Below are 144,179 nucleotides of genomic sequence, written 5' to 3' on the forward strand. Positions count from 1 at the left end.
TTTTGCTCACTGTCAGTTTAAAGTGTCACACAACTATGCAGACACTTGGTTCTTCAAGAAGTGAAAAGAAAAATAGAAATGTAATTTTACATATGTTGAATATATAGAAAATGTTAGCTTAACTCCTCGATATGCCTTTTGATACATGTTAATGTTACATGTTTAGCTATGGTCATAAAATGTTTTTGTCAGCAAAGCAATAGTACACTTATTTTTTTTAACGGCATTTACTCAGCTGATTACTCCACAAAGAAGGGATTGTACATCTTCCAGCTAGTGGCTTCATTCTAAGAACATATTATTAATTCTAGAATCTGAGAGAAACAGTGCTGACGTCATTATAATTGTTCTATAAGTCGACTGATGAGGAAATAATATGCAGTTCTGGTAAACATTTACTTCAGGAAAATAATTCAAACCATTTAGAAGATTTGATTTCAAGGTCCTCAAATTGGATATTCCTGCAAATGTATTCATTGCTCTGTAATAGGTGGGCAGTGCCCCATGATGTAAATATGCTATGTTTTATGTATTTACTGTCATATATTATAAATGCATGTGTGGATATTTACCGGTAAGTGTTTTAGGCCTGTTTCACACGTCAGTGATTCTGGTACGTTTGTGGTTTTTTTTAAACGTATCAGAATCACTGACATACGCAGACCCATTATAATGAATGGGTCTGCGCACACACCAGTGATTTTTCACTGCACGTGTCTCCATGCGGCATACCCGCGTGTCCGTGATTGCCGCACGGAGACATGTCCATTTTTTTCTGGCATCACTGATGTCCCACGGACCACGCAGTGGTGTGGTCCGTGAAACACGTGCCAGAAAAAAACATTCTTTTAAAATAAAAATCATTTTTACTCACCCGGCTCCAGCGATGTCCTCTGCAGCCCGTGCAGCTTGCTGCTTCTGAGCCGGCTCATTACTGTCGCGCATATTCATGATGCACGACACAGCCGACCCGGAAGCAGCTTCTGCGGGGGTCAGCGCCGGCCGGATACTGCACCGCGGGAGCGTTCAGCACCATGGAGAGCGGGAGCGCGCACTGGTGAGTTAATCTCTAAGTGCAATCACGGGCCACGGAGAACGGAGCCCGGATTGCACTTAGACAACCCACGTGTGCCGTGATTCACGGCACACGGAGGGACATGTGCGTGTTTTACACGCCAGTGAAAAACGTCAGTGTTTTTCACTGACGTGTGAAACGGGCCTTTGGAAGGAATACCCTAAAGGTACCGTCACACTAAGCGACGCTCCAGCGATCCCACCAACAACCTGACCTGGCAGGGATCGCTGGAGCGTCACTACACGGGTTGCTGGTGAGCTGTCAAACAGGCAGATCTCACCAGCAACCAGTGACCAGCCCCCAGCCAGCAGCGACACGTGGAAGCGATGCTGCGCTTGGTAACCAAGGTAAATATCGGGTAACCAACCCGATATTTACCTTGGTTACCAGCGCACACCGCTTAGCGCTGGCTCCCTGCACTCCTAGCCAGAGTACACATCGGGTTAATTACCCGATGTGTAGTCTGGCTATGTGTGCAGGGAGCCAGCACTGACAGTGTGAGAGCAGTGGACGCTGGTAACGATGGTAAATATCGGGTAACCAAGGAAAGGGCTTCTTGGTTACCCGATATTTACATTGGTTACCAGCGTCCGCAGAAGTCGACTCCCTGCTCACTGCACATTCAGCTGTTGCTCTCTCGCTGTCACCCACAGCGATGTGTGCTTCACAGCAGGAGAGCAACAACTAAAAACTGGTCCAGGACATTCAGCAACAACCAGCGACCTCACAGCAGGGGCCAGGTTGTTGCTGGATGTCACACACGACAACATCGCTAGCAACATCGCTGTTGCGTCACAAAAGTCGTGCCTCAGCAGCGATGTTGCTAGCGATGTTGTTTAGTGAGACGTGGCCTTTAGGATCTAGCCCAGCTAGGATTGTTCAACAGGTTACAAAAGGTTGTTCCAGCAGTCGGGTTTGCGAGTTTAGAAGAGGTTTTAGATAAGATAGAGTTAAAGTAGTTAAGGGAGGAGTGAGAAAAATGGCAAGGTGAATGGTTGTGATGGCGAGCTCCAGAGGGAATCAGTCAAGACGTGGGTTCAAAGTGAGAAGACGTAGCCTCAGTGCTAGTCAGGGAACCCTGAGGTAACTAGAGTGCAATCTAGGTGTTTTGTATTAGGGGGAAGGAGGCACAGAGCCTGGAGTATTGAGGACACGGTCCAAGATAGCGGGGGGCCAGCATGAAGAGTTGAACCCCACAGAAATAGGAAGTAAAGACAGGTCTGTCATAATGGTGTGAAGAATAAAAGTAAACAAAACTGGTTGGCTAAGTGAACTCAGGTGTTACCGGGGGTGGGCTGTCCCGGGAGGCGGGGAGGCACTTGCACCCTGGGCCCGTCCCCTAGCAGCTACTCAGAGCTGCCGGAGGAACACATTGAAGCTTTAAATACCGGGCCAGCCATATCGCTGTGCTGAAGATACGCTCACTGCATGCTGTGTGGGCGGTGTCTGCAGAAGTGATGTCACACTGTGCGCCTTTTTCTTCCTCATCCTGCCAGAGAGGAGCTTGTGGGAGGATCGGTCCAGAGGCCTCAGTGAATGGCGGTGAGTAGGGGTTCATTCATCATGTTCCGGGGTAGGAGGCTGCAGTGAGGAGGTAGCAAGAGGAGCAGCACCTCCTGATGACTTCAGACAAGATTTTATCTTATCAGGTCAGTGGCCACTCTGCTGGGGCTCAGTGTGAGTTACTGCAGAAGTCCAGAGCTTTCCTGCAGATCAGGTCGGGCTGTCAGTGCTGGGTCATCGGCTCCAGCCCCATGCGATCTGGAGGAAAGCTCCCTCCCCTGCAATAACTCACACTGAGCCTCAGCAGAGAGGACAGAATACACATCACATCACTACACAGAATCCTACATTGACTGATCACATCTGAACCAACAGGACATCACAGATTATGCTATATGCCCCATATACAATATGAGAGGTAGGTCCTGTAGGTCCAGGCATGATCCATACAGGGCACTGTATATCTGTGTATGTGACATACCACATCTAGTGTACAGATTAGTGTATGATATACTGTGTACAGACATCAGACAGTATATAATAATGTGTATATTATATATATGATGTCTGTATCACAGCATATCATATACCACTCATGTATTCTCCTGTACCGGAGCTTACCTATGTGGGCCAGTCGGCACATTTGCCTCAGGCACAGCCGTCAGGGCGCACCATCGGACCACCTGATGCAGCGGTGCAAAGAGTCTTTCAGCCAGCTGCAGTTGGTCTCCCCTGGAATGGGATTCAGCCATTCACTGAGCTGGTTGTGAAACAAACAGCTCAGAGAAGGTGTAGTGCACTGGCTCCTTGAACTGAATTGTGCTCACACCTTTCAAGCACAAGTACAGTTGGAACCCTGACCACCAGCACTACCAGATCAGGGTGACATCAGCAGCGTAATTAGGTCATCTGATACACTGCTAATGTTACTCACCTGTGCCACAGAGGTGCGGTGAACATCAGTACAGTAAGTTCTCCAATGGAGCTTAAGAAACCGAAGATTGTAGAGATTGTTTGGGAAGGGTGAAATGAGTGGGCAGACAGTATAAATATAGGGAAATGTGTCAGAAAATAGTAGACAGTAAGACAGACTCTGGGACTGGGGAGAGGGAGGATGTGTTAGGAGAAAGTATGGGGAGAAATGTATGGTGGAAGAAAAGTATGAGGAGGCAGTATTGAGGGAGAAAAGTGTGAGGAGGTAGTATTTGTGGAAAAAAGTGTGAGGAGGTAGTATTGAGAAAGAAAAGTGTGAGGCGGCAGTATTGAGGGAGAAAAGTGTGAGGCAGCAGTATTGAGGGAGAAAAGTGTGTGTGAGGAGGCAGTATTGATGGAGAAAAGTGTGAGGAGACAGTATTAGGGTAGAAAAGTGTGAGGCAGCAGTATTGAAGGAGAAAAGTGTGAAGCGGCAGTATTGGGAGGAAAAAGTGTGAGGCAGCAGTATTTAGGGAGAAAAGTGTGAGGCGGCAGAATTCAGGGAGAAAAGTGTGAGGTGGCAGTACTGAGGGAGAAAAGTGTGAGGAGGCAGTATTGGGGACAAAATGTGAGGAGGTAGTATCGAGGGAGAAAAGTGTGAGGATGCAGTATATGGGGAGAAATGTGTATGGAGGCAGTACTGAGGGAGAAAAGTGAGATAAGGCAGTATTGAGGGAAATAAGTGTGAGGAGGCAGTATTGGGGGAGAAAAGTGTGAGGTAGCAGTACTGAGGGTATAAGGGGTGGACAGACCCCTCACCAAGAAGCCTAGTTAACCCGGAAACGTTATTAATAAAAATGTTTTATATTGTATGCATGTATGTTGTTGTCAGGGTACCCCCTAGTGGCCGGGTGGGACGGCTGTCACCACAGTAGGGAGGAGGAGCCGGCAGGTTAGGAGGGAAGAAAGTGTGAAAGACAGGGCAGTAGTCTCTGGGACAGGAAAGAAGAAGGAACAGCCAGGGGCAGAGTGTGGCAGCTGAAGTACAGGGAAGCCGGAGAAGACAGGAGCGGGCGGAACCTCGTAGGGTGAAGCAGTCCGGTGTGGGTCCGGGCTGTGGGTAGCCAGAAGTGGGAGCCAGGCGAAGTGAAGTAGTCAGGCAAGTCGCCCACTTGAGGGAACGCTAGAGTAGACTTCCCCTCAGCTGAAGGAAGCGCCATAGCATTGTGCTTTATTACTGCCAAGTGTGAAGAACTGCAGAGAGTAAAAGATGTTTGTTGTTTGCATTGACCCACGCCTGAAGAGTATTTGTGCGCCGGACAACACCTGCACCACCACACTCTGCCCCACAAAGGCACCTCCTGTTCCCCCAGTGACGGCGACGCCAGGGGTAAGCCTGTCAGCTAGGGCCACGACTACAAGGCCGGAGGCACCCCTGGCACCCCGTTACAATTGGCGTAGTCGGCAGGATCCGGATCATATGCGAGGGGACCCGCTCCAAGAAGATGGAGACCAAGTGGTGCCAAGGGCCCCTGATCCGGACTCTCAGCGAAGATTTACAGTCCCATGGTGGGAAGAAGAAACAGTGCCTGAGGTGAAGGACCGGGCACAAGATGGCGGCAAGGTGGCCGGCGTCTGTGAAGAAACCGAAAGCGCGCGAAGAATTGGCGCCAAAAGAAGAGCCTGGGGCTGGCCGGTACCGAAAAAGAAGTTCGGAGTGCTCCGCCCAAAGAGGGGAGGTGCCGGTCCCAGGGCACAAACAGAGACATGTACAGTGGGCGGCGTTGTAAGAAGAAAGAAGTGCCGTCGCGGAGGGGTCGAGCTGTGGTGCGAGGCTAAGGGTGGAGTATCCTCAAGAGCGGGAAAAGTGAGCCCGCCTCCACTTCCTCTAGTCTCGCCACTGACCCTGACGCCATTACTGAGAGCTAGTGTTGCCGAGAAAATGGAGAACTTGGACGAGAGCCGTCAGAAGCAGGTGGTGTCCGCGGAGGGATTCCCTACCTACTTGCCGGCTGTACCCGGAGGACCGGGGCAAGCCAGTAGGGTGACTTGGCTCACTATGTGGGACGCGGAGACCGGTGCGACCACAACGGAGGTCCGGGCGACCTACGCCGCCCAACTACCGTCGGGGAGCCGGATGCTGGGAGCTCCATATCCCTGCCCAGAGAGACCCCCGCCAGCCGCGGTAGGGTCTGAAACGCCTGGTCAAATCCAGACTCCGGCGGAGACATACGCCCGGAAATTGGAGAGAGACGACTGGGGTTTTTACTGGGATCCGGTGCTGCCGTCTCCCCTACCGACCCGAAGATCCCCGTCACCTGAGCCGGACCCAGTGCAAGAGCGGCTGCTCGTTGAAAGCGTCGCCCGGGAGATCATGGCGGGTCCCCGCGGCGAAGAGCTTGAGCGTCAGTATACCACTGGAGTGGTCGTCAAGTTCAACCAGAAAGAAGGGTATGGCTTCATCCGGGATGGCGAAACCGGCGACGACTACTTTTATAATTGCGTCAACTTGGATACAGAAGGCCTCCCGCAGCGGCTGCATACCCTATACCCAGGGGAAAAGGTACGATTCCTGAGGGAAGTGGGCTGCCGGGGCTTGTTTGCGGTGGGGGTGCATCGTACGCCTACCGAGCAGGAGGCTGCCCAATGGCAGCAGGAGGTAGAATGGGAAGAACACCAGGCCCGGCGACAAGTGCAACGAAGACCGGTGCTGGCTGAAGCCTCCCGACCCCGACATACCGTAGCTGTAGCTCCGGCAGTTATGCCCGTGCAAAGTACCGACCCGGAGAAGGGAACCTCGCCGGTACTGGCGATTAACCAGAACATTATTACTCACCCGACGATTGTTATGGGCAGCCCGCCACCGTCCCGCGCAGCGACCCCCTCACCTCCGTCAGAGGCTGAGGAGCCCAAGCCGGGGGCTGCAGCAGCGGAGCAGTTCATCAGTCAGGAGCCGTTCCGGCGGCTGCGCCGACTACCCGGGCAGTCCCTATCGGAATACATCCAGGCTCAGAGGGCTGAGTGGCAACGGGCCTTCCACCCGGAATGAGTATCGAGACCGGAGGATTGCGGGACTGTTTTGTTTGAAGCCGGCGTGTTTAAGCCGGAGAAAGTTTGATGTTTGAGTTGCATATTCCGGAGTGAGCCTGCTTGCTGGACTGAGCCAGGGGCTCCTTCGTGTTATTGAGAGAAAAGCTTCCGTGTTCCTGCGGTGATCGCCAAAGACCGGGAGCGCTGCCAAGCCTCCGGGCACACCAAAGACCGGGAGTGCTGCTAAGCCTCCGGGCACACCAAAGACCGGGAGCGCTGCCAAGCCTCCGGGCGCTGGACAGGTTCGCAGTTGATTAAACATGTTTTATGTGGTTTTAACAGTTGTAATTTTAGATTGGAGCCTGGCCGGGAGGCTCAGGTTAAAGAGGGGAGGAGTGTAAGGGGTGGACAGACCCCTCACCAAGAAGCCTAGTTAACCCGGAAACGTTATTAATAAAAATGTTTTATATTGTATGCATGTATGTTGTTGTCAGGGTACCCCCTAGTGGCCGGGTGGGACGGCTGTCACCACAGTAGGGAGGAGGAGCCGGCAGGTTAGGAGGGAAGAAAGTGTGAAAGACAGGGCAGTAGTCTCTGGGACAGGAAAGAAGAAGGAACAGCCAGGGGCAGAGTGTGGCAGCTGAAGTACAGGGAAGCCGGAGAAGACAGGAGCGGGCGGAACCTCGTAGGGTGAAGCAGTCCGGTGTGGGTCCGGGCTGTGGGTAGCCAGAAGTGGGAGCCGGGCAAAGTGAAGTAGTCAGGCAAGTCGCCCACTTGAGGGAACGCTAGAGTAGACTTCCCCTCAGCTGAAGGAAGCGCCATAGCATTGTGCTTTATTACTGCCAAGTGTGAAGAACTGCAGACAATAAAAGATGTTTGTTGTTTGCATTGACCCACGCCTGAAGAGTATTTGTGCGCCGGACAACACCTGCACCACCACACTCTGCCCCACAAAGGCACCTCCTGTTCCCCCAGTGACGGCGACGCCAGGGGTAAGCCTGTCAGCTAGGGCCAAGACTACAAGGCCGGAGGCACCCCTGGCACCCCGTTACAAGGGAGAAAAGGGTGATCTGGCAGTGTTGAGGGAGAAAAGGGTGAAGAGGCAGTATTGAGGGAGAAAATATAAGGGGCACAATATTGACACTTGGTAGTGTGTGGGGTAAGCAGTATAGAGAAGGAGCAGTATGATGGCCAGTCTCAGGGCACAGTATGCTGATGAGGGGGGAATATCAGACAAGGGCACAGTAAAGTGACTGAATAGTGAAGGAGGTAGGCAGTATAGAGAAGGGGCAGCATGAGGGACAGTATGCCAAGCAGGGGGAAAGTGAGACGGAGGTACAGGATAGTGTCTGTGGGTGAGGGCAGTAAAGAGCATGGGGGACATTGTGAGGGTACAGTATGGTCAGAAGGGGGAGTGTGAGGAGACAGTATAGACACTTGGAAGTATAGTGGGGACACAGTGTAGAGGACAGTGTGAAGAGAGGGCTCAGCACTGAAAGAAGAGGCCATGTTCATATGAGGGGCAGTGTAGGGTCACATTTTGTGCAGGGAACACAGTGAAGAGAAATTATTTATTCAGGTGCACAGCATATGTCGCGGGCGGAGGAGGGGACGCTGCGCTCTCCCTTCTGCTCGGGTCCGGCTGCCGCTGCTGCTGCGGCTTCTGCTGCTCGGTGGCTCGAGCGATGTGCCGGATCCCGGGGACTCGAGCGACGCTCCTCGCCCGTGAGTGAAAAGGGGTTTGGTTTAGGGAATTTATTGTCCGTGACGCCACCCACGGTTGTGGTGATTGTGTGGACACCACCGCTGCTCTGTATGGGGATCCCGGGAGTGATGGTATGGAGCAGCTAGATGTTGGCCCTCCCCCCCGTGGGTAGGGGGGTTGGTGGTCCCGGGGCCCGATGATGGGGAGTTAGGATGGTTGACAGGCGGGTTATGGGGCCTGTTGAGGTGCAGGGACGCAGGGGCAGCGCTGTGCCGCACGGCACGGAGGTACTCACTCAGCCCAAGGATGATGACACAGTTCACGGTAAACAAGCGGCTGGTTGGATGGCTCCCTCAGACGGCTGCGGTGTTGATGTTCCCTGCAAGTTAGCGGTAACTGTCTCTTTCCTGCACCTAAATACGGTTGTTGGTAGCGATGGATTCCCACCGGTAACCCACTCCCCAGCTTGGATATGAGCCGGAGGAGCCCCTCTTTTGCCCGCAGGCGCTGGCCCTGAGAAACTGGTGCCTTGGCGGTGGCGGTGTCTCTCCAATATGGTTAGACGGTTGCCTTCAATCGGGATTTTGGCTGCTGGGAGACCCGGAGGTCCCCTTTACTGACGGATTTGGCAAATTGTATGGCGACTCCAAGCCTTGCCGGGATCCGAAAGGCCCCTGCCAATGGTGCTGGCTTCTCTTTGTGTACCGGTCCGGTACCGCCGGGCCACCACCCGTCCACGGTCCTTACGGTAGGCTCCAATAGGCCACGCCTGCAGACGGTCACCGCCGTCTGCCAACCTCGCTGTCTCAGTCCAGGGCACACACCCGGACCAACTTCAGGCTCTGTTACTGTCCCCTTCTCCTTCACTTCAACTCCTCTCACTTGCTCCTTTACCACCTCCCTCTCACTTCAAACTCTAAACTTAATCTGCCTGGTTTTCCCGCCTCCAGGACTGTGAACTCCTCGGTGGGCGGAGCCAACTGCTTGGCCCACCCCCTGGTGTGGACATCAGCCCCTGGAGGAAGGCAACAAGGATTTTGTGTTCTGACCTTGGTGTTCCTGCAGGGAATGTGGGGTATGTGGTGGTGTCATGACCTGTGACCCCTGGCTTGCCCAGGGCGTCACATTCCCCCTTAGCAAAACGCAGACCGTCCTCGGGCTGCCCGTCCAACACCGGTTTTATTTTTCTGAAAAAAGATTAAAAAAAACAAGACATACAAGTATAGTAACATCATCCCACAGCGGGAGGCACTTTGCTTAAACGTTACGGTAACATTTCAAACGGTTGCTGCTGCCGCTCTCTCCCACCCAAGTAACCTGGCCCTGATGCTGCCTCTAAGAAACAGGCAGCACCCCTTGACCCCAGTCCTGCACCAAGTCACCCGAGCGGGATCTGTCCTTCCCCTCCAGAGGGTAGCCACCGGTTCCTGTGGTGGCTGGGCCCCAGCCTGCTCCACTGCGGGCCCTCCCTCCAATCTGCCTCTCCGGAGGCGGTAACGGTAAGCTGCAACAAACATATTTACATCCCACTAACGTTTGTGGTTGCCCTGCAAGTTCACGGGCTTGTTCATAGAGAGTTCCCTATGCATAAACTGTGGATGGTCCCCACGGGGACAACGGTGCCGGCAACGGCCGGTTCAATCACGGTGCTGACAATCAGGTTACTGTTCGGTAATCATTTACTTTCATTTTCAACTTGCAAACTTTGAACTTTCAATACACAGGTGGTCTCAACGGAGACTGTGACAACGGTGCTCCCCTGCCCTACTCAGAGTCCTCGGCATCACTTTGGGGAAGGGGTGCGGCGCTCACACGGGCCTCCTGGCTGCCCCTCAGCTTTGCATCCAGCGCAAACCACCCTCTCTCCCCTTGGGGCTGGTGAGTGTTGGCAGTGGGTAGTGAGACTGGAGAAGCTGCGTCATGGATGGTGTGGGGATCTAGGGTGAGCAACTTGGCAAGTGTAGCATACCGGGGAAGCCTGACTTCTTCCTCCCCACAGTTCTGCACCCTCACGGGCACTCTCCCTTTTTTTACATCTACCACCCCTCGGGCGGCCATTACTGTGGGCCAGTGTTCAGAGGGCATGGGCTCTATCATGGCAGGGTAGTCATGCCCCTGCGGCCCTACTGCTGCCCTACACCAAATCATCATCTCACTCCTAGGGGGCACAGTCAACGGGGCGGCATCCATCACCCTCACTCCACCAATCTCTCCTCCTGTTGAGTTTACATGCTGGCGGTACATCAAGGCTCGGATCTCACGCTGCACAGCTCTCTGTCGGCTCCCTGCCGCCGTGGCGGCCAGCTGCTGCAGTAGGGCCAATACATCACTCATACAGTGCTCCATCACATTGGTTCCCAGCACTATCTTCGGGTTATGATCACTGGGTTCATTCATGATCACAATCATACCCTGGTGTTGCAGTTCAGCTTGCCCCACTGTCATGGCCACTTATTTATACCCCACTTGGGTCAATGGGAGTCCATTAGCAGCAATTAGTGTTATACTGGTATCTGGGGGAGCCAGCTCGTCTGTCCCCCAATACCGTTGGTACAATGTGTATGGTATGGTGGTTACCTGTGATCCAGTGTCCAAGAGAGCCATCACCGGTACGCCGTCCACAGCCACGGGGATGATGGGCCAGGCCCCGATATACCGGTCCCGCCAGTCTGGGGGGCCACGGGGTTCTACTCCTGAGGATTGGCCCATGGCCCCAGGGGTTGCTCGTTTAACGGGCACTGTCGGAAGTAATGGCCAGGCTTGCTGCACCTGTAGCAGGTTGGAGATCTGTTCCGCGAGTTGTTAGCACCTCTCCGCTGCATCCAGGGAACATCCTCAGGGCTGTCGGCGAGCTGTATCTTGGCTGGAGGCTGGGATCTGGCCAGAGGTTGGAGTGCGGCGAGAATCTTGGCGAGGTCTCCATCCATGCGGCGGACCTGGGCAGCCAATTCTTCCATTGTGCTGCTTGGAGCTGTAGATACTGGAGAGGCTGGTAGGGCAGGGGCCACCATGACGGGGGCCGTCTCAACTGGCCACGGGTCTGGTTCCAAGACTTCTGAAGCTGGGGGTTGCAGAGCTTTAATGGCCCGTTCTTTTAACACAGCAAAGTCCACGTCAGGGTGTTCTAGGGCCTACAGCCGGAGTTGTTTGCGGTCCTCAGAGGATCTCATCCCCTGCACAAATTGCTCTACTAACATTTTGTTGCTGTCCGCCTTATTGATGGTGTCCACCCGCTTCAGGGTGCGGAGGGTGCTTTGCAGACGTAAAGCATAGTCCCGAATGCTGTCTACAGGCCGTTGCCGACATTGGTAAAACTGCATTCTCAGCTCAGCTTCGGTACGGGTCTCAAAGGCAGTCTGTAGTTTCTCAAAGATGGTGGCTACAGAGAACCGGTCCCCCTCGGCCCAGGTCTCCGCCTCCTGCTCAGCCGCGCCGGTTAGCTGGCCCAGCACTACCGCTGCACGTTGCTTATCAGTCAGGGGGTACAATTCCAGGAGCGGGTTAAGCTTTTTCCGTAAAACCTGTAACGCATCAGGCTTCCCGTCGTACTGCGGTAGCCAGGTAGCTCCGGGCACATAGGGCAAGGAGAACGGCATTACCTGAGCGAGAGCTGGGGCCGCGGCACCCCCCGCCAGCGCGGCCGGGACCTGGGCAGGCCCATTCCCATCCCCGGGTGCCGCTGCGGCTGCGACCACCGCTCCCCCAGCAGCTCCGTCGGGTGCAGACATCTTGTTTCCGTCCCCCTTAGCCTTTTTCCGGCTGCTCCTCTATTGGGGCGGGGTTTTGGCCTTCGCGCCTCCACTACTCGAGAAGACGCTCGAGCGGGAACTTTTCGCGCCAAAGATGGCGGCTTCTGAAATTTTTTTGGCCGGACACCTCCAGCGATAACAAGGCGCACATCTACCAAACGGCAGAGCGGTAGGATACTGTTCGTGACGCCAAGTTGTCGCGGGCGGAGGAGGGGACGCTGCGCTCTCCCTTCTGCTCGGGTCCGGCTGCCGCTGCTGCTGCGGCCTCTGCTGCTCGGTGGCTCGAGCGATGTGCCGGATCCCGGGGACTCGAGCGACGCTCCTCGCCCGTGAGTGAAAAGGGGTTTGGTTTAGGGGATTTATTGTCCGTGACGCCACCCACGGTTGTGGTGATTGTGTGGACACCACCGCTGCTCTGTATGGGGATCCCGGGAGTGATGGTATGGAGCAGCTAGATGTTGGCCCTCTCCCCCGTGGGTAGGGGGGTTGGTGGTCCCGGGGCCCGATGATGGGGAGTTAGGATGGTTGACAGGCGGGTTATGGGGCCTGTTGAGGTGCAGGGACGCAGGGGCAGCGCTGTGCCGCACGGCACGGAGGTACTCACTCAGTCCAAGGATGATGACACAGTTCACGGTAAACAAGCGGCTGGTTGGACGGCTCCCTCGGACGGCTGCGGTGTTGATGTTCCCTGCAAGTTAGCGGTGACTGTCTCTTTCCTGCACCTAAATACGGTTGTTGGTAGCGATGGATTCCCACCGGTAACCCACTCCCCAGCTTGGATATGAGCCGGAGGAGCCCCTCTTTTGCCCGCAGGCGCTGGCCCTGAGAAACTGGTGCCTTGGCGGTGGCGGTGTCTCTCCAATATGGTTGGACGGTTGCCTTCAATCTGGACTTTGGCTGTTGGGAGACCCGGAGGTCCCCTTCACTGACGGATTTGGCAAATTGTACGGCGACTCTAAGCTTTGCCGGGATCCGAAAGGCCCCTGCCAATGGTGCTGGCTTCTCTTTGTGTACCGGTCCGGTACCGCCGGGCCACCACCCGTCCACGGTCCTTAAGGTAGACTCCAATAGGCCACGCCTGCAGACGGTCACCGCCGTCTGCCAACCTCGCTGTCTCAGTCCGGGGCACACACCCGGACCAACTTCAGGCTCTGTTACTGTCCCCTTCTCCTTCACTTCAACTCCTCTCACTTGCTCCTTTACCACCTCCCTCTCACTTCAAACTCTAAACTTAATCTGCCTGGTTTTCCCGCCTCCAGGACTGTGAACTCCTCGGTGGGCGGAGCCAACCACCTGGCCCACCCCCTGGTGTGGACATCAGCCCCTGGAGGAAGGCAACAAGGATTTTGTGTTCTGACCTTGGTGTTCCTGCAGGGAATGTGGGGTGTGTGGTGGTGTCATGACCTGTGACCCCTGGCTTGCCCATGGTGTCACACATAGGTCAGATATTTTTATTTAGGAGCATTATAATCATAGTGTGTGGAGAAGATGGAGAAGGAAATGAGGAGAATGACTTTGATCAGACAAGATGTCACCTATAAGGTACCTGGGTGTAACTGTTTATTTGTGATACTGACTGCTTCTCGTCAGTACTGTGGTTCCTGTGTGATCCAAAGTCTGATAAATACTAATTACAACAACTCTCAGCATTTTCTTACAATTGTTAAGGACAAACTGGCAGTTGTTAATTCATGTGATACAAATGTATAGGGTGCTGCTGACCTGACATTAAAATTGATCAGTGTAGTAAACTTGTTACTGTAGTCATGTATTGATAGTGGTTTTGGTGATGTATTCCTTTTATGATGAGGTTTTAGTGATGTATTTCGGTACTGCTGGTGGCTCTGGTGATGTATTTATATACTTTTTATTGGTTCTGATCCTGTACCCATGTAGCAATCCATAACTTTTAAAATTACATGGCTACAAGGGTTACTACATTAGTATTTATGTTAGTAGCGTAAAAAGGGTTGGGCAGGTTTGTGATGAAAGTCTACAGTCACTCTGTGTGCAAATCACATACTTGCAGTCCCATGAGTGCTTCCTCACGGCATGGGAAAATCATGACAGCTATGAGAATTCAGAAATCTGCAGTCATATAGATTGACTATAAATTTTCATCATAAACCTGGACAACCCTTTTAATTATAAAATTAAGCCCCATAGCGTGCCCAATCCTAACAACATGTAATATACTCAATGTAAGTATTCAGAGCTCTGCATGCCAACTTTAGGAGTCATCACATGAGCACTTGCATGTCATTATCATAGCTACAGTCACGTGCCAATTAGCTTCTCTTCCTGCTTCTCTCTATGTGCTGTAGTATTTCACTAAACATTAAGAGAATTAGGAAGAGGAGCCCGTCAGCACGTGACTAAGTGTGAAAATGGCATATGATCGGTCACATGACGATTACTCAAACCACAAAAGCTGCATATAGGAGGGGGCACCAAACTGAATTCTTGCCTCGGGAGCAGGAAACCTAGATCAACCTCTGATACTGTATCTAGTATATTTTTGCACAGACATTAGGTGTTATGTTCAGGTTAAAGTATAATATATGATGTTCTGTAGTCATAGTATAATATATACCATCACATATCCTATATATCTGATGTCTGTGTCACAGCATATATACCATTACATATTCTCCTGTGACCTGTATGAACTATGCCGTTTGCACTGTATACAGACATCCGATGTTATATACAGATAATATGATGTCTGTAGTCACAGTGTGTGTGTATATATACAGTGCCTTGCGAAAGTATTCGTTATTTGGCTACCTTAAATTTTTCAACCTTTTCCCACATTTCAGGCTTCAAACATAAAGATACAAATTTTAATGTTATGGTGAAGAATCAACAACAAGTGGGACACAATTGTGAAATTGAACGAAATTTATTGCTTATTTAAAACTTTTTAAAAAATTGGGGTGTGCAATATTATTTGTCCCCTCTAAGTTAATACTTTGTAACGCCACCTTTTGCTGTGATTACAGCTTCAAGTCGCTTGGGGTATGTCTCTATCAGTTTTGCACATCGAGAGACTGAAATTCATGCCCATTCTTCTTTGCAAATAGCTCGAGCTGAGTGAGGTTGGATGGAGAGCGTTTGTTAACAGCAGTTTTCAGCTCTTTCCACAGATTCTCGATAGGATTCAGGTCTGGACTTTGACTTGGTCATTCTAACACCTGGATACGTTCATTTGTGAACCATTCCATTGTAGATTTTGCTTTATGTTTTGGATTATTGTCTTGTTGGAAGACAAATCTCCGTCCCAATCTCAGGTATTTTGCAGACTCCAACAGGCTTTCTTCAAGAATGGTCCTGTATTTAGCTCCATCCATCTTCCCATCAATTTTACCCATCTTCCCTGTCCCTGCTGAAGATAAGCAGGCCCAAACCATGATGCTGCCACCACCATGTTTGACAGTGGGGATGGTGTGTTCTGGGTGATGAGCTGTGTTGCTTTTACAGCAAACATATCGTTTGGCATTGTGCCTGTCACGGTTTCGCCTCCCCGTCCACATGGCTAGGGGGTGGAGACTTCTCTCGGGCCTCACTTCTGTAGCTTGGATGCTTTAAATATTGTCATCTCAAGTGAACCAGCGCCGGCTATAAGCTTAGCGCTGCTTTGCCTGTGATTGCTGGTCCCTGTAAGTGTGATCCTGATCCGTCCCCTCTATATGCCCTCGTTCTCTGTCTGTGTCTAGTCCCCTAGTCGTTCCTCCATTCCTCTATCCCACCTCATTTCTTCCCATTTTAGCCTGGTTGTTACCCCCTCTCCTACCTCCCCACTCGGTTGCTTCCTCTGGTACTGACCTCGGCCTGACCTCGACCCTGCCTCTGCTTGATGCTCCGGTCTTCCTGCTCCCCATACTGTCTGTGATCCAGCCTGCCCGACCTTCCCCCATATGCCCCGCGGCTGGCACTGCACCAGCACACACTTTGTGTTCACCATCTTGCTTATTCAGCTCCGTGTAGTGTCTTTCCCTGCAGGGCTCCAGCTCCCCATGGTGGCAGCCTGACAGTGCCCAAATAGTTAAATTTTGGTTTCATCTGACCAGAACACCTTCTTCCACATGTTTGGTGTGTCTCCCAATGGCTTGTGGCAAACTTTAAAGAACACTTTTTATGGATATCTTTGAGAAATGGCTTTCTCCTTGCCACTCTCCCATAAAGGCCAGATTTGTGCAGAGTACTACTGATTGTTGTCCTATGGACAGACTCTCCCACCTCAGCTGTAGATCTCTGCAGTGCATTGAGAGTGATCATGGGCCTCTTGGCTGCATCTCTGATGAGTTTTCACCTTGTTTGAGATGAAAGTTTGGATGGACAGCCTGGTCTTGGTAGATTTGCAGTGGTATGATACTCCTTCCATTTCAATACGATCGCTTGCACAATGCTCCTTGGGATCTTTAAAGTTTTGGAAATCTTTTTGTAACCAAGTCCAGCTTTAAACTTCTCCACAACAGTATCACAGACCTGCCTGTTGTGTTCCTTGGTCTTCATGATGTTATCTACGCTTTAAACAGAACACTGAGACTATCACAGAGCAGGTACATTTATACGGAGACTAGATTACACACAGGTGGATTATATTTATCATCATAAGTCATTTAGGACAACATTGGATCATTCAGAGATCCTCAATGAACTTCTGGAGTGAGTTTGCTGCACTGAAAGTAAAGGGGCCGAATAATATTGCAAGCCCCAATTTTCAGTTTGTTTCTTTTTAAAGTTTAAAATAAGCAATAAATTTCATTCAACTTCACAATTGTGTCCCACTTGTTGATTTTTCACCATAACATTAACATTTTTATCTTTATGTTTGAAGCCTGAAATGTGGGAAAAGGTTGAAAAATTCAAGGGGGCCGAATACTTTCGCAAGGCACTGTATATAGATATACATTATACTCACACCAGTCATGTATTCTCCCATATACTGGCTATACTATACTGTTTGCACACACATCCTATGTTATATACAGATAATATGTGACTAGTGTAATATCTGATGTCTGTAATCCTATTGTAATATATACCATCACATATTATCTTGTATATAATGTAGTCTGAATATATCATATACCAGTAGAGATGAGTGAATTGATTGACTGCACATTTATTCAGTATACTTTATGTGGTGTACTATGTATACTGTGTGTACAGACATCAGTTTGTATACTCAGGATAATAAGTGACTGGTACATCATAGACCGTAACCTTTTTTCATTCCTGTGTAGTTGGTTACATTGGTGACTTGGTTAAGCAATTACTGTATGTTTGATAAAACACACAAAAAATATTCATAGATATAACTATCTAGAAGGCTTATGCTTATATGTGACAACTTTACTCAGGGAATATGCTTTTTTGTAGTGTAGAGAAGCACAGTGCACCTTGCTTTACTACATCTCTAATGACATATATCCAGCTTAAAGATAGTAATAAGATTTCTTCTGTATATAGCATTGATGTACAGTCAGGGCCAGAAATATTTGGACAGTGACACAAGTTTTGTTATTTTAGCTGTTTACAAAAACATGTTCAGAAATACAATTATATATATAATATGGGCTGAAAGTGCACACTCCCAGCTGCAATATGAGAGTTTTCACATCCAAATCGGAGAAAGGGTTTAGGAATCATAGCTCTGTAATGCATAGCCTCCTCTTTTTCAAGGGACCAAAAGTAATTGGACAAGGGACTCTAAGGGCTGCAATTCACTCTGAAGGCGTCTCCCTCGTTAACCTGTAATCAATGAAGTAGTTAAAAGGTCTGGGATTGATTACAGGTGTGTGGTTTTGTATTTGGAAGCTGTTGCTGTGACCAGACAACATGCGGTCTAAGGAACTCTCAATTGAGGTGAAGCAGAACATCCTGAGGCTGAAAAAAAAGAAAAAATCCATCAGAGAGATAGCAGACATGCTTGGAGTAGCAAAATCAACAGTCGGGTACATTCTGAGAAAAAAAGAATTGACTGGTGAGCTTGGGAACTCAAAAAGGCCTGGGCGTCCACGGATGACAACAGTGGTGGATGATCGCCTCCATACTTTCTTTGGTGAAGAAGAACCCGTTCACAACATCAACTGAAGTCCAGAACACTCTCAGTGAAGTAGGTGTATCTGTCTCTAAGTCAACAGTAAAGAGAAGACTCCATGAAAGTAAATACAAAGGGTTCACATCTAGATGCAAACCATTCATCAATTCCAAAAATAGACAGGCCAGAGTTAAATTTGCTGAAAAACACCTCATGAAGCCAGCTCAGTTCTGGAAAAGTATTCTATGGACAGATGAGACAAAGATCAACCTGTACCAGAATGATGGGAAGAAAAAAGTTTGGAGAAGAAAGGGAACGGCACATGATCCAAGGCACACCACATCCTCTGTAAAACATGGTGGAGGCAACGTGATGGCATGGGCATGCATGGCTTTCAATGGCACTGGGTCACTTGTGTTTATTGATGACATAACAGCAGACAAGAGTAGCTGGATGAATTCTGAAGTGTACCGGGATATACTTTCAGCCCAGATTCAGCCAAATGCCACAAAGTTGATCGGACGGCGCTTCATAGTACAGATGGACAATGACCCCAAGCATACAGCCAAAGCTACATGACATTGTTTACTGTTTGGATTAATTTGTTAGATTCTAATAGATTGGACTTTTATAAACACAGCAATATCAAATATGTGTATTTTTTTAATTTTATTTCTTATTTTTTAATGTGGTAAAGGGTGATGTGAACTTTTATATTTTTAAAACGTTTTTCTACTTTGTACTGTACTTTGAACCTGCAAGAGTCTGACCACTTATTCTATATACAGTTAGGTCCAGAAATATTTGGACAGTGACACAATTTTCGCGAGTTGGGCTCTGCATGCCACCACATTGGATTTGAAATGAAACCTCTACAACAGAATTCAAGTGCAGATTGTAACGTTTAATTTGAAGGTTTGAACAAAAATATCTGATAGAAATTGTAGGAACTGTACACATTTCTTTACAAACACTCCACATTTTAGGAGGTCAAAAGTAATTGGACAAATAAACCAAACCCAAACAAAATATTTTTATTTTCAATATTTTGTTGCAAATCCTTTGGAGGCAATCACTGCCTTAAGTCTGGAACCCATGGACATCACCAAACGCTGGGTTTCCTCCTTCTTAATGCTTTGCCAGGCCTTTACAGCCGCAGCCTTCAGGTCTTGCTTGTTTGTGGGTCTTTCCGTCTTAAGTCTGGATTTGAGCAAGTGAAATGCATGCTCAATTGGGTTAAGATCTGGTGATTGACTTGGCCATTGCAGAATGTTCCACTTTTTTGCACTCATGAACTCCTGGGTAGCTTTGGCTGTATGCTTGGGGTCATTGTCCATCTGTACTATGAAGCGCCGTCCGATCAACTTTGCGGCATTTGGCTGAATCTGGGCTGAAAGTATATCCCGATACACTTCAGAATTCATCCGGCTACTCTTGTCTGCTGTTATGTCATCAATAAACACAAGTGACCCAGTGCCATTGAAAGCCATGCATGCCCATGCCATCACGTTGCCTCCACCATGTTTTACAGAGGATGTGGTGTGCCTTGGATCATGTGCCGTTCCCTTTCTTCTCCAAACTTTTTTCTTCCCATCATTCTGGTACAGGTTGATCTTTGTCTCATCTGTCCATAGAATACTTTTCCAGAACTGAACTGGCTTCATGAGGTGTTTTTCAGCAAATTTAACTCTGGCCTGTCTATTTTTGGAATTGATGAATGGTTTGCATCTAGATGTGAACCCTTTGTATTTACTTTCATGGAGTCTTCTCTTTACAGTTGACTTAGAGACAGATACACCTACTTCACTGAGAGTGTTCTGGACATCAGTTGATGTTGTGAACGGGTTCTTCTTCACCAAAGAAAGTATGCGGCGATCATCCACCACTGTTGTCATCCGTGGACGCCCAGGCCTTTTTGAGTTCCCAAGCTCACCAGTCAATTCCTTTTTTCTCAGAATGTACCCGACTGTTGATTTTGCTACCCCAAGGATATCTGCTATCTCTCTGATGGATTTTTTCTTTTTTTTCAGCCTCAGGATGTTCTGCTTCACCTCAATTGAGAGTTCCTTAGACCGCATGTTGTCTGGTCACAGCAACAGCTTCCAAATGCAAAACCACACACCTGTAATCAACCCCAGACCTTTTAACTACTTCATTGATTACAGGTTAACGAGGGAGACACCTTCAGAGTTAATTGCAGCCCTTAGAGTCCCTTGTCCAATTACTTTTGGTCCCTTGAAAAAGAGGAGGCTATGCATTACAGAGCTATGATTCCTAAACCCTTTCTCTGATTTGGATGTGAAAACTCTCATATTGCAGCTGGGAGTGTGCACTTTCAGCCCATATTATATATATAATTGTATTTCTGAACATGTTTTTGTAAACAGATAAAATAACAAACTTGTGTCACTGTCCTAATATTTCTGGACCTAACTGTATACACCAATAGCCTCTGACAGTAGGAGCAGCAGCAGCCGGTATTGTAGTTTAGGCAGAGATGGGTAGTTGCAGCAGCGACCGAGATGGGTAGTTGCAGCAGCAGTGCCCAGTAATGTAAAAGAGTGGCTGTGTGGACAGCAGCAGCAGCAGTAGGTATTGATAGTTGCAGTAGCAGCAGAGTCATCATGCACGGCAACACAGAAGAGCAACAGTAATACAGCACACAGTGCAATAATCATAGCGGCAGTACAAAGAGACGTGAGAACTAGCAACGTTAGGAACCCATTGCACAGGCACCCCCACTTCCCTAAAGGGGAGAGTGCCTTAAATACCTATGGCTGAGAGGTACTTCTGAGTTAGGGCATACTGACCCTTTAATTAAGCAGGCGTGTCAGCGCTTGTGCCCTAAGGAAACTCCCAGGAGACCCCTGTGGTTTGCACAGGCCCCGGGAGTCGAAAGCAGGAGCCGGGCAGTCACTGCTGGGGAAGGTGAGCATGCTGACATCCCTGCCTGAGAAGAGGGGCAGGACATTGTGGGGATACTGGTACGGGCCTTAAGGCCCTGTTACAGGCAATGACGTATCTAACGATATATCGCGGGGGTCATGGATTCCGTGACGCACATCCGGCATCGTTAGCGACGTTAGCGACGTCATTGCGTGTGACACCAATGAACGGCCATTAACGATCAAAAATACTCACCTTATCGTTGATCGTTGACACGTCGTTCATTTTCAAAAAATCGTTGATTGTTGCAGGACGGAGGTTGTTCGTCGTTCCCGAGTCAGCACACATCGCTATGTGTGACACCTCGAGAACGATGAACTATAGCTTACCTGCGGCTGCCGGCAATGAGGAAGGAAGGAGGTGGGCGGGATGTTCGTTTCGCTCATCTCCGCCCCTCCGCTACTATTGGGCTACCGCTTAGTGACGCCGCACGAACCACCCCCTTAGAAAGGAGGCAGTTCGCCGGCAGCAGCAACGTCGCAAGGCAGGTAAGTCCGTGTGAAGGCTCCTAACGATTTTGTGCACCACGGGCAGCGATTTGCCCGTGAGGCAGAAACAACGGGGTGGGTGCTTTAACCAGCGATATCGCTAGCGATATCGCTGCCTGTAAAGCCACCTTTATAGTATATACCCTAAAATAATATCAATAAAAATGTTAGCTCGGGGTGCAAAAATCAAGCCCTCACTCAGCTCCATATCCCAAATATTTAATACGTTACAGCTCTGGGAAAGTTGTGAGATTTTTTTTTTTTTAAAAAAAGTCAGATTTTCACCATTGAAATTAAAAAAAAACTATACATGTTTGGTATGTACGTAATCATATTGATCTGGAGAATAATAATGCTAGGTCAGTTTTATAGTAAAATGAATGCTGTGAATAAAAAACCCAAAAAACATTTGCAGAATTTCATTTTTTTGCTATTTCACCACACTTGGAATTTTTTTTTTACCGCTTACCTTTACTTCATATGATAAAGTGGATAGTGGAATTTAAAAGTACAACTCATCCCCCAAAAAACAAGCCCTCACTAGACTATATCGATAAAAAAAAAAAAAAAAAGTTGTGACTCTTGGAATAATGGAAAGAAGAAATGTAAAATGTAAGGTCAAAAACCAAAAATTGTCCTGTCCTTAAAGGGTTACAACAGCAAGTGTAACAAGGTATTAAAAAAAGCAGTCGCCGATGTTATATTCATATTGGAATGTGTGTACTAGATATATTATTGAGCTGTTAATAACAGTAAGGTGGTTTAGAAGGATCAATGACCCGGTGGAATAATAGATAAAAAATAATTTTATTAGTAATGTATCTCTATGTGCAAGTGTAATCTGCCTCTGGAGTCATAAATTTGGAGGGTTCTTTTAAATGGGTGTCATGAGTTATAACATGAGGCTGTGGGTTTTTTTTCAGTCTGTGATAGATTTTTCGCTTTACTAATTTATTTAAAGAATCACTCCAGCATTTTTCTTTTATTGCATTTTGGGAGTGTCACTTTAAATCCAGTTCCCTTGTCTCCTGTCTTATAATCACATTCCGGCAGCTTCACCTTCTATTGCCGTCGCTTCTGTCGGTCTCAGCGATTCATGACCTGCCAGCACGCTCCAGTGTTTCATAGAGCATGCCGGAGGTCACAACTCAATGCATCTCTATGAGAGCCTCGATCTAGCCTCTTTCTGGCTCTCATTGAGATAACTTGGGAGCTTCTGATGTCAAATCTGACTTCCGGACAGTTTTAAGCTATGGTCACAAGGTGGTGCCTCAGAACAGAAGGGGCATCGGTAAAAGGTGAAGTCGCCAGAAGGTGAGAATATGACAGAAGGCAGGGGCTTACATTTAAGGCGCCACTCCAGCATTGAACCCCCATAAATTTGATGCATAAAACTCCATTGGCAGGTATGATGATGTGCCACCCCCACGTCAGCAGCCGGGCTGCTTGGATCCGGATCCGCAGTGGCTCGAGGGGTCTCCGGACCCGGAGGTTGTACGGACACTCAAATAAAAAGGGAATATGTACAGGGGATTGTTGTAGATAGTTCGTGACGCCACCCACAGTGTGTGGTAAGGTGGAGTACCACCGCTGCTGTTGGGGAGCACCCGGGGGCGATGGAGTGGCAGCTGGATGTTAACCCCTCTGTGGGTAGGGGTGGATGCCCCAGGGCTCAGTGTCCAAAACACGGGAGGTGATGGCTGTTGGTGTTGATGCACCGGGCCGGAGGGTGTTGGTGTACTCACGATTGAATGAATGCATGCAAGTCTGCTGGTAAACCAAGGTGTCAGTGGCCAGCTGCCACTTCAGGGTGTATTCGGTTCCCACACCCGGCTGGTGTACCAATGTTCCTTCCTCCGGCACTTTGTACTTTTTTCCTATTTTGGATGACCTCATATGGAACGGGGAAGTCCACTCCCGGATTGGTTTTGATTGGGAGACGTGCCCGCAAAAACTGACCCTTGGGATCTCAGTGGGTTGTTGCGGATACCCTATTCCCCCGCGGTGGGCTGCCGTTTCACTCTATCTGGGCTAACACACTGGAACAATGTCTGGAACCTTGCTCCCGGCCTGGTTAATTAGAGAAGGGGCTTGCAACCGTCTTTTAACTAGGGTGCAGGTATCCCAGCTGTGCACAGTTTCCGGACCAGATCCCCGCTGTTGGTACCGGCGGGCTCCAACCCTGTCCCAGTCCACTTTGGATTTACCGCAACCGGACTCCCGCCACATTTGGACACGGTCCACTGCTTGCCACTTAGCCAGTAGACCAGGGCCACTACCCTGGCTACCCTTCACTAGGCTAGACATCACTTCACTTCTTGCACCTCCACTTCAACTTGAACTTCAACTTGAACTGAACTTTAACTGGTTCCCTCCCCTGGATCCTCAAGACCCCTAGGTGGGTGCTCCCAATTCACCTGGTCCCACCCGCTGGTGTGTCCTTCTTACCCTGAGGGGGGTGGCTAGGATTTTGTGGCAGATGGAACCTGATGTGGGATGGTGTTTTGTGGGGTGTGTGTTTTTCTGTGACCACCTGGTGGCGCCAGGGCGTCACAATGACATTTCATCAAACAAAAACAAATTTCAATAACCAAAAAGGGATATTAAAGCCTAGAAACAAATCAAATTCTCTTTAAAACAATAACTTTATTTATTTAATTAAAACCACACACAAGTGAATACAGCACAATATAAATTTGCTACAACATTAATCAGTAATCAATACAAACCTCAGAGGGGGAGGGGCCCAGGACGAATTCCCTAGACTTCCCCTTCCTGATCGTGCATGTTGGCACCCTATGAATACGTTATGGTGCCCCTGTTCAACGATGGCTCACCCTCAGCACAGCTCTACACTTAGTGGCTAGTATGTGCTGCTACACTAAAGGGCACTTTACACGCTACGATATTGGTACCGATATCGCTAGCGAGCGTACCCGCCCCCGTCGGTTGTGCGTCACGTGCAAATCGCTGGCCGTGGTGCACAACATCGCTAACACCCATCACACATACTTACCTTTCCTGCGATGTCGCTCTGGCCGGCGATCCGCCTCCTTTCTAAGGGGGCGATGTGTGCGGCGTCACAGCGACGTCACACGTCAGCCGTCCAATAGCAGAGGAGGGGCGGAGATGAGCGGCCGGAACATGCCACCCACTTCCTCATTTCCGGTGGTAAGGAGATGTTCGTCATTCCTGCGGTGTGACACATAGCGATGTGTGCTGCCACAGGAATGACGAACAACATCGTACCTGCAGCAGCAACGATATTAAGGAAAAGAACGATGTGTCAACGAGCAACGATTTTTCACGTTTTTGCGCTCGTTGATCGTCGCTCATTGGTGTCACACGCTGCGATGTCGCTAACGGCGCCGGATGTGCGTTACTAATGACGTGACCCCGACGATATATTGTTAGCGATGTCGCAGCGTGTAAAGCACCCTTAAGTGACGAGTATACAAAATACATGAGTGAATGGAAAAACATACGCAGTTTCAGTATTAATCCAAGGATTCTGCTATAATGCCTGGAATCTCACTCTCTTATATTAGCCCCCAATAAATATTGGCAAAGAGGTGAAAAAGCAAGGCTCTACATAGTCAGATTGTCAGTATAATTACCGTATATATTCTGGTTATCATAGAGTAGTGAGATAGACTCTAAGGTCTTATGAATGGTCACACATAAAAGTAACCAATTTTGCCACACTAACTCCAATATCAGTGAGACCGCGCTTTAAACAATAATGGATGTGATTATAAACCAAGCAAAATACTTCTACAGATAATATGGATGGTCATCAGCCTCACCCCAAAGGCTCACATACACATATAGAAAGAAAGACACCTTAAGTCAGATGTTCACTTACAATATAGCAGAATCTCAACAATTCAGGACATCACTATTAGTGATAGTAGTGTGACGCCCTGGCCTATTAGGTCGTTACAAGGGTGCCGTGCAATCTGCCCTTCTGCATGGTACCTGCTCCTCCTTGGTTACGGGTCCTGTCCCTTTGGTGTTGCTAAGAACAGGTATACACAAATCTTGAGGAACACTCTGCAACAAACCCACCAAACACCCATTGGGCAGCCTTAGGGGAATAGGGCCGCCCAGATGGAGAGATGGTAGAAGGAGGGCCAGAAGTGTCAGTAGTAGTCAGAGAGTGTCAGTGAGCAGTGACAGGAAGAGGTCACGCTGCGAAGCTGGGCTCCTGTACCCGTCTCAGGTGCCAGACGTTGGCCTGGCCTGGAAGGAGCTGGAACCCCGGTCGCAGGGGGTAGTGGCAAGGGGCATGGTACTGCCACGGAGGGCAGTTCGGCGGCCTTGTGCTACAACCGGGCAGGGGCCAGGGCACGACGGGGTACGCAGACCCTTGGCTGGGAAGTAGCTTTATGCAGCCCAGTAATTCACCCGACGAGGATGGAATCTTCATGAACCGCTCTCCACCCGCTCCAAAATCGGGGTACTAGCGCCACGAGGGGGATAGGACTTCCCAAAACCGTCCAGAAAATCCCAACCGTGAACCCTGAGAGCAAGCTCACCCTGCTAGCCACGCAGGTGAGCGGGACCCGAGTAGTTTTAGGCGAAAGGGATCCACCAAGTGTAAACACAGTGCCAAGGGACAAGGCTTCAGACCAACCAGCAACGCCAAAAGGGCATGGACCCAGAGTGTTCGAACTAAAACTACACGGCATTCAAGACTTTGGTTTACCCGGTGTCAGTGTCAGCATCTCTGAACTGTGTGAGTATGTTGTGCCCCTTTGCTTCCAACGGGTCCCCAGCCTACCATCACCGAGCCCCGGGACACTTTCCCCTGCCCACGGAGGGGTTAACATCACCAGCTGCCATCCCATCGCTCCCGGGCGCTCTCCCTCTCTCCTAAACACAGCAGTGGTGGTATCCCATTTTACCACGACCCGTGGGTGGCATCACGAACACTATCCAATCCACCCTTTCTTCCCCTTTTTCATTTCGAGCGGCCGCGTGACCCCGACTCGGGTCCGGAGACCCTTCGAGCCACTGCGGATACGGATCTGAGCAGCCCGTCGGCTGTCGCAGAGGCGGCAGAACCTCGAAAAACTTGGCGTCATGAACAGGATGCGACCTGGACCCACTAACCTGGGTGATGTGCGGCATGATAAGTGAAGTCCGGGAGTATAAATCCTTCCCGCGACGTCCGCCGTTTTTCCGCTGTTTTCGCGCCAAAAACGCCATCTTCCTCGGAAAGCGCGCAAAGCCGAAGCCCCGCCCTTCGTCCTCAGCTTGAAACAGGAACCAGAAGTTCCCAGAGGGCCACAGCGTGCGAAAGAGTGCTGGGAGAAAACCGAGGGGGCGTGCCTGAATGTAGCGAAAGCGGAAGAGAGCAGGGACGCCAGGACACTGCCATACTGTTCCTGGACAATGCAGAGGCAAGATGGAGGAGAAACGTGACTGTGCAATAGAGGATCCAGCGCCTAGAGTGGTTAAGCGGAGGGGAATGCAGCGAGCAGCCGCGGCAGTGTGAACCCGTGAGAATTGAGACCCACGTGTGGAGCAGGTAAGCGGTCACCCAGTCCCTGCTGATTTCACTGATCCGTCCAATACAGCTGAGGGATCCGGGCCGCCCCTGCTCATGGCTAACACTTGTCCGCCGCTGTCCCTGCCTTCTGCCCTGGCTGGCCCTGGGACGCTGCCTGTGCCACCGGCAGCGGATCCTGTGGCCCCCGAATGGGATGACCAGTCCGAGATTTCCGACCATATTGACCCGGTTACCATGGACTCGGAACCGGAGGAGATAATCGAAGGAGATTCAGGTTCCAGGAGCACAGAAGCAGCATGGGTGCCCCGTTACGGAGGAAACGGCCGCAGAATGAGGTTGTCGTCATGAGCCCATATGGCATTAGAGATCATGGAAATGGAGATGGAGTCCATTTCTGATGAGGAGATCTCCGCTGGCGACATGGAAGTCGAAGTAGTACCAATCTGCCGTCGCTGTGGTTTAATAGGACCGGAACCTGCATGTCTAAAGTTACAGGACTGCCACTTTTGTTGAACGTTCTCAGTGTTCAAATGAGGAGGCTGTCGGGGGACAACCACAGGGTCCCGGATGGAAGATGGCAGCCGAGTTTCCTGCAAGTAGATTGCGCCCTTTTTGTTGAACCTCTTCCCGCTCTTTGTTTCAGGGAAGAGGCCAACAGGGCCTTGAGAGGTGCATGGTAGCAGATGCCACCAGGAGGCCCCGGTGGGGGACGGCGCAAGGGGCAACAGCTGCCAGGTTGCTCAGGGTAAAAGTTAACGATGCCATAAAATTGTAAGGTATCAGTGTTTTCATTTGTTGTTTTTCACAGTTTGTTGTTTTTCATATAGAAACTGCTAGAAAATGAGTGCTTTAATTAAACGGTTTTAAATTAAATGGGAAAGTAACCTGATTTTCCTCTAGATATGCTACAAGTGTACACCGGTACATGGACTTTGCCAATTTTTCAAAGACTTCGTTGTTTAAAATAGCTAAGTAAGCATGGACCACGGTCACAGGACTGGCGTGACCAACACAAACTTGTGTCTTGTACGTAATTGCACCTCCTGTGCCACAAGAGTAGTCTGACACATCCTGGGACCTTAACCCGGCCAAGGGCCCACCTTAGGTTTCCAGGGGGAACAGGTTGTTTGAGTGGGGGGTTATTGGGATCCGGGACCGCAACGGGGTAGGTTGGGTCCCCGCTGCCATCAAAACCGGTGGCGTCCCACTGTTGACAGATGAACTCAAAAAAATGTTGCAACATTAAAGTAAAAGTGCCTCCCTCATTAGGGAAGAATCTGTTAATAAATGTTAATTATGTTAACCTTTTCTCTTTCTAGTTCAATAAATGCTTGGTGTCCTGTAGCTTGCGGACGAGCTACGTTTAACCGAGGAGGAATGTGATGCCCTGCTCTATCAGGTCATCACAAGGGTGCCGTGCAATCTGCACTTCCGCATGGTACCCGCTCCTCCTTGGTTACGGGTCCTGTCCCTTTGGTGTTGCTAAGAACACGTATACACAAATCCTGAGGAACACTCTGCACCACACCCATCAAACTCCAACTGGGCAGCCTGAGAGGAATAGGGCCGCCCAGATGGAGGGATGGTAGAAGGAGGGCCAGAAGTGTCAGTAGTAGTCAGAGAGTGTCAGTGAGCAGTGACAGGAAGAGGTCACGCTGCGGAGCTGGGCTCCTGTACCCGTCCCATGTGCCAGACGTTGGCCTGGCCTGGAAGGAGCTGGAACCCCGGTCGCAGGGGGTAGTGGCAAGGGGCACGGTACTGCCATGGAGGGCAGTTCGGCGGCCTTGTGCTACAACCGGGCAGGGGCCAGGGCACGACGGGGTACGCAGACGCTAGGCTGGGAAGTAGCTTTATGCAGCCCAGTAATTCACCCAACGAGGACAGAATCTTCATGAACCGCTCTCCACCCGCTCCAAAATCGGGGTACTAGCGCAATGAGGGGGATAGGACTTCCCAAAACCGTCCAGAAAATGCCAAGCGTGAACCCTGAGAGCAAGCTCACCCTGCTAGCCACACAGGTGATGGGGACCCAAGTAGTTTTTGGCGAAAGGGATCCACCAAGTGTAAACACAGTGCCAAGGGACAAGGCTTCAGACCAACCAGCAACATCAAAAGGGCATGGACCCAGCCTGTTTGAACTAAAGCTACAGGGCATTCAAGACTTTGGTTTACCCGTGTCAGTGTCAGCATCTCTGGACTGTGGGAGTACGTTGTGCCCCTTTGCTTCCAACGGGTCCCCAGCCTACCATCACCGAGCCCTGGGACACTTTCCCCTGCCCACGGAGGGGTTAACATCACCAACTGCCATCCCATCGCTCCCGGGCACTCTCCCTCTCTCCTAAACGCAGCAGAGGTGGTATCCTATTTTACCACGACATGTGGGTGGCATCATGAACACTATCCAATCCACTCTTTCTTCCCCTTTTTCATTTCGAGCGGCCGCGCGACCCTGCCTCAGGTCCGGAGACCCCTCGAGCCACTGCGGATCCGGATCCGAGCAGCCCATCAGCTGTCGCGGGGGCGGCACAGTAGCATATTAGTATCCCAACACTGAGCAATGTAAAAACAGAGTGTAGACATGGCTATACAAATACTGTGGCCTGTATTTGCAACGTCATATGCAATAAGATGAGATGTATCACTGGCATGCCCAGAAACAGATCATTATGCAAATAGTATCATACATGCCAAATGACAAATAGCACTCAATAGCAAAAGGCACAATATGCCCAATGGAAAATAATTCTGCACAATGTAACAGACGTGTCAAATGACATGATAACTTGAGTACCTCACGCCCGACGCGTTTCTCTCCCTTTCCAAATGCCAGGGGGTTCATCCCAAATGGGACTATAGCCAGATAGACCATGTTGTATTTAACCCATTACTTGTCAAATTAGCAATTTTCATTTTTTTTGTTATTAGATGACAGATTTTTAATAATTTGGGTCCTAATGAATCAGAAACTTAGAAGCAAAAGATTAGGCTTCCCAAAAAAAGGACATTGGTAGATAATAGGTTAAAGGCAGCTTTTTTTATTCCTGTATACATGCTTTGTCCCCAGGAAGTAAACTCCCTGTAAGTCACTGGAACACGTGTCACGTGTACTTCGAAGACCAGCAACAGAGGTGACAGATTCCAGTGTTAAGCAGAAAGTAAGCATCATGCACCTCGCCCGAAGTTAGTTCCGCACACAGAGTTTCCTTGCCAAAGTAGAGCGGTGCCTACACCGCCCAGGGCCACCACCCTCCTTCGGCTTACTAGGGAAAGACCAGATGACTTCATAAAGTGACATATAAAGAATATATCACTTGCATAGGTTTCTTTAATATTTAGGTATTTGTGCCCACTATTGGTTGTAAAAGAAATGTCATTCACTAGGAATACAAGATGTTACGTTTTCCTATAATCTAGTACAAAATTATTCTACACAAGTTGATGACAAAACGAGAAGCCTCTTCTCAGGAGCCAGCTCCTGCGAGAATCCATGCACACAGCAATGTATGGGCTCAATAGAAGGTCAAATCCTGGTTCCACTTCCCCAAAAATAGATCAATCATATACCCAAAAATGGAATAATAAAATTACAGTTCATTTACAAAACACAAGTCCTAATGCAGCTTGGTCAAAAGAAAAAGAGAAATATTATGGGTCTGTTAATGTGGCAACACAATTTTTATTATTTTAAAATGTTTTAATTCTGCAAAATCAGTAAAACATACTGTTGAAACGATGTAAATTTGGTATCACCTTAATCGCATTGATATGCAAGAATAAAGTTAACATGACACTTTTACATCAGTAAAAAAAAAAAAAAAAACTTAAAAATAATATCAGCATCTCTGGACTGTGTGAGTGTGTTGTGCCCCTTTGCTTCCAACGGGTCCCCAGCCTACCATCACCGAGCCCCGGGAACCCTTCCCCTGTCCACGGAGGGGTTAACATCACCAGCTGCCATCCCATCGCTCCCGGGCGCTCTCCCTCTCTCCTAAACGCAGGAGCGGTGGTATCCTATTTTACCACGACCCGTGGGTTGCGTCACGAACACTATCCAATCCACCCTTTCTTCCCCTTTTTCATTTCGAGCGGCCGCGCGACCACGCCTCCGGTCCGGAGGCCCCTCGAGCCACTGCGGATCCGGATCCGAGCAGCCCACCAGCTGTCGTGGGGGCGGCACAGTTGCATATTAGTTTCCCAACACTGAGCAATGTAAAAACAGAGTGTAGACATGGCTATACAAATAATGTGGCCTGTATTAGCAATGTCATATGTCAGGGGCGGAGGCCAGCTTTCCCCGTCGTGGGGGCTGCTCGGGGAGATCGCGCTCGGATCCGGTGCCTTCTCCTCGGTGGCTCGAGCGGGCCGGACCCGGGGCTTGAGCAGCGCTCCTCGCCCACGAGTGAAAAGGGGACTTGGATTGGTTTTGGGATGGATAGAGTTTGTGACGCCACCCACGGGTTGTGGTGATGGTGGGCACCACCGCTGCTGGTGACGGGGTTCCCGGGAGTGATGGCAGGGAGCAGCTAGGTGTTGACCCCTCCGTGGGTAAGGGCTGTTGATCCCGGGGCCCGGTGGGAGGTTTGATTCCCATAGGATGGGGCTCGCAGGGTGCAGGGTTGCGGTGCAGCGCAGCGCTGTGCCAGATGGCACTGGTGTACTCACTCAGACACAGATGGAAAGAGTCTCTGGTAAAGCAAATGGCTGGATGGATGGGGCCCGCAGCCGGCTGCGGTGTTCTCCCTGGATGGGTTGATGGTGGCTGTCGTTTCCCTGCACATGTGTTTTGACTCCGATGCCTGGGCACCGGGAGTCCGCTCCCCAACGTATACGTGCCGGAGGAGCCCTTTTTCCCACAGATGCTGGCCCTTTGGATCTTTGGCCCTTGGCGGTGGCACTTATCCGGAACGGTTGGGCTGTTGCCTTCAATCGGGCCTTGGGTGGGAATGAACCCCTGAGGTCCAGACCGCAATCAGATAATTTGACTAGAGGTTTGCTTTAAGCCTAGTCGGGGTCTGAGTACCCTGCCTGGTGCTTGGCTCCAATCAGCTCCCCGGTTCGGTACCAGCGGGCCACCACCCGACCCCGGTCCTACGGTTCCGCTGACCTTCACCAGCTCCTGCAAACGGCCACCACCGTCTGCCGACCTTGTTGGAAGTGCCTTGGCTCTGACCCAGACACCGACAGTTTTCACTCCTCACTCACTCCTGCCCACAACGGGACTCTCTGACTGACTACTACTGTGTTTTTCCCGCCTCCTGGCTGTGAACTCGTCGGTGGGCGGGGCCAACCACCTGGCTCCGCCCACCTGGTGTGGACATCAACCCTGGAGGGTGGCAACATGGGTTTAATGTTTGACTGGTGTGACCTGTCCAGGGAAGGGGGTGTATAATGTTATGTAGTGACCTGGGACCCCTGGGGTCCAGGGCGTCACATTCCCCCTTGGTTTAATGCAGACCATCCGCAGGCTGCCCATCCACCACCGGTTTTATTTTTCTGAAAAGATATAAAAACACGGGAACAAAATATAAAAACAGTAAACATTTCTTTTCATTTCTTCCCTTACAGGAGGCACATTCTTAAACCGTTACATACGAAACATTTTTATTAATAACAGGGAACGGGTCCATGTCCTTCCACTTTCCCACCCAAGCAACCTATACCTTGATGCTGCCCCTAAGAAATGGGCAGCACCCCTTTTCCCCAGTCCGGAAACAGGAACGTGGCCCAGGCTACCCAAGCGGGAATGGGTACGGTGTCTCGCACCCGGCAGTCACTCAGGGGCCCCATGTCCAAGGGGACCCCTGACCCGGAGGATGGTCACTGGTCCTGGTGGTGACCGGACCCCAGCCTGCTCTGCTGTGGGTCCTCCCTCCAACCAGCCCCTCCGGAGATTGGCAGTTGTGGGAAGGGCAAGTGGGGCAGAATATTTACAAACCCAATAGTTTTTGGGTGGCCTGCAAGTTCTCGGCCGTGTTCTTTGGGAGTAGGGACAACAGGGACAACATCAGTCCCAACAGGGACGGGGGCGCTTCAACAGCTCAGCGCTGCCATAAAATAACTGTAGAAACTCCGCTGCCGATGCAGCCTCTTCCAGTCACTTTCCCCTGTCCACCACAGGGCAGCACGGGTCTCCACTGCCATGCTCACTCACTGCGGCACTGCCAATAAAGGCCCCATCTTCCACTGCCTTCAGTGCGGGTACGGTGGACTGGGCTCCATTTGTAAAACTGTCCTCGCTCCTCTAACTCCCTGCCGTCCTCCATCAGGGGCCGCATTAGCCGCTCTGCAGAAGGGATTGCCATGCGGCAAAATGTATCCATGCATTGTATGAATGGGTCCACCTTCTCAACCAAAACATCGAACATTTGGCCAGACATCCGTACGTAACTGTGGAATTTTTCAGGGTGGCTTCTCAGTTATAAATACAGGGTATTAAAAACCCCAAGGGACATCCTCACTGAGTTGATCGGGTGGATCCAAAACCGCAAACGCCTACGCCGTTGATGATGCTCCTCTGCAACTGTATATGCCAACATGTTGGCTTGATAAGAGTATTCCATAAAAGCCATCATAATTTTAGAAGTAACTGCATCCATCTTGATTCTTCTTCTCCATCCTCTAAAGATGAGCTGTGCAAACACATTTATATACATATCCAAAAGTTCAGCCACTCCCATTGTCCAAAAAAGAAGAAAAAGAAAAAAAAAGTGACGGATGACGATGGATCCGTTGAAAAACGGACGCATAACGGACACATAATGGATGTAACGGACGCGACGCTTGCGTTATTTCACAGGAATCCGCTAACTGATTCCTGTAAAAAAACCACAACAATTGCGTCCGTTGCAGAAAAAAAATGACGGATCCGTCGTTTTGATGCAGCAGAAAGGACGGAAGTGTGAACCTAGCCTAAGGTGTACTCACTTCCAAGATAATGCTTCTGCCACTTTTCTGAATTCCTGTTTTCTTTTAGAACCTGCTTTTTCTTCATAATATTCACTGTAGGCACCCTACTATAGACATTCTGATGTACTAGGCCTCAATAGCCCCTTATATTGCTGAAGCCACTCCCACACCTTCTAACTAATTGCTAACAATTTGTTACCGAAAACTCCTACAGCTAGCAATAGTTTTCACAGTACGCTTATAAATCAATTCAGAAACTGAAAAATGCATCAACACAACACAATACATTTATTATATGAACTTCAGAGGGGGGCTGATCATTCTTCCACTCTTTTACATGATGATAAAAACAGACAGATGTAAAAAACTGTATGGTATAGTGCTGTATAGGCCGCTCCCAAGTACTGTAGATCAGTTCATATTCAGATGTATAAAATGGATTGTAGTCATTTCTACCAGGTCTAAATGACACGCCCGCACCGGGGCCTGGGGTTTACTCGTTACCGGGCCGGCTCTGTTCTGGGATGTCACGGTAGAAGGGCCCGATTCTGTGACCCTGGCGGTGTCGTTATTTAAATGATGGTGGGTACTATTTACAGTGGATATGTCATGACACCACCCATGGTATGTGGCAAGAATTGTGGCATTGCTGCTATTCAGTTCCCTTAGGGTCAGTGATGATGCAGCTGAGTTGGTATAGCTCTCCACAGGTGGAGCTGGGCCCCAGGGCTGTTGGGAGTAGTAGTCTGGAAAGGCGGGGTGCAGGGCCGGAGGCGCAGACAAATAAGTAAGCAATGCAGGAATGCAATCTCAAGATTTTACTCACTGTTGAAAGTTCCTGGTTTACATGACCGGTCAAATGTCACCCCCGAAGTGCTGAGTTCTGTTTTGATGGACTCCAGCCGATCCCCGGATAGTTCAAAGGCACAATCCGGTGCACCCTTTTATGTTCCTTCCCTGGTTGTCTTCCTGCGCTGACCTCGCCCGCCTTTCCCGCGGCTACGCACACAGTGCCCTGAGCCGCTGTCCGCGGACCCTGTAGGGTGGCTTGAAGCTCTGTCCCTTGGCCCTATAGGGTCACCTTCCAGCGAATTCGCGTGCGGATGTGGCTTCGGCACTTGCAGTAACCTTAGCTTCCGGTTTGCTAGCTGAGTCTTGTAGTTCTCCACTAGTTGAGGGGCCAGTCCCCTACTGCGGCCAAGTCCTTCCACTCCGGTATGCCATTTGTGGAACTAGACCACGGATGTATGGCGCAGTTTCCGTGTGCTCTAGGACCCTTTCTGTCTAATGCCTGGGCTGAGCTGCTCCAGCTGCAGACCACAGGTCTTCACTTCTCTGCGTCCGCTTCCTGATTGACTCACGTTCTATAGTGTGCTCCCACTAACTAGACACCACCTCCCAGCAGGCCGACATTACCTTGGTCTGATGGAGTGTTGCTAAATGAGAGTGTAGCTGTGTGTGTGTGTACACCGATTTGTGACCTCCTTCTTACCTGGGAATGGATACTACACCTCTGGCTGAGGTGCAGTACCTCTGTGGCAACTGAAGCCTCAGGGGCGCCACATAAACATACCCTAAGGAGTAACACATACAGACCTGGTGTTTCCATACATCAATGTTTTGCAAAGATTATATATTATCTCTGTGAGACAGAATCTGATCACTTGAATGGGGAGTCAAATGTTAACGCATGACTATAGCATAACATTACTTAGTTCGGAAGAATAAGGCAAGTTGGGTTGCATCTGTATCATGGCAGCTGTTCTTCAGATGTGTACTATTAGGTGATGTCATGTATAAAATATGCATAGATAATCGTCCATAGTATTACTGTGATGAGAAATGACATATGATGCCTGAGGTATTGTCTAAATATAAAGTCTATTATAACTTGATGTTTATGTCACATGAAAACCCTGAAGAGAACAAAACGTCCTCTGAAAAGTTAGGCTGATTATTATTATGTGAGTATTTTGCTACTTGACAATGCAAAATTTCACAATGAAAAATAAACAGATAAATGTATATTGAATCCAGTTAGACAAAAACAATGAGTAAGATAAAGAAATATCTGAGCAAAATTAAAGAAAAAGGAGGAAAACCAGAGTAAAGTGCAAAGTAAATAAATTTAATGGCAAAAACTAGCACGAAAAGGGAAATTGGCAAGACAATCTATGGACACATATGAAAATCAAATGTACAACTTATGGCACAGCCATATGAAAAAGTACAGAACATGGGTACAATCATAGACCGACACACATAAAAAAAACACTTATATATGCCCCAATATAGATGAATGTATCACATAACATATATTGAACAGATATCACAATAAACAAGTCAATATTATATGGGGCAACAGATTGTTAAATATATCTAAAGTGCAGCAGGTAAACGTAATGGGTAAAACCCACAGACGTGTGTTACAAGAGATATTGCACACAGCCCTAGCAGCACAGTGTATCAAGATGTGTCGGCATCACACAGATCACCATACCCAATAATGTACCAACACAAGGTCCAATAGATAGCAGCAGAGATGTCCCCCGATAGCTGGACCCCAACGTACGTTTCACGATCTTTAAAGTATGATCATTTCATCAAGGGGGGATAGAAGACAAATTAGTTTGCTGAGTTTTTGATAAAAAGTTAACATCGAGGACTTCATTTTTATGGAGTTTCAGGTAAGTTGGTGGGACTTTATACTCTTGCTCCAGTGTGGTTTTTTTGTAAGATCCCATTAAAGAGGATTTAATTTTTTTTTAAAACTGTAAGTTTTATTGAAAATGTTATGTTTAACAGTCTAAATGTAATGGTAATAAAAAAGAATTAATGATACATCACCTAAGGAAATAATAAGATTACATACAATATGATTTTTTAGGATTACCCTGTCCAACCACATATTTCCCAAAAACGTAAGATGACAAGGATCACACAATTGTAGGACAGTCCAAAATATTATTCCCATCAAGAGAACCTTAAATAATGTCATGATAAGTCTAAGGCGGGCTTTACACGCTGCGACATCGCAATTGCTAGCGATGTCGAGCGCGATAGCACCCGCCCCCGTCGCACGGCCGATATGTGATCACTGCCGTAGTGAACATTATCGCTACGACAGCGTCACACGCACATACCTGCTCTGCGACGTCGCTGTGTCTGGCGAACCGCCTCCTTTCTAAGGGGGCGGTTCGTTCAGCATCACAGCGACGTCACAGCAGCGTCACTGAACCGCCGTCCAATAGAAAAGGAGGGGAGGAAATGAGCGGCCGGAACATGCTGCCCACCTCCTTCCTTCCTCCTTTTCCGGTGGACGGAGGTAAGGAGATGTTTGCCGTTCCAGCAGCGTCACACATAGCGATGTGTGCTGCCGCAGGAACGACAAACAACATCGTACCTGCAACAGCACCGATATTATGGAAATGAACGACGTGTCAACTAGCAACGATTTTGCATGTTTTTGCGCTCGTTGATCGTCGCTCATTTGTGTAACGCGCTGCTATGTCACTACCGGCGCCGGATGTGCCTCACTAACGACGTGACCCCGACGATATATCGGCAGCGATGTCGCAGCGTGTAAAGTACCCCTTAGTGTTTGATCTGCATGAATTTAAAAAATTCATGTTGGAATAAGGAATAGTTACATTTTAAGAAGTCAAACTAATGGATTTCCACTGAATTCCTGTCAACCAAGTCAGCAAACCTAAACAGCCGAGCTGAAATCCATGGATAGACCATCAAGGATTCAAAACTATTTAGTAACAAGGGTTGATGTATAAAACACATCATTAGTGAGCTTGAAGATGAAAAATTAAACCTCTTTATACAAGTGAGCCATATTTCCCTGGTAAACTGAATAGGACCCAGGAGAGGAGCTGTACACTTGATGGTACAGTTAGAACACAAGAGAGGATTCAGGTGTACTGAGACCAACCAGAGCTACTTCACTTCTGTCCATGTGTTATACTCTCGTAACGAAGCTCATGAAGGGATCCTTCTGAGGTGAGTTGCCAAATAATACTTAGTAGTATCTGGAACTGAGAGGAATGCCTGTAACTTATGAGTTGTAAGGACTGTTTAGAGATTCTATGACGTTCATCATTCCAAATGTATCTAATTATATCAGCCTACAGGGACTTGAGTTCACTGAAGGGGACTTTCACAGGAAGGGTTTCAAAGTAATACATAAGTTTACGAAGTATGGACATTGTCACTGCTACTATACGTCCCATTAGAGAGACTGACATTTAGCCAGTAAGTTGTTTAGTTCCTTAAAAAAGAAGGGGAAGTTGCCAGAGTACAAAGTTTTGTAGGAAGAGGTACATTTTACCCCTAAATACTTGATTGCTTAATGAACCAGGCTCATAGGGTTTTAATTTCATGCATGACAACACCTTTTTTCTTTTTTTTTAGAAGATGTCTTTGCGATGACATGGACTCTGTTAGTGCCTAGCATGGGTTAAGTTCTTAAAATTCAGCCAGACATGATGATAGTTTGTTTATAAACGGGGGATAAGCCCCTCATTGTTTCTACCAGACTCTTAAGGTGGTGTCACACACAGCGACAACGACGTCGCTGCTACATCACCATTTTCTGTGACGTTGCAGCGACGTCCCGTCGCTGTCGCTGTGTGTGACATCCAGCAACGAGCTGGCCCCTGCTGTGAGGTCGTCGCTCATTGCTGAATGTCCAGCTTCATTTTTTGGTCGTCGCTCTCCCGCTGTGACGCACAGATCGCTGTGTGTGACAGCGAGAGAGCGACGAAATGAAGCGAGCAGGGAGCAGGAGCCGGCATCTGGCAGCTGCGGTAAGCTGTAACCAAGGTAAACATCGGGTAACCAAGGTGGTTACCCGATATTTACCTTCGTTACCAGCCTCCGCCGCTCTCACGCTGCCAGCGCCGGCTCCTGCTCTCTGCACATGTAGCTGCAGTACACATCGTGTAATTAACCCGATGTGTACTGTAGCTAGGAGAGCAAGGAGCTAGCGCTAAGCAGTGTGCGCGGCTCCCTGCTCTCTGCACTGTGACATGTAGCTGCAGTACACATCGGGTTAATTATCCCGATGTGTACTGTAGCTAGGAGAGCAAGGAGCAAGCGCTAAGCAGTGTGCGCGGCTCCCTGCTCTCTGCACTGTGACATGTAGCTGCAGTACACATCGGGTTAATTAACCCGATGTGTACTGTAGCTAGGAGAGCAAGGAGCCAGCGCTCAGTGTGCGCGTCTCCCTGCTCTCTGCACATGTTGCAGCACAGCGATGCGTGTCGTTATGATCGCTGCTTCGGCTGCTGTGTTTGACAGCTAAGCAGCGATCATAACAGCGACTTACAAGGTCGCTGCTACGTCACAGAAAATGGTGACGTAACAGCGACGTCGTTGTCGCTGTCGTTTAGTGTGACCCCAGCTTTAGGAGTTCTTAAATGTCTTGTTGACTCATGTAATTGCCTTGGCCAGTGAAGGTCAGATACCCAGACAAATCAATTATGCAAACCTCCCATTGTATTATTATGTGTATTGCTAGATGCGATGTAACTTAGTTGTCTCTCTCTCATCTCTGCCAGAGACCATTACTACTAGGGAATTTTTGTATACGGATTGAAATCTAGCCAATAAGAGCCCAGTCTTATCCACCAATCGTGAAGACCCCAATGGTCTGAATGGAGAGCTCAGGAGTATAAGAAGGATAACTGTCCATTGCCTGGTTAGACTCTTGCTACATGATACCAATCTAGGATCTGCGGATCCGATTGGCAAACCAAAACCGAACCTGCATTATAATACTATATGGACTTCAGCATCGAATGCAAGGATTCGGCTGAGATATCAAGGACTACCTAAGGAAGGAATCCAGCTTGGGACAATCTAGTCACCTGATTACAGGATTTGCGGTCCTCAGCCAGCTTGCTAAATCTGGCGTTATTCCATTCTTGGTGGGTGCCCGCCGAAAGCGGGGTGCTGCTGGTTTGGAGTAAGTAGCCCTAGAAGCTCTGAGAGATGGACATTCTAATCCCTGGTGAGCCAGCCGAAAGGTGAGAAACTGTTGCCGGTTACATTCTGTGGTTTTGCTGGTTATGTGCCTTATGCCGTTAATTGTTTGGGGATCCAATAAAGTCTTAATATTGTGATTTCCTCATCCTGTGTTGTCTGAGTAGTGTTCTGCCCACGGTTAAGGAGGTCGGGTGTTCAGTTGGGATGAGCCCTGGGCCATGCTGTCTTTCTATAGGCAGCCGGATCAGCGGACAAGAGCACCCACTGACCCCCGTGTCTCCACATTTGGTGGCAGCAGTGGGATACTACTCAATCTGGTTTATCCAGGGGAGCTGCAGAGGACTGGTGTTCGCAGACACCGTCCAGGGCTCAACAACCAGGGAGGCACATAAGCATACCCAGCAGGCCATAGGGGAGGCATTCAGGTTTCGGACGCTGTCATGTCCAACCCCACCAGCTCAGCCATGGGACAAGGACCGGGGAGGAGTTACGACCGCAGTAGTAAATGGATGCTACAGGATCTGTGCCAGATGCGAAAGATTGAATACAGGAACACTGACACTTGGTCGGATTTGATCTGGAAATTTTGTCCATTGGGAGACCCAGAATAATGTAGAGGATGATGAGGACACCTCCGATGTGGTATCAGAGGATGTAAACTGTGTGTCTCATCCTAGATCCAGTGACAGTCTGGAAACAAACCAAACTCAAGCAGACTGAGTCAAGGAATTGTTGACTGCATTGGGGCCTAAAGCTTCAAGGGAAGAGAGGGCTGGTGTTTTGCAATTTAGTGTTCGGAGTTCCAATTTCCTTACCAGCAGCACCTACCTCCAGGATAGACCACCATCAAGGAAGTCATCTTTGTTACAGGAACGTGCCAGTCTTTAATGATTCCAGCACTGACATAGATGAACACTTGCAAAACTTTGAGGTGCTAATGCGTATCCACCGGGTGCCCGAAGATGAGTGGTCCAAATACCTGTGGACAAGCTTGCCTGTCCGGGCCCAGGAGGCTGTCTGATCACTTGAGCCTCAGGACTGCGGAATTATTAAGGACACTTAGTTGGTCCTTTTTACCATAACCCCCGAGAGACATCACACTAAGTTCCGGACTATGTCTCGTCAGGGTGTCTCGTACGTCGAATTTGGCAGTCAACTCCGATGACACTGGAACCGCTGGCTCGATGGTCGGGCTGCCCACTCAGCTGCTGACCTCTGAGACGTGATGGTGCTCGAACAGCTGATGGAGAATATGGACCCGGAAATCCGAGAATGGGTAGCTGACAGGAAGTCCGATACCCCAGAGCAAGCAGCACAATTGGCTGATGAATTTACAGCCAACCAACCCACCTGGAGGCCCAATAGGCCCACCGATCCCAGGAGGTCCCTCAACCATGGATCCAAGTGACCCCCAGACTCCTGTGTTTGACTAACTCATTACACCACAGAAGCCACAACAAGACAAAGGTTTACCAACAGGGCCAGTGACTTGTCTAACCACGGCGCTGTTATGTGGGCGCCTTAGACACTTGGCCAAAGAGTGTCTTCAAAGTCGGGGCCCCATGCCCGGAGCCCGTCTGCCTGTCCAACCAGTCAACCTATGCCAAGATGAACCAACGAGACCTGAAGAATGCTACTCCCAAGAAACACCCATAGCTGAGGAAGTGGTTTACCCAGTCCACACCCTACGGCAGGCCGGACACCAGCCAACCTTCATCGCCACATCCAGACGGTCAAGGTCAGTGATATACAGGCTCAGGTACTTCGAGACACTGGATCTTCCATCACCCTGGTCAGCCCAGATATTGTTCCCACAGAACATCATTTGCCTGGCCGCCAAGTGACCATCTCCCTTGCTGGGGGCCAGTGAGTGCAGTTGGACTGGGGAACTGACCAAGGAGAGGTTGAAGTGGGGCTCATGGATGGCCTTGCCACCCCTTTTATTTTGGGAAATGACCTAGGTCAAGGACTATCCAGCCAGTTTGTCACTGCCATCACCTGCAGCCAAGCCAATCACCATCCTGGTGCAGGTCTTTCTACCAACCCATCCGAGGAGAAACCTCCTCCTTAATCTTCAGCCTCCTCATCGGACCCAACGAATGTGAGTACATCAGACCCAACTGTGGCCATTGACTGGTGGGAGATCGATTGTAAGGAATTCACGGAAGCCCAACTGACAGACCCCACCCTAGAGCTTATCCATAGTGTGGCCGCCCAACCTGGGGGAGCAAATCAGAGGGAGGTATATAGATGGGAAAAAGGCCTCTTATATCGTGCAAAGCCCGCATCCTGCCCAGAAAAACCTTGGACCTGTGTACATCAGCTTGTAGTACCCCAGCAATACCGACCCCAACTATTGCGTTTAGCTCATGATGTTCCTGCGGTTGGGCACATGGGGGCCAATAAGACCCGACCCCATCTGTTGCGCTGTTTTTTCTGGCCAAAGGTCGCTCAAGGTTCACAAAGCCAATGATCTTGGAATAGTCTCAAAGCAAATTAACAATAGTACACAACATATCCCTATAAAACATTTCTTTATTAGTTCAGTTAAAAATCGCCTGGGTAAACAGATAAATACCAAAAATTAAGGGGGACACAATGTGATATGAGGTAGCCGTAAACCTTCTGAGGCTGGGGCAGTAGGGTAATTGCCAATTAATATTGGATTATCATTTCCCTATTGATTCCCTGTTGTAGCCCCTGCCTACCAACGGAGGGTATGACACCCTAACTTATCTGGGCACCTCCGTTCCACGTCGGCTCACCCTCACTCACCCCTGGATCACCCTACCAACATAGAAAAAAACACCAACCACATACAATAGTGACAAATATCAATTCTTCTTGAGTGGGGTTATTGTGTCTCTTAAAGGGAACCTGTCAGCAGAAATTTCCCCTAAAACCTAACAGATTCCCCCTCTGCAGCTCCTGGGCTGCATTCTAGAAAGGTCCCTGTTATTATTGTGCCCCCTTTCTGACCAAAAAAAAGAGTTTATAAAGAGGTACCTTTTTGGCTTCGGATTCTATAAATCTGACACGGGGGCGGGCAGCCTGATGGCCGTTATTCTGCCCCCTGGTCCTGTATGCCGCCCCCATCGCTGATTTCCATACTTTTGGACGCCGCCCACTGCTCCAGCCATCCCCGCGCATGCCCAGTGCCAGTCTCACGGGACTGAGCACTGTGACTGCTGGTGACGTGTGCGCAGGCAAGTGATTATGGGCGGGACTGTGACTGTTATCAGCAAGTACCCGCCCATAATCTCGTGAGCGCGCAAACCTCTCCAGCGTCACACTGTGCTCAGTGTAGATGCTAGACTGTATGGGCTACTTCCAGGGATGACGTCCCTTTGTCACGTGATAGGGGCGTGTTCAAAATACTATCACGTGACAAAGGGATGTCATCCCTGGAAGCAGCCCATACAGTCTAGCATCTACACTGAGCACAGTGTGACGCTGGAGAGGTTTGCGCGCTCACGAGATTATGGGCGGGTACTTGCTGATAACAGTCACAGTCCCGTCCATAATCACTTGCCTGCGCACACGTCACCAGCAGTCACAGTGCTCAGTCCCGTGAGACTGGCACTGGGCATGAGCGGGGATGGCTGGAGCAGTGGGCGTGTCCAAAAGTATGGAAATCAGCGATGGGGGCGGCATACAGGACCAGGGGGCAGAATAACGGCCATCAGGCTGCCCGCCCCCGTGTCAGATTTATAGAATCCGAAGACAAAAAGGTACCTCTTTATAAACTCTTTTTTTTGGTCAGAAAGGGGGCACAATAATAACAGGGACCTTTCTAGAATGCAGCCCAGGAGCTGCAGAGGGGGAATCTGTTAGGTTTTAGGGGAAATTTCTGCTGACAGGTTCCCTTTAAGGCCACATAACACTAAGCAACATCGCTAGCAACATCGCTGCTAAGGAACAACTTTTGTGACGTAGCAGCGATGTTGCTAGCGATGTTACTGTGTGTGACATCCAGCAACAACCTGGCCCCTGCTGTGAGGTCGCTGGTTGTTGCTGAATGTCCGTAGCACAAAGGGGGGATACTCGGACCCTGAAGCCAGGAACCAGAAACAAGTGGAACTGGTTAATTAACCAATTGAGGCCAGGACTAGAGGTCCTGTCCCACCCAAACTCCCTCATAGAAGACAACAGCCAACCGATTAGGGATAAGAGGTCACCGCCAGGGCCCATAGATCCCATGGGCCAGCGTCTGCGGGCATGGCTCCTTAGGCCACATCCAGCCGGGAGCGGACTCCTGAGTTTTATACTGGGAAAGTCCACCTTACACAACTGTGGAGGAAAAGGATAGGGACTACCAGCCGGGTGGGGGATCCCGAACGCAACTGGCCGCGACTCCGGCCACCACCACCTTGGTTTACCAGAGACTTGTGTGTTTTACTAACAGTGAGTACACTACTGCGGTTGTCATTTCCCCTGCATCAGAGCCATTGGGTCCCAGGGCCACCATCCCTGCCCATGGAGGGGTTAACATCTTGCTGCACAACATCGGGTGCCCCGTAACAGCAGCGGTGGTGTCCCACCTCACCACACACCGTGGGTGGCATCACGAACCTATTACGGCCTAGCCCGTACATCCCCCATTTTATTCGGCGTGTCCGCGAGATCCCCGGGTCCGGAGACCCTCGAGCCACCACCCCTGAAGGCCTGGATCCGAGCAGCGCCGGCTGCTGGCAGGGGGGCGGCACATACTCATGTCTGTGTGGACTATAGACGGCTCAATGAGGTCACGATTACAGATGCTTACCCCATGCCCTGGGTGGATGAACTACTGGATAGGTTAGGGAGATCTCGGTTTATATCTACCCCCGATTTGAGCAAGGGATACTGGCAGATCCCACTCACAAAAGAGGCTCAAGAGAAATCGGCCTTCATAACCCCTTTTGGCCTATTTGAGTTTACCAGCATGCCTTGTGGGATGAAAAATGCCCCCGGCTACCTTCCAGAGGATGGTAGACCATTTAGTGGAGGAATTTCAGGGGTATGTCCAGGCCTATTTGGATGACATCGCTATCTTCAGCGACACTTGGGAAGAGCATCTTCAGCATTTGTCCCAGGTGCTGTAAAGGGTATCCAAAGCCCAGCTTACCATACGACCTGACAAATACCAAATGGGGATGGCTAAAGTGCTATACCTGGGACATCGGGTGGGAAGTGGGTGCATTCATCTCAAACCTGCAAAAGTAGAAGCCATTACCCAGTGACCAAGCCCGGTCAACCAAAAACAGGTCCGCGCGTTGCTAGGAACCGTAAACTATTATCGAAAGTTTATCCCCAATTACAGTACCATAGCAAAACCGCTCACTGACCTCACAACCAAAAGATATGCCCGTTACTTTATATGGACCCCAGGATGTGAAACTGCGTTCCTCCACTTGAAAGACCAGTTGTCCCAGAGCCCAGTCCTGACTATTCCTGAGTTCCGTCGCAGGTTCATCATCCAAACAGACACATCATACACAGGATTAGGAGCTGTACTTAGCCAAGTGGGGGATAACGGTGAGGAACATCCGATAGCTTACCTCTCTCGTAAACTGTTCAACTGAGAGAGGGCTTACACCACCATAGAAAAAGAATGCCTGGCCATAGTCTGGGCCCTGAAAAAATTGCAGCCCTACCTCTATGGCAATGAGTTCACAGTCCTCACTGACCATAATCTATTGAGTTGGCTAAATCGCACTGCTGGGGACAATAGACGCTTGCTCAGGTGGAGTCTGGCATTACAATCTTACAATTTTTCCATCTCCCATAAACAGGGCAAGAACCATGTAAATGCGGATGGGCTTTCCCGACAAGTGGAAAAGGATGATCGGAAGCCTATCCTGTCTGGTTAATATTAAGAAGGGGGAGGAATGTGACGACATGGACTCTGTCAGAGCCTAGCATGGGTTAAGTTCTTAAAATTCAGTCAGACATGATGATAGTTTGTTTATAAACGGGTATAAGCCCCTCATTGTTTCTACAAGACTCTTAGGAGATTCCTGTGTTCCACACACAGTTAAGGAGGTCGGGCGTTCAGTTGGGATGAGCCCTGGGCCATGATGTCTTTCTAAAGGCGGTCAGATCAGCGGAAGAGAGCACCCACTGACCCCTGTGTCTCCACAGTCACTTCACTAGAACACAACTAGAGAACTCATCTCTACACATGCTATGTCTTTTAAAGAAGTGCAACCTTAGAATTTGCACATTGATTCTCTCTGAGCCCTAACATTCCTTTAGTATAAATCTAATGAATTTGATTCTAATTTGTTTGAAAAAATATGACAATGATAGAATCTCTCTCATTTTCTTATCATGGCTAATTGAAATGGATATGACACGGTAACCAGGAGTAGGGGCACCGAGGCTGGCCCTCAGACTAGGGGCCCTAAACTGTTCCTTTTTCCAGAGGTAGGTTTGATGGTAGTCAGGTTTGGACCGCCAGCATAGTCCTAACTCCTGAGCAGCCATGGTCTAACACGCCCTCTCCTACACCCCCGGGGAGGGCTGGGACAGGATTAAAGAATGCTACAAACACCGACAGACAGGGGAACACCAAGGCTCAAACTCACTTGAAGCACACACAAGGGAAACAACAATACGTGCTTAGGGAGAAATAAAGTACAGGGAGGATATAAACAAACAACAAGGATATTTCCACAGCACACACAATTGCATACAATAGTTCAACCAACAAATGGATCACCATACACAAAGACCGATAATGCTTTTTATATGGTGGAGGCGGCTGTGATAGGCTCATCAGAAACCTGTGATCCCAGCAGCAATTCCCCAGTCAGCAGGAATTAACTCCTTATAAACCAGAGACCAGAGAGCACTAAACAGTCGACACCCAACTCTGGCTGAGCAACAAGAAGCATGAGGTTGTTTGCCAGACTCTGCAATGTAAATAGAGTCTGGCGTCACCATGACACTAATCTTTCAAAAAGTCCTATTAAACTTAAGAATTGTCAGCGCTATTATGCAAGACTAATCTGTCTTACATGATCACGACTCCTTACCAGCAATTCCTGTTATTAACGTAGCAGGAGAAGAGACAAACTGTGTGCTATGCCATAAATCTCCCTTTACTCAGGTACTGTAGTGAGATTTCTACCATAGAGAACACCAGAACTCATCATGAATCAGATGAACTCTGGTGTCCAAAACCCATTCTGCCCCTCCCTGCATTGCTGATTTTGTCAGTGCTGGGGAAATACTGTCATGAAAACGCCAAGATTTGCAAAATGTGGACTTAATTTAGCGATTTTCCAGAGCTTTCACCCCATAATACTGACATGAAAGCTTTGATGAATTAGTCACTATAAACTGCTAAATCATGACAGTGTGCCATGACGCACAATTCCTCTATATTTCCTAAGAGAGTAGGCTATCACATGTATGTGACTTGCATAGTTGTAGTCATGTGTTGTCTAATTTCCTGCTCTTCTCTCAATTGTCTTCTATTAAGAGGAGCCAGGTGAGTCTAGTCGGCACAAGAATGCAAGTATGCAAATTCCCTGCTCAAATGAACACCGACCCTTGTGGGGAATACAGGGGAATCACAATATTGTACACATTGCACACTTACAATTCAGCAGTTTGCAGTCACATAGAGTGACTACAGACTTCTAATTTCAACCTGAACAACCATTTTAGGCTATGTGTCCACGATGCGTTGTTACATGCTTTTCTGCAGCGTTTTGAACTGCACCTTTTTAATGCCAAAATGCATTTGTTGTGATTTCCCAGCAAAGTCTATGAGAAATAGGGATTTCTTGTGCCCACCATGCAGTTCAAAACGCTGCGTTTAATATGCATAATTTTGGGCAAAAACTCAGTGTTTAAAGAAGCAGACTGTAATTGTTTTTGCAATTTGGGCTGCGTTTTGATAACATTGAAGTCAATGAGAAGTTGCAAAAAGCAAGCAACCTCAAAATTCCTGCTATTTACATGCTTTTTAGTTGCAGAAAACATGCATTTTGGACTAACAAAACGCATGCTTTTTAGACATCAAAATAAAGATTTGATATGTCCCTTTACACACACACACATAGTCTAACAATTAAATTAATGAAAAATATCAATTTATTGCTATTTTACCGCTAAATAGTATATAACCGCTAGAATCATATGAAATATAACTTTTTTTTAAATAAATTATATATGTTGTCCTTTTTTTTCTCTTTTTTCATTATGTTTGACTGTTTAATCTTTATTTAGCAGTGTCTTTATTATATTTGAGCGCGGTTCGCGGTTCGAGGTTCTCCAGTTCGCGGCTCGAGTGATTTTGGGGGCTGTTCTATATAGAACTAGAACTCGAGCTTTTTGCTAAAGCTCGATAGTTCTAGATACGTTCGAGAACGGTTCTAGCAGCAAAAAAACCAGCTAATTCCTAGCTGGCTTTCCGCTGTAATAGTGTAAGTCACTCTGTGACTCACACTATTATGAAATTTCAGTGTATAGTGGATAATGGCGATCGCCATTTTTTTTTTTCCTTGTCTTCCTTCCCTAAGCGCGCGCATGTAGTGGGGCGAGCCAGCATGTCAGCCAATCCCAGACACACACACAGCTAAGTGGACTTTTAGCCAGAGAAGCAACGGCATGTGTGATAGGATGTCCATGTCACATGTCCCTGCATTATAAAAACGAGTATCTGCCCGTCCGGACGCCATTATCTCTTCTGCGTCCTTGGTGTCAGTCACCGCTGGCGCAGCTCCTATCTCCGATACTGCTGTGTACGCTCTATACACAGCGCTGTACAGAATAGGGATAGCACTTTCTATCAGTCTTTTTAAGGGCTAATACCGGCAGGGTCAGAGCCATAGGTGACAGGTCCGTGAAAACAGAGTTTAACAGCTACACAAGATGACAGCGTCTGTGTAGCTAAGGTCAGGGATTTCCTCGCTGCATTTCCCCATTAGGAGGGATAGAAAGGCAGGCTTCCTTTCCTCTACCCAGAGACCCACAACCCTGCCACTGTACCCTCCTGCCCTTTGCACACTCAAACGCATTGTTACTAAGCCATTATACTAGCAAACACTGAGTGAACTTAGTGGCATCATAAAAGTGGCTGTTGGACTTCTGTATTGTCCCACTAGTGCAAAGATATTTGCAGCACGTCTGCCTGCATTGCACACTCAAACTCATTGTTACTAAGACATTATAATACCAAAAATTGAGTAAACTTAGTGGCATACAAGAAGTGGCTGTTGTACTCCATTAGTGCCCCACTGGTGCCAAGCTATTTCTAGCACCTGTGCAGGACACCCTCCTGCTCTGTTTTTAATAAGCTATAATGATAGCAAAAAATGCTGCCGTTTAGTGGCATACAAGAACTGGCTGTTGGACTTCTGTATTGTCCCACTAGTGCAAAGATATTTGCAGCACGTCTGCCTGCATTGCACACTCAAACTCATTGTTACTAAGCCATTATACTAGCAAACACTGAGTGAACTTAGTGGCATCATAAAAGTGGCTGTTGGACTTCTGTATTGTCCCACTAGTGCAAAGATATTTGCAGCACGTCTGCCTGCATTGCACACTCAAACTCATTGTTACTAAGACATTATTATACCAAAAATTGAGTAAACTTAGTGGCATACAAGAAGTGGCTGTTGTACTCCATTAGTGCCCCACTGGTGCAAATCTATGTGCAGCACCTCTGCATGACACCCTCCTTCTCTGTTTTTAATAAGCTATAATGATAGCAAAAAATTCTGCCATTTAGTGGCATACAAGAACTGGCTGTTGGACTTCTGTATTGTCCCACTAGTGCAAAGATATTTGCAGCACGTCTGCCTGCATTGCACACTCAAACTCATTGTTACTAAGCCATTATACTAGCAAACACTGAGTGAACTTAGTGGCATCATAAAAGTGGCTGTTGGACTTCTGTATTGTCCCACTAGTGCAAAGATATTTGCAGCACGTCTGCCTGCATTGCACACTCAAACTCATTTTTACTAAGACATTATAATACCAAAAATTGAGTAAACTTAGTGGCATACAAGAAGTGGCTGTTGTACTCCATTAGTGCCCCACTGGTGCCAAGCTATTTCTAGCACCTGTGCAGGACACCCTCCTGCTCTGTTTTTAATAAGCTATAATGATAGCAAAAAATGCTGCCATTTAGTGGCATACAAGAACTGGCTGTTGGACTTCTGTATTGTCCCACTAGTGCAAAGATATTTGCAGCACGTCTGCCTGCATTGCACACTCAAACTCATTGTTACTAAGCCATTATACTAGCAAACACTGAGTGAACTTAGTGGCATCCTAAACGTGGCTGTTGGACTTCTGTATTGTCCCACTAGTGCAAAGATATTTGCAGCACGTCTGCCTGCATTGCACACTCAAACTCATTGTTACTAAGCCATTATACTAGCAAACACTGAGTGAACTTAGTGGCATCATAAAAGTGGCTGTTGGACTTCTGTATTGTCCCACTAGTGCAAAGATATTTGCAGCACGTCTGCCTGCATTGCACACTCAAACTCATTGTTACTAAGACATTATAATACCAAAAATTGAGTAAACTTAGTGGCATACAAGAAGTGGCTGTTGTACTCCATTAGTGCCCCACTGGTGCCAAGCTATTTCTAGCACCTGTGCAGGACACCCTTCTGCTCTGTTTTTAATAAGCTATAATGATAGCAAAAAATGCTGCCATTTAGTGGCATACAAGAACTGGCTGTTGTATTTCATTATTGTCCCACTGGTGCCAAGCTATTTCTAGCACCTGTGCAGGACACCCTCCTGCTCTGTTTTTAATAAGCTATAATGATAGCAAAAAATGCTGCCATTTAGTGGCATACAAGAACTGGCTGTTGTATTTCATTATTGTCCCACTGGTGCCAAGCTATTTCTAGCACCTGTGCAGGACACCCTCCTGCTCTGTTTTTAATAAGCTATAATGATAGCAAAAAATGCTGCCATTTAGTGGCATACAAGAATTGGCTGTTGTATTTCATTATTGTCCCACTGGTGCCAAGCTATTTCTAGCACCTGTGCAGGACACCCTCCTGCTCTGTTTTTAATAAGCTATAATGATAGCAAAAAATGCTGCCATTTAGTGGCATACAAGAACTGGCTGTTGTATTTCATTATTGTCCCACTGGTGCCAAACTATTTCTAGCACCTGTGCAGGACACCCTCCTGCTCTGTTTTTAATAAGCTATAATGATAGCAAAAAATGCTGCCATTTAGTGGCATACAAGAACTGGCTGTTGTATTTCATTATTGTCCCACTGGTGCCAAGCTATTTCTAGCACCTGTGCAGGACACCCTCCTGCTCTGTTTTTAATAAGCTATAGTGATAGCAAAAAATGCTGCCATTTAGTGGCATACAAGAACTGGCTGTTGTATTTCATTATTGTCCCACTGGTGCCAAGCTATTTCTAGCACCTGTGCAGGACACCCTCCTGCTCTGTTTTTAATAAGCTATAATGATAGCAAAAAATGCTGCCATTTAGTGGCATACAAGAACTGGCTGTTGTATTTCATTATTGTCCCACTGGTGCCAAGCTATTTCTAGCACCTGTGCAGGACACACTCCTGCTCTGTTTTTAATAAGCTATAATGATAGCAAAAAAATGCTGCCATTTAGTGGCATACAAGAACTGGCTGTTGGACTTCCATTAGTGTCCCACTGGTGCAAATCTATTTGCAGCACCTCTGCATGACACCCTCATGCACATTTTGCTACGCTAATTTTATAGCAAACTCAGGGAATTCCTTGCTGCATTTGATCATTCGGAGGGATAGAAAGTGAGGCTTCCTTTATCTTTTCCTTCTGTTCATAGACAGTATCTCCAAGTCCACACCCGAAGAGCAATTTCTCCTCCACGTCTAAGTGTGGAGAGGCAGCTAGTGCGCATGCGTGTGCCGATTTACCCCAGCCGCAGCCTAACTACAGTGTTTTGCCTAGTGAGTATGCTCAGCCTGACTGTGCAATTCCTGAGGCTAAGTCTTCATTTCGGGATACAGCGCATGCTCCCACACTTAGTGCGAAAAGCCTCTTTGCACAGGTACTTGCACTCCGTGCCGGGTCTAAGTCCTGTGTTGTGCCTAGACACCATGCTAAATCTGATAGTCTTTTTTCGGAGACTGTATTTCATGCTACTGAGCATGCTCAGGCACTTACTGCATCAGAGACTAGGTCCGGTAATGAACTCTTTGGCACTGCCCCTGATGTGGGGGGCCCATATAGACCACAGGGCATCAGGTGTCCTGACGATGTGGCCAAGCCACTCCCAAATGGCTTGCAGAGGCCCGGCCCTATGACTTGTCACCTCATTATTGATGGTCAGACGATGACTGGTGAGGTGTTTGTGTCGTGGCAGCCATGAGGTCATTATTGAAGTTGCGGTTCCAAATAGGACGCTAGTTATGCCACTCATGATGTGTCACTCTGCTTTTGTCTTCAGGAGGTGCATTGTGGTCCACCCTGGTTTGGGGCGGACCCAGGTTATAAAACGGGCTGGAGCCAACAAGGAGGTGCGCAGTCTTCTATTATGCTCCGAAAGAGCACACCTCCATGTGTTGAACCCATTGCGGCTTTAGGCCAGAGGTAGGCAGGGATAGGGCGTCGATGCAGGCCGCCACCACAGTTGGTAACGCAGAACGGTTAAGACCAGCTCCTGTACTACAAGTCCTGCTTGTGCAGCCCAGTGGCATTAACAGGCCTGCTGCTGCTGATGCGCCTGCTGTCCACAGGTGTGGCCCCAATGCACACGGTCAGCGTACTCAATGGCCCCTGTGATGTTAACAGGGAGTTCCAGGGCTGGGTGGGCGTGTGGACCCTGTGACGCTAACAGGGCTCCCAGTCTCCAGATCCCAGTGGCGTCTAACTCGGTTCAGGCAACTATTAGTTTCATAGCCACACAGATCTGTATCCTCCACCTAACCTTCTAGTTGACAACCTCTCCTTTTCCATCTGGGAGCACGGTGGACATTGACTGCTGATGGAGATATATTAATTTTCGTTATATAGCGGTAACATAGTATATACCACCTTATCCAAACCTGCCAGTCCCACCGTAACAGATGGTGTTTCTTCATCAAATGTTACTTTTGCTTAACCACCAAACCCACGGACAAAAACTTTTTTCCCCTTTCCAACACATCTGTTCCCCTTTCCACCAGCATCTGTCCTTTTTCAACTCATTTGGTATATGACCAAAAGTACAACTCTGCAGGGACACCGTACTCAATGCCATCTCAGCACAGCAGCCAGCCCGCGGTCCCTCAGATGTGGACAAGTAAAAGACCATTTCCTCCTATCCATGACAAAGCGTTGAGATTCACTCTGTGCAGCACTGGTGTTTACTGGAAAAGCAGATCTAAGAATCCGTACCACCTTCTGCAGATACTCCTGTATATGTGCGTCCCTTTCTATGGCAGGAATTATTTCGCCAAATTTTGTCTTGTACCAGGGATCTAACAGTGTGGCAACCCAGTAGTTAGCATTACTTCGAATTCGTACAATCCGAGGGTCATGTTGTAGGTAGTGCAGCAAGAAGGCGCTCATGTGTCTTGTGCATCCAGGAGGACCAAGTCCTTGGTGTGTTGGTGGCAGAGAGGTGAGAATCGTGCCTCCTTCCTCTGCCCTCTCCCCCCAACCTCGCACAACCGAAATGTGAGCAAGCTCTCACTCATCTGCTGAGTCTTCCATGCCCATCGCCAGTTCGCCCTCCATTTCTTCATGGGCTCCTGCACCATCCTCAACAATTTTTGCTGATACTATGCGCCCTTGTTAATCCCTCTCCCCCACCATGACTGCCGCCTAGGTGCCGCTCACCGTCTGGACCTTGTAGATCTTATTATCCCTTCTGCATATGACTCCTCCTGTACTTCCTCCCCTTCCTCTTGGACCAACACCTGACTCCGAATAATGCTTACAGTGTGCTCCATCTTGTAGATGACCAGAATTGTCATGCTGAGAATGGCATCGCCAGTGCTAAACATCTTCATCGACATTTGTAAACTGTGTAGAAGGGTGCATAGGTCCTTGATCTGACACCGCTCCAGCAGCGTGATCTGCACCACCTCTGGATCAAGTTAGCCCAGGGTATACGTCAGACCGTATTTCAGCAGGGCTCTGTGGTGCTGCCACAGATGCTGCAACATGTGCAGATTCCAATTCCTGCGTGTCGGAACATCGCATTTCCGGTGTTTAACCGCCAGACCCTAAGACTTCAGGAGCGATGAAAGTTGTTGAGCTGCTGGGTGCGAAGGATGAAAGTGAGCACATAGCAGCGTGCCCGCTGCACAAGGCCATGTAGTCCGGGATGGTATTTTAAAAATTGCTGGAGAATCAGATTCAACACGTGAGCCATACAAGGCACGTGTGTCATTTTGCCCTGCCGAAGGGCCGCAGACAGGTTTGCATCATTGCCGCACACGGCTGTTGAGTCACCAACGTAGTCCACTCAATCAATTTGTACTCCGGTTGCCAGGTGACAACGTATTCCTTTCGTGCATAGTGCTGATGATGGGAAAGGAGTCGATGCCAGCGGCGCAGGTGGACGCAGGTTATGGTCACCCACTGGGTTGCATTACCTTGACAGATACAGAACCACAGGCTGAATGTAGGTGGTGGGTATCTCACAGATGAAGTACCATCATTCAGCTACAACTAATGGGAAGACACCACACCCTTTTTTAGGCCCCTCCTGTCTGCAGACCACTGCCAGACAAAGCTATGAACCTCTTGTTACTGTTACCCCCAGTTCACTTTTATGATTTTATGTGCTTGTTACCTGACTACTTTTCCTGCTTGCTATTTATGTACCTCGCTGGCCGATCCACATTTCACCTCTGCTTGTTTTCTGATTAAGTCCTGGCCATCCCATTCTGTTCCTCTTCCTCAATTAATGTTTTTGACCCTGCATGACTACTATTCTCTGGAACTGCAGCCTTCCACAGGTATTGATCAACTTGGGCCCTTTGTAATTCCAAATCACTGTATAGGGGTTAAAGGGTTTCAGGGTTCTGGGTGTCCAGCTTGGTGAGTGGCTTGCCTCTAGCCTATCCTTTACAGCCCATCTGAGTGTGTCGATCCAGGCAGGCGTTACACCGTGCTCTCTGCAGAAGGCCATGTAGGCCGGGATAGTGTTTTAAAAATTGCTGGACAACCAGGTTCAACACGTGAGCCATACAAGGCACGTGTGTCACATTGCCCTGAAGAAGGGTCGCAGACTGGTTTGCATCATTGTCGCACCCGACCTTCCCTGGCTGCTGGTTGAGTGGAGACAACCATTGATGAAACTCGGTCTCACTCTCCAGAGCTTACCGTCCACAACTCCTCAGCGGTGTGACTCACATTTCCCAGACATTTCTAAGTAAAAAGTCGACCGCATCATGCTGTTGAGCTGTGCTGCCAGCATAGCAAGGAGGTGTGTGGGATTCCTTGGGCGCAGTTACAAGGAAGGGTGGCCTGACCACACAGGGTTTGGGCCGAGGTGGAGGACCCACACGAGGTTGAGGAGGCAGAAGCAGTGGAGGAACTTGTACATACAGAGGAAGGATTGACACACAAGTCGTGGGGACGGCAAGACTTGTACAGCAAACCCTTCTCCATCTCTCACCATAGTTACCCAGTGCCCAGTCAGCAACATGTAACTCCCCTGTCCATTCTTACTGGTCCAAGTATCTGTGGTGAAATGCACCCTGTCACACACAGAGTTTCTCAAGGAATCGGTGAGGTCGTGTGCGACCTGCTGTGGTAGCGCGGGCACGTCTTTCTTGGAGAAGGAGTGACGACTGGCCATCGGCTCTTGGGGCACTGCAATGGGCATAAGGTCTCGAAAATCCTCGGTCTCAAAAGGGTGTAAAGGCAGCCTTTCTGTTGCCAACAAGTTGCAGATGATGAAACTCAACCTCTTAGGCATGTCATGCCCTTCGAAAATCATGTAAAACACAGCGAGGGGACTCCAACCACAGTCTCCCTCGTTGCCACTAATTGGGCCACACACACCCCACTTGACTGGCATCAGTTGACCCCCCTTTTGAAAAAGAAAAAGATGCTTTGCATGAAGCACTCTCAAAAATACGCATGCCTTTCACCTCCCCTGGATGAGCCAGGGGAAGAAAAGTCCTCTGAGAGCCATGACTTGTTCATCTTGGTTCTTTTACAAACACAGCGAGGGGACTCCAACCACAGTCTCCCTCGTTTCCACTAATTGGGCCACACACACCCCACTTGACTGGCATTAGTTGACCCCCCTTTTGAAAAAGAAAAAGATGCTTGGCATGAAGCACTCTCAAAAATACGCGTGCCTTTCACCTCCCCTGGATGAGCCAGGGGAAGAAAAGTCCTCTGAGAGTCATGACTTGTTCATCTTGGTTCTTTTACAAACACAGCGAGGGGACTCCAACCACAGTCTCCCTCGTTGCCACTAATTGGACCACACACACCCCACTTGACTGGCATCAGTTGACCCCCCCTTTTGAAAAAGAAAAAGATGCTTGGCATGAAGCACTCTCAAAAATACGCGTGCCTGTCACCTCCCCTGGATGAGCCAGGGGAAGAAAAGTCCTCTGAGAGCCATGACTTGTTCATCTTGGTTCTTTTACAAACACAGCGAGGGGACTCCAACCACAGTCTCCCTCGTTTCCACTAATTGGGCCACACACACCCCACTTGACTGGCATCAGTTGACCCCCCTTTTGAAAAAGAAAAAGATGCTTGGCATGAAGCACTCTCAAAAATACGCGTGCCTTTCACCTCCCCTGGATGAGCCAGGGGAAGAAAAGTCCTCTGAGAGCCATGTCCACATTGTCAGTGGACAGACACGTGTGCTTATCTGCTAGCAGACCCCCAGCAGCACTGAAGACAGGTTCCGAGAGAACGCTGGCTGCAGGACACGACAAGATCCCCAAGGCATACGTGGCAAGCTCAGGCAATTTATCCAGATTGGAAGCCTAAAATGAGCAGGGCTCAAGTTGCACAGTAATGGCATCGACGTTTCCTTGCATATACTCATATATCTGTGTCTCCTTCTCTTTTTCCTTTTTCTGCTCTTTTGTTTTCACATGAGTATATGTCCTTGTCACTTTCCCATGTGTTTGTGTTGTGTTGTGAGTTGTTTGTCACCTTTTGGACACCTTTGAGGGTGTTTTCTAGGTGTTTTTATGTGTTTGTGATTGCCTGCCATTGTTTCCTATGCGGTTCGAGTTCGGTTCGACGAACTGAACTCGAACGAGACCTCCGTTCGACGAACCGAACTCGAGCCGAACCACGACCGGTTCGCTCATCTCTAGTCTTTATGTTCAAAACGCATCTGTCAAAACACTATTGAAAAGCATGTAAAAAGCGCTAAAAACGCACCTAAAACGCGGTAAATACGCATGTGTTTTTAGCGCTATTTTATGGTAAAAAGCAACTTTGGCAAAATCAATTACTGCCAGAGGGGGCATTTAGAACTGCACCTAGGTCGACGCATCGTGGACACATAGCCTTAAAGTATTGTCCTGTGGAAAAAAAAAAAAAAAACTAACACAGAAATTTTTTATCATAGAAATTTTAAATTATAAAGCTTAAATCAGTTTCTGAAAAGTATGATGTTCTCTATTTTATTGAAACCTGATATTCTTTAAAAAAATTATGACAAATTAGGCCCTGAGGATATGTACAATATAAGCTTAGTTGAGACCAAATTTCTGTTACCCAACTCTGAGGCAGAGAACTATAAGTACAATTTCTCAAAACTGAGGGTCCGATTCATCATTTACCGTTTTTGTAAAGTCAGTTTACTTTTTTTTATCTTGTAAAATAGTAGGGGGGAAAAAAGCGCATTAGTGTCTTACCCGGTAAGGCCCGTTTCACACGTCAGTGAAAAATACAGACATTCTTCACTGACCTGTAAAACACGCACATGTCCCTCCGTGTTCCGTGATTTACGGCACACGTGGGTTGTCCATGTGCAATCCGTGATCTGTGATTGCATATGGACATTACTCACCTGCCTTCGCTGCTGCTGTCCATGGTGCTGAACTCCTCGGCTCTCCAGCGTCCGCCCACCGCTCTCAGCACCTTCTTCCTGGTCCGGTTTTCCTGCTCTCATGAATATTCATGAGCCAGGCAGGAGCTGCCGAGAGTGGAGGCTGCAGAGCAAATCGCAGGCAAGGTAAGTTGATAATATTTAATATTTAATATGTCCGTGATTTTCTGGTACAAGGTTCACTGATCACACACGGATCACACCATAGTGTGGTCCGTGGGTCATCAGTGATGCCAGGAAAAAACTGACTTGTCTCCGTGCAGAATCACGGCCTAAGAGGGTAGACAGACAAGACAAAGAAGCACTCACCTGGTGAGCTTGTGCCAGTCACAACCCCTTATGATAGCCTGTGAGTGCCCGGTGGTTTAGCTGCAGCTTGCAGCCCCAGGAGAGGAATTTTGTATCACACAGGTAGATGATTTATTTTCCTGAGGAAGGAGACGGATGTCTCTGAAACATGTAGGAACTGTCAAATAAGAAGGAAATCTTTTAATTTACACGCATCAGTGGTTTTTAGCGCGGCATAAACCCGGTCTTCTCTTCTACCTGTGTGATACAAACATTTTTATCTTGTGGTATTCGCTAACTTTTTGGCACTGAATTCATTAAAATGGTGCGCAGTTCATTTGTTTTTGTTTAAATTTAGTTTAAAGTGAAAAATTGTATTTTTTTTTCTTTGCTGGATCATTTTTGAGACTTGTTAAAGCAAAAAGTTGCACGCTTTTCAAAATGTCACAAAAATTCACAAAGTTTTATTTCTTTTTGGAAAATGACGAATATGATGAAAAAATCTGGAAACCCTAAAGCGGGCTTTACACGCTACGACATCGCTAATGCGGAGTCGTTGGGGTCACGGAATTCGTGACGCACATCCGGCCGCATTAGCGATGCCGTTGCGTGTGACATCGATAAGCGATTTTGCATCGTTGCAAAAACGTGCAAAATCGCTAATCGGCGACACGGGGGTCCATTCTCAAATCTCGTTACTACAGCAGTAATGAGGTTGTTCCTCGTTCCTGCGGCAGCACACATCGCTCCGTGTGACGCCGCAGGAACGAGGAAGCTCCCCTTACCTGCCTCCCGGCCGCTATGCGGAAGGAAGGAGGTGGGCGGGATGTTACGTCCCGCTCATCTCCACCCCTCCGCTGCTATTGGGCGGTGGTTCAGTGACGTTTCAGTGACGTCGCTGTGACGCCGCACGGACCGCCCCCTTAGAAAGGAGGCGGTTCGCCGGTCACAGCGACGTCGCCGGACAGGTAAGTATGTGTGACGGCTGTGGGCGATGTTGTGCGGCACGGGCAGCGATATGCCCGTGTCGCGCAACAGATGGGGGCGGGTACCCACACTAGCGATATCGGGACCGATATCGCAGTGTGTAAAGTAGCCTTAAGGCTAGGACCCCACTTTGCGTTTCCACCTGTGTTTCAGGTGCTTTTTTGGTCTGTTTTGAGAAGCACCTTTTTCCTGCCAAAATGCTTGCGTTTCCATTTCCCATTAAAATCAATCGCAAATGTGATTTTTCCAACCCCACTTTGCGTTTGTAAACGCATCTGCGAATTTGCATATTTTGTGGCAAAAACCGTGCATTCAAAGAAGCAAAATGTCAATTGTTTTTGCCATTTTCGGTCAGTTTTGCTAACATTGAAGTCAATGAGAAATGGCAAAAACCAAGAATCCTCCAAATTCCTGCGTTTAACCTGCTTTTTTGGTGCAGAAAACATGCGTTTTGGACTTCAAAAACGCATGCTTTTTGGACATCAAAATAATGATTTCATGTGTCTTTTTACACACACACATAGTCCAACAATTAAAATTAAAAAAATTATTACATTATTGCTAATTTTTCGTTACATATCGAATTACCGCAAAAATTAATGATATAAATATATTTCCATTATTTTACTTTAAATTATAGATTTGTTTAACTTTTTTCCTTTTTTTCATTCTCTTTGACTGCTTAAACTTTATTTAGCTGTGTCTTGATGTTCAAAACGCATCTTTCAAAATGCAAGTGGAAAAGCATGTAAAAAGCGCTAAAACGCATTTAAAACGCGGGAAATATGCATGCGTTTTCAGCGCTAAATTTCAGAAAAAGGCAACTTTGGCTAAATCAATTAAGGCAAAAACGTGCGTTCTAAACTGCAAGTAGGAGAACGCAAAGTGGGGCCCTAGCCTAAATATTGCCCTTAGTGGCAAAAAACCCACAAAAACAACAAGAGGCAGCACATATAAAATAAACTTCAAAAAAGGCACAAATGGAAAGTAGAATTTGGTGCAAATAAAAAAAACAGTGCAAAACACCTATACCTCCAAAAAAACAGACGGAAATGCTATCCTGAATCATCACACAACATAAAACATCAATACTATAACAGCTGGTAATGTAACTGAGCATAGGATGTTTAAACAAAAAAAAATTACTAAAGGTATAGAAAAAAATCTAAATATTTTCAAAAGATTTATCAAGGGCTGACAATTTCTAAACATGAATTATTCCCTAAAATGTGACTATAAACATTTTACTGTGATTGTCTAAATATTTTATACTTGTACAATGAGGAGGAAATCAAACTTCACAAACTTGAAAATTTCATTATTGGATAAAAAACTTAGTGAAAACACATTGACAAAAGTTGTGGTCATTAGCATTGTACGCGTTTCGGATGTCGCAGCCTTCTTAATCATGACTAAGGATGCTGCAACACCCGAAATGCGTAGAATACTTATGACTATAGCTTTTGGCATATTTTTGACCAAGTTTTTTTTATCCAATAAAGAAGTCTGAAGGTTTGTGAAACTGTATTTACTCCTCTTTGTATTTGCATTCGTCCTGCAGAAATTATTCCATGCTCCAGAATGCAGTTTACGCGGAATATCATGGTGAGCTGTTTTATAATGTCTATTTTATACTTATACTGAGTATTCTGAGTATGACCATCAAAGCTACAATACTTGATATTCCAACATGTGTTTCATTATATTTTTGTTTATAGAGGAACTCTATGGATTTCCTCTTTCCTCTTTTGGCATTTATGAAATTACTTTTGCTATAATAATTGTTTGTTTTCAATTAGCAAAAATAACCAGAAGACAGAAAAGAAGTATTTTATTGATTCACATGTTTGGCTGGCGTAGCATTATGATAATATTGCTATTGTTGCAATGACTCATAGTTTAATCATTGCTAGTGATGGGCGAACTCCCCCGATGTTCGAGATTTGGAGCTTCACCAGAACCTTTTGTAAAGTTTGTGTTCGGGGTCGGAGATAGCGCGAACATGCGTCCGAACCCCGATCTTAGACTTTACAGCTATGTCTGTCTTCTGGCCGCTTCTGCTTCCAGGTCCGATCATCAACTTCCTGGGGTATTCACTGCACTGCTCGTCACTTGGCAGTCTTCAGCTTTTTTTGGCAGTGTTCGCAGTGATGTCAGGGTTCACCTAAGTCCATGGCTTAGCCATGGACTCAATTGAACTTTGACTATCACTGTCAGTGTCAGTCTGTTTCTCACCCTATAGAGACACTTATCTGTACAGAGTGATGAAGCCGAGCTGACATTGTTCTCCCTGTGGACTACATCAGACTAAAGGCCACTTTACACGCTCCGATTTATCTGACGATCTCATTAGCGATGTGACACGCCCAGATCGTAGTTACGATTTGCCGAAATCGCTCATAGGTCGTTTATTAGCAGTCACACGTAACGATCGCACAAGCGACGCAAAATCGTTCAGCGATATATTGTTTGACCAAGGCAGCCTTGTGGATGTTTTTCGTCGTTTGCAGGGTGTCAAAATGTACCAATATGTCTGCTGTGTTCCAAACGATGAAAAATATTTTGAAAGTGAACGACGTGTCAACGATCAACAATTTTCAACCTATTAGCGATCGTTCGGAGTCACTCGTAGGTGTCACACGCAACGACGTCGCTAACAATGCCGGATGTGCATCACGGAATCCGTGACCCCGACGACATATTGTCAGATAAAATCGTAGCATGTAACACCGCCTTAAGGATTTTTTTTATAATAAAGATGGAATCTCTAAATGGTTTGTTTTGTATTATTTCTAGTAAAAAAAATGTTCTATGTGTTGTTTTTTTTGTAACTGTATAATAGAAATTCATGGTGGCAATGTTTAATTTAGCATGACACCATGAATTTAGGGCTTAGTATTAGCTGACAATACAAAGCTGGTATTAACCCCTTTATTATCCAGCGTGCCACCGCCATAAGGGCTGCTGGATGAGCCAGGTAAAGCACCTGGAAATGACGCTAAGAAACAATGCGCCATTTCCAGGGGCAGCTGCGGGCCCAAAACTCTTGGGTCTTACCACGTTGAGAATTCCAGCCCCCAGCTGCCTGGTTTTATCTGACTTGCGATCAAAACACGACAAGGTCCCACGCATATTTTTTTAAAAAATTAAAAAAAAAACAAACAAATGAATGGGCATCCCTGTATTTTGATTGCCAGCCAAGGTAAAACTAGGCAGATTGGGGTGGCAGCCCGTAGCCGTACGCTTTATGGGTGCTTAGAATCAAAAGTACCGCAGAGCGCTACGTCATTTTTTAAATTTTTTTATTTTTACACTACTATATGTGTGAGGGACCCAACAGCCAATCACAGATGCTGTCACGTAGAATGGGTGCCTGTGATTGGCTGTTGGAGTAACGTGGAATCTTCCCATACATTCTAGATGCTAGAATGTATGGGCTGATTTCAGGTTACTCGAGCATCCAAACACAGATGCCCACTCTGTGACAGTGTCTGTGAATGACTTGAGGTTGTAATGTCAGGCGAGCCCTGCTTCCAATCTGCACCGACTTCTGTCTTCCCACCTTTAGACAAGAAAGTTAATCAACAGTAAGTGACCGCTGCAGCTGCCACTCACATCCTGTTGATTTCTCCTGTGTCCTGAGCTGAGGAGAAAAAAGTCAATGTTGATTGATCGTCACAATCTCACATGAGCCCCAGAACCTTGCAGGCCATGGAGGGATGTATAGACTTATTTATTTTACCTGAGGGAAACATGTTGAATCAGAAGGGGTTGTCCTAGTAGTGGACAACCCCTTTAATACAAGGATTAATCCAAATCATCAACGCAAATCCATGAGTCTATGAAAAAAAATTAAACAGCATTCGGATTACATCTGACTGTGGTTTGATTTTCATGGACTGTCAGAATGGAAATGATGAAGAAACTTTTTTTTTCTCAAAGCAGATAACTGATGATGACACTGATCAATGGCTAATGCAAAAAAAAATCAGTCCATTTTTCTTGTACATGGAAAAATCAGATGTCTAATAACAATAAAAGTTTTTATTTCTATAGCATCAACATATTCCGCAGTGCTTAACAATTCAGAGGGAACTTGTACAAATAAGATAAGATGTTACAAAGTAACACATAGTTCAATGTATATCAAGTGAGGTCCCTGCTCACAAGCTACAATCTGTGAGATGTCATACGGGTAGCAGTACACAAATTGATAATTGCCGAAAAATGTTTGGTGCATTTTTTGTGCATTTTACATACATTTTTGTATATGTTTTTAATTGGATTTTTTCCCCTTCATTTGAATAAGTGAAAAACGCTGCAATATGCAGAAAGAATTAACTTGCTGCAAATTTAAAAATCACGTTTTGATGTTTTAAATCTGCAAGGAAAAATAAGCACCATGTGCTTGATATTTCAGATTTTTTTTCACTTTGTTGCATTTTTTTTCCACAGCAAAATTGCATGTAAAAAATATGGCAAAAATGCAGCATGTGAATAAGCCCTATGACCATCGTCATTGGAAAAAGTATGTATGTGCATTTTTAGTTAGGTTGACTACCACTACTAATAATACAATGCTGTCTACACATTGTTGTAAAGTGCAGTCATCTCTATATATTATATCACCATGTGCATTTTCATAGTTTCATTTTTTTTCCTTTTGCTTTAACATCTTGGTGTACAAATAACAAAAGTGATCTCCCTTTTGAAAAGCATACATTATGCAAAGTGCCCAAGCAGAAACTAACCATGTGTGCTCTTTCCATGGAGCTCAATTTCAGCTTGGATGGTATTGTACACTTTTCAAGCTTTTACACACAGCCATATGAATATCTAATAGACATCAACCTGTATGGCTTTGGGTAAACCGATAGTGTTATTTCTTGTTTTAAAGCCTTCTCTCCTTATTTGTATCACTATCCAGATTCACTACAAAATGGCTGCTGCATTCCTTGACACTGCTTTTATACAGACTATGATAGTCTCTTCTGATTAGTTATGCTATACCATGTGATGTGATCAGAGGTGGATTAAAATGAGGGCAAGCTGTCCTCAGTATCCTCCCCACAATTCATTATACTGTATGTAAGGTATGCTAATGTACATAACAAGAAAGGGAACAATGTAATATATTGTATCTATATCTGTATTTGTAGCTTTGTCGCCATAAAAGGAGGGGAGGGGGCAGGCACAATTTTTTGTACAGGGGCCCCAAGCTGTCAGTATCTACCCCTGTGGAGATGCACCATTGAGTGGTGACCTGTTCTTTGGAGGTGCCTGCCAACCTGTTCACTTGCAGCAGGCAATGGCAGCTCACTATGTTAAGGGGGGAAATGTAATTTTCTATACGGTGGGGATGAGAGTGTCTTCTATCAAAGTGTTCTAAGGCATCTGATCTATGTAGTTTCAATGCTCCATTCCCAATCCATACACTGTGTATGTTTAGATTGGGAATGGAGGATTGAAACTGCGTGGGTGAGACGCCCCAGCACACTGTACCCCACTGGCCCTCCCTCTATCTTCGATATTTCCAATGTCTGACTCCACATACTGTGTGTGCCCCTCCATCAAGATTTTCTGCATGTATCATGATGTATGTAGTGGATATAATAGAAGGGTGCACACAGTTTACAGGCCGGGGACATCTGCCCACACCAATCCCATAGCCCAGATATATTTTCACAACTACAATAAGGCCTTGTGCACACATTGAGTATTTCAGTTTTTTTAACTCAGTATTTTTTACAAATACGGACGTAAAAAAAAGTCAACAAATACTGAACGTGCAGACATGGCCTTACAAATAATGAGGTAAAAAACTCACCAAATACTTAATGTGTGCACATGGCCCAAGACCTCGTGCACACGTTCAGTATTAGAGTTTTTGTTCCCTTAGTATTTGTTAAGCTATGTTCACATAGGGCGGTTTTGCATTTTTTTTTTTCATTGGATTAATGTAAATACATGCTAATAACAAGCTGCAGATTTTGCTCTGATTTTGCTACAGAAAAAAACACCCTGTGTAAACATAGCTTAGGGTCTTGTGCCACATTCAGTAATGGTGAGGGGTTTTTTTTTTACCTCAGTATGTGTAAGGCCTCGTGCAGACGCTGAGAATTTGAGGAGTATTTTACTTAAGTATTTGTTAAACTATGTTCGCACAGGGAGTTTTTGCTCAGTTTTTCATTTTTTCATTTGTTTTGGCAATAGTCTTGTTTACAGATTAAAGTTGAACTGTTCAATACTAGGCCTTAGTGGTTTTGTTTTTTTAGCTGAAAGGTATATTTATTAATTAGTGGATGTTTTTTAGGTTTTGATTTCACCAACTATTTTTCAGAAATTATCTGTTTCAGGTGTATGATGATGGACCCATCACATGACCCGTCACACGACCCATGTGTAGGGATGGGGGGGCCCATAGATCCAGAACACCCCGGGACCCTGGTTACCCTTAGGGTACGACCGCACTTTGGGTTCACCTCCTTGCAGTTGAAAACGCACGTTTTGTGCTTAATTGATTTGACCAAAGTTGCCTTTTTTTAGAAATTTAGCGCTGAAAACGCATGCGTATTTACTGCGTTTTTATTGCGTTTTCAGCGCTTTTTGCATGCGTTTTCACCTGCGTTTTGACAGATGCGTTTTGAACATCAAGACACTGCCTAATAAAGTTTAAACATTCAAAAAGAATGAAAAAAGATAAAAAAAGATAAAAAAAGAAAAACTATATTAATGGGAAAAATAATGAAAATAGATGTAATTCATAAAATTATAGCGCTAATATACATTTTATCGGAAATATAGCAATAAATGCATATTTATCATAAATTTAATTGTCGGATTGTGTGTAAAGGGACATAGCAAATCATTATTTTGATGTCCAAAAAGCATGCGTTTTGGTAGTACAAAACGCATGGTTTCTGCACTGAAAAAGCAGGCAAAACGCAGGATTTTGAAGGCATCTTGGTTTTTGCCATTTCTCATTGACTTTAATGTTAGCAAAACGCTGCAGAAATGGCAAAAACAATTGACATGCTGCTTTTTTGAACGCATGGTTTTTGCCACAAAATATGCAAATTAAACGCAGCATAAAAAAACGCAAAGTGCGGTCAGGATTTCTTCTTTTTCCACAGACTTTGCTGGAAAACCAAAACGCATGCATTTTGGCACAAAAACGCTGCTGCACAAAACGCTGCAGAAACGCAGGTAAAAACGCACAGTGCAGTCGTACCCTTAATCCTCCCCTGGATGTGATAGCTGCAAGGCGTTATGGGGAAGTATGGGCCGCACCTGAGGTCATCTAAGCTTTCTCTGGATCATGCAATTGTTTGCTTTGTGTAAAATAGCAGAGGATATATTTTGCTGAAATCAAATCATAAATTGTTCAAATTTTGACAAGAGAATTTCCTATAATTAAACATTCTTACACTGGAGCGGTAGAAAAGAATTGCATTCATCACTGAAAAAATAATCTGGAAACGTATCTTTGCTATTACATGCTGTATAATATATAGATTTAAAAAAATATGGGAATTCATCTTTGCCATTATATAGTATGTACAGTATTTATATTCAGATATGAATATAAATCCCCAAAATACTGGTAAATCAAAAGCAAAAATATGGATTATCAATGCAAATTATTCATCACACATTATTCTTTATTCTTCATAAAACATAACTTTTTTTTTTTAAAGATGTGTTCACACATAACTTAGGATCAGTTAATTTTGTTAAACATTGCTGAAAGACCTAATTGATAGTTTATTATGCTATTTAGGGTATTTGATAACTTAATATGAGTACTGTTTGAATACGTTAGTACAGAAAAACAAGTTCTGTCAAATATCAGCATCTCACCAAAAAAAGTTAAAAAGACAGCTATGCTCCCACCTAAAACAGTCCCATCTGCAACACATTAGAAATAAAATATGACCTTAACATTTTATGTGACTAATCTGAGCCTGATGTGGTCATGTTACAGTCCAGAATAGCAGGCTTTCTGGCATTCCCAGAGTCTTACTGAGTCCACATATTGAAATGGGATTTGAAGACTTTTACATTCTATGTGAACTTTAAACCCAACAGCCTGAGAGTAGCCAAAGACATATCTCCGAGCACTAAGGCGCTGGATTTCTGCTGTGGATATTAAATCTTTCTGAACATTCTTGAGTCATTTCACAAATGTTTTACAAATGGGATGCCGCCAAGTTTGTTTTTTTATGAAATGAAACAGCAGCTGTTCCATAGCTGAAAACTATAGAGAAAACTTATGATGTCATTTCTTAAAGGACATATGAGAAGAGAAGAACCATTTTGTAACACTGGAAATTGTGGTGTAGGATTACATGTATATTGTGAGCACTGAACTCAAAAACTGTGATCCTTGAAATCCTAATAAAAATGTGTGTTCCCTTTTTTAAATTTGGTAAATTTATCTAAAATGTCCGGTATTGTATTTAAATTCATACTCCTATAACAGTGCAAGGGCGGAAGTCATAAGCATGGGCTTCACTGCTTGGCTTGCATGGTACCGACAAAGGTGGAGAAGTGCGTGAGGACCTGATCGCAGCAGGGCTATTTAGTTACAAACCGGTTTCTCATTGTCTCATTCACACTGTGCAGTTCCACATTCAGGGTTAAAAGATGAGTCCACAATGGTTAAAAACTGCACGTAGGTTACTTGTATCACATTTGAAACACCATTTCACTTTGCTTGCAACAATTTTTACACTTGGTTTCTCATAAGACATTAACACTGTAGTACAGACTGGCTCTTCCGTTATAAATGTAGATGTGATGCTCCTAAGGCTCCAGTCGCCACAGAGGTACTGCACCTCAGCCAAAAGGTGTGGTGTCCCATTGCCGGGTAAGGAGGGGGTCACAAATCGGTGTACACAAACACAGACACTTTTTATTTAGCAACACTTCACTAGACCATGGTTAGGGCCTAGTGCAACTAAGCCATCTCCTCCAGTAGAAGCACCATACCCTAAGCCAGCTTGGGGGTGGAGTCAAGTTAGTGGGAGCAGAAGGTAGAAGGTTAGTGAGTTAGGAGGAGGACACGGAGGAGTGAAGACCTGTGGTCTGGAGCTGGAGCAGCTCGGCCCAGGCACAAGAGAGAAGGGGTCCTAGAGCCCACGGAAAGTGCGCCTTACACCTATGGTCTCATTCCACAAACGGCATACTGGAGTGGAGGGACTTGGCCGCAAAGGGGATCGGCCCCTCAACTAGTGGAAAACTAGAAGGCTCAGCAAGCAAACCAGAGGCTGCGATTACTGCAAGTACTGAAGGCACATCCACACACATCCAGTGAAAAGGTGACTACATAGGGCCAAGGGATAGAGCTTCAAGCCACCCGACAGGGTCTGCGGACATCGGCTTGGGGCTCTGTGTGTGTAGGCGGGAGATGTCAGCGCAGAAAGATGATCAGGAAAGGTACACAGAAGGGTGCACTGGGTTGTGCCCTCGAACTATCCTGGATCGGCTGGGGCCCATCACAGCAGAACTCAGCACTCCAAGAGCAGCATTTGACTGTCTGGACGTGATAATCTGGAACTCTTAACTGTGAGTAAAGACCTTGTGACTGCATCCCTGTGTTGCCCAGTTATTCCAAGCACCTCCGGTGCTGCACCCTGCCATTGCTCCACAACACCATCTTCAGCCCTGTGGACTCAGCTCTACCTTTGGAGAGCTATACCAACTCAGCTCCTTCACCATCGACCCCCCCAGAGGAAACTGAATAGCAGCGGCGGCATCCATGTTGCCGCATACCACAGGTGGCATCACATACTATAATCCCCTGTAAATAATTTCCCCATGTCATCTTTAACCTTCGTCAGGCTGCATAATTTTACAACGTTAACAGCGACCCCTTATCTCAAAAGGGGGTGGAGATATTTTATTGAAATTTGGCAAATATATTCTGGACCAAAACTGCAGAGATGTCATGAAATTTCAGCCCTCTACGGCTTTTGAAAAAAAAAAAATGTATTACAATTTTAAAACGGAATAGTTACAATTGTACCTATTCAGCCGGACAAAGGTTAAAATTAACAAGACCACCGGGGTCATGGAGCCGGGCCCTATCACCATGACATCCCTCTGAGATGAAACAGAGCTGGCCCGGTAACGAGTAGCCCCCAGGGCCCAGTGGGGCGTGTCATCATAGACAAGATCACTTTGGCTACCTTGAGGGTGGGGGTTTGATGCTTCGCTGTCCCCTGGATATCCAACCACACAGGTCCATGTATGTCACTGTGGTTAATTACCCTACATGTTAATGCTACTACTTCAGGCCTAAAACACATTTCCGCAAAAAAAACGTACGTGTCTTACGGTCCGTTTTCCGGGTCCGTGTTCCGTTTTTTAGGGGCGTTTCTCCAGTACGTATGACATCCGTGTTGATGGTGTCGCGGGCGAGGGTTGCGCTGCTCGACCGCGCTTGCGGCTCGGGTCCGGCTGCTGCTGCTCGGTGGCTCGAGCGGTGGGCCGGATCCCGGGACCTCGAGCGGCGCTCCTCGCCCGTGAGTGAAAGGGGTGGTCTGTTGGGGTTTGGGGTGTCGGTTTGTGACGCCACCCACGGTGTGTGGTGAGGTTGGGGCACCACCGCTGCTCTGTGTGGGGATCCCAGGAGCGATGACAGGGAGCAGCTGGGATGTTTCTCTCCCCTCTGTGGGTAGGGGGATTTTGGTAGTCCCGGGGCCCGGAGTTGTTGTCTGTAAGGTGGATTGCGGCGCTTGGCCAGGTGCAGGGTCGCTGGGCAGCACAGTGCCAGACAGCACGGTGGTACTTACTCAGCCAGTAACGTACACGGAGTCTCTGATAAAACAAACGGCTGGATGGACGAGTCCCACAGACGGCTGCGACGGTCACTCCCGGTAGGTTGGCGGTAACTGTCTCTCCCTGCACCTGTGTTGTGTTCTCGGCCCCGATGGCTTCCCACCGGTAACCCGGTCCCCAGCGGTATATTTACCGGAGGAGCCCCATTTTGCCTGCAGGCGCTGGCCCTGGGAACTCTAGCTGTGGCGGTAGCTGTATTTCCCTTTACGGTTGAGCGGTTGCTTTTAGTCGGGTCTTTGCTGCTGGGAAACCCCGGAGGTTCCCGTCGCTGACGGATTTGACCGGTTTAACGGCGACTCCAAGCCTGGTCGGGGTCCGAAGGCCCTGCCGAATGGTGCTGGCTTCTCTTCGCTCCCCGGTCCGGTACCGGCGGGCCACCGCCCGTCCCGGTCCTTACGGTTGTGCGCCAATCGGCCTCGCCTGCAGACGGTCACCACCGTCTGCCAACCTTGCTCGTAGGTGCCCGGGCCACGTACCCGGACACGGTCAGTCAGCTCCTCTACTACTCCTTCCACTTCCCAAACTCAACTCCACTCTTTTCCCACCTCCAGGACTGTGAACTCCTCGGTGGGAGCGGACAACCGCCTGGCTCCACCCCACCTAGTGTGGACATCAGCCCCTGGAGGGAGGCAACAAGGATTTTGTGTGCGTGGCTGATGTGCCTATCCAGGGTGCGGGGTGTGTTGTTGCAGTACCTGTGATGACCTGGCTTGTCCAGGGCGTCACAATGGCGTATGCTGTCCGTGTGTGCGTGTGGAATGACCGTGTGTGCGTGTGGCATGAACGTGTATGTGTACGTGGAATGTCCGTGTTTGTGATGCACAATGTAGTTTATAGATGTCGGCTGACAGCAGACAGAGTTGCGCGATGAGAATGAACTCGGGTGAACTTCACCCGACTTCATTGTCGTGCCGCGGCTCTGTCTGTGTTGCGTCCTGATTAGCGGTCACCTGTGCAGGATTCACCGGTGACCGCTAATCCCCTGAGTGACTGAAGTGAGCAGCCCTCTGTCATACTCACCGATCCCCGATCTCTGGTGCATAGCTGCTCAGCTGTTTTTAAAACTCCGGCGGCTTTAACTATTTTGAAAAAGCCGACCGCTCATTAATCAATCTCGTATTCCCTGCTTTCCCCGCCCACAGGCGCCTGTGATTGGTTGCAGTCAGACACGCCCCCCACGCTGAGTGACAGCTGTGTCACTGCACCCAATCACAGCAGCCGGTGGGCGTGTCTATACTGTGCAGTAAAATAAATAAATAATTAAAAAAAAATGGCGTGCGGTCCCCCACAATTTTAATACCAGCCAGATAAAGCCATACGGCTGAAGGCTGGTATTCTCAGGATGGGGAGCCCCACGTTATGGGGAGCCCCCCAGCCTAACAATATCAGTCAGCAGCCGCCCAGAATTGCCGCATACATTATATGCGACAGTTCTGGGACAGTACCCGGCTCTTCCCGATTTGCCCTGGTGCGTTGGCAATCGGGGTAATAAGAAGTTAATGGCAGCAACCCATAGCTGCACTAAATCCTAGATTAATCATGGCAGGCATCTCCCCGAGATACCTTCCATGAGTAATCAGTAAGTTACAGTAAATAAACACACACCAGAAAAAATCCTTTATTTTCAAGAAAAAACACTAACAAATACCCTCGTTCACCACTTTATTAAGCACGAAAAACCCCTCCATGTCCGCATAATTCACGGAGGTCCAGCGTCGCATCCAGCTCTGCTACATGGAGGTGACAGGAGCTGCAGAAGACACCACCGCTCCTTTCAGCTCCACGCAGCAACTGAAGACAGCCGCGCGATCAGCTGAGCTGTCACAGAGGTAACTCGCGGCCACCGCTGGATCCTTTAACTGTGACAGCAAGTCGCCCGAGTGACAGCGATGTTGTCACAGGTGACTACATCATAAATATAGACCCCCACAGCACATTAGGTGGTATACTCCTGATGAAGCCAGCTTGACTGACGCAACATGTCGGGCTGCTACATTTTCACTCCTGGCCCTGCAGTTGTGCTCTGGTAACTACATTGGGGCTTTTACCCCTGGTGCTTATCATTATTTTTGGCTACGTAGCCTTTTTTGCACCATTCCCAATATATATACAATTTATTTTTTTTTCTCCAAGCTGCCCTTGATAGTCTTTTTGGCTTTCCACCAGCCATTACTTTTGAGCTTTGCAAGTACTCTACATAGCACACAGGGGATATTGACAAAGGTTTATCTTGAGTTCCTTATAAGAGGTCACGGAATATATTGTATGTGTTATTATTTCCAAATTATATCCTACTAGAAGGTGGCCCGATTCTACGCATCGGGTATTCTAGAATTTACGTATTGTGTAGTTCATGTATGATTTTTGTTTATATAGATATATATATATATATATATAGATGTTGTGTGTACTTACCAAGTGTTTGTGTAGGGCGCTGTACATGTTCTGGGTGTTGTCTGGGTGTGGCGGGGGGTGAGAGCGGTGTTGTATGTGTGTTGCGTGTGTTGCGTTGTTTGTGGAGCGCTGTGTGTCTGTAGCGTTGTGTGTGTATGTGTGTTGCGCGGTTTGTGTGTGTGTGGTGTGTTTTGGGGGGAGGTATGTTTTGTGCAATGTGTGTGTTGTGCGGTATGTGCGTATATTTATGTATGCCGCGGTGTTTGTGTGTTGGGTGTTGTGTGTGTGCAGCGTTGTCTGTGTGTGGGGTGTCTGTGTAGGGCGGTGTTTGTGGTTCCCAGTGTGTGTGTGTGTTGTGCAGTGTGTGTGTGTGTGTTGGGGGGAGGTGTGCACCTCCCATCGTGCTCCATCCCCCATGCTGCGCACCCCCCATCGTGCTCCATCCCCCATGCTACGCACTCCCCATCGTGCTCCATCTGCCATGCTGTGCAATCCCAAACGTGCTCCATCCGCCATGCTGCGCACTCCAAAATGTGGTCCATCCGCCATGCTGCGCACTCCCAAACGTGCTCCATGCGCCATACTGCGCACTCCCCATCGTGCTGCATCCCCCATGCTGCACACTCCCAAACGTGCTCCATCCGCCATGCTGCACACTCCCCATCATGCTCCATCCGCCATGCTGCGCACTCCCAAACGTGCTCCATCCGCCATGCTGCGCACTCCCAAACGTGCTCCATCCGCCATGCTGCGCACCCCCCATCGTGCTCCATCCGCCATGCTGCGCACTCCCAAACGTGCTCCATCCGCCATGCTGCGCACTCCCAAACGTGCTCCATCCGCCATGCTGCGCACTCCCAAACGTGCTCCATCCGCCATGCTGCGCACTCCCAAACGTGCTCCATCCGCCATGCTGCGCACTCCCAAATGTGGTCAATCCGCCATGCTGCGCACTCCCAAACGTGCTCCATCCGCCATGCTGCGCACTCCCCAACGTGCTCCATCCACCATACTGCGCAGTCCAAAACGCGCTCCATCCGCCATGCTGCGCACTCCCCATCGTGCACCATCCGCCATGCTGCGCACTCCCAAACGTGCTCCATCCGCCATGCTGCGCACTCCCAAACGTGCTCCATCCGCCATGCTGCGCACTCCCAAACGTGCTCCATCCGCCATGCTGCGCACTCCCAAACATGGTCCATCCGCCATGCTGCGCACTCCCAAACGTGGTCCATCCACCATGCTGCGCACTCCCAAACGTGGTCCATCCGCCATGCTGCGCACTCCCAAACGTGGTCCATTCGCCATGCTGCGCACTCCCAAACGTGCTCCATCCGCCATGCTGCGCACTCCCAAACGTGCTCCATCCGCCATGCTGCGCACTCCCAAACGTGGTCCATCCGCCATGCTGCGCACTCCCAAACGTGCTCCATCCCCCATGCTGCGCACTCCCAAACGTGGTCCATCCCCCATGCTGCGCACCCCCCATCGTGCTCCATCCCCCATGCTGCACCAGCATCAGCCTCTCTGCCCACAGCATCAGCCTCTCTGCCCGCAGCATCAGCCTCTCTCCTCCCAGCATCAGCCTCTCTCCTCCCAGCATCAGCCTCTCTCCTCCCAGCATCAGCCTTTTCTGTCCCTAGCATCAGCTTCTCTCCTCCCAGCCTACCCCAGCCTCAGCCTCGCCCAGCATTAGCCTCTCTTCTCTCAGCCTCCCCCTCCCAGCCTTCCCCAGGATCAGCCTCTCTCCTCCCAGCATCAGCCTCTCTCCTCCCAGCATCAGCCTCTCTCCTCCCAGCATCAGCCTCTCTCCTCCCAGCATCAGCCTCTTTTCTCCCAGCATCAGCCTCTCTCCTCCCAGCATCAGCCTCTCTGTCTCCAGCATCAGCCTCTCTGTCCCCAGCATCAGCCTCTCTCCTCCCAGCATCAGCCTTTTCTGTCCCTAGCATCAGCTTCTCTCCTCCCAGCCTACCCCAGCCTCAGCCTCCCCCAGCATCAGCCTCTCTTCTCTCAGCGTCCCCCTCCCAGCCTTCCCCAGCATCAGCCTCTCTCCTCCCAGCATCAGCCTCTCTTCTCCCAGCATTAGCCTCTCTTCTCCCAGCATCAGCCTCTCTCCTCCCAGCATCAGCCTCTCTGTCTCCAGCATCAGCCTCTCTGTCCCCAGCATCAGCCTCTCTGTCCCCAGCATCAGCCTCTCTGTCCCCAGCATCAGCCTTTTTGTCCCCAGCATCAGCCTCTCTGCCCGCAGCATCAGCCTCTCTGCCCGCAGCATCAGCCTCTCTGCCCACAGCATCAGCCTCTCTCCTCCCAGCATCAGCCTCTCTCCTCCCAGCATCAGCCTCTCTCCTCCCAGCATCAGCCTTTTCTGTCCCCAGCATCAGCCTCTCTCCTCCCAGCCTACCCCAGCCTCAGCCTCCCCCAGCATCAGCCTCTCTTCTCTCAGCCTCCCCCTCCCAGCCTTCCCCAGGATCAGCCTCTCTCCTCCCAGCCTCCTTCAGCACGCCGTGCTCCTCTGCCGACACAGATCCGATCGCACACACACACACACACACCCGATCGCATACACTCACACACACCCAATCCCATACACTCACACACACCCGATCGCATACACTCACACACACCCGATCGCATACACTCACACACACCCGATCGCATACACTCACACACACCCAATCGCATACACTCATGCACACACACATTGACGATATCGCACATACGCGCTCACACTCACAACATCCGGAGATACCACATGCTTCTGGCCATGTGATCCTCCGGCAGGTCCTGGAAGTTCACTGCACAGTATCGCCGCCGAGAAGCAAGCGATATCCCAGGATGTTGTGAGTGTGTGGATGCGATGTGATGTGTGTGTGAGGTGTGTGTGAGAGTTAGTGTGATCTGATGTGTGTGAGAGTGAGTGTGATCTGATGTGTGTGTGTGTGCATGTTCCGCCGCTGCAGGACCTTGATGCGCTGGTAACTATGCTACCATGGTTACCAGCGTATCCCGTCCCCCGCTCGCACGGGAGCCCACACCAGCATACGGCGGCAACCCCAGCAATGCGAGGGTATGTGTCGGCTGGGTTGGCGGCGTACGCTGATGTGGGCTCCAGGGGGTACAGCACTCATCTGGGAGTCGTGGCTCCGTGTCGGTCGGTTCGGGAATGCGTGCGGGGGGCGGGGCTAGAGCGAGCGTGCATTGCGTGAGGGGGGCGGGACGTGGGCAAGTTGCCTTGGCGAGCGGCCACTCCATGCGGGGGGCGGGGCCATGGCGAGCCCAGCGGCCAATCAGCTTTGTGTCACCGTAAGGACACAATTTTTTGGAGCAAGACAGACAGACAGACAGACAGACAGAATAAGGCAATTACATATATAGATGTGTATTATTTTTGACCTAATCCATGGCGTCAATAGTGTACTATGTTCATGTTTGATTTTAAATGATTTTAACTATGTATGTGTCTATTGCCACCATATTTAAATAAATAATGTATATTTTTGCACTGTTCAAGGTCTGCCCTAGTTATTATCTTCTATTCAAAGCCTGGTGCCTCACATTTACTTTATTTTTTTGCTGTTTTGGCTAAAATGGTAGATGACAGCCCTGCCATCTTAATATACAGTATATACATATAAATACACATTATATTCTCTTAGAAACCAGTGACATCTTCAGGGGGTTACAGGTCACAGTTCACTCTCTTACACTCCTATAAGTATAGTATATTATAAAAGGTCTCCATAAAAGTTTTACTCTAATAAATAGAAAAACACTAGCATGTCATATGTAACAGACAACTGGAAAGCTCATAAAGCAACAAGCACATCTTCTGTGGTGCTCACAATATTAAAGGGCAATATAAATCCGCAATTCAAGACAAGTATAAGAGGCACTCACCACCAGATATGTATTAAAAATTATAGTTATTTGCAAAAACACATAATGCCAGGGAATATAGGATGTAAAAGGCTTATAGCTGTTTTGCATGTATTTCAAGCTTACTTTAATTTTTTTTCTAAATCCCTCCTAATTATGTACGTAATGTTGTCTAAATGTATTAAAATAGTTACTAAACGCAGTCTTCTCCAGGTTCCAGCACCGCTCTAGTCCCACATGACTACTCTGCAGGTTTGATGGATCACGCAGCTTCTACTGTGTGGGATACTCTTTCCTGCCCAGTGTAAGGGCTCATGCGCACGTTGCGTACTTACATGCATTTACGCTGCGTATAGCACTGCAGTGTAAATGCATGCGTCCTGCGTTCACTAAACAATCTATGAAGATTGTGCATGAGACGTGCACACGTTGCTTTTTTGAAAGCAACAATTTGGGTGATAAAAGTTTGACCCAAATCCGTGCATTCATAAAATGAGCATGTCAATTATTCCATGCGATATGGATGCAGCTCCCACTCTGTCTATGGTGGGGGCAGCAGCCAGAGCGCATGAAATTGGATTTTTTTAACAAAAATACTGCATTCGTTATGCAGTGTTTTTGCAGCGATTTGACGTGTACATGTGCTGTCAAATCGCTGCAGAATATTTAGCAGTTACATGCGCATGAGCCTTATGTCTATGAGAGTCAGAATGAGGCTCTGCAGACTTACATTGAATAGACTTCTAGTCCATGCAGAAAGGGAGCTGGCTAGTCCACTTTCAGGTCATGTGGGCCATAAGATGAGAGCGGTGCTGCAAACCTGGGAAGACAGTATTTTAACTTCGTATCATTACATAGATAATTCAGACGAATTACGGAATATACATTTTGATGAGACTTTAAGTTCCATTATTTTCCTTTCTAGACTGCAAAATCTTATTTTGAAAAGCCATCACAATGACATAAAAGCAAACTATTATACCTGAACTTATAAAAAAAATGTGTAAAAGTTTGTTAATAACCCCCTCTCTTTTGATGATTTTCACTTTCCCTATTTTCTCTGTGTGTAAAGTATTTAGAAAATGTGATTATAAGATGTGATTATAACATTATGTTTCTTTATTAATTAACATCATAAATAAAGAATTAAAAAGAGCAAATAAATAGTATTTTTGGGGGATGAAAGGTAATTAGTTAGCTGGGATTTCTAAACTCAATCCTGATTTCAAGAAAGTGTATAAAGGTTGTTACATATATTGCATTCTATGTAAAAATGCTATTTTTTAAGCAATGTTTCTGATATTTGACACTTTTTTTTTTTCAACACAAAACTGCTGTGATCACATGTTGACAGTATGGCCATGTACATCCATTGAGTATTTGGTGAGTATTTTACCTCAGTATTTGTAAGGCCATGTACATCCATTGAGTATTTGGTGAGTATTTTACCTCAGTATTTGTAAGGCCATGTACATCCATTGAGTATTTGGTGAGTATTTTACCTCAGTATATGTAAGGCCATGTACATCCATTGAGTATTTGGTGAGTATTTTACCTCAGTATTTGTAAGGCCATGTACCCACATTGAGTATTTGGTGAGTATTTTACCTCAGTATTTGTAAGGCCATGTACCCACATTGAGTATTTGGTGAGTATTTACCTCAGTATATGTAAGGCCATGTACCCACATTGAGTATTTGGTGAGTTTTTTACCTCAATATATGTAAGGCTATGTACACACATTGAGTATTTGGTGAGTATTTTACCTCAGTGTTTGTAAGGCCCCCTGCACACATTGAGTATTTGCCTCAGTATTTGTAGCCGAAACCAGGCGTGGAGCAGTCAGAGGAAAAGGAGAATAGAAACACGGGCACCACTTCTGTATTTATCACCCACTCCTGGGTTGGCCTTACAAATACTGAGGTAAAAATCTCAACACTCGACATGTGCACGTGGCCTAAATCGATTGGAAAATATTAAACACACTAGAAGGTGGCCCGATTCTACGCATCGGGTATTCTAGAATTTACGTATTGTGTAGTTCATGTATGATTTTTGTTATAGATATAGATATAGATAGATATATATATATATATATATATATATATATATAGATGTTGTTGTGTGTAGTTACCAAGTGTTTGTGTAGGGCGCTGTACATGTTCTGGGTGTTGTCTGGGTGTGGCGGGGGGTGAGAGCGGTGTTGTATGTGTGTTGCGTTGTTTGTGGAGCGCTGTGTGTCTGCCGCGTTGTGTGTGTATGTGTTGCGCGGTTTGTGTGGGTGTGGTGTGTTTTGGGGGGAGGTATGTTTTGTGCAATGTGTGTTGTGCGGTATGTGCATATATTTATGTATGCCGCGGTGTTTGTGTGTTGGGTGTTGTGTGTGTGCAGCGTTGTCTGTGTGTGTGGGTATCTGTGTATGGCGGTGTTTGTGGTTCCGTGTGTGTGTGTGTGTGTGTGTGTGTGTTGGGGGGAGGTGTGCACCTCCCATCGTGCTCCATCCCCCATGCTGCGCACCCCCCATCATGCCCCATCCCCTATGCTGCGCATTCCCCATCGTGCTCCATCCCCCATGCTGCGCACCCCCCATCGTGCTCCATCCCCCATGCTGCGCACTCCCCATCGTGCTCCATCCTCCATGCTGTGCACTCCCCATCGTGCTCCATCCTCCATGCTGCGCACTCCCCATCATGCTCCATCCCCCATGCTGCGCACCCCCCATCGTGCTACATCCCCCATGCTGTGCACCCCCCATCGTGCTACATCCTCCATGCTGCGCACTCCCCATCGTGCTACATCCCCCATGCTGCGCACTCCCCATCGTGCTACATCCCCCATGCTGCGCACCCCCCATCGTGCTACATCCCCCATTGTGCTACATCCCCCATCGTGCTACATCCCCCATGCTGCGCACTCCCCATCGTGCTACATCCCCCATGCTGTGCACCCGCCATCGTGCTCCATCCGCCATGCTGCGCACTCCCCATCGTGCTACATCCGCCATGCTGCGCACTCCCCATCGTGCTACATCCCCCATGCTGCGCACTCCCCATCGTGCTACATCCCCCATGCTGCGCACTCCCCATCGTGCTACATCCCCCATGCTGCGCACTCCCCATCGTGCTACATCCCCCATGCTGCGCACCCCCCATCGTGCTACATCCCCCATCGTGCTACATCCCCCATCGTGCTACATCCCCCATGCTGCGCACTCCCCATCGTGCTACATCCCCCATCGTGCTACATCCCCCATCGTGCTCCATCCGCTATGCTGCGCACTCCCCATCGTGCTACATCCCCCATTCTGCACACTCCCCATCGTGCTACATCCCCCATGCTGCGCACCTCCCCATTGTGCTACATCCCCCATGCTGCGCACTCCCCATCGTGCTACATCCCCCATGCTGCACACTCCCCATCGTGCTACATCCCCCATGCTGCGCACTCCCCATCGTGCTACATCCCCCATGCTGCGCACTCCCCATCGTGCTACATCCCCCATGCTGCGCACTCCCCATCGTGCTATATCCCCCATGCTGCGCACCCCCCCATCGTGCTCCGTCCCCCATGCTGCGCACCCCCCATCGTGCTACATCCCTCATGCTGCGCACTCCCCATTGTGCTACATCCCCCATGCTGCGCACTCCCCATCGTGCTACATCCCCCATGCTGCGCACCCCCCATCGTGCTACATCCCCCATGCTGCGCACCCCCCATCGTGCTACATCCCCCATGCTATAATAGTTCTCCTATTATACTCAGAGAGGAGTATAATAGGAGGACTGTAATAGGAGGAGTAGTCCTGGGGGGAGAGGAGTATAATGCCGGCTCCCTGCACACGTGTACCGGGAGCCGGTGTACACTGGTAACTATGATACACATCGGGTAACTAAGGGACCTTAGTTACCCGATGTGTATAATGGTTACCAGCGTTCACGGGCTCCGTCAAGATCCCAGCATCGCAAGGTTATGTCTGGCGCTGCTGGGATCGTGACGGAGCCGGTGTACACTGGTAACTATGATACACATCGGGTAACCAAGGGACCTTAGTTACCCGATGTGTATAATGGTTACCAGCGTTCACGGGCTCCGTCAAGATCCCAGCATCGCAAGGTTATGTCTGGCACTGCTGGGATCGTGACGGAGCCGGTGTAGAAGCAAGCGATATCCCAGGATGATGTGAGTGTGTGGATGTGATGTGTGAGGTGTGTGTGAGAGTGAGTGTGATCTGATGTGTGTGTGTGTACTCACCTGGCAGTCGGATCTCCGTGTCAGTTGGGCCAGAGCGAGCGTGCATTGCGTGAGGGGGGCGGGGCCTGCAGAGAGCCGGGGCGAGAGGCCAATCCGTGGGGGGGGGCGGGGCCATGGCGAGCCCAGCGGCCAATCAGCTTTGTGTCACCGTAAGGACACAATTTTGGAGCATGACAGACAGACAGACAGACAGACAGAATAAGGCAATTATATATATATAGACTAGAAGGTGGCCCGATTCTACGCATCGGGTATTCTAGAATTTACGTATTGTGTAGTTCATGTATGATTTTTGTTATAGATATATATATATATATATATATATATATATATATATATATATAGATGTTGTTGTGTGTAGTTACCAAGTGTTTGTGTAGGGCGCTGTACATGTTCTGGGTGTTGTCTGGGTGTGGCGGGGGGTGAGAGCGGTGTTGTATATGTGTTGCGTTGTTTGTGGAGCGCTGTGTGTCTGTCGCGTTGTGTGTGTGTGTGTGTTGCGCGGTTTGTGTGTGTGTGTGGTGTGTTTTGGGGGGAGGTATGTTTTGTGCAATGTGTGTGTTGTGCGGTATGTGCGTATATTTATGTATGCCGCGGTGTTTATGTGTTGGGTGTTGTGTGTGTGCAGCGTTGTCTGTGTGTGTGGGTGTCTGTGTATGGCGGTGTTTGTGGTTACCTGTGTGTGTGTGTGTGTGTGTGTGTTGGGGGGAGGTGTGCACCTCCCATCGTGCTCCATCCCCCATGCTGCACACCCCCCATCATGCCCCATCCCCTATGCTGCGCATTCCCCATTGTGCTCCATCCCCCATGCTGCACACCCCCCCATCGTGCTCCATCCCCCATGCTGCGCACTCCCCATCGTGCTCCATCCTCCATGCTGCGCACTCCCCATCGTGCTCCATTCTCCATGCTGCGCACTCCCCATCATGCTCCATCCCCCATGCTGCGCACCCCCCATCGTGCTACATCCCCCATGCTGCGCACCCCCCATCGTGCTACATCCCCCATGCTGCGCACTCCCCATCGTGCTACATCCCCCATGCTGCGCACTCCCCATCGTGCTACATCCCCCATGCTGTGCACCCCCCATCGTGCTACATCCCTCATCGTGCTACATCCCCCATCGTGCTACATCCCCCATGCTGCGCACTCCCCATCGTGCTACATCCCCCATGCTGCGCACTCCCCATCGTGCTACATCCCCCATGCTGCGCACACCGCCATCGTGCTCCATCCGCCATGCTGCGCACTCCCCATCGTGCTACATCCGCCATGCTGCGCATTCCCCATCGTCCTACATCCCCCATGCTGCGCACTCCCCATCGTGCTACATCCCCCATGCTGCGCACTCCCCATCGTGCTACATCCCCCATGCTGCGCACTCCCCATCATGCTACATCCCCCATGCTGCGCACTCCCCATCGTGCTACATCCCCCATGCTGCGCACCTCCCCATCGTGCTACATCCCCCATGCTGCGCACTCCCCATCATGCTACATCCCCCATGCTGCGCACTCCCCATCGTGCTACATCCCCCATGCTGCACACTCCCCATCGTGCTACATCCCCCATGCTGCGCACTCCCCATCATGCTACATCCCCCATGCTGCGCACTCCCCATCGTGCTACATCCCCCATGCTGCGCACCCCCCCATCGTGCTCCATCCCCCATGCTGCACACTCCCCATCGTGCTCCATCCCCCATGCTGCGCACTCCCCATCGTGCTACATCCCCCATGCTGCACACTCCCCATCGTGCTACATCCCCCATGCTGCGCACTCCCCATCGTGCTACATCCCCCATGCTGCGCACTCCCCATCGTGCTACATCCCCCATGCTGCGCACTCCCCATCGTGCTACATCCCCCATGCTGCGCACCCCCCATCGTGCTACATCCCCCATGCTGCGCACTCCCCATCGTGCTACATCCCCCATGCTGCGCACCCCCCATCGTGCTCCATCCCCCATGCTGCGCACCCCCCATCGTGCTACATCCCCCATGCTGCGCACTCCCCATCGTGCTACATCCCCCATGCTGCGCACTCCCCATCGTGCTACATCCCCCATGCTGCGCACCCCATCGTGCTACATCCCCCATGCTGCGCACTCCCCATTGTGCTACATCCCCCATGCTGCGCACCCCATCGTGCTACATCCCCCATGCTGCGCACCCCCCATCGTGCTACATCCCCCATGCTATAATAGTTCTCCTATTATACTCAGAGAGGAGTATAATAGGAGGTCTGTAATAGGAGGAGTAGTCCTGGGGGGAGAGGAGTATAATGCCGGCTCCCTGCACATGTGTACCGGGAGCCGGTGTACACTGGTAACTATGATACACATCGGGTAACCAAGGGACCTTAGTTACCCGATGTGTATAATGGTTACCAGCATTCACGGGCTCCGTCAAGATCCCAGCATCGCAAGGTTATGTCTGGCGCTGCTGGGATCCTGACGGAGCCGGTGTACACTGGTAACTATGATACACATCGGGTAACCAAGGGACCTTAGTTACCCGATGTGTATAATGGTTACCAGCGTTCACAGGCTCCGTCAAGATCCCAGCATCGCAAGGTTATGTCTGGCGCTGCTGGGATCGTGACGGAGCCGGTGTACACTGGTAACTATGATACACATCGGGTAACCAAGGGACCTTAGTTACCCGATGTGTATAATGGTTACCAGCGTTCACGGGCTCCGTCAAGATCCCAGCATCGCAAGGTTATGTCTGGCGCTGCTGGGATCGTGACGGAGCCGGTGTAGAAGCAAGCGATATCCCAGGATGTTGTGAGTGTGTGGATGTGATGTGTGAGGTGTGTGTGAGAGTGAGTGTGATCTGATGTGTGTGTGTACTCACCTGGGAGTCGGAGCTCCGTGTCAGTTGGGCCAGAGCGAGCGTGCATTGCGTGAGGGGGGTGGGGCCTGCAGAGAGCCGGGGCGAGAGGCCAATCCGTGTGGGGGGGCGGGGCCATGGCGAGCCCAGCGGCCAATCAGCTTTGTATCACCGTAAGGACACAATTTTGGAGCATGACAGACAGACAGACAGACAGACAGACAGAATAAGGCAATTATATATACAGATTTCAAATTGTTTTTGTTTTGTAGTTTTTGATGCAGTTTTTGGGTTCTTGGCTATTGTTTCCCAATCTAACATGCTCTAGGAGTAATGCTTTAATTTTTTTTTACTAATTATGAGTTCCAGTTCCATACATTTTTCATGTATAACATAAATAATTTAAAGAATTTGTTGCTTGCTCATGTACGTAGATAGCAATTAGCTCTATTATTCTGTAAGACCTGTGACCTTATGTATGAGATGTTTTTTCCAAAGTAAAGTGCATTGTAGGAGCTGAGATAACAGCTGTCAGCTGAAAGTGTAAGATGTTACTTTCTTGATCTGTGACCTATGACTCTTGATACAGTTCTTCACTCGAGAATGGCATAGTGCTCCCATAGACATACCAAAGTAAGTTCAAATACAACAACATTTACTTAGCATGAAGCAAGGTAGCATAACATCTACAATGTGTCATTGTGGACACAATCTTGGAAGTTGTACACATTATTGAGGAATAGAGCTTAACAATTATGCAAGACCTACAAAAAACTTCCTAAGGCCCCCTTCACACGTACGTGTCTCCGGTACGTGTTTGATCCGTTTCTGCATGTACTCTAATGTTAATCAATGTATGGAGTTACACGTGTGTTATTAAATACGGTGCGTGTGTGCGTGTCCGTAATACGTTTGTTTGTCCGTAAAACACAGATGCATGTCCTTTTTCCTCACGGAACACGCACACACGCACCCATTAAACTCAATGGGTCCATGAGCACACATACGTGACATGGATGCATCTCCGTATGGTCCGTGCACGTTTTGTGAGTTTTGGAGCGATGTCAGTCAATCTTTTTTTTCTGTGAATTTCAGTCAATCTCCCTCAGTCCGTCAGTCAGTCTCTCCCCCTCTCTCATACTCACTGATCCCCGATCACCAGCGCGGCGCTGCACAGCTGTTAAAAAAAACTCCGGCGGCTTTTACCATTTTGAAAAAGCCGGCTGCTCATTATTCAATCTCGTATTCCCTACTTTCCCCGCCCACCGGCGCCTATGATTGGTTACATTGAGACACGCCCCCACGCTGAGTGACAGCTGTCTCACTGCAACCAATCACAGCCGCCAGTGGGCGTGTCAATATCGAGCAGTAAAAAAAAAAAAATAAATAATTTAAAAAAATGACGTGCAGTTCCCCCCAAGTTTGATACCAGCTAGGGTAAAGCCAAACGGCTGAAGGTTGGTATTCTCAGGATGGGGAGCTTCACATTATGGAGAGCCCCCCAGCCTAACAATATCAGCCAGCAGCCGCCCGTAATTGCCGCATCCATTAGATGCGACAGTCCCGTGACTGTACCCGGCTCATCCCGAATTGCCCTGGTGCGGTGGCAATCGGGGTAATAAGGAGTTAATGGCAGCAACCCATAGCTGCCACTAAGTCCAAGATTAATCATGGCAAGCGTCTCCCCAAGATACCTTCCATGATTAACCTGTAAGTTAAAGAAAATAAACACACAACGAAAAATCCTTTATTTGAAATAATAAACAAAAAAACCCACCCTCGTTCACCACTTTATTAAGCCCCGAAAACCCCTCCAGGTCCGGCGTAATCCACAGAGGTCCCGCGACACTCTCAGCCCTGCTACATCGGAAGCTGACAAGAGCTGCAGTAGAACACCGCCGCTCCTGTCAGCTCCACACAGCAACTGAGGTGAGTAGCGCGATCAGCGATGATGTCACTCTGGTTACTCGCGGCCAACGCTGGATCCTCCAACTGTGACAGCAAGTCGCCCGAGTGACAGCGATGAAGTCACAGGTGAGTTGCGGTCTCAGGTGGAGGACTACAGCTGGCTGCGGGTAACCTGAGTGACGGCAGCGCTAATTGCGCTGCTCACTTCAGTCACTCAGGGGATTAGCGGTCACCAGTGAGTCCTTCACGGGTGACCGCTAATCAGTACGCGACACACAGACAGAGCCGCGGGATGACAATGAAGTCGGGTAAAGTTCACCCGAGTTCATTCTCATCGCGCGTCGCTGTCTGCTGTCAGCCGGCATGTAGCAACGTCATTGTGAATCACACACGGAACATTTCACACGGGCAACACACGGACATTACACGTACGTATCTCACGCACACACGGCTAGCATACGCAATTACACGGATGTCACACGTACCGGAGAAACGGACATAAAATACGGTACACGAACCCGAAAAACGGAACGTAAGAAACACATGTGTTTTTCACGTGCGTGTGAAGGGAGCCTAAAAGGAAAAAGTTGGTCCAAAAGGTAGATACATTAAACTTGAAAAAGTTACCCAAAATTAAACCAAAGTCAGTATAAAGCCAGAGCAAAGAAAACTAATGGACCAAGATTCATGAAAAAGTGAAAATATTTTATTAAAAATTACAAAAGGTGCAGCAGCAGACATAATAGAAGTGGCAAATATGCAAGGCAATGCCTGCTATAAAATAGGCATATATGAAATTGGCAGAAGGTTCAAAACCCGGTACCTTGACGCATATTTCACCTAGAGGGCTTCGTCAGGTGGCCCCAGGTTATTATTTACAGCATGACGCAAGGTAATACCGGGTTTTGAACCCTCTGCTCTTTTCATATATGCCTATTATATACAGTGCTGGCCAAAAGTATTGGCACCCCTGCAATTCTGTCAGATAATACTCAGTTTCTTCTTGAAAATGATTGCAATCACAAATTCTTTGGTATTAGCAAGGAAAAAACACAAAAGAGAATTGTCACGAACCACCGGCGGGGTCACTCAGAAATCCCCCGCGCTGGCTACCAGTACGTCACAATCGGGGGGGGGTAACAAGTGGGGGTCACCCCTCCTTTATACCTCCCGACCGACAGACAGAGCACGTGATGCGCTCTCTAGCGTCCCTCTTATAGTCAGGCCAATTATGGAATTGCCCGACAATAAGCAAGGAGGCCGCTATACTACTTATGCCGATTATTGAAGGGTCCCCGGTGAGAGTAGGGTATATATTCCCCCGACCTCCGCGGGCGGAATATATAAAATCTCCCCGAATCTCACTGGCCTTCCCACAATAATCCTTGGCACAAACTCGCTGCCACCAACCGCTTCACGGTAACTATTAGCCGAACACACAGACGTGGGATTCAAGATCGAGATAACAGAACAGCCCAAGATTAATTATATAATTTAATCAGCCTAAAGCACACTAGAAACTACAATATATACAATAGGGAATCTACAGAATATACAGTTATGTCAGAGTACAGTTACAGATAAAGTATGGTTTACAAACAGGCATACACAGTTCCAGCAGTTACCTTGTGCGTCTGGCCACAGGGGGGCGCCGTGGACCAGGTTTCCAGGATCTCCCTCACAGGTCTTTCCCAACCAGGCCCCCGAGCAAAAGAACACTGGAAAATGGCCGAAGTAGGGTTATCAACCTGGGCAAATCCAGGTCCCCTCCTACCTTAGTGACCTCACAGGGAAGCACTGCCACTCCCCCTGCATGGAGTCAGAGTAATATCCCAGAAGGGGCTATTACCTGCAACTCCGGACTGGGAGGTCCGATCAGGACGGTTCTGGTGCCATCAGATCCGCCCGGGTCCCCTCTGCATTTTGAGTCCAAGCACAACTCATTTACCGGACTCCTACTAGCAGTTCTCTATATCTCGCCGCCCCAGGGTGCCATATACACTCCGAGGATATGCACAGATTCGGCTCGAAGTCCCGATTCTAACGATGTAGGGGGTGTATGGCTGAGACGCACGGTAATATCATAACTGGGTATGATATTACGGAGCCAGCAGTATGCTCTCCTGTGGTGACTAGCTCCCTTTTGGTTTTGCCAGGTCACTGTCCACTTTCTTTGATGAGCGGACACAGCTCCCAGGGGCTCTTCCTCTCTCTCTTTGTTTTAGAGGCCTGAGAGAACACTAATCTCCATATCAGAGGAGATGGCTGTTGGAGGTGTAAGTGGAACACAGACCAGTTCCTTTGACACCTATCTGCTAAACAAACCGTTTATCCCTGTGGTAAATTTTCTGATTGAAGGAGTTGTGTGAAGGAAAGGGGGGGTGACACCAGGAGAGGGCTTCCTGACATAACTTGAATATCATGATTTATCGTCATATCTCCGGATTTACCTCACACCTCCCCCCTTTTGAGGGCGCTAGGGGGCAGCACACTCCGGTGTTCCCCCGTGCGCCCGTCCGCGACCTCTCCTTGTCGGGACAGCCCGTCTGCGTTACCGTGGTCACGGCCCCTTTTGTGTCGAATGGTGAAGTTGTATTGCTGGAGCGCCAGGCTCCATCGCAACAACCTGCCATTCGTCCCGGAGACAGTGTGTAACCAGCTGAGGGAATTGTGGTCCGTCTCCACGATGAAGTGGCGCCCGTATAGATAGGGTTGCAGACGCTGCAGAGCCCACACTATGGCTAGGCATTCCTTCTCCATTGTGGAGTAGGCCACTTCCCTTGGTAACAGCTTCCTGCTCAGGTACAAGACTGGGTGCTCTTGGCTCGCAGAGTCCACCTGGCTGAGCACCGCACCGAGGCCGAAGTCACTGGCGTCGGTCTGTACTACAAACGGCCACGTGAAGTCTGCTGCCTGTAGCACGGGCGGGCTGGACAGGGCGTCCTTTAGGGCCCGGAAGGCTGTCTCGCAGTCCATTGTCCAATCGACTGCAGAGGGCAGCTTCTTCTTGGTGAGGTCCGTCAAGGGCTTTGCCAGGCTACTATAGCCTGGAACAAACCTCCTATAGTACCCAGCGGTCCCCAAGAAGGACATCACCTGCTTCTTGGTCCTGGGGGTGGGCCAGGATGCGATGGCTTCCACTTTCTCAGGCTCGGGCTTCAGTGTTCTCCCGCCTACCCGGTGACCGAGGTACTGGACCTCGCTCATGGCCAGCTGACACTTTCCCGGCTTGATGGTCAAACCTGCCTGGTGGATCCGCCTGAGCACCTGTGCTAGATGCTCTAGGTTATCTTCCCAGGTGGGACTGAAGACGGCAATGTCATCCAGGTACGCGGCCGCGTACCCTTCAAGTCCCTTGAGCAGGGTGTTGACCATCCGCTGGAAAGTGGCAGGGGCATTCCTCATCCCGAATAGCATCACCGTGGACTCGTACAGTCCAAATGGGGTAATAAAGGCAGAGCGTTCCCTGGCCTTGCGAGTCAGGGGGATCTGCCAATATCCCCGGCTCAGATCCATGATGGTCAGGTACTGAGCCCCGGCCAACTGATCGAGCAGGTCATCGATGCGTGGCATTGGGTACGCATCGGCGACCGTGACAGCATTGAGCCCCCTGTAGTCCACGCAGAACCGAGTGGTTCGGTCCTTCTTAGGGACGAGGACTACAGGCGAGGCCCAAGCGCTGTTGGATGCCTGGATCACCCCCAGCTTCAGCATCTCGTCAATCTCCTGGCGTATGTGTTGCTGCACCTCCAGGGAGACCCGATATGCTGAACACCGGATCGGGGGATGATCCCCAGTGTCCACGTGATGGACAGCCAAGTCAGTCCTTCCGGGCTGGTTGGTAAACAACCCCCGGAAGGGGTGTAGGGTGGCCCACAGCTGGGACCGTTGGTCCTCCAAGAGCTGGTGGCCAACCTCCACATCCTCAATGGATCCGCCTGCCCTAACCTGGGCTAGCATATCCAAGAGGGTTTCCGCTTCTCCCTCCTCGGGCAGGTTGCACACGGGGAGCGCACATGCCTCCCGCTCATGATGTGCCTTCATCATGTTCACATGGAAGGGCTTCCGCCTTCCACGAGCAGGGTCCAGGGTGACCAGGTACGTTACAGGGTTGAGCTGCTGGTACACGAGGTATGGGCCTTCCCAGGCTGCCTGAAGCTTGTCCTGTGGTACGGGGACCAGTACCCACACCTTTTGACCCACTTGGTAGGTCCTCTCACAAGCGTTCTGGTCGTACCAATGCTTCTGATCGGCCTGGGCTTGAGCCATATTGTCGTGTACCAGTTGCGTCAAGGCCTGCATTTTGTCCCGGAAGCGCATGACATACTCGATAACCGACACTCCAGGGGTGGCCAAATCCCCTTCCCAAGCCTCTTTCACCAGAGCCAGGGGGCCCCGCACACATCGCCCGTACAGGAGCTCAAACGGTGAGAATCCCGTTGAGGCCTGTGGAACCTCCCGGTAAGCAAATAACAGGTGTGGGAGATACCGCTCCCAGTCACGCCCGTGGGAGTCGACCAACATCTTAAGCATCTGCTTTAAGGTGCCATTGAACCGCTCGCACAGGCCATTAGTCTGTGGATGGTACGGGCTGGCCACCAGATGTCGCACCTGGACTTGCTTACAGAGGGCCTCCATCAGCTGGGACATGAATTGGGTCCCCCGGTCAGTGAGCATTTCCTGGGGAAAACCAACTCGGGAGAAAATCTCCAGCAATGCGGTGGCCACCTTGTCAGCCCGAATGGACGACAAGGCCACTGCTTCTGGGTACCGGGTGGCATAGTCCACTACCGTCAGTATGAAGCGTTTCCCGGAGCTACTGGGGATGGCCAGCGGGCCGACCAGATCCACAGCCACCCTCCTGAAAGGCTCATCGATGATGGGCAGAGATACCAGTGGGGCTTTGGGGAGTGGCCCCGCCTTCCCCACTCTCTGACAGGTTTCACACGAACGGCAGTAGGCAGCCACATCGGCCCCCATTTTTGGCCAGTAGAAATGCTGGTTTAACCTGGCCTTGGTCTTAGCGATCCCTAGGTGTCCGGCCATCGGAATCTCATGTGCGATCCGCAACAACTCCGTCCGGAACGGATAGGGTACCACCAACTGTCGGTCCCTGGGCCACGCCTCCGGTGAACCCTGCTGGACCGTGACCCGGTACAGCCGTCCTTGGTCCCAGACCACTCGCTCCGGGTCCGAGTCCGAGGGAGGCTGTGCCGCCTGCTCCTTAAGAGCTTTCAGGCTGTCGTCAGCTTCTAACGCTGCCTGAAACCCCTGACTAGATGTGGCCAGAATCGACGAGACTGTCACATCTTCAGTCAGTACCCCGGGACCTGTGTCCTGGCCTCCACCTGACTCGGCTGCCACTTGGTCAGAAGGGGAAGAGCTATCGGACCTCCGGGAGGCCCCTTGGCTTCCAGCACTCCCACTGCGGGTGACAGCGGCCACAGCCGCTGCGACCGTGGGTCGTGCCTGCTCCTCCTCCGTTCCTGACCAAGTCGCCGGTTCAGGCAGACCTACCTGGCTTCCTGACACCCCGGTTGTGGGGGAACCATGTACCGAGATCTTACCTGGGAGCACTTCCGCTCCTGGACCGGCCCCAATCTCACCTGCCTGTTCCCCTCCTGCAGCAACAGAACCCCGCTGTGAAATCTCTGGGGACCCCACATTTGCTGTGGTAGCCCCCACCCCACACACTGGTCCTCCCCCTGCAGCACCCTGCTCTCTGCTTATCCCTGCAGAGGGCAACAGATCCCAGCTCGCTGGCTGATCACTTGTAGAGGCATGGTCACACCTTCCTCCAAGCCCCTCCCCTGTCACAGCTGCAGCTGAGTGTGTGTCTATGGTGTCTATGCAAGCAGAAATATCAGAGTTCACTCCCCCCTCTCTCACATCATTCATAGATAACACATTAACATTGTCCGGAGGCACGTCAGTACTGGCTGAAGGTTCAGCCCTTGGGGGGGGCCCAAACTGGGAGGTTATCTGCCCCAAATCTGTCCCAAGTAGCACGTTTGCGGGGATCCGATCAGTTACCCCCACCTCTCTCACCCCTCGCCCTGCGCCCCAGTCCACATAAATGCCAGCAACAGGCAGCGCCGGGTCAATGCCTCCAATCCCGGAGACAGCGAGGGTTTTTCCAGGTATCAAGTCTTGGGGGGACACCATCTCAGGCCGCACCAGAGTCACCTCCGAGGCGCTGTCTCGCAGTCCTATGGTCACAGACCGGCCGACGGTGACAGGTTGGAAGCTGTCCAGGGACCTACCACCACCCCCACCCACACAATACACCTTGGGCGGCCCTTGGGACGGGGACGGAGCCGGGGCCTTGGGACGCTGAGGGCACATGGCCTTGAAGTGTCCAGGTAGGTTGCACTGATGGCACCGTCTTGGTTCTGCCACGGGCCTGGAGAGGGGAGTTGAGGGGGTCACCCCCTGCAGTCTAGGGCAGGTGGGGCAGTCGCAGAATTCATCTTACCCCCTCTCCAGGTGCTGCTGGTGGCTGCTCTCCTGGCCTCAGGAGCCCGATTGTTGGTGTAGTCATCGGCCAGGGCAGCTGTAGCCGTGGACCCCTTTGGCTTCTGGTCTCGGATGAACTGGCGGAGATCCTCAGGGCAGTTCCACAAGAGTTGCTCTGTGATGACCAAGTCTAGGATCTCTGGTCCGGTGGTAAGCTGCAGGCCTTGGGTCCAGTGGTCGGCAGCTCGGGCAAGTGCCCGCCGGTGGTCAGCCCAGGAGTCCTTTGGTCCCTTCTGCAGGGTCCGGAACTTCTTGCGGTAGGACTCCGGAGTGAGGTTGTACTGTTGGATCAGGGCCCGCTTGATGGTGTCGTAGCCCTGATCTGCCTCAGTAGGCAAGTCCCCAAGGATTTCCAGGGCCTTACCCCTTAAACGGGGGGTCAGGTATTTGGCCCACTGGTCCTTGTCCAGATGGTGCTGCAGGCAAGTCCGTTCAAAAGCAGTCAAGAAAGAGTCCAAGTCTCCATCCTTCTCCAGCACTGGGAAGTCCTCAACACGGACCTTTGGAAGTTTGGTGTTTTGAAGGTCACATGTGGCTGATGAGGGCCGGAGCTGAGCTAGCTGCAGCTGGTAGTCACGCTCTGCCTGGTGCTCTCGCTCTTTACGCGCTGCCTGCCGCTCCGCAGCCTCAGCCTCACACGCTGCCCTGCGCTCCGCAGCTTCACATTCTGCCCTGCGCTCTGCCATGAGTTCCTTGTAGCCCTCCCGGTCTCCAGCCTGGAGTAGGGCCATAGCCATTTGAAGAAGGCTATCCGAGCCTCCCAGGCTCGGTGAAATGGCACGTGGTGATCTGCGGCCCGCTGCGGAGCCTGGTGATTCACTGTCCATTGCAGAGCGGAGGGCTGGCATCTGGCTCGTTGAGGACCCTTGGGTGAGCTGCTCCTCATCTTGTCCATAATTGCCAGGTTGTGCAATGTCCTCTGCAGAGCTGTTCTCTGGCGTCGGGCTCTTGGAGGGCTCGTGGACAACCTCCTCATCGTCTCTGGCCTGAGCCATTCCTTTGGCTTTGCTCCTGGTGCTCTCAGCCATTCTTGCAGACTTTGGTCACTGACACAGAACTGCCACCTGATGCCTCCACACACCTTACAGTATCTGCACTCTGACACTCTAGTGTTGAGCTGGTCTGAAGACCCCAGCAGCCACAGCTGCTGCAGGCAGTCTTTAGTGTCTGGGAGTATGGGTCTCACACTCACACACACTATTATCTCGATCCCACCGCTGCCACCAATATGTCACGAACCACCGGGGGGGTCACTCAGAAATCCCCTGCGCTGGCTACCAGTACGTCACAATCGGGGGGTAACAAGTGGGGGTCACCCCTCCTTTATACCTCCCGACCGACAGACAGAGCACGTGATGCGCTCTCTAGCGCCCCTCTTATAGTCAGGCCAATTATGGAATTGCCCGACAATAAGCAAGGAGGCCGCTATACTACTTATGCCGATTATTGAAGGGTCCCCGGTGAGAGTAGGGTATATATTCCCCCGACCTCCGCGGGCGGAATATATAAAATCTCCCCGAATCTCACTGGCCTTCCCACAATAATCCTTGGCACAAACTCGCTGCCACCAACCGCTTCACGGTAACTATTAGCCGAACACACAGACGTGGGATTCAAGATCGAGATAACAGAACAGCCCAAGATTAATTATATAATTTAATCAGCCTAAAGCACACTAGAAACTACAATATATACAATAGGGAATCTACAGAATATACAGTTATGTCAGAGTACAGTTACAGATAAAGTATGGTTTACAAACAGGCATACACAGTTCCAGCAGTTACCTTGTGCGTCTGGCCACAGGGGGGCGCCGTGGACCAGGTTTCCAGGATCTCCCTCACAGGTCTTTCCCAACCAGGCCCCCGAGCAAAAGAACACTGGAAAATGGCCGAAGTAGGGTTATCAACCTGGGCAAATCCAGGTCCCCTCCTACCTTAGTGACCTCACAGGGAAGCACTGCCACTCCCCCTGCATGGAGTCAGAGTAATATCCCAGAAGGGGCTATTACCTGCAACTCCGGACTGGGAGGTCCGATCGGGACGGTTCTGGTGCCATCAGATCCGCCCGGGTCCCCTCTGCATTTTGAGTCCAAGCACGACTCATTTACCGGACTCCTACTAGCAGTTCTCTATATCTCGCCGCCCCAGGGTGCCATATACACTCCGAGGATATGCACAGATTCGGCTCGAAGTCCCGATTCTAACGATGTAGGGGGTGTATGGCTGAGACGCACGGTAATATCATAACTGGGTATGATATTACGGAGCCAGCAGTATGCTCTCCTGTGGTGACTAGCTCCCTTTTGGTTTTGCCAGGTCACTGTCCACTTTCTTTGATGAGCGGACACAGCTCCCAGGGGCTCTTCCTCTCTCTCTTTGTTTTAGAGGCCTGAGAGAACACTAATCTCCATATCAGAGGAGATGGCTGTTGGAGGTGTAAGTGGAACACAGACCAGTTCCTTTGACACCTATCTGCTAAACAAACCGTTTATCCCTGTGGTAAATTTTCTGATTGAAGGAGTTGTGTGACGGAAAGGGGGGGTGACACCAGGAGAGGGCTTCCTGACATAACTTGAATATCATGATTTATCGTCATATCTCCGGATTTACCTCACAAGAATGAATGATCATTTCACACAAAACTACAAAAATGGGCCAGACAAAAGTATTGGCACCCTTAGCCTAATACTTGGTTGCACAACCTTTAGCCAAAATAACTGTGAACAACCGCTTCCGGTAACCATGAATGAGTTTCTTACAATGCTCTGCTGGAATTTTAGACCATTCTTCTTTGGCAAACTGCTCCAGGTCCCTGACATTTGAAGGGTGCCTTCTCCAAACTGCCATTTTGAGATCTCTCCACAAGTGTTCTATGGGATTCAGGTCTGAACTCATTGCTGGCCACTTTAGTAGTCTACAGTGCTTTCAATCAAACCATTTTCTAGTGCTTTTTGAAGTGTGTTTTGGGTCATTGTCCTGCTGGAAGACCCATGACCTCTGAGGAAGACCCAATTTTCTCACACTGGGCCCTACATTATGCTGCAAAATTTGTTGATAGTCTTCAGACTTCATAATGCCATGCACACGGTCAAGCAGTCCAGTGCCAGAGGCAGCAAAGCAACCCCAACACATCAGGGAACCTCCGCCATGTTTGACTGTAGGGACCGTGTTCTTTTCTTTGAATGCTTCTTTTTTTTCCTGTAAACTCTATGTTGATGTCTTTTCCCAAAAAGCTCTACTTTTGTCTCATCTGACCAGAGAACATTCTTCCAAAACGTTTTAGGCTTTCTCAGGTAAGTTTTGGCAAACTCCAGCCTGGCTTTTTTATGTCTCGGGGTAAGAAGTGGGGTTTCCTGAGTATCCAACCATACAGTCCCTTTTTTGATTCAGACGCCGACGGATAGTACGGGTTGACACTGTCGTATCCTTGGACTGCAGGGCAGCTTGAACTTGTTTGGATGTTAGTCGAGGTTCTTTATCTACCATCCGCACAATCTTGCGTTGAAATCTCTTGGCAATTTTTCTTTTCCTTCCACATCTATGGAGGTTACCCACAGTGCCATGGGCTTTAAACTTCTTCATGATACTGCGCACCGTAGACACAGGAACTTTCAGGTCTTTGGAGATGGACTTGTAGCCTTGAGATTGCTCATGCTTCCTTACAATTTAGATTCTCAAGTCCTCAGACAGTTCTTTGGTCTTCTTTCTTTTCTCCATGCTCAATGTGGTACACACAAGGACACAGGACAGAGGTTGAGTAAACTTTAATCCATGTCAACTGGCTGCAAGTGTGATTTAGTTATTGCGAACACCTGTTAGGTGCCACAGGTAAGTTACAGGTGCTGTTAATTACACAAATTAGAGCAGCATCACATGAGTTTTCAAACAGTGCCAATTCTTTTGTCCACCCTCTTTTTTATGTTTGGTATGGAATTATATCTGATTTGGCTTTATGACAATTTTTTTTTTTCATTGAAGACAAATTAAATCAAGATAATAATACCAAAGAATTTGTGATTGCAATCATTTTCAAGAAGAAACTGAGTGAACTAGGCAGCCAGCCCTGTTCTGCTCCCACTGACAGGCAACTCGAGTCCTTCCTTGTAGTGTTCCTGAACTCTACGCTTGTTGCTGTGTCTGTGGTAGAGGTGAAGAATGTGGAATCTTCACTTTTCTGGTGTTAACTGTGCGGTGTGTAATCTGCACAGCCTCAGATCCAGCATCCGTTCTGTGTGCTCCACTGGGGTGAGTTCAGCAATACTCTTTCTCCCAGGTATGTTCCTCTGTTTAATCTGTCTCCTTTCCTCAGACCCTCAGCTTAAGCCTGGAATTGGTCAGCGGATCCTGAGGTGAGCTGTCCCAGCTCCAACCTGCAGATCCTCTTTCCTCAGTCCTCTGCACTAACTGACTGAACAAACAAACTCAAACTGAACTCACCACTTCCTCTCCACACCAGAATATACAGAGAAGCAGCTTGGTCTCCCACTTCTGGCCAGGAGGTATTGGTGTTGTGTAAGGAGTTAACCCTTTGTGTTGTTACTGTGACAACCCTGGGGTGCTGCATTCCCCCTTAGTGAAGAACAGTACTCCGGGACTATGGAAGAAATAAACAAGTTATCAACAACAATTATATACATACAGAGTCATAAAAGGAGAAATACAAAAACCCAAAAAGTTCAAAAAAGAGTCCAAAATGTTCAAAAAGCAGTCTCTCCAGGGCTTAGTCTATTGCCTCCGGGACTGGTGAAGGTACACACGCAGTCTTTACCACAACCAGTCCTGTGGTAGGTATGGTCCATATTTAATAGAAAGGAAATTGTTCAAGAATATGTAAGTGTTCATACAGAATAGTCTCTGTAGGTACTGGGCTTATGGGTCTTAACGTTGCAAGTATATAAACATTTCAATAACCAAACGCTTCTTACAGGTGTCTCTACTCTGGTCGTAAGTGCAGTAGGGCTCACGGCCATCGGGCTACCACCCATGTGATCAAGTTGTAACTCTCCGTGCTACCACCTTACACCACTCTTCTCTCACCTTTTCTGTACACTAAACTGTTACGGTTTCTCATATAAACATTATAACATATGTACATTTTATATGCAATTTCACATTAGTCATTAAATCTTGCTGGTATCTGACCCTGAGTACTATGCTGTGACCTGCGTACTGCTGGTGTACTGGGTGTACTTAGCATAATGGTGTGAGTGGAAGTGTACCTATTTGGTGATTCTGGTAACTGTGAGGATGGGGGACTGACTGTAGGACTGGCAAGCTCACTGGGACCAGGAATCTGTTCATCCTCTACAGGTTCAACTTCCAGTTCTTCTTGTCTTGGGACTTCTTGTGGTACGGATTCTGATGCTGGTTCCACCACTTGAGGGAGGGCGATCATCGGGACTTCTACTGCCCCATAGTAATTTGGCCAAGTTTCTGGGAAATCTCCTAAGACTGTATGGTACACATCTTCTTCCTTCTTGACAGGTTGTACCTGTATGGGAAAGGTGACTTCTGGTGTCTTCAGGGTTTCATGGCACAGTTTGAGTTGATCTCTTGACATGACAGCGGATGTCCTTCCTTCATCCTTACTGATGAGACACACTTTGGGATTATCCATACTTGATGGTAAGACTGTGTATGGGGTGGTTTCCCACTGATTATCCAATTTGTTCGTGCGTCGTTTCCTCTTGAGAACTTGGTCACCAGGTTGCAATGGGGTTGCTAGAGCATGCTGGTTAAAGGTTCTCTCCTGTCTTTTCCTAGCTTGTTGGAGACTTTTCTCTACGCACTCTTGTACTTGGCGATACTGTTGCTGACGTAGTGTATCCCAATTGGATTCTTCAACTTCTGCATCTGGCTTCAGAATTCCCATATCTAAATCAATTGGCAGTTTACCGGGGCTTGCACACATGAGGTAGGCAGGGGTGCAGTTTGTAGAACTCACCGGGACATGATTATACAAGTCCACCAAGTCGGGCAATTTCTCTGGCCATTGATTTCTTTCTGACTCTGGTAAGGTCTTCAACAGGTCAATCATAATATGGTTCATCTTCTCGCATAAGCCATTTGTTTGGGAATGGTATGCTGTTGTGCGGATCTGTTTACAGCCATACATGTTGCAGAATTCTTGGAAGATCTGTGATTCAAATGCTGGACCTTGATCTGCAAGGACCTATTCTGGGTAACCATGGGGTCTGCAAAAGTACATCTGGAATGCTTTAGCTGCTGTTTTAGCTGTAAGGTCTTTCACGGGGTACCACCACTAAGAAGCGTGAGTAATGGTCCACGATGGTTAAGGCATAGACATAGCCGGACCAGCTTGGTGACAACTTGACGTGGTCTAATGCAACTAACTCGAGTGGTTGCTTGGTTACTATAGACTGGAGGGGAGCTCTCTGGTTCTGTTGATCTTTTCTTCTGAGGGCCGCATTTTCTACACCAATCTTCAATTGATTTCCTCATGCCAACTCAGTAGAATCTTTCTCTTAAGAGCACTTCCAACTTTTTCATACTAAAATGACCATCACCGTCGTGGTAAGCTTCCAGAACCATCTTCACGTCTCTCTTGGGCACGATGATCTGCCAGACCAACTCATGTGTTTTTGTATTGGTGTGCCTTCTACAGAGCTTCCCTTGGTACAGGAACAATTTACCTCTTTCCTTCCAGAGATGTTGTGTCTCAGCTGGGGCATTCTGGTTAGGGTTCGCACCTTGTTGTGTAAGCAGTTCTTTCACTAGCTTCACAACTGGATCACTGTCTTGTGTGTCAGCCCATCCGTGGTGTGCTAATGGGTTGAGATTTGCCTGCTGTTGTTTTTGGTAGACACTCGGTTGATACTGTCCCACCTTAGGACAGTGAAAGGCCGGCAGCTCAATTTCTTCCAGACCCTCCGGTCCCTCTTCCACTTCCCCTGAGTGTGGCATCCGGGATAAGGCATCTGCATTCCCATTCTTGCGGCCTGCCCTGTATTTGATGACAAAGTTGTAGTTTGATGGTCGGGCTATCCATCGCTGTTCCAGTGCACCTAATTTTGCGTCCAGGTGGGTCAACAGATTGTTGTCAGTAAAGATGGTAAATTCTGCAGCTGCCAGGTAGTGTTTGAAACGCTCTGTTACAGCCCAAACTACTGCCAGTAGTTCTAACTTGAAGGAGCTGTAATTCTCTGGGTTTCTTTCTGTAGGCCGGAGCTTCCTGCTTGCAAAGGCAATAACTTTCTCCTCAAAATGAAGGGTTGATGGTAATATGGATATGCCAGGATCTCTTCTCCTGTCAGCACCCACTTTAACTTCTTAAAGGACTCTTCTCTCTCATCACTCCACTGGAAAGGAGGATTCTGGGCTGCAGACTTCTTTGACTGTCCTACTAGGATGTCTTGTAGGCGAGCTGATAACTTCGTGAACCCTTTTATGAATCTTCTATAGTAGCCCACCAGTCCCAGGAATTGCCTCACCTCTTTCACGTTGCTGGGTCTCTGCCAATCTCTTATCACTGTAACTTTTTCAGGATCTGGTGCTACCCCTTCTGAGCTCACGACATGTCCCAGGTACTGTACCTTTGGCCTTAGAAGGTGACACTTGGATGGCTTGATCTTCATGCCTTATCCGGATAAGGTTTCAAACACTTCTGCCAGGTCTTGTAGATGCTATTCATAGGTCCTGGAGTAGACTATGACACCATCCAGGTACAGGAGGACAGTTTCAAAGTTCTTATGTCCTAGGCAGCATCAGTCGCTGGAGTGTACCAGGTGCATTGCAGAGTCCAAACGGCATACAATTGAACTCACAGAGGCCCATCAGCGTGGTGAACGCTGTCTTCTCCTTGTCAGCCTCTGCCACAGGAACTTGCCAATACCCACTAGTCAGATCTAGGGTGGAAAAGTAAGTAGCGGATTTTAATGCAGCCAATAACTCTTCTATCCTAGGTAATGGGTATGCATCCTTGTGTGTAATTTGGTTGATCAGTCGGTGGTCTACGCACATTCTCATGGTCCCATCCTTTTTTCTAACTAGCACTAGTGGGGCTGCCCAGGGGCTACAGCTGTCTCTTATTACCCCTGCTTCTTTCATTTCTTTGAGCATGTCTTTGGCGCATTGGTAGTGAGCCGGTGGTACTGGTCTATACCTCTCCTTTCTGGGTGGATGGTTACTTGTGGGTATAGTGTGCTCTACCCCTTTGATCTGCCCAAAGTCTAATGGGTGTTTGCTGAATATTTGTTCATATTCTTTCACTACTTGGTATACTCCATACTTTTGATGGGAGGGTGTAGAATCGGTATCTACATGTAGCTTTTGGCACCAATCCTCCAGCTTTCCCTCTGAGCCATTGTCCTCCGCCTGACTTGATGGGCTCAAGGGCTCAATGGTGGTGATGGCGTTGTTATCAACCGTATATAGCTTAGCCATGGTAGCATACTTTGGTAGGGTGACCTCATCTTCCCCACAATTTAGAAGGTGTATTGGCACTCTTCGCCGATGTACCTCAACTATTCCTCTGGCCATCAATACAGTGGGCCTATTGTCTGAGTACACGGGTTCTACCAGGGCCTGATAGTCTCGCACTTTGATGCCTATTGCAGCTCTACACCAGACCAGAATTTCAGATTTGGGAGGAATTTCAATGGGTATTGGGTCACTTACCCTTGCACTGCCAATTTCACCTCCTGACATTTCTACCTGCTGCTTCAGCATCAAGGCTTTAATTTCCTTCTGCAGGAGTCTCTGTTGCCCAGGTTTGACAGTCTCGGCGATCTCCTGCAAGACAGTAATTACCTCTGCAAAACAATTTTCAATTACATTCATTCCTAGCAGCATAGTTGGTTCACGTTCTCGCCGGTCAACATCAACAATGACAATACCCTGGTTCTGCAATTCTACTCTCCCAATCTTAATGGTCATTTCTCTGAAACCAACCTGTGGTACTAATTCACCATTGCTAGCCCATATATTCAATGCAATGTTAGATGGACCACTGCTAAAGTCTGAATCAGCCCAGCTCCTCTTATAAAGGACATACGGAATTGATGTTATTTGGGAACCAGTGTCCAGCAAGGCGTTGAGCGGAATGCCATCCAGCACGATGGGGATGACTGGACGTCATCCCATATACTTGTCGTGCCATGGTGAGGGGCCTTGGGAGTTCATTCCTGAGGAGCGGTCCGCCTCCCCAGGGGATCCCCATTTAAAGCACATTCACGGGCAAAGTGACCTGGCTCCTTGCAATGGCGGCAAATGGGCTGTCCATCCGGCTGGTAGCGGTCGCTGGGTCGTCCTCTCGTCGCTTGGCATCTCCTAGGCCTTATCCACGGGACATCCTCCTTGCTGGTCGCCAACTCCATCTTGGATGCAGACTTGGATCCACGCAGCTCCTGGACGATTCTAGCCATGGAAGGAACAGTGTCTGTTAGAGCATCAAGCTTTTGATGGAGAGCCTCATTAGTGATGGCCTCCAGGTGGTTAGCAGCAGCCGCTGACATGGCCGATGTCACTGGCACTACCGGCTGCTGGGGTGCCGCTGTAGGGTGTTGAACAGATTCTATATCCTGGGGCTCCTCTACCTTCTGGAGGTGGATGGCTCTATCCTTTAGCTGGGCAAACATTAGTCCTGGATCCTGGATCACCATCATGCTCAGTTGTCCCCGGTGAGAAGGGGATGAGAGTCCATCCAGGAATTGGTCTATCAGCAGCTTATCTGCTCCGGTGGCTAAGGTAGGTTCTGCTAACTTAAGTGCTTGGAGCACCTTCTGCAAGTTTAAGGCAAAGTCTCTTGCGCTCTCTCTAGGTTTTTCCTTGCATCCAAAGAACCTCATTTTAGCCCGGCTGCCAGCAGTGGATTCAAAAGCCGCATTTAGTCCTGCTATTATGTGCTCTACAGTGTCTTTTGCATCATCCGACCAGGACGTAACCTCTCACTGGGCATTGCCGGTTAAGTGTCCCATAAGCATACCGACACGCTGGGCTTCTGTCAGGGGGTACATGCTGTAGTAGATTTTTAGCTGTCCGATAAAGTCATTAAGTGTGTTGGCTCACCTGAGTACAGCGGCAGCCACACCGCTCCCAGGGTGTACGGCATCAGGAATGGCATGATAGGTGCCGCTGCACCGCCGGGTACAACAGCGTCTCCCTGCTGCGACATCTTTGCACCCCCTTAGTTAATTTCACCAGTCTTCTTCACAGCAAGTCTGGAGCACTTTCCTGCATCCCTGTTTGGATCGCAGCACAGAGGGCACCTTCTCTGCAAGAGGTGGGCGGAGTTCTGGTTTAGGCGCGATGTTTTCCCGCATGAAGCAGCTAATGGCGTGATCCAAGATGGCGCCTGCAAAATTTTGCCAATGATGTTTTTTTTATTTTCCAGGTATCTTTGCAAAGTTTAAAGTACGTTCTTTGTTGCAACAATTCACAGGGCAAGTCTTTTATGCTATACAATAAGCCTTTACTGGCGCACGTCACCCGGCTTGCAGCTGGGTCCAGTCCGCATCCTGTTTGTGACGCCAAAGTTGTGTCGCCAGGGGTTAAGGGGATACCCAGAACCGGGCCAAGGGGTCACTTCTGGAAAGGGGATTACTGTGTTGTGACATGGTCTGTGATCCCTGGTTCCACAATAAAAAGGGGGGTTATGTTCGTGACGCCACCCGTGGAATGTGATCAGATATGACCACCGCTGCTGCAGAACCTCCGGGGTGATGGATGGCAGCTTGAGATGGGATGGCTCCCCATGGGTAGAGCCTTCTCCCCGGGGCAGTGTGATAGTCTATGGGAAGGTGCAGGACACGAGCACAATAAACAAGCAGACTCACGGTTTTGCAGTTTCTTTGTCCTTGACTGATGATGGTATTCAGCAGAGTACTGTCCATGGAGTCTGTGAAGGGTTCAGGGTTTCTCCCACCCAGCCGGGTCATTTTGGCTCCCTTTTTCTGCACTGTGTGTCTGTGGCCTGCTGCTGTGTGAACTAGGCAGCCGGCCCTGTTCTGCTCCCAGGTACCGACCTGACAGGCAACTCGAGTCCTTCCTTTTATTGTTCCTGAACTCTGCACTTGTTGCTGTGTCTGTGGTAAAGGTGAAGAATGTGGAATCTTCACTTCTCTGGTGTTAACTGTGCGGTGTGTAATCTGCACAGCCTCGGATCCAGCATCCGTTCTGTGTGCTCCACTGGGGTGAGTTCAGCAATACTCTTTCTCCCAGGTATGTTCCTCTGTTTAATCTGTCGCCTTTCCTCAGACCCTCAGCTTAGGCCTGGAATTGGTCAGCGGATCCTGATGTGAGCTGTCCCAGTGTGGCGCCCTGGACTAGCCAGGTCGTCACAGGTAACACACACACACCCCCACCCCCACTAGACAGTAACATTAGCCAAACACAAAATCCTTGTTGCCTCCCTCCAGGGTCTGATGTCCACACCAGGTGGGGCGGAGCCAAGCGATTGGCCCCACCCACCGAGGAGTTCACAGGCCTGGAGGCGGGAAAGTGAAGGTTGAGTGGAGGAGTTCAGTTTAGGAGGTTGAAATAAGAGGAGTAAAGTGGAGAGTGTCTGGGTTTGTGGCCCAGGCACTGACAACAAGGATGGCAGACGGTGGTGGCCATCTGCAGGAGTGGTGAATCAACGTGGAACCGTAGGACCGGGGTGGCCCGCCGGTACCGACCGGGGAGCGAAGTGAAGCCAGCACACACAGGCAGGGCCATCGGACTCCGACTAGGCTTGGAGTCGCCGTCAACAGTCAAATCCGAGTGTGACAGGAACCCCAGGGGTTTCCTAACAACCAAAGACCTGTTAGAAGGCAACCGTCCGCACCATGAGGGTATACAGCTGCCGCCTAAGGCTAGCGACCGAAGGGCCAGTGCTTGCGGGCAAACGGGCTCCTCCGGCATCCATACACCGGGGAGCGGACTACCGTTGGGGACCCATCGTAGTCAAAACAGTACACAAAGGTGCAGGGAAAGACACTGCATCACCTGTCCAGGGAGAGACACTGCAGCCGGCTGCGGGACCCATCCATCCAGCCGTTTGGTTTACCGAAGACTTTGTGCATCTCTTGCTGAGTGAGTACACCCGTGCCATCCGGCACCGCGCCGCGCTGTCCATGCGACCCTGCACCTCACCTGCCCTGCCTTCCCGTCTCACCACTGGGCCCCGGGACCATCGACCCCTACCCACGGAGGGGGAAAACAACATCCCAGCTGCTCCCTACCATCGCTCCCGGGATCCCCGTCACCAGCAGCGGTGGTGCCCATCTTCACCACGACCCGTGGGTAGCGTCACGGACTAAATCCCCCAAACCAACCACCCTTTTCACTCACGGGCGAGGAGCGCCGCTCGAGTCCCCGCATCCGGCCCACCGCTCGAGCCACCGAGCAGCTGCCGCAGCAGCGCCGGATGCGAGCGTTAGCGAGCGCAGCGTCCCCTCTGCCCGCGACACCAGCTCCAACCTGCAGATCTTCTTTCCTCAGTCCTCTGTACTGACTGACTGAACCAATAAACAAACTCAAACTGAACTCACCACTTCCTCTCCACACCAGAATATACAGGGAAGCAGCTTGGTCTCCCTCTTCTGGCCAGGAGGTATTGGTGTTGTGTGGGGAGTTAACCCTTTGTGTTGTTACTGTGGCAATCCTGGGGTGCTACAAGTGAACTCTTGTGCACATATATATATTGTTTGCTATAGAGTAATTCTATCCTGCCTGTCTTTTTTCTGCATGTCACTTGTGTAGTTTTCTCTGCATATTAATGGAGTGTTAGATAGCTGTTATGCTTATCTCACCTGTTTACATGTTATTTGCTGTTATTTTGTGATGTGATCATTCTCTTAGCTTCTTTATTGGGGCATTGTGGAGGTCTGTAGGGTGTTTCTTTTATTCTGTTCCCTGGTGGCTTTTCCATCTTTGCCACTTCTATTGTGTCTGCTACTGCACCTTTTGTAATTTTCAATAAAATATTTTCACTTTTTCATCAATCTTGGTCCATTGGTTTTCTTTGCTCTACCCTTATACTGACTTTGGTTAATTTTGGGTAACTTTTTCAGGGTTAATTATGCAAGAATCTATGGGCAAAGATCTTGGAGATGTGTTTGAAAAAGGCTCACTAGCCAAAACGCGTTATTTGCGCTTGTACCGTAAATATATGGAATAAATTATTATAATTCAGAAGAATTGGAGTGCCATTCCTTTGTTTATTTTTATACATTGTGGATGCCTTCCCTGTAATTGTGCACCATGGATTAAATGCAGCATGGAAACTTATTTTTATATAAGATGGAGACAAGGATAGACACATTACTACAAGGGGACCAGGATGGCCACATTACTACAGGATGGGCATATTACTACAGGATGGGGACAAGGATGGGCACATTACTACAGGAGAACCCAAAGTTGTATGGCGGTCCTGAAACAGTAAGAATCACTCACATAAAGCCTGTGGAGAGATATGTGAAAAGCAAATATCGCCTAAGGCAACCAGAATGTCAGCAGGCAGATCCCTCCCATGAACACACATGTTGCAGACCACATCAGGTGTGCACTGCGCAATGCCATCAGTGGCAAAGTCCATATAACCACAGATACGTGTACCATAAGCACAGGCAGTTACACTATATCTCCCTATCTGTCCACCTGGTAAATATAGTGATGGCTGGTCCAGAGGTGGAAGGCATTTTAGCACATGTCCTACCGCCACAGAGGATTTCTGTATATTTCTCTGTCCATGTTGCCTCCTACTCTACTTACTCAACCAACTCCTCTTCCTGGACCACCAACTTCAGGACACCAGGGGGAAACAACAGCAGGATGTTCTGAAACTCATCTGTTTGAGAGGCAAATTATTATTTTTATTATTATTATTATTATTATTATTATTATTATTATTAATAATATATTTATAGAGCACCATTGAGTCCATGGTGCTGTACATAAGAAGGGGTTACTTACGGAATACATATATAAATTACAATAGACAGACTGGTACAGAGGGAAGAGGACCCTGCCCTTGCGAGCTTACATTCTATAGGATTTTGGGGAGGAGACAGTAGGTGGGGTGTTGGTTGTGTGGCAGTTCTGGCACGGTGGTGAGGCGACAGTTCCGGCACGGCGGTGATGCAGTGGAGTCAATGGAGATTATAGGCATTTCTGAACAGATGAGTTTTCAGGTTCTGTTTGAAGCTTGCAAGTGTAGCAGATAATCTGACGTGTTAAGGCAGCGAATTACAGTAGACAGGGAATGCTTGGGAGACGTCTTGGAGGCGGTTGCATGAGGAGCGAATGAGAGAAGAGGTGAGAAGAAGATCTTGGGAGGACCAGAGGTTACATGTTGGAGTGTAGCGGGAGATTAGTTCAGAGATATACGGAGGAGACAGATTATGGACGGCTTTGTAGGTCAGTGTTAGTAGTTTGAATTGGATACGTTGGAAGATTGGGAGCCAATGGTGGGATTTGCAGAGAGGAGAAGTGGGGTGGTGTTCAGGAGACAGGTGGATCATTCTGGCATCAGAACTAAGGATGGACTGGAGAGGTGCGAGATGGTTAGCAGGGAGGCCACTGAGGAGGATGTTGCGGTAATCAAGGTGGGAAATTATGAGGGCATGCACTAGCATTTTTCTGAATTGAGGATTGAGGAAAGCACGGATTCTAGAAATATTTTTGAGTTTAAGACGGCAAGAGTTGGTGAGGGATTGGATGTGTGGTATGAAGGACAAGGCAGAATCGAGGGTCACTCTGAGGCACAGAACATTGGGTACTGGGGAGAGTGTGATGTTGCTTATTGTAATCGATAGATCAGGTGAGATGGAGGAAATATGATTAGTTCAGTTTTGGCCACATTGAGCTTTAGGAAGCGAGAGGAGAAGAAGAGGGTATATGGCACTCTGGGATTCTGGACAGCAGAGATGTGACAACCGAGGGGGCGTGACGGCATGTAGCAGCGGAAGTGGAGCAGGGATGCCAGGACTTTGCCATAACGTTCCTGGCTACTGCGGAGGAAAGATGGCGGCAACACGAGACTGGTCACCGGAGCGCGCTGCTCCTGGGACCGCAAACTGGATCGAGCAAGAGACTGAACAACTCTGCAGGAGGATGCGGATGCAGTTCCTCTTTATCCTAGACAATTGGAGGGAAAAGATGAGGAGCTTGGCAATGGCGGTGCGAGCCCGTGAGATCGAAGTCCCACATGAGGAGCGGGTAAGCAGCTACCCAGCCCCGGTTGACCCGGCCTATTCGGCTACGGAGTCCGGCCTGCCCCCGCCCTTTGCAAGCGCTTCGCCACTGTCACGCTCGTATTCGGCGAACGCCGAGCTGCCTACTCCAACACCGGAACCTCCAGTCCCCATTTGTAAAGAGCAAGCTGCAGAGTCTCAGACCCAACCACATGACCAGGCCACGACAACGGTTACCCCAACACTGGCCCGACCAGACTCTGCCACATCACCGGACCCGTACCTTGATACGGAGCACCCAGACTCTGCACCCCCGACTGAGGAGCAGTCGGTTCTTTTACCTGCCAGAGTGGAGCCTGTGGAGATGCCAGCTCCGCCAATGTGCAGCGTCCCAGCGGCTGCTGGGGCCGCAGAAGTGTACCTACGACTCATACCAGTAAGGGAGGCTGACGCCCCCTACTTGGAACAACAACAGCACAAGCTACACCTGGAGATGACAACACGAGATCAGCGACGACGGGAGATTGCTGCCCGTACCGAGAGAGAGAAGGAGAGTGTGAGTAGTGCCGCCTCCCGAGTCAGAGGGCCGTGGTACCAAGGTCTTGTAGAGCGGTTTGACTCCGATCGAGGATGGGGGTTTGTTCAGGAAGCAGGCCTCACGGCGGGGGTGTTTGTCTCCCGGAGAGATGTAGAGGAGCATCTCCCGAGGGGGCACCCGGGCCGTAACCTGGAGCCGGGAGAAGTGGTTTCCTACACCCGGCATTCTGAAGAGCGGGGCTAGTATGCCTTGGATGTGAAAAGGCTTGTCATGATCGATGAGCAGGTCATGCCAGCCTCCGCTGTACGTTACAAGCACTAATGGTAGCAGTACCAGGCTATCAAAAAGTTTGCTAGAAATCTGTGTTTTCTTTTATTGTTTTTCTTAGTTTTTTATTTTTTTGAAAGATGATAAGTGATGTTTATTTATGAAAAATAATGATTACCGGGTTTTAATCAACTGAGTACTTTACCTGATTGAGAGAGTTTACATGATGTTTGCACCTGGTGCATGGACTCCGTTTTCCTTGTCCCTATATATTTTAGTAGTAAAAATGGATCCTGGCTGCGGGACTGGTTGCGGCCAGCATGGACTTGTGTTATTGTAAATAAATTACACCTCCTCTGCCTACCAGAGTCGTCCTTTTTAAAATCCCTGACTTTAACCCTGTCACGGACCCCAAGTAGGAATGCAAGTAGGAATGCAAATTGCTGCCCATGGCGAACAATATCGCTAGGATGCGTCAAACGGACTTACCTTCCTAACGACGTCACTGTGGCCGACGAACAACCTCTTTTTTAAGGGGGAGGTTCGTGTGACGTCACAGCAACGTCACACAGCGGGACACCAATAGAACCGGAGGGGCGGAGAGCAGCCGCATTAACGTCGCTCCCACCTCGTTGCCAGAGGACACAGAAAAGCTGCTGTTCGTCATTCCCGGGGTGTCACACGTAGAGATGTGTGCTGCCTCAGGAATGATGAACAACCTGCGTCCAGAACAAGCAACGACATTTTGAAAATGAACGATGTGTCAACAATCAACGATTTGGTGAGTATTTCTGATCGTTAGTGGTTGCTCGTAGGTGTCACACCCAACAACGTCGCTATCGACGCCGGATATGCGTCACGAATTCACTGACCCCGACGACTTATCGTTAGATACGTTGTTGCGTGTAACGGGGCCTTTACTGTCGCTCTTATTTATTCTCAGTTGGATTACTGTAATTCTCTAATAATTGGTCTCCATGCTATTAAACTCACCCCTCTCCAATTCATCCTGAATGCCTCAGCCAGGATCTTTATTAAAGTATTGTGCCGTCTGACAAGTTAAGGGTTACTATATTTTTTTATGTTAGTGTGGCGCCCTGGCCTAGCCAGGTCGTCACAGATAACACACAAACACCCCCACCCCCATTAGACAGGGACACCAGCCAAACACAAAACCCTTGTTGCCTCCCTCCAGTGTCTGATGTCCACACCAGGTGGGGCGGAGCCAAGCGGTTGGCCCCACCCACCGAGGAGTTCACAGGCCTGGAGGTGGGAAAAGTGACAGTTTAGTCCAGGAGGTGGAAGTGAGAGGAGTAAACACTTGGGTGTCTGGGTTTGTGGCCCAGACACTGACAGAAAGGTTGGCAGACGGTGGTGGTCGTCTGCAGGAGTGGTGAAGCAACGCGGAACCGTAGGACCGGGGATGGGCGACGGCCTGCCGGTACCGACCGGGGAGTGAAGTGAAGCCAGCACACACAGGCAGGGCCATTGGACCCCGACCAGGCTTGAAGTCACTGACAATAGTCAAATCCGAATGTGACCGGAACCCCAGGGGTTTCGTAACAGCAAGAGTCCCGATTGAAGGCAACCGCCCACACCGTGAAGGTATACAGCTACCACATAAGGCTAGAGACCCAAGGGCCAGCGCCTGCGGGCAAACGGGCTCCTCCGGTACCCATACACCGGGGAGCGGACTACCGTTGGGGATCCATAGTAGTCAGGCGAGAACATCAAGGTGCAGGGAAAGACAGTCGCCATCACCTGTCCGGGGAGAGACACAGCAGCCGGCTGCGGGACCCGTCCATCCAGCCGTTTGGTTTACTGAGGACTTTGTACATTTCTTACTGAGTGAGTACACCCGTGCCATCCGGCACTGCGCCGCGCTGTCCCTGCGACCCTGCACCTCACCAACCCTGCCTCCCCGTCACATCATCGGGCCCCGGGACCACCGACCCCTACCCACGGAGGGGGAAAACAACATCTCAGCTGCTCCCTACCAACTCTCCCGGGATCCCCGTCACCAGCAGTGGTGGTGCCCATCTTCACCACGACCCGTGGGTGGCATCACGGACTAAATCCTCCAAACCAACCACCCCTTTCATTCACGGGCGAGGAGCGCCGCTCGAGTCCCCGGATCTGGCCCACCGCTCGAGCCACCGAGCAGCAGCAGCAGCCGCAGCAGCGCCGGACCCAAGCGTTAGCGATAGCGCAGCAGTGGCGGCGTCCTCCCCGCCCGCGACAACTTGGCGTTATGAACAGGATCGAACCCATCTATTTACCAGTAGAAGTGCGCCTTGTGATCTCCTCCGGCGGTATCCGGCCGAAAATTTTGAAGCGCCGCCATCTTGGCACGAAAATCTCCCGCTCGAGCGTCTTCTCCGAGCAGGGAAGGCGCGAAAGCGAAGCCTCGCCCCCAACAAACGGAAGTGCTGAAGAGAACCAAGGGGGGGCAGGTGTGTGTCTGCCTAATGTAGCCGAGGCTATTAAAGCGGGGACGCCAGGACTCTGCAAATAATTGGTTCCTGGAACACGGCTATTCATGATGTCTCGTCCGTCCGGCACCGCGGGAATCCCCGAGCCCACGCCAGGAACAGCGGCGTGGGTGGAAGCCTGGACCGCACAGATGTGCTGCCGCCTTCAAGCCCAGGTCCGGTTCTTGATGGAGCGCTGGGTGGCTGAGATGGAGGAAGTGGCGGTGGCCGTGCGGAGACGCGAGGTGGAGGCAGAGTTGGAGGAGCGGGTAAGCGACTCACGCCCCTGTGTCCGAGAAGGACCGGCCGCTGTGGCTGAGGGGCCCGGCCTGCGACCGCTCACCCTCCAGCTTCCCCCGCCATCCGTACCGGTTGCTGTCACCTCTCCGCTCGGTCCGCTACCCCCAACACTGGTAGCGGAAGCTAACCCGTCCACCCTAGAGGACCGGCCTGGGGGCGTTGTTCAGGAATGGCCTGTGTCCCTCCCGCTACCGTGGAAGGCCCCGCGGGAAGTAGCCATCCGCGATGAGAAGCCGTCGGCCCCGGAAGTGGCCGCACCTCAGACCGTCCCGGCTCCGGTAGTCCGCCCGGCTGTGGAAGAACCGGCCGCTGCCGGCCCGAAGGCCAAACCGGTGAGGCTAACTGACCCTGAATTCCCCGCCTCGGCTGAGGCTGCGCCAGGCCGCCACTGCCAAGCAGCAGTACAGGCCACGACACCGCAGGACCCCCACGAAAGAGAACCGGTAGTGGCCGGTGTGGGCGCGGTCCAACCCGGGCGCAGGGGTCTGCCAACGCCCCTTATTGGGACAGGGAACCAAACCCGTTGGGCCGGGAGATTGCCGCCAGGGAGCAGCAGAGGGCTGAAGTGATGGCGAGGGTGATCAGGGAGAAGGATGCACTCTGCCATGCCACCTTTTGGTGCGGGGCCCGGTGTACGAGGGCCAAGTCCGGCAGTTTGACCAATGGAGGGGGTTCGGCTTCATCTATGAGCCGGGCCTGGAGGCCGAAGTATTTGTGGCCCGCCGCGATGTCAATTCGCACCTCCCCATGGGCCATCCAGGTCTGTTGCCGGGCGACCTGGTGACTTACACCCGCCACTGCAGGGAAAGGGGCTGGTTTGCTCTGGACGTCAAGCAGAGGAAGAGCCGCAGTGAGCAGATGCGGCCCCAGCCCCCTCCTCCTCCTTCACCAAGCCATCGGGACGTGGAGATGGAAGAGGTCTTAGAGGAGTATGACCTCAAGTAGTGGCAGCGGTCCCCCGTTGCCTAAAGTTGTCCCCCGTCGGGACCCTCAGCAGAAAGAATGACATTAATCAACCGTGATCTTCATCTGATTGTCTACCTGATTATTCCGGCCGTTGCCAGCAAGTTGTCCCCGGAGGGACTCTAAGTGTTTACAACCTGCATGAGAGACTACTCATGGACATGGCCGAGAATTGGCAGGCCACCCACGAACTTGTGGGCTTGTAAATAAGTTGAGGGTTGATTTTCCGTTGGAGCCGCCTCCGGAGAGGCAGATTGGAGGAAGGGCCCGCAGCAGAGCGGGCTGGGGCCCGGCCACCACCAGGACCGATGGCCATCCTCCGGGGGTCAGGGGTCCCCCAAGGACATGGGGTCCCCTGAAGTGACAGCCGGGTGCGAGTAACCGTACCCATTCCCGCGCAGGCAGCCTGAACCTGGACTGGGGTCAAGAGGTGCTGCCCACTTCTTAGGGGCAGCATCAGGGCTAGGTTGCTTGGGTGGGAGAGCGGAAGACATCCGTCTGTCAGTATTAAAAATGTTTTATATGTGCAACGTTTAAGTGTCCTCACAAAAATGCTTATATGTTTGAAATTGTTTACATGTTAATTTATATTTTACAGTTTTGAAAAAAGATAAATAAAACCGGTGATGGACGGGCTGCCCGCGGATGGTCTGCATTTCACCAAGGGGGAATGTGGCACCCTGGCCTAGCCAGGTCGTCACAGATAACACACAAACACCCCCACCCCCATTAGACAGGGACACCAGCCAAACACAAAACCCTTGTTGCCTCCCTCCAGTGTCTGATGTCCACACCAGGTGGAGCGGAGCCAAGCAGTTGGCCCCACCCACCGAGGAGTTCACAGGCCTGGAGGTGGGAAAAGTGACAGTTTAGTCCAGGAGGTGGAAGTGAGAGGAGTAAACACTTGGGTGTCTGGGTTTGTGGCCCAGGCACTGACAGCAAGGTTGGCAGACGGTGGTGGCCGTCTGCAGGAGTGGTGAAGCGATGCGGAACCGTAGGACCAGGGATGGGCGACAGCCTGCCGGTACCGACCGGGGAGCGAAGTGAAGCCAGCACACTCAGGCAGGGCCATCGGTCCCCAACCAGGCTTGGAGTCGCCGACAATAGTCAAATCCGAATGTGACCGGAACCCCAGGGGTTTCCTAACAGCAAGAGTCCCGATTGAAGGCAACCGCCCACACCGTGAGGGTATACAGCTACTGCCTAAGGCTAGAGACCCAAGGGCCAGCGCCTGCGGGCAAACAGGCTCCTCCGGTACCCATACACCAGGGAGCGGACTACCGTTGGGGATCCATAGTAGTCAAGCGACAACATCAAGGTGCAGGGAAAGACAGCCGCCATCACCTGTCCGGGGAGAGACACAGCAGCCGGCTGCGGGACCTGTCCATCCAGCCGTTTGGTTTACCGAGGACTTTGTACATTTCTTACTGAGTGAGTACACCCGTGCCATCCAGCACTGCGCCGCGCTGTCCCTGCGACCCTGCACCTCACCAACCCTGCCTCCCCATCACATCATCGGGCCCCGGGACCACCGACCCCTACCCACGGAGGGGGAAAACAATATCCCAGCTGCTCCCTACCATCGCTCCCGGGATCCCCATCACCAGCAGCGGTGGTGCCCATCTTCACCACGACCCGTGGGTGGCGTCACGGACTAAATCCCCCAAACCAACCACCCCTTTCACTCACGGGCGAGGAGCGCTGCTCGAGTCCCCGGATCCGGCCCACCGCTCGAGCCACCGAGCAGCAGCAGCAGCCGCAGCAGCGCCGGACCTGAGCGTTAGTGAGAGCGCAGTAGCGGCGGCGTCCTCCCCGCTCACGACATTAGGAGCATTAAAGAGGTTGACCCTGTTTGTGATAAGTCAACAGTCACTCTATGTGACTTCTGACCTCTAAATTCACATAGCGCATGCATTGCATGCTGTCAGAGTTCTCTGGTGCAATGAGAGTGAAGGTCACAAAACCACAACTATGCGATTTACATACATTTGGTCATGTGACGATTAGACAGGCATGGCATTACTAAATTAAAATAAATTGAGTGAGGTTGGACACATCTAGTCGGAATGTGGTCAGAAGTATACAAATCACATACTTCTGCTCACATGACCGTCCACTCTCATCACTGGCATAAAAGAATCCTAAAAGTATGTGTGCTGCCCCGGCGCAGACCGGGGTGCTCGGATCCGGGATGGTTGTGGCTCAAGGGGTCTGGACCCGTGTTCGGCAAACGCTACGATCCTTGAAAGGGGATTATTTACAGGGGAGAAGTTTGTGACGCCACCTGTGGGTTGCGGTAATGGGAGTACCGACACTGCTGGAAGCAGTACCGGGGCAGACGGTGTGGAGCAGCAAGTTGTCAGTCCCTCCGCAGGTAGGGAAGGCCCAACCTCTGGGGTGTTGGTGGGATATTTGGGAGTGCAGGGTGCAGGGGAACCAGGGTACTCACTGCGGGTAGTCGTGCTGCTGGATGAGGATCATAAAGCAGACACTCACACTGAAGATAAACCAAAGTCTGCGCATCACAGTCACAACAGGGAGCCCATACAGGTGTCCGCTCCCACCGGTATCACTTGGTAATCTGGAGCTGCCTCCATGCACAATTTAGTTCTCTGTGTGGCCTCTTGGCTTGAAGCTTGATAGCTGGCACTTGGGATTTTAGTGGGCCGCTTTACTAGAAAGCCCTATCCCCCGCGGTGTGCTGTCGCCTTCAATCTCTGAGCTCTTAGGGAAGTTCATAAAGATACTCTCTCTCCCAAATTAATTATCAGGACGTTGAATCGGCTCCTGACCTAGGGTCCTGTACCCCGTCGTGCTCGGTACTGGTCAGTTCTTTTGGGTTTCTGATGCTTACAGTCCTCCTAGACTATGTCCATCACACCCTTTTCCAATGTCTCTGCCACCGGTCCCCGACTCCTCTGGTCCTTGACCACCGTCTGCATCCCAACCTCAGTCTAGCTCCCTGGGAGCTACTACTCCAGCTCCCCACTCTTTGAGGGCTCTCACTCAACTGTTTGTTCCTTCCTTCCACCAGTCTGCCTGACCCCTAGGTGGGTGGCCATATTCCAGCTTAACCGGTAGTGATACCGGTTTCTTAGGAACCTGGAACCATGGGGGGTAGGCCCTGCACCCTGGGTGACAGGATGCAGTTCCCTGTGGCATCCTGATATACTCATCTAGAGTGACTGCAGACTTTCATGTCAAACTTGGATAACCCTTTAATTAAATTTTCTGATTTTTCTCTTTATAGGTATATTTTTGAGTAAAATGTAAATTGTTCTTTTATTCTATAAATTACTGACATGTCTCTAAATTTCCAAGCAATAAATCTTGTATTTATTTTCTAAAAATGAGAAATGTTAAAAAAAAATGCATTACGTTCAGACCACAAATAATGCAAAGAAAACAAGTTCATAATCATTAGAAACAACAATACTAATGTTTTAACTCAGGAAAAGTTCAGAAATCAATATTTTGTGGACTAGCCATGATTTTTAATCATAGCTTAGTCTTGGCATGCTTTCCACTAGTCTTTCACACTACTTTTGGGTGACCTTATGCCACTCCTGGTGCAAATATGTAAGCAGTTCTTCTTTGTTTAATGACTTGTGACTATCCATCGTCCTCTTGATTACATTCCAGAGGTTATCAATGGGGTTCAGATCTGGCGATTAGGCTGGCCATGACAGAGTTTAGATGTGTGTAGCAGGGCGCATTGTCCTGTCATTTTGGGATTTTGGGAGTATGATAAAGGCAAAATAGAAGTGAAAGGCTATGTGCGCACGTTGCGTTCTATTCCGCAGGGTCTAAGTCACTGCATGTGCGTCTCAGAACGCAGCCAAAAAATCTGCGTTCTGAGACGCATTCGGCAGAACGCAACGTGCGCATATTCCTGGAGAATTCATGCATTCTGGATGCTTGCTCTGCCATAGACAGAGTGGGAAAAGCATCCAAACGCACATTTTTGACAGTGCGGTCCCACTCGGCTCTGCAGCATCCCCATAGAGCAGAGTGGGACCGCACCGTCAAAAAGAGCATGGCTGGCTGCGAGACAGTGCTGCGTGATCAGAATGAACTTGGATGAACTTCACCTGACCCCACTGTGATCGCGCAGCTCTGTGCGTGTGCCGCGGCTTGATTTGTGGTCACACGTGAAGGACTCACCTGTGATCACAATTCCCCTGAGTGACTGCAGTGAGCCACGTGATCAGCTGTGCTTTTACTCAGGTTACTCACGGCCACAGCTGCAGTCCTCCACCTGAGAGTGATTAACCTCAGTGATAGCACAGCTGATTGTGCGACTCACTTCAGTTGCTGCATGGAGTTCACAGGAGCGGCGGTGTTCTACTACCCCTCCTGTCAGCTTCCGATGTAGTAGAGCTGAAAGCGTTGTGGGACCTTGCGTGGATTACGTCGGACCTGGAGGTGTTTTTGAGGGGTTAATAAAGTGGTGAAAGAGGGTGTTTTTTTGTCTTTCATTACAAATAAAGGATTTTTTGGATATGTGTTTACTCTCTTTACCTTACAGGTTAATCATGGAAGGTATCTCGGGGACACGCCTGCCATGATTAACCTAGGACTTAGTGGCAGCTATGGGCTGCTGCAATTAACTCCTTATTACCCCGTTTGCCACCGCACCAGGGCAATTCGGGATGAGCCGGCTGGTATCCAAATTGGGGGGACCGCACATCGTTTTTTTTTTAATTATTTATTTATTTTTTTTACTGCTCGATATAGACACGCCCACCGGCGGCTGTGATTGGTTGCAGTGAGACAGCTGTCACTCAGCGTGGGGGCGTGTTTGACTGCAACCAATCATAGGCGCCGGTAGGCGGGGAAAGCAGGGAATACGAGATGGATTAATGAGCGTCCGGCATTTTCAAAAGAGGAGAAGCCGCCATAGTGTGAACGCCGTGCAGCGCCGCGCCGGTGATCGTGGAGTATGAGAGGGGGGTGGGAGGGAGAGACCGACATGGACAGAGAGAGAGATAGAGACAGAGAGAGAGAGAGACAGTCCGACCGACAGAGAGAGAGAGAGAGACCGAAAGACCTGCGCTTGTTATGTCAAAAAAACATGCGGATCGCAACAAAAATGCAGTGCTTAACATTTTGGCAGCGTTTTTCTACAACTGCCAAAATGGACAAAAGAATTGACATGCTGCTTTTCTAAACGCAGAGATTTTGTCAAATTTTTGACAATCAAAACGCTGCGTTTCAAAAAGCATCATGCTCACAGATTTTGCATGATTCTCATAGACTTTGCAGGGGAACCAGAACGCATGCATTTTGACAATGTGAGCTGCTGCACAAAACACTGCAGAAACGAAAACGGGGTACTGTGCACACTACGACATCGCAGCTGCGATGTCGGTGGGGTCAAAACGAAAGTGATGCACATATGGCGTCGCTGTCGATATCGGAGTGTGTTTTTGATACGATTAACGAGCGCAAAAGCGTCAAAATCGTATCATCGGTGTAGCGTCGGTCATTTCCATAATTTCAGAAGGACCGATGTTACGAAGTTGTTCCTCATTCCTGCGGCAGCACACATCGCTGTTTGTGAAGCCGCAGGAGCGAGGAACATCTCCTACCTGCATCCTGCAGCTCACGCCAGCTACGCGGAAGGAAGGAGGTGGGCGGGATGTTTACGTCCCGCTCATCTCCGCCCCTCCGCTTCTATTGGCCGCCTGCAGTGTGACGTCGCTGTGACGCCACACGACCCGCCCCCTTAGTAAGGAGGCAGGTCGCCGGCCAGAGCGACGTCGCAGGGCAGGTAAGTCCGTGTGAAGCTGCCGTAGCGATAATGTTCGCTACGGCAGCTATAACACAATATCTTATATGTGCGATGGGGGCGGGGACTATCGCACTCGGCATCGCAAGCATCGGCTTGCGATGTCGTAGTGTGCAAAGTACCCCTTAGAGTTCTGCATAATCAAAAAGGTGAAACAGGCAACAAGGTGGAACAGCAGGGGGAGCTACAAAATTCATATAATTTCATATCTTCTCCCCAAAAACTGATGCAGCATCAACAATAATCATGATAGAAATAATGGTCAGGAGGAGTCCAAGTTGACAATAAGCATTAATATTAGCCGCTGTTCCCGGCTCTGACACGGCAGAATCCTCACAGTGCGCACGATATTTTGTTTTCACAAGTCTGCAGTCCCATAGAGTGACACACAGTGACTGCAGACTTGTCATTTTAAACCAGACAACCCTTTTAACATTACAATATGTAGTTTACCTATGAAGCTAACAAAAGCACCTACTGTTGATTCTACTTTTCTAGGACACTGTTTTCTTTTGCATAGTTTCTGTAAGCCTATATCATTTCTGTGCCTTAAAATAATTTTAAAACCAAGGTTTTCCAATTTTGCTGAAACTGTTCAATTCTTCCTGCAATATTATGCTAGTAATTAAGGTGGCGGCCGTCAAGAAGCAAAGCTTGGAACAAAAACATGGACACTAATTAAACTGGCCAAGAATGCAATAATAAAACTGAGCCTTTTTCGGACAAATAAGATTCTTTCTTGCTCACTTGGAAGTGTTTGGCGATTAGCCAGTTCGATTCCCGTGCACAGTCCTGGGACACACGATGTAATCACTAAAGTAAATATATATTTTATTTCTCTAGAGGGCATTCAAAGTAATTATGTTTAGTAATGTCAGTACAGCAGAATTGAAAGTCATAAAATGAATATATTCTATAATTGTGAACTTTCTCCAAGGATTTTAAGATTGGACTTAAGGCCAGTGAGCTAATATATGTTATCACAGCTTGATAAAAGGTTGCAATTTCCTAGTATTTTTAAGATAGTAATGTTATTTTCTGCCTCGCTGGACTAGGCTATCTGGATAAAAGTTTTTTTGGGGATAAAGCACCTAAAACATGAACAATATACTGTGTACCATTTTCACCATATTTTTACTTGTTTACTAAGAGGTTGACCCTGTTAAAGAGAACCTGATCCAAGATACATGCTGAACGATCCACTGGCAACATCATGATTTTAGCCATATATGTTTAACTCTAAAATGCTGTAATGTTTAAAAGATAAAATGAGTTTTTCCTTGTCTGCTACCCTGGAGTGACAAGTTGCTCTATGTGTGCGTGTGTAAGGAGAGACCTGTCCGACTAGTCTACCATGTGGCTATTAAACTATGATTTTCCCTGAAATCATGCAGTGAATATGGCTGAAATCATACAGCCAGCATCTGATAAATGCTACCAGTGAACCAAACGACATGTATCAGCTGTCATGTTCCCTTTAAGGCATGTGTATATAATAGAGGTGGTCCTTCCACTCAGGATCTCCATCTATGAGCCAAAGTACAGAGCCACCATGTTGTTTACCAAGTGAAAACAAAACCAGAAGGGAAACATTCAATTGAAAAGTTTGAGATTCCATTCCTACTTTAGTGTAAACAAGACACAGAGGGCATTGGATCTGACAAATGTGGTATAATAACAGCCATACTTAGTAGGCATCAAACTAGCATTTTTCATGATCTGTGTAGCTTTGATTTTATTCATAATACATGAACATGCCATGACTACACCATCAGCCCCCCACAGATGCATCATTAGGTGTGCTAATGCAGAAACAGAGTATACCCTATACTTTGAGACCAGATTAGTGACGTACATGTGTGACGCCCTGGACTAGCCATGTAGTCACAGACATAACACCACACACACCCCCTCCCCTGGATAGTTACACCAGTCAAACAAAAACCCTTGTTGCCTCCCTCCTGAGTCTGATGTCCACACCAGGTGGGGCGGAGCAAGGCGGTTGGCTCCACCCACCGAGGAGTTCATAGGCCTGGAGGCGGCAAAAGTGTCAGATTCGTTTTGGAGGTGAAAGTGTGAGGAGGAGAAACTCCAAGTGTCTGGGTCGGAGCCCAGGCACTAACAGCAAGGTTGGCAGACGGTGGTGGCCGTCTGCAGGAGTTGGTGGATCTCTGCGGAACCATAGGACCGGGGTCGGGCGGTGGCCCGCTGGTACCGAACCGGGGAGCGGAGTGAAGCTAAGCACACAGGCAGGGCCATCGGACCCTGACCAGTCTTGGAGCCGCTGACAACGGTCAAATCTGAGTGTGACCGGAACCCCAGGGGTTTCCTAACAACCAAGACCCAACAGAGGGCAACAGTCCACACCGTGAGGATATACCATAGGCTAGAGATCCAAGGGCCAGCGCCTGCGGGCAAAACGGGCTCCTTCGGTACCTATACGCCGGGGAGCGGACTACCGGTGGGCAACCACAGGAGTCAGAACATTCTAACAAGGTGCAGGGAAAGACAGCCACCATCAGCTGTCCGGGAAAGCAGAAACACTGCAGCCGGCTGCGGGACCCGTACATCCAGCCGTTTGGTTTACCAGAGACTCTGTCATTGACTACCTGAGTGAGTACACCAGTGCCATCCGGCACTGTACCGCGCTGCCCCTGCAACCCTGCACCAGCCTCCCCGTTACACCACCGGGCCCCGGGATCACCAACCCCTACCCACGGAGGGGACAACATCCTAGCTGCTCCCTACCATCGTTCACGGGATCCCCGTCACCAGCAGCGGTGGTGCCCTTTATCACCACGACCCATGGGTGGCGTCACGAACTATCTCCCAAAACAAACCACCCCTTTTAACTCGTGGACGAGGAGCGCTGCTCGAGTCCCCGGGTCCGGCCCACAGATCGAGCCACCGAGCAGCACCAGCAGCCGCGGACCTGAGCGTGGCGAGCACGTCCCCTCTGCCCGGGACACATGCACATCATATGTCAGGAAGGAGTTCAAAAATTCTAATAAGTCATGCTAAAAAGAATAGACCTCATTTTGGTGCTCTATCAATTAGCCAGCACAGAAAATCAGCATATTGATGACCTGGTCTATGCATGCATTGCATGGAGTGTCTACAGGTAAAATTTATCTTTGTACCGTGTTAGCCAGTAGAGATAAAAAATTGTTTAAAAGAACTGAAGTCCTCAGTGGTTGATATCTTTTAATGGCTAACTGAAAAGATGATCTTTTCAGTTAGCCATTAAAAGGTATCAACCACTGAGGACTTCAGTTCTTTTAAACAATTTTTTATGGAGTGTCTATTCATTTCAATGCTTGGCGGAATGTTTCATTTTGCCTGTGATGACAATGCAGAAGAATTGAACTGCAAAGTTCCCCTGCAAATTACACCTGTGGCCCTCAGCAGTGGCATATGCTACTTAAATGTGACCTTTTAAAAAAGATTATCCAAAATTGGAAAAACCCATTTAATTTTGATTTTTTTGTCTTACTGAATCTATTATAAAAATAATATGAGCATGTCGCGGGACGCTGCGCTCTCCCACTGCTCGGGTCCGGCCGCGGCTGCTGCTGCTCGGTGGTGGCTCGAGCGGTGGGCCGGATCCCGGGGACTCGAGCGGCGCTCCTCGCCCGTGAGTGAAAATGGTGGGGATTTGATTGTGGGGATTTGGTTATTGTCCGTGACGCCACCCACGGTTGTGGTGAAGTTGGTGACACCACCGCTGCTCTGGACGGGGGATCCCGGGAGCGATGACAGGGAGCAGCCTGAATGTTAGTTCTCCCTTCCGTGGGTAGGGGGTTGGTTGTCCCGGGGCCCGATGATAGGGTAGGGATGGATGGCAGGCGGGTTACGGGGCCTGGTGAGGTGCAGGGTCGCGGGGGCAGCGCTGTGCCGCACGGCACGGTGGTACTCACTCAGCCAATGATGAGGACACAGTTCTCGGTAAAACACACGGCTGGATGGACGGGTCCCACAGACGGCTGCGGTGTTGCTTTTCCCGGCAGGTTGATAGTGACTGCCTTTCCCTGCACCTGTGTACTGTAAACGGTCCCAATGGGTTCCCACCGGTAACCGGCTCCCCAGCTTGGATGGTTGCCGAAGGAGCCCCTTTTGTCCGCAGGCTCTGGCCCTGGGAACTTTAGCCTTGGCGGTGACTGTGTTTCCCTCTATCGGTTGGACGGTTGCCTTCTGTCGGGACTTGGCTGCTGGGAAACCCAGGAGGTTCCCTTCGCTAACGGATTTGGCAAATTCACGGCGACTCCTAGCCTTGCTGGGGTCCGTAAGCCCCTGCCAGATGGTGCTGACTTCTCTTTGCGTACCGGTCCGGTACCGCCAGGCCACCGCCCGTGCACGGTCCTTACGGTAGACTCCGATAGGCCACTCCTGCAGACGGTCACCACCGTCTGCCAACCTTGCTGATCCGTCCGGGCCACACACCCGGACCAACTTCAGTCTGCTCTACAACCACTTTCCTTCCTTCCACTTTCAACTCTCTAACTGATCTGTCTGCTTTTTCCACCTCCAGGACTGTGAACTCCTCAGTGGGTGGGGCCAACTGCCTTGCCCACCCCCTGGTGTGGACATCAGCCCCTGGAGGAAGGCAACAAGGGTTTGTGTCTGACTTCGGTGTGCCTGACCGGGAGTGTGGGGTGTGTAGGTGTTGTTCTCTGTGGCCCCTGGCTTGTACATGGCGCCACAAGCATATACCATAAGTAAGTAAATAAATAGTAATAGTATATGTAACGTACATAGGGTATTTGGTTGACACTGTTTTGTGTTCAGCTTATTTATTTGGTTTTGCTTTAGTTTTTGTGCTTTGTACATACAGGGGTGTGGCTCCCTCTTTTTGGGTTGTGTTTTTTTGGTCTATTTAGCATTACATAGGCATATGTTTAAAAAGTCAGGTCTCGGTCCTGCTCTGCCCCATCTATTTACAGGCCTGCTGGCACATAGAGAGGTGAATTACAAGTGTTAGGGACCATTCTGATAAAATAGTGTCAACTAAGTACCCTGTATTATTTACATGCACTATTACTATTTTTTTTACTTACTGAAGAGTATTTGCTTATTTTGGTTTTATCCTGTTTGTTAAAGGGAATTTGTCAGCTGGTTTTTGTTAGCTCATCTCAGAGTAGTATGATATAGGCAAATAGACCCTAAATTCAATGATGTGTCACTTACACTAATGGGTGCAGGGGTTCTGACACAGAGTTTTTAGATTTAGCCATGCAGCAGATCTCTAAAAGCTGACCCTGCACACATCAGGCTTTGTATGTACAATGTCTATAGACAGTGAGCTGCCAATCACAAGAAGGTATGGAGTCGGACAACATTACACAAACCAGCTATTCATAGCAGTGATAATGTCCTAATAATAAAACACTCAGTTTAACTAAACAACAGTATGGGACCTGGACATGTGACACGTCGTTGAAGTCTGTGTTTTACCAGAAAAAAAAACCTGACAAAAAAAACTGATGGCACTTAAGAACATGCAGTCTAGATTATGGAGTCATGCCCTCTGACTGTGCACCACTCCACCATTAGCCACAGGTGATTTTATTCTCTAGTCGCAGGTTCCTAATTGCCCACACACATGGAGGTTTTTAACCCAGAGAGAGGCGTTAGAGTAGGCACCCAGAATACGAGATATGCCTTGATGCGGCTACTGGGCATTTTTGTAAGCTAAATATTTCAATTTTTCCTAGCTTTCCTTTAGCAGTAATGCATATCTATAGTCTTACATGCATGATATACATGCTCTCGCATTTCAGAGTGGAACTGAATATTTTTGTTATTATATGTAATGTTCAGTTTTACACCTGTTCAGACTGCATGTTGGGAGTGCCATCAGGTTTTTTGTCTAGATTATGGAGTACTTCCCTTTGACTGTGCACCCCTTCCCCATGAGTCACAGGTGATTTTATTCTCTAGTAGCAGGTTCCTACTTGCCCATACACATGGTGGTCTTTAACTAAGAAAAAGGTGTTAGAGTAGGTACCCAGTATATGAGATATGCCTTGACACGGCTACTGGGCAGATATAGAAATGGCCATTTTTGTATGCAAAAAACTCAATTGTTCCTACCATTTTCCACTGAAAATAAGACCGGGTCTTATATAATTTTTTGCTATGATAAATGGGCTAGGGCTTATTTTCAGTGGATGTCTTATTTTTATTGACTGGACTACAAAGCATATTTATTCTTAAACAAAAAAAAAATCAAATTTTTTTTCAAAAATGGCCATATTGCATTATGGAATATCAACATAACTCTCCAAACCCTTTGTGTAACGTGTGTGTGTGTGTGTGTGTATGTGTGTATCTATCTATTATCTATCCTACTGTATATCCTTTATCTATTTATATATCTCTTATCTATCATCTATCTATCTAATATCTGTGTATTATCTATATCTTATCCACACACACACACACACACACACACACACACACACACACACACACACACAGTATAGATATACCAGACTGTCACCTCATCAGCTGTAGATTTTTGCAATGACCTTTGATCACATGATGTGGTGTCATACAGGTTTTGCAGTGTTATCGTTAGTATGTAAACCCTGGAGCCCCTAGGAGAATGTGAGATTTCCCAGTTTGCTCTCCCGTCCCCCTAATGCCAGTCCTGCATACCAACTGCTGGGGCCCCTAAGAGAGTGGAGCCCTGATAAATTGTGAAGTTTGACTCCCCCCCAATGCCGGCACTGGCTGTAACTAGGGATTATTTTTTGAGTAGGGCTTATATTTCAAGCATACTCCACAAATCCTGGAAAATTGTGCTAGGGCTTATTTTCGGGGTAGGTCTTATTTTTAGGTAAACACGGTAAATTTCCTTAAACAGTAATGCATGTCTATATTTTTTTTATCTCTGATTCCAACAAATCACAAATACTGTCAAACAGCATGGGGGCGCAGTCTGACTGCCACTAATCAGACGCCAGGACTGCTGGTGGGCGGGCGAAGCAGTGAATATGTATGAGGGTTAATGAGCGGACCCGGAAGTAGTGTTACAGCCACGTGGGAGACTTGGTAAGTATAACTGTCTTGCTCTAATCCCTGTAGCCCTTTCTACTACTATTTACAGGACAATGTTCTGGTCCCCATAGGCTTATACAGGCTCGGTCTGGCGTGGCGGGGTACCGGGGAAACCCCCGGTAGGCCCCGCCCTATGCTGTCACCGGCAGCCTGGAGGGCCCCCCGCCGGGTGTATTACAATGCCTGCGGCCGCGGCTCGCCAGACACTACCGCAGGTGATAATATTGTATGCAGGGGCAGCAGTCAGATGACAGCAGGGGGGGGAGGCGCGCTCCTGACCTGGAGGCACCTGGAGGTTTGAGCTTCAGCGCAGCAGGGGCAGAGCAGGATCGATCCGAGAGGAAGAAGATGCATTTTAGTGGTGCAGGACCTGCGATGACTCATGCTCATGTGACCGTGAGGGAGGAGCCGGGCAGGAGCTGCCGTTCAGGGATGATGTGCCTGAGGAAGAAGTGTCCGGTGAGGGGGGATGAGTGGGACATGGGGGGGAGGGGGGATGTGCAGGGTGAGTGGCATATGGGGTGGGTTCCAGACTGTGACAGAGGGGTGTTAAGGGATACAGGGTGTGTGGCACATGCGATTTCAGTGTGTTTGAGAGAGGAGTAATATAATAATAATAATAGTAATATACGGAAAAGGGTGTGTGCCGTGTGATTTGGGGGGCAGCTGCATGATGTGAGTGAAGTCCACACAGTAGCCATATATCAGTAGTAGGGATTAGGGAAAGAGGGATAACAGCAGTCACAGCATGGGATGGGATTGGGAAAGCTGGGTGCTGAGCTGAGAGAAAGAGGCTCTTTTCCTCATCATCATCCATCTTTTCTATGGTCTGATAGATATCCATCTTGTCCTCAGCTTTCAGCTTTCCCATTCTTTGACATCAAGTGTCTTATCCTGTACCCCAGTGTCAGTGTGATTATCCTGTACCCCCAGTGTCAGTGTCATTATCCTGTACTCCCAGTGTCATTATCCTGTACCCCCAGTGTCAGTGTCATTATCCTGTACCCACAGTGTCAGTGTCATTATCCTGTACCCCCAGTGTCAGTGTCATTATCCTGTACCCCCAGTGTCAGTGTCATTATCCTGTACCTCCAGTGTCAGTGTCATTATCCTGTACCCCCAGTGTCAGTGTGATTATCCTGTACCCCCAGTGTCAGTGTGATTATCCTGTACCCCCAGTGTCAGTGTCATTATCCTATACCCCCAGTGTCAGTGTGATTATCCTGTACCCCCAGTGTCAGTGTCATTATCCTGTACCCCCAGTGTCAGTGTCATTATCCTGTACCCCCAGTGTCAGTGTCATTATCCTGTACCTCCAGTGTCAGTGTCATTATCCTGTACCCCCAGTGTCAGTGTGATTATCCTGTACCCCCAGTGTCAGTGTGATTATCCTGTACCCCCAGTGTCAGTGTGATTATCCTGTACCCCCAGTGTCAGTGTGATTATCCTGTACCCCCAGTGTCAGTGTCATTATCCTGTACCCCCAGTGTCAGTGTCAGTATCTTAGGCTATATGTAATTACTCTTTAGGTGGCTTCTATATGTGATGATAGTACAGGAGGGGTTTCAGTATAAATACTGTATATGTAAAAATAAAAAAATTGCATGATCTGCCCATAGAGCAGTGTTGTCAGAATACACAGGACTAATAAAGGGTTTATCCAACATGTAAGACTAATTTGGAAACCATAGTGCGGCTTTTATGGCCTCTGTCCCTACAGAATGACTGGTCACATCCAGTACAGACACTGGGGGCCGATCATTACTGATAATGATGTAATGTGTGAAGGTGGAAAGAGAAGAGAATTCACCAGTCTCCAAATGGAAGAGTATTGGGTGGTAATGCTGCGCACCTCCACATACTGACTCTATAGGGGAGTTCCCAAGTCAGTGGGGACAGACCCTATATGGTGGATAGATGGTGGCATAGGGGGATTAATTTTAGTAATCTTTTCCATGTGAAGATGCTGGATAACGTTCTGCTTCTCTTTGAATATATTTTGGCTGATGGACTCGGTGGGTTTCCTAGGACAAGGAACGTCCGTGTATAAGAAAAACTGCGACTGACTGTAAATAACAGATTCCATTATTAACTGCAATAAATAAGAGGCTACAAGAAATCCTGTGATATCTGCAGGCACAGGACAGGGCTCTTCTGCGCACTCTATAGTTTGCTAAAAGGCGCCTGTTATACTGAGAGAAGCCGAAAATGATCAAGTAATAAAAACGTTTATGGTAGCCATAGTGTGGGCCCCTAGAGGCAATTTCCCTGGTAGGCCCCTCACACCCCAGTCCGACCCTGGGCTTATACAGTATGAAGATATCCAGGTAGATGTTTGGGTTCAAATCCGATCCCGAACCAGATTTTTTTTAAAGTCGAAGCCACCGAAACTGAACGAGTTTAATCATCTCTACCCGTAACTGCTCTAAGCCAGCGCCAGATAAAACAGGCATGTAGGTAGCAACCTCCTGTCTGTTAGTTCTTAGGCTCATGGTAAAAAAAAAGCAGTCCTGAAGAACCCGTTTAAGGACTTACAGACATTTTTATGTCAGCCTCTCCAATTTGAACAAACTACATAACTATAAATACAGATGTGAATTTTAATGCTTGGATGCAAATAATCTGTAGTCTAGAACCCATGGACATCACAAAATGCAGTTCAATCCATTTGTGCGCACGTGTGCGCTCTGCACCGCACACAAAAGGTCCGCTTCAGGGCGTAGCTGAAAAGCTCCGTTCTGAAGCACCTGGTGCCTGCAGAATTAGTGCGCTCTGCATGCTGCCTCTCCCTATAGACAGCATGCAAAGCGCACGAAAGAAGTGACATGTCACTTCTCAGAACGCACGCTTTGGGCAGCAGCCGAATCGCTGCGTTCTAATACGCCACATGCGCACGTCTCATGCACAATCTTCATAGATTGTGCTGGGGTCGCAGGACGCATGCAGTTATACTGCGGTGCATATCGCAGCGTAACTTCATGCAATACACACACATGCGCACATAGCCTTATACTTTATTATTATACCTTTAACACATTTCCTCAGTTGCTGCTTTTTGTGGGTCTTTTGCCTTTAGTTTTATGCTCCGTAACTAACTTCCAGCGGTGATCTATTCCTTTTAGTTATTGTGGTGTCATCTGATTTTTGTTTAAATGTTTTTATTTAATTTTAAATAATAAATGGGGATATGGAAAAAAGAGAGGGAAGGGTTTAGGAGTGATTTTTGATACGGTATATAGCACTTGCGATGAGCTAACTTTCTATCATTTCAAAGACTTTAGTGGTTACATAGTTTTTCCTGCCCCCCCCAAAAAACATATTTAATTATAAAACCTAATTAGAACTAGAACAGAAAAAGGAAAAAAACAATCAAGAAGCTCTATAATTAACTTGCTCAATTTTTCATTTGGAACAGAACCAAGTCCCTAGTTTCTCAGTCTATTGAATTACCCCATGGTGATATCATTGAGTCAACGGATGAGGGATACTGCCTGTCAGGAACCCTGTTCTATCGACTATCGAGTGACGTAAAAAAGATATTTGTGTCAATATGGATGTTCCTTTCATTATTTACTATGGGACGCTACGTTGTTGTGCATCTGTTTCCACCATGCCTAATGTGTATAAAAGCAAGCCGATTTGGACTTGTGTAAATGTGTGTTTGCCATCAATGCACTCCAGGTTGTTAGTGGAATTCTGCCAAGCTTTCTTTGCTCCTCTAGCTCAAATGCATTACTTAAAAGTTGGCTTTCATTGGCTGCTCATGATCACACAGAAGGGTCTCTGTAAGTGTGGTCTCCAATGATCAGCAGCTGCATGCTTTTTCTATAGTGGAAGCTTGTCATTTATAAGAGGCGAGAAGATGAGTGGGTGGCACCTCTAGCTGTTTTTCTTTTGCATCAGGCCCTTTTTTACTATGAAGGACTATGTCGTTAGTTGATGCTGTTCACAATTCACTTGCACTTGGGAAGGCCGGCCTGACAGCTGCATAAATCACTGCTAGATACTACTAATAGATTGCTTCATACGATTTTCTTGTAGACCACCCAAGCTCAGCTCAGAGGCGGCTGAGTCACTCCAGACTTGCATACCAGTACAGTAACTCAAATCCCTTGACTTGCACTATGTGTGATAATTAAAACAAACCTTTTTTCCTGTATTGAAAAAATACACTTCAATCCTCTTTATGAGTGTTGAGTGCAAGAATAAATTAATCTAGGCATTTTTTCCATTCCTTTTTTTCATGATTCAAATGTAACCACATATTAAAATAAGTTAACCATGTAAACATCAGTTACATCTATTTTTTATTAAAATAAAACATATTTTTTACATTTTTAATTCTAATTGTTTTACAAATAAAACGTAATATTCAAAGTCAAATTAGCATGTTTGGTACTAATAAAAAGAAAACCCCTTACATTTGATTAACACATTGCCATATGCCTTGTTCACTGTTCATGCTTTAGTTATGGCAAAGGGATTGTGTAACGTTTTTTACTTCTTCATTGCATTTAAAGGGAACCTGTCATGTCCTGCATGACTGAAAGCCGACGGCTGATGGAAGAAGTAAAGTTCATTTACTGGGTGCTGCACTTTTATTACTATGGTGGTTTCATAACGCTATATACCTGCAATTCTATATTTGCAGATTAATTTTGTTACATGTTCCCTTTAACATAAAAAAAGAGGAAACTTTGCAAATGTCACAAACCACCGGGGGGGTCACTCAGAAATCCCCCGCGCTGGCTACCAGTACGTCACAATCGGGGGGTAACAAGTGGGGGTCACCCCTCCTTTATACCTCCCGACCGACAGACAGAGCACGTGACGCGCTCTCTAGCGCCCCTCTTATAGTCAGGCCAATTATGGAATTGCCCGACCATAAGCAAGGAGGCCGCTATACTACTTATGCCGATTATTGAAGGGTCCCCGGTGAGAGTAAGGTATATATTCCCCCGACCTCCGCGGGCGGAATATATAAAATCTCCCCGAATCTCACTGGCCTCCCCACAATAATCCTTGGCACAATTCGCTGCCACCAACCGATTTACGGTAACTATTAGCCGAACACACAGACGTGGGATTCAAGATCGAGATAACAGAACAGCCCAAGATTAATTATATAATTTAATCAGCCTAAAGCCACACTAGAAACTACAATATATACAATAGGGAATCTACAGAATATACATATGTCAGAGTACAGTTACAATCAAAGCATGGGTTACAAACAGGCATACACAGTTCCAGCAGTTACCTTGTTGCGTCTGGCCACAGGGGGGCGCTGTAGACCAGGTTTCCAGGAACTCCCTCACAGGTCTTTCCCAACCAGGCCCCCGAGCAGAAGAACACTGGAAAATGGCCGAAGTAGGGTTATCAACCTGGCCAAATCCAGGTCCCCTCCTACCTTCGTGACCTCACAGGGAGCACTGCTCCACCCCTGGCTTGAGTTATGGACAATATCCCAACATGGAATATGGGCCATAACTTTGCCTGGGAGCGTCGTAGGCGGACGCCAATGCTCTCATTGTGACAGTTATGAATTTAGCTACAGAACGAGGGGACTCATGACCTGTCTGCCAGTTCCCCATTGGCTGATATCACGCCTGGGGCATTTCCCAATGTCCTGCTCCCATAAAAAGGGGGTGCCGGCATCGTCCACATGCGGAGACACCATTTTTATGGTTGCCATATTTATCGGAAATATGGCTTGCGAGATATGAACCATTTTTTACTGGAGTCGTTCTGTCTGGCTATTTCCATAGCCTTGCTAATGAGATACAACTCTTGTTACAGGGTGACGGCAGGGAGTCATCCTGTGTCCATTGTTCCCACACCACCTCATTTCCATATCACAGGACATGGCCATGGGATTTGTTGCTAAACCAGTTGTGTGAAGGAAAGGGGGGGGGGTGACACCAGGAGAGGGCTTCCTGACATACTTGAATATCATGATTTATCGTCACCTCTCCGGATTTACCTCACACCTCCCCCCTTTTGAGGGCGCTAGGGGGCAGCACACTCCGGTGTTCCCCCGTGCGCCCGTCCGCGACCTCTCCTTGTCGGGACAGCCCGTCTGCGTTACCGTGGTCACGGCCCCTTTTGTGGCGAATGGTGAAGTTGTATTGCTGGAGCGCAAGGCTCCATCGCAACAATCGCCCATTCGTCCCAGAGACGGTGTGCAACCAGCTGAGGGGATTGTGGTCCGTCTCCACGATGAAGTGGCGCCCGTATAGATAGGGTTGCAGACGCTGCAGGGCCCACACTATGGCCAGGCACTCCTTCTCCATCGTGGAATAGGCAACTTCCCTTGGTAACAGCTTCCTGCTCAGGTACAAGACTGGGTGCTCTTGGCTCGCAGAGTCCACCTGGCTGAGCACCGCACCGAGGCCGAAGTCACTGGCGTCGGTCTGTACTACAAACGGCCGCGTGAAGTCGGCTGCCTGTAGCACGGGCGGGCTGGACAGGGCGTCCTTTAGGGCCTGGAAGGCTGTCTCGCAGTCCATTGTCCAATCGACTGCAGAGGGCAGCTTCTTCTTGGTGAGGTCCGTCAAGGGCTTTGCCAGGCTACTATAGCATGGAACAAACCTCCTATAGTACCCAGCGGTCCCCAAGAAGGACATCACCTGCTTCTTGGTCCTGGGGGTGGGCCAGGATGCGATGGCCTCCACTTTCTCAGGCTCGGGCTTCAGTGTTCTCCCGCCTACCCGGTGACCGAGGTACTGGACCTCGCTCATGGCCAGCTGACACTTTCCCGGCTTGATGGTCAAACCTGCCCGGTGGATCCGCCTGAGCACCTGTGCTAGATGCTCTAGGTGGTCCTCCCAGGTGGGACTGAAGACGGCAATGTCATCCAGGTACGCGGCCGCGTACCCTTCAAGTCCCTTGAGCAGGGTGTTGACCATCCGCTGGAAAGTGGCAGGGGCATTCCTCATCCCGAATGGCATCACCGTGGACTCGTACAGTCCAAATGGGGTAATAAAGGCAGAGCGTTCCCTGGCCTTGCGAGTCAGGGGGATCTGCCAATATCCCCGGCTCAGATCCATGATGGTCAGGTACTGAGCCCCGGCCAACTGATCGAGCAGGTCATCGATGCGTGGCATTGGGTACGCATCGGCGACCGTGACCGCATTGAGCCCCCTGTAGTCCACGCAGAACCGAGTGGTTCGGTCCTTCTTAGGGACGAGGACTACAGGCGAGGCCCAAGCGCTGTTGGATGCCTGGATCACCCCCAGCTTCAGCATCTCGTCAATCTCCTGGCGCATGTGTTGCTGCACCTCCAGGGAGACCCGATATGCTGAACGCCGGATCGGGGGATGATCCCCAGTGTCCACGTGATGGACAGCCAAGTCAGTCCTTCCGGGCTGGTTGGTAAACAACCCCCGGAAGGGGAGGAGGGTGGCCCACAGCTGGGACCGTTGGTCTTCCAAGAGCTGGTGGCCAACCTCCACATCCTCAATGGATCCGCCTGCCCTAACCTGGGCTAGCATATCCAAGAGGGTTTCCGCTTCTCCCTCCTCGGGCAGGTTGCACACGGGGAGCGCACATGCCTCCCGCTCATGATGTGCCTTCATCATGTTCACATGGAAGGGCTTCCGCCTTCCACGGGCAGGGTCCAGGGTGACCAGGTACGTTACAGGGTTGAGCTGCTGGTACACGAGGTATGGGCCTTCCCAGGCTGCCTGAAGCTTGTCCTGTGGTACGGGGACCAGTACCCACACCTTTTGACCCACTTGGTAGGTCCTCTCACAAGCGTTCTGGTCGTACCAACGCTTCTGATCGGCCTGGGCTTGAGCCATATTGTCGTGTACCAGTTGCGTCAAGGCCTGCATTTTGTCCCGGAAGCGCATGACATACTCGATAACCGACACTCCAGGGGTGGCCAAATCCCCTTCCCAAGCCTCTTTCACCAGAGCCAGGGGGCCCCGCACACGTCGCCCGTACAGGAGCTCAAACGGTGAGAATCCTGTTGAGGCCTGTGGAACCTCCCGGTAAGCAAATAACAGGTGTGGGAGATACCGCTCCCAGTCACGCCCATGGGAGTCGACCAACATCTTAAGCATCTGCTTTAAGGTGCCATTGAACCGCTCGCACAGGCCATTAGTCTGTGGATGGTACGGGCTGGCCACCAGATGTCGCACCTGGACTTGCTTACAGAGGGCCTCCATCAGCTGGGACATGAATTGGGTCCCCCGGTCAGTGAGCATTTCCTGGGGAAAACCCACTCGGGAGAAAATCTCCAGCAATGCGGTGGCCACCTTGTCAGCCCGAATGGACGACAAGGCCACTGCTTCTGGGTACCGGGTGGCATAGTCCACTACCGTCAGTATGAAGCGTTTCCCGGAGCTGCTGGGGATGGCCAGCGGGCCGACCAGATCCACAGCCACCCTCCTGAAAGGCTCATCGATGATTGGCAGAGATACTAGTGGGGCTTTGGGGCGTGGCCCCGCCTTCCCCACTCTCTGACAGGTTTCACACGAACGGCAGTAGGCAGCCACATCGGCCCCCATTTTTGGCCAGTAGAAATGCTGGTTTAACCTGGCCTTGGTCTTAGCGATCCCTAGGTGTCCGGCCATCGGAATCTCATGTGCGATCCGCAACAACTCCGTCCGGAACGGATAGGGTACCACCAACTGTCGGTCCCTGGGCCACGCCTCCGGTGAACCCTGCTGGACCGTGGCCCGGTACAGCCGTCCTTGGTCCCAGACCACTCGCTCCGGGTCCGAGTCCGAGGGAGGCTGTGCCGCCTGCTCCTTAAGAGCTTTCAGGCTGTCGTCAGCTTCTAACGCTGCCTGAAACCCCTGACTAGATGTGGCCAGAATCGACGAGACTGTCACATCTTCGGTCAGTACCCCGGGACCTGTGTCCTGGCCTCCACCTGACTCGGCTGCCACTTGGTCAGAAGGGGAAGAGCTATCGGACCTCCGGGAGGCCCCTTGGCTTCCAGCACTCCCACTGCGGGTGACAGCGGCCACAGCCGCTGCGACCGTGGGTCGTGCCTGCTCCTCCTCCGTTCCTGACCAAGTCGCCGGTTCAGGCAGACCTACCTGGCTTCCTGACACCCCGGTTGTGGGGGAACCATGCACCGAGATCTTACCTGGGAGCACTTCCGCTCCTGGACCGGCCCCAATCTCACCTGCCTGTTCCCCTCCTGCAGCAACAGAACCCCGCTGTGAAATCTCTGGGGACCCCACATTTGCTGTGGTAGCCCCCACCCCACACACTGGTCCTCCCCCCTGCAGCACCCTGCTCTCTGCTTATCCCTGCAGAGGGCAACAGATCCCAGCTCACAGGCTGGTTACTTGTAGAGGCATTGTCACACCTTTCTCTGACCCCCTCCCCTGTCACAGCTGCAGCTGTGTGTGTGTCTATGGTGTCTATGCAAGCAGAAATATCAGAGTTCACTCCCTCCTCCCTTACATCATTCATAGATAACACATTAACATTGTCCGGAGGCATGTCAGTACTGGCTGAAGGTTCAGCCCTCGGTTGGGGCCCAAACTGGGAGGTTATCTGCCCCAAATCTGTCCCAAGTAGCACGTTTGCAGGGATCCGATCAGTTACCCCCACCTCCCTCACCCCCCGCCCTGCGCCCCAGTCCACATAAATGTCAGCAACAGGCAGCGCCGGGTCAGTGCCTCCAATCCCGGAGACAGCGAGGGTTTTTCCAGGGATCAAGTCTTGGGGAGACACCATCTCAGGCCGCACCAGAGTCACCTCCGAGGCGCTGTCTCGCAGTCCTATGGTCACAGACCGGCCGACGGTGACAGGTTGGAAGCTGTCCAGGGACCTACCACCACCCCCACCCACACAATACACCTTGGGCGGCCCTTGGGACGGGGACGGAGCCGGGGCCTTGGGACGCTGAGGGCACATGGCCTTGAAGTGTCCCGGTAGGTTGCACTGGTGGCACCGTCTTGGTTCCGCCACGGGCCTGGAGAGGGGAGTTGAGGGGGACACCCCCTGCAGTCTAGGGGCAGGTGGGGCAGTTGCAGAATTCATCTTACCCCCTCTCCAGGTGCTGCTGGTGGCCGCTCTCCTGGCCTCAGGGGCCCGGTTGTTGGTGTAGTCATCGGCAAGGGCAGCTGTAGCCGTGGACCCCTTTGGCTTCTGGTCTCGGATGAACTGGCGGAGATCCTCAGGGCAGTTCCACAAGAGTTGCTCCGTGATGAACAAGTCCAGGATCTCCGGTCCGGTGGAAAGCTGCAGGCCTTGGGTCCAGTGGTCGGCAGCTCGGGGAAGTGCCCGCCGGTGGTCAGCCCAGGAGTCCTTTGGTCCCTTCTGTAGGCTCCGGAACTTCTTGCGGTAGGACTCTGGAGTGAGGTTGTACTGTTGGATCAGGGCCCGCTTGATGGTGTCGTAGCCCTGATCTGCCTCAGCAGGCAAGTCCCCAAGGACATCCAGGGCCTTACCCCTTAAACGGGGGGTCAGGTATTTGGCCCACTGGTCCTTGTTCAGATGGTGCTGCAAGCAAGTCCGTTCAAAAGCAGTCAGGAAAGAGTCCAAGTCTCCATCCTTCTCCAGCACTGGGAAGTCCTCAACACGGACCTTTGGAAGTTTGGTGTTTTGAAGGTCACATGTGGCTGATGAGGGCCGGAGCTGAGCTAGCTGCAGCTGGTAGTCACGGTCTGCCTGTCGCTCTCGCTCTCGCTCTTCACGCGCTGCCTGCCGCTCTCGCTCCGCAGCCTCACGCTCTGCGTGCCGCTCTGCCCTGCGCTCTGCCAGGAGTTCCTTGTAGCCCTTCTGGTCTCCAGCCTGGAGAAGGGCCATAGCCATTTGAAGAAGGCTATCCGAGCCTCCCAGGCTCGGTGGAATGGCACGTGGTGATCTGCGGCACGCTGCGGAGCCTGGTGATTCACTGTCCCTTTCAGAGCGGAGGGCTGGCATCTGGCTCGTTGAGGAACCTTGGGTGAGCTCCTCCTCATCTTGTCCAGCAGTGCCAGGTTGCGCAATGTCCTCGGCAGAACGGTTTTCTGGCGTCGAGCTCCTGGAGGACTCGTGGGCAACCTCCTCATTGCTGTCCACAGCACCGTCCTCCCTCTCTTCGGCTCCTGCCTTAGCATTGGCCAGTTGCATAGCTCTGCTCCTGGTGCCATCAGCCATTCTTGCAGACTTTTGGTCACTGACACAGAACTGACACCTGATGCCTCCACACACCTTACAGTATCTGCACTCTGACACTCTAGTGTTGAGCTAGTCTGAAGACCCCAGCAGCCACAGCTGCTGCAGGCAGTCTTTAGTGTCTGGGAGTATGGGTCTCACACTCACACACACTATTATCTCGATCCCACCGCTATGCCACCAATATGTCAGGAACCACCGGGGGGGTCACTCAGAAATCCCCCGCGCTGGCTACCAGTACGTCACAATCGGGGGGTAACAAGTGGGGGTCACCCCTCCTTTATACCTCCCGACCGACAGACAGAGCACGTGACGCGCTCTCTAGCGCCCCTCTTATAGTCAGGCCAATTATGGAATTGCCCGACCATAAGCAAGGAGGCCGCTATACTACTTATGCCGATTATTGAAGGGTCCCCGGTGAGAGTAAGGTATATATTCCCCCGACCTCCGCGGGCGGAATATATAAAATCTCCCCGAATCTCACTGGCCTCCCCACAATAATCCTTGGCACAATTCGCTGCCACCAACCGATTTACGGTAACTATTAGCCGAACACACAGACGTGGGATTCAAGATCGAGATAACAGAACAGCCCAAGATTAATTATATAATTTAATCAGCCTAAAGCCACACTAGAAACTACAATATATACAATAGGGAATCTACAGAATATACATATGTCAGAGTACAGTTACAATCAAAGCATGGGTTACAAACAGGCATACACAGTTCCAGCAGTTACCTTGTTGCGTCTGGCCACAGGGGGGCGCTGTAGACCAGGTTTCCAGGAACTCCCTCACAGGTCTTTCCCAACCAGGCCCCCGAGCAGAAGAACACTGGAAAATGGCCGAAGTAGGGTTATCAACCTGGCCAAATCCAGGTCCCCTCCTACCTTCGTGACCTCACAGGGAGCACTGCTCCACCCCTGGCTTGAGTTATGGACAATATCCCAACATGGAATATGGGCCATAACTTTGCCTGGGAGCGTCGTAGGCGGACGCCAATGCTCTCATTGTGACAGTTATGAATTTAGCTACAGAACGAGGGGACTCATGACCTGTCTGCCAGTTCCCCATTGGCTGATATCACGCCTGGGGCATTTCCCAATGTCCTGCTCCCATAAAAAGGGGGTGCCGGCATCGTCCACATGCGGAGACACCATTTTTATGGTTGCCATATTTATCGGAAATATGGCTTGCGAGATATGAACCATTTTTTACTGGAGTCGTTCTGTCTGGCTATTTCCATAGCCTTGCTAATGAGATACAACTCTTGTTACAGGGTGACGGCAGGGAGTCATCCTGTGTCCATTGTTCCCACACCACCTCATTTCCATATCACAGGACATGGCCATGGGATTTGTTGCTAAACCAGTTGTGTGAAGGAAAGGGGGGGGGGTGACACCAGGAGAGGGCTTCCTGACATACTTGAATATCATGATTTATCGTCACCTCTCCGGATTTACCTCACAGCAAACATAACAGTTTGTATTTCAACAAATGTGTTGCCATGGTTACAGACTACAAATAAATCCTGTGTGATGTCTGAACTTATAGTCATGACTAGGGATGATTGGACTGTCAAAGTCCGGATCCACACGGTTTCAAAGGTGCCCAAGGGCCAGGCCTTGGATTCTGGGTGTTTGATCTGGATCTGGCACTTGAGAAATAAAAAAATTAAAGGAAAAATAAAGAAAATAAGAATGAAGCGAGCGCTTTATATTTACCGAGGCTCCGTCATGGCGGCAAACTGCTTCCAGGTCGCGCATTCACTTCCGGTGCTGCGCATTCAGGTCATAGCATATGTACTGCTTTCCCTGTCCACCAGCCATCCTGGTATCTGTGATTGGTTGCAATCAGACGAGCCCCCAGCCTGTGTGACAGCGTCTACCTGCAACCACTCGCTGTCTGCGGGTCAGTATCATACAGTAAAAATAAACTAAAACATTTGGCGTAGGGTTCTCCCATATTATGATACCCATCACTTATAAGGCCTAGGGCTACAAGCTGCAGCCCTGCACTCATCTTGGCTGTGTATGAAAATAAGAGGAACTGCATGCGGCTTTGTTTTTTTAATTATTTATTTAAAAAAAAAAAATGTGCTGTCCTCCCCCCCAGTTTTGATACCCAGCCAAGATAAATCCTGACAGCTGGGGACTGGTATTCTCAGACTGGGAAGGGCCATGGTTATTAACTGTCCCCCAGCCTAAAAATAGCAACCTGCAGCCTCCCTGAAATTGTCGCATCTGCATTAACCAACTCTTCTCGATTGCCTTGGTGCAATGGCAATCGAGGTAATGAGGGAGTTAAGCCCACAGCAGCCACTAAGTCCTGGATTAGTCATAGCAGGTGTCTATGAGACACCCTCATGAATAATCTGTAAGTGAAAGTAAATAAACACAGATAAGCAAAAAATCCTTTATTTAGTATAAAATACAAAAACACCCTCTTCCACCCCTTTATTAAACCCCAAAACACCACTGTAGGTCCGACGTAATCCACACAAGGTCCCACGACGATTCAGCTCTGCTACATGTACAGTAAAGGCCGCTTTACACGTAGCAATATCGGTAGCAATGTTGCTAGCGAAATCACCCTCCCCCGTCGTTTGTGCGTCATGGGCAAATCGCTGCCCGTGGCGAACAATATCGCTGGTATGTGTCAGACGAACATACCTTTGTAACGACGTCACTGTGGCCGCTGAACAACCTCTTTTTTTAGGGGCGGTTCATGCGGCATCACAGCGACGTCACCCAGTAGAACACCAATTGAAGCGGACGGGCGGAGAGGAGCTGCAGGATTGTCACTCCCACCTCGTTGCCGGAGGACGCAAGTACGCTGTTGTTTGTTGTTCCTGGGGTGTCACACATAGAGATGTATGCTGCCTCAAGAACGACGAACAACCTGCGTCCAGAACGAGCAACGATATTATGGAAATGAACGATGTGTCAACAATCAACGATTTGGTGAGTATTTTTGGTCATTAGCGGTCGCTCGCAAATGTTACACGCAACAACGTCACTAACGAAAACGGATGTGCGTCATGAATTCCTTGACCCCAGCGACATCTCATTAGATATGTCGTTGCGTGTAACGGGGCCTTTAGTCACAGCGATTGGCCATAGAGCATGACTGCAGACAGAGACTGAGCTGCGATCAGCAGTGATGTCACTTAGGTGATTTGATGTCACAGTCCTCTACCTGTATTAGCAGGTAACCCGAGCTCAGATGACCTCAGTAAAGTCAGTGACCTCACCTCAGGTGAGACCTGCATCTATTGGCAGAAAACTGCAAGGTTTTTTTTGCCAAGAGATATAGATTTGGTGCTGAAAATTTTACATCATATTCTTGCACCTAATCTACACCTCCTGTCAAAAAACCCATTTTTTTATGCATTTTTTGCCGCGGTTTTTGCAGCGGTTTTGATGTAATTTTTTTGCATTTTTGGGACAAAACCATACATGTTTGTTATCTACGAACTCGCACTGACCTAGGGAATGATATTGCCAGGTCAGTTTTACCATATCGTGAACATGGCACTAACCTCACCGAAGAACATTTGTACAATTACACTTTTTCTTTGCAATATCACCGCACTTGGATTTTTTTTCCCATTTTCCAGTACAATATGGGGCAGAATGAATGATGTCATTCAAAAGTACAACTCGTTCCACAAAAGAACAAGCCCTCATTTGGCTATATTGATTTAAAAATGAAAACGTTATGGCACTTGAAAAAGGGAATGAAAAAAAAGGAAACAAAAAGCAAAAAATTACCAGGTGGAAAAAGGGTTAATCACTTAAATTTTGCAGTCAACACAGACATCACTCACCTAAATACTATTATAGGCCTAAAACACACTTCCGCATAAAAAACATCCGTGTGACACGGTCCGTTTTTCGGGTCCGTGTTCCGTTTTTTTGGGGCGTTTCTCTGGTACGTATGGCATCTATGTGATGGCGTATGCGAGCCGTATGTACGTGTAAAATGTCCGTGTTTGTGTGTAAAATGCCTGTGTATGTGTACGTAGAATGTCCGTGTGGAATGTCCGTTTGCGTGTTGCACAATGTCGTTGATACATGTCGGCTGACAGCAGACAGAGTTGCGCGAGGAGAATGAACTCGCGTGAACTTCACCCGACTTCATTGTCATGCCGCGGCTCTGTCTGTGTGCCGCGTACTGATTAGCGGTCACCTGTGAAGGATTCACCAGTGGCCGCTAATTCCCAGAGTGACTGAAGTCAGCAGCCCTCTCTCATACTTACTGCTCCCCGATCACCACCGCGGCAAGGAACAGCTGTGCAGAGAATACGCAGCAACAATTACTTTGAATATGCCGGCCGCTCATTAATCAATCTCGTATTCCCTGCTTTCCCAGCACACCGGCCCCTATGATTGGTTGCAGTCAGACACGCCTCCCACGCTGAGTGACAGCTGTCTCACTGCACCCAATCACAGCAGTCGGTGGGCGTGTCTATACTGCGCAGTAAAATAAATAAACAATTAAAAAAACGGCGTGCGGTCCCCCCCAATTTTAATACCAGCCAGGGTAAAGTCACATGGCTAAAGGCTGGTATTCCCAGGATGGGGAGCCCCACATTATGGGGAGCCCCCCAACCTAACAATATCAGTCAGCAGCCGCCCAGAATTGCCGCATATATTATATGCGACAGTTCTGGGACTGTACCCGGCTCTTCCCGATTTGCCCTGGTGCGTTGACAATTCGGGGTAATAAGGAGTTATTGGAAGCCCATAGCTGCCAATAAGTCCTAGATTAATCATGTCAGGCGTCTCCCACCTTCCATGATTAATCTGTAAATTACAGTAAATAAACACACACACCCGAACAATCCTTTATTAGAAAAAAAAACACTAACAAATTGCCTTGTTCACCAATTTTATAAGCCCGAAAAAGCCCTCCATGTCTGGCGTAATCCAGGATGGTCCAGCGTCGCTTCCAGCTCTGCTGCATGAAGGTGACCGGAGCTGCAGAAGACACCGCCGCTCCTGTCAGCTCCACGCAGCTAATAAGGGAATAGCGCGATCAGCTGAGCTGTCACTGAGGTTACTCGCGGCCAACGCTGAATACAGCTGATCGCGCTATTCCCTTCATTAGCTGCGTGGAGCTGACAGGAGCGGTGGTGTCTTCTGCAGCTTCGGTCACCTTCATGCAGCACAGCTGGATGCGACGCTGGACCATCCTGGATTACGCCGGACATGGAGGGCTTTTTCGGGCTTATAAAATTGGTGAACAAGGCAATTTGTTAGTGTTTTTTTTCTAATAAAGGATTGTTCGGGTGTGTGTGTTTATTTACTGTAATTTACAGATTAATCATGGAAGGTATCTCGGGGAGACGCCTGACATGATTAATCTAGGACTTATTGACAGCTATGGGCTGTCAATTTTGCTGCCGGCCAAAAACGGACATGTCGTCCGTGCAGAAAAGCGCACAAACGTACTTATCACACGGACACACGTTCCGTGTAATTTTACGTGTGTGTGCCATCTACCATTGAATAACATGGGTCTCCGTGTGTACGTGTCTCCGGTACGTGCAAATACGTACCACACACGTACAAAAAAAACGGATGTGTGTTGCGGGTCATAGAGGGTGGGAATTTCCTCATTAAGCCCCTAAAGAATTCCCTGCAATATGGTCATGTCAATAGTTTGTCACATATATTTGTCAGTTGATAATTATTTGCTATTGCAGACTGGAATATGGATCTCAATTGCATGAGCGTAACTAGAGTCTTACGAGCCTCGGGGCAACTTTTGAAAGTTGGCTCCCTGTCAACCATCAAGTTGTTGCTTTGGTGCGTGGGCTCCTGTAGTCCTGCATAGGTCTATAAAGATATACATTATGTTCCCCTCCATAGAAAAATACTGTATCTAAATAACACAAACATATGAACAACACAGTCAATACCTATGTACAAGTAAATATACTGTGACGCCCTGGACTAGCCAGGTAGTCACAGACAGGCCCTTGCACAAACACCCGTCCCCTAAAAAGGTAACAGCAGCCAACCTAAAAACCCTGAGTCTCCCCTCTCAGGTCTTGACGGTCACACCAGGGGGCGGAGCCAGGTGGTTGGCCACGCCCACCGAGGAGTTTGGATAGCCTGAGGAGGGAAAAACAGAAACAGATAAGTTTTGGAGGTGAAAGAGAGTAGTCGAGTGGTAGTAAACGTCTGTCAGGGATCTGGGTTGGAGCCCAGATACCCTGTGGTCAGGAGGCAGACGGTAGTTGCCGCCTGCAGGAGCCGGGAAGACGTCTGGTGGAACTGTAAGGGACCAGGACACGGTAGTGGCCCGCCGGTACTGAACCGGGGAACCGACTGGAAACCGGGGCACCAGGAGAGGTACTCAGACCCAGAACGAGGCCCAGAAACCACTGAACCAAGTCGAATTCACTGATTGGGGTCTGGACCTTAGGTTATTTCCCACCCAAGTCCCGACTGAAGACAACAGCCCAACGAGGGGGATAGAAAGCCACCGCTCAGGCAGAGAGATCCCACGGGCCAGCGTCTGCGGGCAAACGGGCTCTCCCGGCACACACAAAGCCGGGGAGCGGACTACCGTCGCTGAAGCATAGGCAGTCAAAAACTACAAAATGAGGTGCAGGAGAAAGGCGGGAACCACCAAACCGGGTGGGGGACAAGACGCAGCTAGCTGCGGTCACCGACCACCATCATTTTGGTTTACCAGAGACTCCAGTGTATCTGTCATAGTGAGTACAACAGTGCCCTCGGGCCGCGCACTGCCCCACCTCGCACCAACACGCCCGCACCCCCACATCCAAACCCCCGACAAGCGGGTCCCGGGACCATCGACCCCCTACCCACGGATGGGTTAACACCTGGCTGCACAACACCGTCCCCGGGAGCCTAGTCAACAGCAGCAGTGGTGTCCACACTCACCACGACCTGTGGGTGGCGTCAGGAACTTAAACCCAAAATCGCAGCTCCGGCCGTGAACCTCCCCACCAAAACCCCTCACGTAGCGCCAGCCTCTCTTCAAAGCGACGTGACCCCCGGGTCCGGAGGCGCTCGAGGCACCCACCAAACGAGCCTGGATCCGAGCGGCTCGGCTGCGGCCGAGTGCGGGGCGGTACAATACCACTTCACTATTACTGAAGAAAATGCATTATGCAGTGGTTACAGAAAGTATTCATACCCCTTTAAATTTTTCACGCTTTGTTTCATTGCAGCCATTTGGTAAATTGAAAAAAGGTCATTTTTTTCTCATTAACACTAGAACTACTGAGGTAGTCAGTTTGACTACTTTGCACTATGTATTTCTATATAGGTGTCACAAGTCCAGTAGTTCTAGTGTTAATGTACTCTCTGCACCACATATTGACAGAAAAAAACAGAAATGTAGAAATTTTTGTAAAAACTGAAATATCACATGGACATAAGTATTCAGACCCTTTGCTCAAACACTCATACTTAAGTCACATTTTCATGTCCACTTCCTTGTGATCCTCATTGAGATGGTTCTACTCCTTCATTGGAGTCCAGCTTTGTTTAATTAAACTGATAGGACTTCATTTTGGAAAGGCACACACTTGTCTATATAAAACCTCACAGCTCACAGTGCATGTCAGACCAAATGAGAATCATGAGGTCAAAGGAACTGCCCAAGGAGCACAGAGACATCAAGGAACAGATCTGGTCAAGGTTACAAAAGAATTTCTGCAGTACTGAAGGTTCCTAAGAGCACAGTGGCCTCCATAATCCTTAAATGGAAGAAGTTTGGGACCACCAGAACGCTTTCTAGAGCAGGCCGTCCAGCCAAACTGAGCAATCGTGGGAGAAGAGCCTTGGTGAGAGGAGTAAAGAAGAACCCCAAGATCACTGTGGCTGGGCTCCAGAGATGCAGTAGGGAGATGGGAGAAAGTTCGACAAAGTCAACTATCACTGCAGCCCTCCACCAGTTGGGCCTTTATGGTAGAGTGGCCCGAGGGAAGCCTCGCCCCAGTGCAAGACGTATAAAAGCCTGCATAGAGTTTGCAAAAAAAACACATGAAGGACTCCAAGACTATGAGAAATAAGATTCTCTGGTCTGATGAGACAAAGATAGAACTTTTTTGGTGATAATTCTAAGCAGTATGTGTGGATAAAACCAGGCACTTTTCATCACCTGCCCAATACAATCCCAACAGTGAAACATGGTGGAGGCAGCATCATGCTATGGGGGTGTTTTTCAGCTGCAGGGACAGGACAACTGGTTGCAACTGAAGGAAAGATGAATGCAGCCAAGTATAGAGATATCCTGGAAGAAAACCTCTGGACCTCAGACTTGGCCGAAGGCTCACCTTCCAACAAGACAATGACCCTAAGCACTCAGCTAAAATAACAAAGGAGTGGCTCCAGAACAACCAGAGCCCTGACCTAAACCCAATTGAGCATCTCTGGAGAGACCTGAAAATGGCTGTCCACCACTGTTCACCATCCAACCTGATGGAACTGGAAAGGATCTGCAAGGAAGAATGGCAGAGGATCCCAAATTCCAGGTGTGAAAAACTTATTGCATCATTCCCAAGAAGACTCATGGCTGTACTAGCTCAAATGGTGCTTCTGAGCAAACGGTCTGAATACTTATGACCATGTATTATTTCAGTTTTTCTTGTTTAACAAATTTGCAAAAATTACCCCATTTCTGGGTTTTTTTAGGTCAAGATGGGGTGCAGAGTGTACATTAAGGAGAAAAACAAAAATAACTTTTTTGAGTTTACCTAATGGCCGCAATGAAACAA

This window comes from Anomaloglossus baeobatrachus, chromosome 1 (genome assembly GCF_048569485.1).
Source record: "Anomaloglossus baeobatrachus isolate aAnoBae1 chromosome 1, aAnoBae1.hap1, whole genome shotgun sequence".
NCBI classification, from domain to species: domain Eukaryota; kingdom Metazoa; phylum Chordata; class Amphibia; order Anura; family Aromobatidae; genus Anomaloglossus; species Anomaloglossus baeobatrachus.